Here is a 144,179-nt window from a genome sequence, read left to right on the forward strand (position 1 = left end):
TGAATTAACAATAGGTCCTCCTGCATCAGTCACCCAAGTGCTGGGACTAAAGGTATGCGCCATCACTCCAATAAACCCTTTATACCAACTACACGAGAACAAGGTATGGTCCTTTAGGACCCTCCCTAGATGCCTCAGCTCTTATTTAAAATGCTATAGTATGTACACACAGACTGTGCATTAGAGCACCTTCAGGTTATGATAATACCCAATGGCACTTGAGTAAGATGCAAATAACTGTGTTGTGTTCGTTAATAATGGCAAGAAAAAAAATCTGTACAATTTTCCTAAAAGATAAAACATTAAAAAACTATTTTGCCCATGTGGTTGGTTTACTCTATGACTGGTAGTAGATAGAAAGATAGATAATGGCTATATTTTAGTTAGTTCCAGATAATGGCTGTATTTTAGTTAGTTCCTAAGGTGGAAGACAGACTTTTTTTTAAAAAAAAAATTCTTCTCTCATACAATACATTCTGACCACAGCCTCCCTCCCTCCAGTCCCCTCAGCACTTCCCACACATATCTCCCCTCTCCCCCAGATCCACTCTCCCACTGTTTCCCTTCAGAAAAGAGCAGGATGCCCAGGGATATGAACCGAACATTGTGTAACAACATGCAATGGGTCTGGGCACAAACCCTCATATCAAGGCTGGATGAGACAACCCAGTGGGAGGAAAAGGGTCCCAAGAGCAGGCCAAAGAGGCAAAGACACTCCCATTGTTGCGAGTCTAACAAGAACACGAAGCTACACAACCATAATGTATATGTAGAGGACTTAGTTCAGACCCAGACAGGGTCTGCCTTGGTCCCTTCAGTGTCTCTGAGTCCCTGTGAGCCCTGTGTGTTTGATTCAGTGGCTGTTTTCTCATGGTGTCCTCTACCACTCTGGCTCCTACAATGGAAGGTGGATTTTAAGGTGACTGTCTAAGAGAACCTTGTTTTTAAATTTGCAAGTGGTAATTTTTAAACAATCTCAATGTGCTCTACTAAGACCACTAACTTCCCCCAAAACAATGAGTAAGAAAAGGCACCTAATACTCAGCCAAATCTAGTTGTCCTTGCTGATTAGAAAGGCAACTGAGGGAAATTATGGTAGCTTTTTAAGAAACTCCTGCTACCACCCATGTTTAGGAGAGCTTGGTAGCTGAATTTAGCCAGAGCTAGCTAAGATATACCAATTTCTTTAATGGAGTTTAGAGTGTGAAAAATACTGAGTTCTCATAGTTTCTTGGCTCTGGAAGAGATAGGAATCCATAAATACTGGAAAATAAAAAAATACATTTCCAGATCCTCTTTATCTGGCAAGTGACTCTGGAGAAATTTCTTTAAAAAATTATTTATTTATTGTGAATTACTATTTTGACTCTATTATGTATGCCCACCAAGTGCATGCCTTGTGCCTGCTGAGATCAGAAGAGGGTGTCAGATCCCTTGGAACTGAAATTATAGATGGTTGTAAGCTACCACGTGAGTATTGGGACTTGAATCTGGGTCCTCTGAAAGAACAGCAAGTGCTCTTAACCACTGAGTCATCTCTCCAGCCCCATGGAGAACTTTTTTTTATAAACTTTCCCCAGCCTTACTTTCTACATAGGCAAACTGGGGCTAGTAGAAAATCTGCTGCAGAGGTGAGGCTAAAGGAGGGATGTTTGGGAAGTGCTTAGTACACATAAGCATTCACAGATTTTACAGTTATCAATAACAATACAAACTTCGCCTGGTGAGGCAGACCTGGAAACCCAGACTGAGGCAGGAGGATTTCAAGTTCAGTGCTTGCTTGGGCTGCAAAGTGAATTCCAGGTCAGCCTGAGCAACTTGGTGAGACTCCATCTCAACATAAAAAGCAAGAAGAGGGCTAGAAATATATAGTTCAGTGAACAATGCTTGCCTAACTTGGAACAACATTGGTCCTGTATTCAGCTCCCATTATTGCAACAACAACAACAAAAAAAAGAAAGAAAGAAAAAGAAATGATAGTATAATTCATGATTTACCTGTTTGCTGTCTACAGTGTTTGAACTTGTTTTCTATACTTTTATAGTAAACATCTAATGACTTTTTTCATCATGCTGCCATTGATCATTGTGGCTGTTTCTTTATAGAGAGGGTGGGAGAAAAATGTTGTGACGGCTTAGTACCATGCCAACAGATACTCAAAGTCCCTTCCAGGCTCCATGAAAGCACTGTGGGCAGGCAAACAGGGGAAGCTCCTGCCCTACTCTGCCTTCAGAGAACCCGCAATGCAGGAAATACTCAACTAGGAGACAGTGAGCAGAGTGCTCCAAGTGCCAAGCCTCTGTTCAGTTCCAGGAAGTCAGAGGGCATGGAGGAATGCCCAGAGCCAAAGAAACTTAAGAGGCAGCAGTGTGGGCAAAATGAGTGAATGATCTTAGCCCAGTGGCGGGGGAAGGAAGACAGTGTAGCACCTGATAGAGAAATTTGTGGGCATTGAGAACTATAAGGAAGAGCTTCCGCCTTCCAGCTTTTCAGTAGAGCGTGAAGAAAGGCTGTCAAAAATGGATCAATAGCATCACCGCTACTCCATTACTGGCAATCCATAGCCAATAAACACTAGCCGGTTATGTTTTTATTCATTTAAGCCTCCAAAGACAGTTGAAGGCAGTGGGGTAAGCCTCCTTCCTCATCTCCTTGGAAGACTGAGGCAGGAGGATTGCTAGGATCCTGTTTTGTATAACTTAGTTAGACTCTGTTTCAAAATAAAAAGAAAATGGGTACGGATGTAGCTCAACGGTAGTTTTGCTAGCATGCACAAATCCCCAGGTTCATCACTCATGACTAAAATAAAAGAGACAGAGAATCCAAAAGAGTCTAGTTTTTTGTTTGCTTTTCTGTTTATAGCATGAGTTAGTCCCCGTCCTTCTCTCTGGAAATATTGAGTATGTTTCTATCGTTGGATTATGGGTAGGTTTTTTTGTTTGTTCACTTGTTTTTATTTATAAAGATATATACGATTTATATTTTATAATATAATTATACTATATATCTATTTCTATATATACCGTGTCATCCAACCATTTTAAGTGAGAGTGGTCACACACTGAATCAACTTTGCTCCAGTCTCTGTTTAAAAGCTACTTCTAGCAGCTCTGTGTCACCGGTTTTAGGTGTGGGGGGTGCAGGAATGAGCAGACTCATTGTAGAAGTCTCTTACAACACTTACAAGGTGTTGGAGAGACGGCTCAGTGGTTAAGAGTGCTTTCTGTGGGGCTGGAGAGATGGCTCAGCAATTAAGAGCACTGGTTGCTTTTCCAGCGGACCTGGGTTCAGTTCCCAGCACCCACGTGGTGTCTCACAACCATCTATAAAGGGATGCGATGCTCTTTTGGCACAAAGGCACACATGCACATAGAGCACTCATACACATAAATAAAAAATAAATCTTAACAGAAAAGAGCGCTTGCTGTTCTTCTTGAAGGCCCACATGAAATGGCTTTCAACGGCCTGGAACTCCAGCTCCAGGGGATCTGGTACTTTATTTCTCGCCTCTGTAGGCATACACATAATACATACATATACCTACACACAGGGTACATACACATAAATTTTTTTGGAAGTCTCTTGGGGCTTTTCCACAGAGACTTAAGCTTTAGTAAGCACCACCCTGAGTGTTCTTCTGTCTGTCCATATACTGTAGCAAATGTCTAATAGTTTATGATGTGCTCTGTCATAAATGTAAATGAAATGAATGCACTGAGGATTTTGCTCACATGCCACTGTTACTGTCAGCATGAGCAAATGGAGATGGCTCTTTCTTTCTTTCTTTCTTTCTTTCTTTCTTTCTTTCTTTCTTTCTTTCTTTTTTCTTTTTTCCTTCCTTCCTTCTTCCTTTCTTCTTTTTTTGGGGGGAAGGGTTTAGAGATAGGGTTTCTCTGTGTAGCCCCGACTATCTTGGAACTCACTTTGTAGACAAGCGAGCTTGAACTGGCCTCGAACTCATAGAGATCTGCCTGCCTCTGCCTCTTGAGTGCTGGATTAAAGGCATGAGCCACACCACTGCCTGGCTAGATGGCAATTTCTAATCAGCTGACCTAATAACGGGATGTCTGGTGTCAGCTGTCAACTGTCAACATGGTGAGTCAAGGTGTCACTCAAGACAAGCGGTGCAAGACTAAGACCTTTGTAGGCTTCTTTTGGGTGTTTTGTCTACATGTAAATCTATCTGTACCACTTGTGTGCTGGGTGCCCACAGAGTTATGAGCTATTGTGAAGTACTATGTGGGTACTGGGGATTCAACCTGCATCCTCTGGAAGAGCAGCAATACTCTTAACTGTTATCTTTCTAGACTTCTGAGGAATTTCTGTCTTATCTCTAAGGCTCGGTATCTTCTTCTGGGACATAGATGGCCAATCTCTGTTAGTTTTTATTCTCTGAGGGGGCCAAGGTATTTGTTGTCATGAATCAAAGGCCTGCCCACAGAAAACCCTTTTTGGCCAGAAATGATTCCACCTTAGTGAGGTCCATGTGTGGAAATGTCTGGCCAAGAAAAGAAAAATGTCTGAGTTGATCTTGAGACATGAGACTTAGGAAGAGGTGGGTGTCTCCTGGTGTCACCCTCAAACTCTCCTCCCCCACTCGCTGCCTGGCTCTGTTTTTTTTTTAGCTCAATGAATGCTATTGATGAACATAGCCGGGGGATCATAATAGACAAGCTTTCTTTAAGGTTCAATGAAGAAAAGGACAAAGAATAGATGAGATGCCACAAGCGAGGAACAGCCCCTACTTTAATGAGCACCCTGAAAGCTTTATCTGTGGCACTTTATTGATTTCGGAACAACACATCCACAAAACCACCTATTATAAAACTCAAAAAACTGGCATTTTTAACACGCAAGTGATTCTGATCAAGGACCATATTTGAGAATCACCCAGGATTTCACTTAATTTTCAATCTTAATTGGTAAATACCGTATTCTTACTTTAAAAATGGGGGTCTGGAGCCAGGCGGTGGTGGCGCACGCCTTTAATCCCAGCACTCGGGAGGCAGAGGCAGGCGGATCTCTGTGAGTTCGAGGCCAGCCTGGTCTACAAGAGCTAGGTCCAGGACAGGCTCTAAAAAAGCTGCAGAGAAACCCTGCCTTGAAAAACCAAAAAAAAAAAAAAAAAAAAAAAAAAAAAAAAAAAATGGGGGTCTGGAAATGTCCAAGGTCTGGGTAGTAAGGGTTTAAATTCAGCTCAGACTCCATTTTAAATTTCTATCTCACCTCAGTAAAGGTGTAGAGAGATATTTAAAACATATGAACACAATTATTTTTCCTCTTCTTGTCTAGTCTAGTGACTGTCACTTGTAGACAGTATATGACTGTGAATGAAAAAGTCAATAGTTCGGCTTTTTCAGTCAGTATCCCTCCCTTTGTAAAATGCTTTATTTATTTTTTTCTGAAAGTTAAAATATTCATTTTATGTTAAAAAGTATTAAAAGCTTTACTAAGTAAAAATTATAAATTAAAACTGTTTATATGTAATTAAAATGCTTTCTCTAAGGACAAAAAAGAATCAAAACTTCACTGGCATTTATTACCATCTTTAGGTAATGGATTATACAATAAATTTCTGTTTTTCATATCTATCATCTATCTCATTTATCAATCATTCACTTATGTATATACTATAAATATGGATATATTTATGAATAACCGTATAGTTTTTTGACAGAATTATGTGAAAGCAAAATATTAATATAGATTTTCACAAAGAAGATACGACTCTCCACCCTACTTCTATTTAATGTTTAAATTGCCTATAAAGACAAGGATTTTGAATCTTCCTGAATTATGGAAAACGGAAATTCTTCTCACCATTTTTCCCTGCGAAGAGCACTGGCATATTAGGGTGATTCTTTTAGCTTTTAAATAGAACTCATCAACATTTTATGCAATTTTGGTTACCATACAAGTGTATAAATAAATAGCACCTAAGTTCATGCGGAGTGGCAACATTATAGATAGCATAACATTATTTAAGTAGGTACAATTAATCAAGATTTTAATTAGTGTGGAAATGCTTAAAAGGCCCAAGGCCCTAGGTTCAGCTTGCATCCCCAGACAGCCCTGGCCCTCCCTTCTTTCCCTGAAGTCCCGTCCCCTGTACTGGCCCCGCCCCTCGTTCCTCTTCCTTGCAGCCTCTTCCCAACGCACCTGCAAGACTTTCTCCTCCCTCCTTCAATCCCCGTCCTCCAAATGTCAGCTCCGCCTCCCTTGAAGCCACGCCTCCGACCCGCCCTTTAATTTCCTCAGCAGCAGCTCCTTCGTCCCGCTCTGGCTCCGCCCCTTCTCCTGCCGTTTACTTGCAGTCCCGCCCCTCACGGGCGGGTCCAACCCGCCGCGAAGGCCTCTGGGAAGAGGCGGGGAACAATATGGCGGATGGCGAGGAGCCGTAAGTATCGGGATTTTGCCGGAGCGCCGGGTTGGGCTGGGTTGTGAGAGCGCGGCAGTGGGCGGTCACCGCTGCCACCTGGGGACTCCCTAACCCCCGCCCCATCCCCTCGTCCCCCCCATACCCTTGCGGCGCCCTCTGTGGAGCTTGATGCTGACCCTTCTTTTATTCTCTCTTTCTTTTAGGGAGAAGAAAAGAAGGAGAATAGAGGAGCTGCTGGCTGAGAAGTTAGTGCTGCCGGGAGGCCGGGGTCCTCTCCGGAGACCCCCGCCTCCCTTCAACCCCAGGCCTAGGGGACCAGCCGCAGCGGGCCCGGGGTCTGGGAGGGGGGCACCCGGAGCAGGCCGCGCGGCCTCACTTCTGACCCTGTCCCCATCCCCGGCCACCGACCGGTCGCTCCCCGGTTGTGCTCTTGCAAAAGCCGCCCGGTGGCCCCCTCTTCCTCCAACCCAAATTGTCAGAGCTGGGACCTTGTGGCAAGTGAATCCAATTTAAATCTAAATGGACACGAGGCCTGTTTTGGATCCTTAGTAAACACTGGAACAACAGTACACCTTAGAAACTTTTTATGAACACTGTGCGTCAAGAATTGTGGTAAAACGTGTCAGTTTTGCAAGGCAATTGGGTCTTAAAGGGTATGTCGACCCCAGCACTTGCTCGCTCATTTATCACATAACCTGTATCAGTTACTTATTTTCTTGGTGCCAAAGATTTACAGTTCTTTTCATATGACCAATACTATATGGTTCCCCTCCCTCCGTGGCAGGGAAAAACATACTCCTGTAGTGGGTGTGGTGAATTCATAATTTCTGTATCACTTCTCAATAGTACTTTGCTCTTTCCCCATGTTCCCCTCATGGTTGAATTTCAAATGCAAAAGTTCACATTCCTTTCCCACCTTCTAATTCCCCCCCCCCCCCTTTTTTTTTTTGCATGAAATGGCGAAGTTTGGATGCTTGCTATATGCTAAGAGCGGTCCTAAGTCCTCTGTGTAATTGTATCTTTATCTCATGACCATCAGAAGTAGTTGCAATCTACTGGTGAGGTTTCTGACAGTTGAGTAATCTTCTCAAAGTTAGGATGTGCTTGGTTGTGGAATGAAACCCAACTATGCAATACGTGTTGATCTTTTTTTTGTAAAAATTTGATATCACTAATATATTTGAAGGTAGAAATTGCACAGTTACAGGAAAGTTATCACAACCAAACATGAATCTATAATTATAAAGTGCATGTGGTTCTTTTTGTTTTTTGTTTTGTTTTTTAAAGAGGAGTCCACTTTATTTTGTTGCATAGTCTCATAGATTTCTTGATGGTAATGCTATCTGTGGCCTAATTTTAACCTAAACATTTTGCGTATTTAGTGACAGTATTAACAGAGGACTTAAGAAAATCCTGGGACCTCTAAGGAGAAGAAGTGTTGAGAGTTGCTTTTATCCAAAATGTTTTGTAGATCGCACCTTTCCAATTTGGGAGGAGCCACAGATAGTATTAGATTTGAAGCACCATAGTTCCAAAGTCCCCCGCATCCTTTTCATCTGCTGTCTCCCTTCCCAAGTGTACTGAAGGAACAGATTGTGGACTTTCACAGTGACTGTAAATACCACACAGAGGGAAGTCCTTTTCTCACTTTGATCTTTGGAAGCTAGGAAAAGAGACTGGCTTATTTAGTCAAGTAGGTAAAAAGTGCTTTCTTGTAACAGAAGAGCCAACATTGGGAAAATATAACCACAACTCAGTTTTCCTTTTTATTTGAGCAGGTCTGATGTGATTACGTTTACATCTGGGGAGACCTAATAGTTGTAAGCTTGGCTTTTTCGTACTGATCTTTGCAGCAGAATTTACTGTGTTCTATGCAGAATGGCTGTTGATGGTGGGTGTGGGGACACTGGAGACTGGGAAGGTCGCTGGAACCATGTAAAGAAGTTCCTCGAGCGATCTGGACCCTTCACACACCCTGATTTCGAACCCAGCACTGAAGTGAGAAACATTTATTTTTAAATAACTGCTCGAATAGTTTTACATTTCAAAAATAATAAAATGCTTCCTTTTTAATTTGCTGGAATTCAAATCACTAAAGCTGTTTTGTGAAATTTAAGTTATTGTGAGTATTGAACTAAATCTTTACGATTGATTTTATGTAAATGACTAGTTATGCATTTTTACATTTTTCATGTAAGTTTAAAATTTTCAAGAATAGAATAACTTGATGATTTCATATTCTGGTATGCATAAAATTCTGGTTTAAAAGTATTTCTAAGATACATTTTCCCTTTTGTAGCACTACTATGGTAAATTAATTCTTATAATACTAAGGTATACTTAGGTATTTTAGTTGGAAATCTTTACTTAACATTGACTATAATTAATTGAATGTTAAAAATGTGCTTTCAGTATAATATATATTTTGAACTATGTCTGGCTTAAAGCAGATATTTAATTAGATAAAAAATTGTTTCTTACTACGAAGTAGGAAGAAAACTTATTCTCTATAGTGTGTTTTATGTCTTTTGTGTTCATGAAGAGATTTTGAAATAGAAAAATTACTCATTAAGTTGTTGTGTAAACTCTTGAATTTGGCTCAGTAGCTTGTGTAAACAGATCCCTTTCATCCTTTAATAGTGAGCAGAATGCTTAGTATTCTTTCTTTGGATAATACAGTTACATCGTATTTTCTTGTACTTTGAAAGTGTTTCTGTACACTAGCTTAAGATTGTCACTTCTCTTAAGCAATTTTGCTGATTTGGAATTTCCTGAATTTCTACCATTTTATAAGTTTCATTCATTGTTCAAAGGAAACTGTAACTACTCTTACCTCGTTTTTTCTTTTTAGATCTTCAAACACTGATGTCCCTTTATCTTCTGGTTTTGGCATTTATTTTTTTTTTTTTTGTTTTGTTTTGAGAAAAATCAGTTAAGTAATTGATGTCTTCCCTAAAATTAAAAAAACATAAAGAATGGGAGAAGGAAAATAGAGAATACTGTAGTAAAGTTGTTACATTACCTATGAAATGATAAACCAACCCTTGAAAAAAAGATAAAAATAACTAGGGGTAGTTTTTAAAATTATTCTTAGATTTATTTTTATTTTATGATCTGAGTAGTTTTGCCTTCACATACGTATGTGCACTGTGTGTGCCAAGTGCTCACAAAGGTCAGTAGAGGGGCCTCCATACCTCTGGAACTTGAGTTATGGATGGTTGTGAGCCACCACATACGTGCTGGAAACCAAACCTGGATCCTCTGCAGGAGCAACAAGTGCTCTTATCTGTTGAGTCGTGCAGCCCTAGAGGTACGTTTTCTGGTTAGAAGTAGGCTTTTAATTTCATATAGTCAACTTTAAGTGTTAAAATTGAAACTATGAAATCATTAGGCTTTCAAAATTTGTAATTACATCTCTTTTATAATTTGAAGTAATTGATAATACGCCAGGTGTGTTCATTATAGATAATTGCCCTTTTTTATGCCTATATTAACACCTATCGTGTGGCTTGTTGCCTTGTTCGTGGGTCCTGTAGTGCTCGCCTAGCGTCTAATATGCCTTTCCTTCTTTGCAGTCGCTCCAGTTCTTGTTAGATACATGCAAAGTTCTAGTCATTGGAGCTGGTGGCTTAGGATGCGAGCTCCTGAAAAACCTGGTAATATATCACATATAACATACTGTTCTCTTAGAGATGAATAAGTCCTTTTACTTTTTTGTCATATGAGGAATGCCTTCATATCATGATTGTTAATTTTTCCTTTTATATTTATTGGGTAAGTTTAGCAGGCCAAATTCTATACAGTAATAAAAGTACGTAACGTTACTTTGGAACTCTGAAAGGCTTTTAAAGTCATTTGTTTCTTCTCTGCTCTTTTTTGTTGTTGCTTCCTTTTGCCTAGTGCTAATTTTATTTCATTGAAGTGAATAACAGAGTAGTTCATCTTTTAATGTGTAATCTCAAATAATGTATTATTTCTTTTGCTTCTCTAAATAACCCATTTAGGTGATGTTTTGTATCATTTTATCCAAAAGGGCACATTGAGGTGCAGCAAAATTAAAAGATTCTCATTTTTTTCTCCTGGATTGTAGTGAGGTTCTTAAAATCTAATTTGGGTCACCAGTTCTTTCTTTTTCACTGAAGTATTGCATGTCCTAAGATGGTTGTGCTTGATGACCATATGATAGTGAATGCCAAGATTTGGGACAGCTGAGCCTTTACTAAACCTATTTCTGTGTACTGTTTAGAAATAAATAGTTGTGATGTAATTGCATTCTTAGAGTTCTTATCACCATGAAGTAGCTTTGTAGAAGTTTCTGTCTAACAGCTTGAGGAAGGAGAGAATTAATGTAGGGCAGCTGTATGCCTGGCTTCTCACTGTGTAGAAGGTGGAAAACTAGAAGATTAAGCAGCTTCTAGCCAGAGACAGGACACCAATAACGTGCCAAGAATTAAATTTACTTACTTACAAGGTTTATTATTTACATTTATAAGAGATTTGCGTACATGTATGTATACCACATGTGTACCTGCTGCCCAGGGATGTCAGAAGAGGGTGTCACACTGAATCTGGAGTTACAGAAACTTGTGATCCACCAAACCCAGGTCCTCTGCAGGAGCAGTAAGTGCTCTTAACTGCTAAGCCAGGTCTTCAGCCCTGACAGCTACACTGATTTGCTAGGAAACACTAATATTGCTCCTACCAAAGTTTTAAAATGAAATAGCTCACTCTGTTTAGTGCTGTATTAAATTGTAGGCCACTGTGATCTCTGTCTGCAGTGAATTCGAAATTTGGGGAGATAAGTCTTACTGAAATAAATAACAGTATGTATGGAATAGTGTAGTGTTCCAAAATGGTAGCACCCTCTCAGACTTACACTAGCAGTGTGAAAATGTAAAACTTATAGAAGGGAAGAGTTTGTGGAGCTGGCCGTGGTTTTTTGTCTAGGCATTAGGCATGAACAAGTCTGTTAAAGCTTAACTTTTTTCATTTTGAAGCCACGATGTACTGTTACAGTGTATACTGTCTTTTAAATTACTGTCATTAAAGATTAGATCTGAGGATTATTCGTCAAGCAACATCAGGGAGTAGTTGTTATTAATTTGCAATATTCTGATCTTTTACGCTCATACACAGAATGTAGGCCTTTATTTTATAATTTATTTTGCTTGTATTAAATATAAGCATAGAAGACATGGATAGTTTTTTTCCTCTTCCTTTTCATTGACTGTAAGCCCCCTAAGGGCTCATTCTAAAAAGAGAAAAGGGGAGACTATGACATTAATACCACTGATTAACCAAATGCTTATTGAGCCTCTTCTTGTAAATGGCAAGCACCATTTAGGTGATAAAGACACAATGACATAGACAAGTGATTATTTATGGGAGTCATATTTTTTGTTGGAGAAAATGAGAGAGAGAGGGGGGGTTCAAAGGGTAGTAAATGGATGGAGAAAGGAAGGGTGAGTAGGCAGCTGGTGGTGAAGGGCAGGGTTTTTAGAAGGTGCAGTTTGAGTGGAGACTGAGGAGTGTGCTAGAACACTGGGAAGGAAAGGTTCTAGGCAGATGGAAAGCTATCTTTGTGAGTTTTCTTTTGGTTATAGATGCTTTAAACCTGAATGCTTGTGCATTTTTGGCCTTTGACAATATTCATGCATTTTATGCATTGTACAGACTTTATTTTAAGCCAAAGAATGCAATTATGTAGAATTTATTACTGTAAATGTATGGATTTGGGACATATATTTTTGTATGTTTTAAAAGAAAGGAAACTCTTGCCTAATTAGATTGTTTTTCTTTCCACAGGCACTGTCTGGTTTCAGACAGATTCATGTTATAGACATGGATACTATAGATGTTTCCAATCTAAATAGGCAGTTTTTATTTAGGTAAGTTTTGATATTTTAAAAGTTCTGATAAACATTTGAAGTTTTCTACATTGCAAAACTTTCACATTTTAGGTAAATATTCGAAACTATATCCTGAGTATTTGGAGGATGATTGTTTTATAAGCACATGTATACATTTTGTGTGCCTTTTCCATTCTGACAAGTTTTTAGTATATTACTATAAAATAGACCAAGATGATTGGTTATTGATAATAAGCCATTCCTTTACTTTGTAACTACCCTAATTAGAGTAATAGTGATACTTACAGAGGTAACTAATTTGGGCATGGGGCCAGGAAGGGTGACTTGCCATTCTATTTATGACACTGTTTTAGTTGGCAGCATTTGATTAGTTTCTGATCCTGTAAATTTTGTAACAGTCTTCACTAAAACCACACTGGAGTTTTTTTGTGTGTGAGACTTGTAAAAGCACAAAAATACATTTAGAAGCATCTTGGCACTTCACTGTTTTCCTCTTCCATATGTGAAGAACTGTCTGCAGAGTGCTTGAGTGTGGTACTCAAATCAAGATTTCTGATTTTTAGTCCTTTTTTACACAAGTAAGGACAAGAATAAAATTCTTGGCAACTTCAAAAGGGAAAAGAATAATTCTTTATAGAAGAAGAGAAAAATTGACCCAGTTAAATGTCTCCTTTAAGATTCTAATTTTAAATAAAATAAAATTTTGATTTGTTATTTTACTTTTAAAAAATATTTGCACTGCTGGGTATGAAGGAAATTAGTAAGGGTTCAATGTCTAGGAGTACAAATGTGTTATAGGAAGTTCTAATTAAGCACTAAGTCTTACTTATGAAGGGTAACCAATTTCCATGAGAACTATGAGGAAATAGTAAAAAGAAAATATTCATGTTTGTACCTTTGTACTTAACATCTAGTTATTGTCAAAAAGTGATGCTTCCAGACTAGTTTCTTAAAAATGTTGATAATGTTTTTGAAATTTATTCTTTCTTTTAAAACGAGGTTAAAGGAGCTGGGCCTAGTGGTGCATACCTATAATCTTAACACTCAGGAAGCTGAGACAGGAGGATCTGGGCCAGCCTGGGCTACATAGTAATATCTGTCTCAAAACAAACAGGAAATAACAAACCCCACCATGCTTTAGGGACCTCTGATTCCTACTGAAGTGATACCTAGGGGTTCTTCCTTTCATAGAGTGAATCTCTTTGTGTATATTTTACTAAGACCAGCATAAAAAACAGTGAAGCAGGCACGGTGACTTCCAATTGTAATTCCAGCATTTGGGAGGCTGGAGCAAGAGGATTAGTTGGAGTTTGTAATAACCTTGGGGTTAGCCCAAGTTATAGAGTGAGATTTCTGTCCCAGAAAACCAAACCATCGTGATTCTGGGATTCAGGCAGTATACTTGGAAGGATCTGGGTCTAGGATATTTTTATATTAGGAATTGTCATGGTTGAAAGTGGCCACTAAACATGCTGTTTTACTTGACCTGGGGGGTCGGACCCTACTCTTCAATAGTTTATATTTTCAGTTAAATACAGTTAGACTTGTGATATTTGGACTATCAGCAAGGGTTTAATAACTATGTATTTAATTTATTGCTGGTATAAAAATCCTTAGGGATTGATGGAGAGTTGGCTTATCATTGACGAGCACAGTTGTCCCTGCAGAGGACGTAGGTTCAGTGCTCAGGACCAATGTCAGCTAGTTCACATCTGCCTGCAATTCCAGCTCCAGGGAGTCTATGACAACTGTAGCCTCCACAGATGTCTGCACTCACATGTACATACTCACGTGCAGATGGAAATACATATAATTAAGTAAAGATATGTAGTTAAAATATTTTTTCTAAGTATGTTATAAATTGTTTATTTTTATGTTTGGAAGCTAATTATGTAGACCATCTAAATTCATATTATGGATGACAAGCTAGATGATTTTTTTTTAAATTGAGACAGGGTTTCTCTGTATAGCCCTGACTGTCCTGGAACTCCCTCTGTAGACAAGGCTGACCTCGTAGTGCTTGGCTATGGATGACAATTTAATGTAATGTTTTCCGTAGGCCTAAAGATGTTGGAAGACCCAAGGCTGAAGTTGCTGCAGAATTCCTAAATGACCGAGTTCCTAACTGCAATGTGGTCCCGTATCCTTTCAACAGAGAGAGTTCTTCTCTAGACTTTTATACTTAGAAATGCATGCATTAAAAAAAAAATCAACTCATTTCTAACCCTCACTCATTCAGAACTCTATTCCATTTAAATGGTGGGCAAGCAGGGACCTAAGGCACACTGGAAACTAGGTTGAAAAAGAAACAAAGGAAGCAGTGGAGGAGTGGCAACTGGGAGACCAGGATGCAGCCCAAGATAGTCTGTCCTTAATGGATGTCTATCAAACAAATTTCCTAGGTCTCAACAGTGGGGCTACATAGAATGTAAATATCCTCCCTTGTAATTCGGTTTCCTTACAAAGAAGCCTTTATTTCCATTTTTAAACAGATTTACTTCAGAGTAACATATTTACATAAGCTGTAAAGGCCATACAGAGAAGCTGTACCTCTTTCGTTCTTCTGTTAAAAACATGGACATTGTTTAGAGCAGTATCGTTTGTATTAGAAATTCCTTTATTAGAAAAATTAAACATATTTTGTACAGTCTTGTCTTTTTTTTTTTTTATTTTTTTGAGACGGTCTTTTTATGTAGCCCTGGCTGTCCTGGAATTTCCTGTGTACACCAGGCTGGCCTGTCTCCCAAGTCCTGAGATTGAAGGTGTGCAGTTCTTATGTTTTTAAAATGTTAGGTACTATGACTGACTCATTCTCACAGCTAATAGAACAGGATTCATGAGTAGCCTGCAAATACAGGATGATGACCAGTAGTTGCTGATTGGGTGAAAAAAGACCTCCAGCTGAATTTTATGAGGGGCGGAAAATAGGCATACTTTACTTCAAGGCCCCCAGACCTCTTAAAACCCAACAAACCCGTCTGTACTAGCAACTAAAAAAGCTATTGGAATTCTCTGTATTGTTTTTATATAAGGCTCCAATAGTTTGACATTTTTTGATAGTCTGTTTTTTATTGAAAAGAATTTTTTTTGCACAATATATTTTCATCATGTTTTTTCCCCTCTCCCAAGTGCTTCTCACTCCCTATCCACTCAACTTTGTCTTTTTTTTCCTCTCTTAAACAAAAAAGACCCCACCTAACTCCCACTAAAATATAAATCAAATAAGTAAAAGACCAATAATGCAAAAAATGCCAAAGTAAAGCAAAATGAAACAAGTTCACAAAATGCCATAACATTATGTGTGTGTATGTGTGTGTGTGTGTGTGTGTGTGTGTGAGAGAGAGAGAGAGAGAGAGAGAGAGAGAGAGAGAGAGAGAGAGAGAGACAGACAGACAGACAGACAGGAAAGACAGACAAACAGGAGAGACAGACCTGCCTCAGTTTGTGCACTGTGGCATACAAATACATGCATAAGATAATAATTTAAAATATTTTTGTCAGAAAGTAGGGTTATGTTCATATCAGATTTCTTGAATTCCACATTGATTACCTATTGTTTTAAATAAACACTTTTTTATGGCATTGTTAACATCACTTCAGAAATTTGAAACTTGGCATCTTAAGTTCCTTTACATGGATTCAGGCATTTCAACAAGATTCAAGATTTTAATGACACTTTCTACCGACGTAAGTTGTCCACTTGAAACGAAATTCTCGTTAATTCTTACAGTTTGTTGTTTTTTTTCCCCCCATTCTGGTTGCTGGAGTGTCCTTTCATAGTTGGTTTCTCTCTGTGGTGTTTTGAGTAAGCTTGTTGGCTAACTGAAATACCACTGTCCTGATTCTTAGTAGAGATCACTAGCTGTTTACTTGAATAAGAATTATTGAAGGATTAGGAGGGTGGGCAGATTCTAATAAAATTAGTTTTGCTTTTTTCTTACATAGTGAATTACTTTGCATAACTGCTTTTCTTTAAATTGGTAAACTGTGTTCAAAGCAGTTTTTGAGGCACAGCAAAGTTGGATGGAAGGCAGAGAGTTCTGTTGTCCGGAGATGGATCAGATACAGTCCATGGGCTGGTGTCAAACCACTGTTACAGTAATGCATTTGTAAGCACTAGACTTAGTGGATGTGGTAGGGCCAGCAGTAGAGAGGCTGAGGTAGGAGGATGTGAGACCAGCCTAGGACTACATAGTGAGACTGGATCAAAAATTAAACATGGATTTTTTTTTTCATAGAATTTCATATTATTGTGTGTGGCCTGGACTCTATCATAGCCAGAAGATGGATCAATGGAATGCTGGTAAACACTTCAGTGCTGGCATTTTTAAAGATCTTTGCTGTTGCTTTTGACATAGCCCAAAGCAAAATTATCATATATTTGTAAAATAAGAATTTGTTTAATTTTAAATTAAGTAGATATATACCGCTTTTATTGCCTTTCATTGTTTTCAGTGAGAAATATTTATTGTTAGGAATAATTTCTTCATTCTGATATGTTGCTGAGTCCCAAACTGAATCCTAGAATTTGTTGGAAGTATGCTGCTGCTTTTACCCCCATTTCCTGTACCCTTCTTTAAACCCTTTAAAACATTTTCCTAGATATCTCTTCTAAATTACGAAGATGGTGTGTTGGATCCAAGCTCCATTGTCCCTTTGATAGATGGAGGGACCGAAGGCTTTAAAGGAAATGCCCGGGTGATTTTACCTGGAATGACTGCTTGTGTTGAGTGCACCCTGGAACTTTATCCACCGCAGGTCAGCAGAAAAACATCTGCATTTCTTTCTTAGTATCTGGGGCTGTAATTAGTGCTGGTTATTACATTTAGTCAGTGTCTGGTGTTTGTATTGGGGATAAACGTATATTTAAAGATATGCTAAGGCCTAGGGGTATAGGTTAGTATTTGCCATAATGAGGGCATGGGCTTAAACTTGTGCACGTCAGCATCAAAACAAAAGCCAAATTTAAACAAAATTTACTAAGAATAAAGTATGACAGTCTACGTGAGAGAAGACACTATATATCAAGATGGTCTTATTTTTATGGTTTCATACTTGGCAGGGTTTTTTATTTTGTTTTGATTATGTGTGTGTATATGTGTGAGTATATAGGTATGTGAATACAGTGTCCCTGAAGGTCAAAGGTGACAGATTCCTCTGTAGTTGGTAGGTTGGTATGAGCTGCTTAATGTGGGCACTGGGAAGTAAACCCAGGTCTTCAGAAAGAGGACTATATACTCTTAACTGTCTTTCTAGTCCCTTAATGTTTTATTTAAGAGAAATTACAAAGTTATTCAGGATAAATTATATTCTGTCTTTTTTCCCCCGTATACCTCTGCACTTAATCTGTAGTTTTATTATCCATGGTTATAGCTGCCTGTAAGCTGCGAATATTAAAACAAAATTCCAGAAATAAATGATTTATTAGATTAAAATTGCCCTCCCCCAACTTTTTAAGTTGCATCCATTTCTGGGTAATGTGAAATTTTGAATCATCTTGTACTGTTACAATATACTTGAGTTGTTCTTCCTTTTAGATTTTATTTTAATTGTTTATTCTGTGAATGCATGTGTACACGTGGGTGCAGGTACTCTAAGAAGCTGGAAGCATAAGATCCCCTGGAGCTGGAGGTTCAGGAGGTTGTGAGTCACCTGATGTGGGTACTAGGAACCGAACTTGGCTCCTCTGCAAGAGGGATTAACATTCTTTCTCTAGTCCCTGAATTCTTTTTTATTAATGTTATTTTAATCTCTTACTGTGCCTAATTTATATGCTAAACTTTATCTTAAGATATAGTGTGTGTCCATAGGGTTCAGACATTTGTTGTGGTCTTAGGACATACCTTTCTTGAATAAGGAAGGTCTACTGTAATTATTTTAGAGAACGAAAGTACTAGGAAAAAGGACTGGTGAGATGGCCCAGCAGATAAAGATACCGAGTTCAGTCCTAGGACCCCCATGGTGGAAGGGGAGAGTTTTAAGTTTCCTTCTGACCTTCACATGTATATTGTAGCATGTGCTCCTATAAACATACATGCAAAATAAATGCAATAAAAATTGAAAAATAGGATTAAGAACGATCTTTTCAAAGATGGTTTCTTTAATCTACATACTCACTTTAAAGAATAGTTACAATTTTGATTTATAAATGGTAGTAGCCCTATGAGTATTAAATTATAATTGATTTAATTCTGATTGTGTTTTTGTGTTGATATGTATTATACCTTTGCATTAAACACAGGTAAAACAAAATCATTCACATTTCAGAATTTATTTAATATTTTTCTTCTCATTGCCAACAGAACTTGGGTGAATATGCTCCAAAAATGTAGAACGAATGTGTCATTCTTTATAGGCAGCTCAACCTAAAGGTGCTGATTCCCTCTTATTAGTATAGCAGTTTGAACGTTTTATAGTGTTTTGTTATATAGAGTTGAAATAAATGTTATAAACTAAAGCAGACCTGGACATTGCATTTTAAAATAAATCATTATTTAAATTTTACTAAGAAAGACAAATTGTGTTTTAGGTCAATTTCCCCATGTGCACCATTGCATCTATGCCCAGGCTCCCAGAACACTGTATTGAGTATGTAAGGATGTTGCAGTGGCCTAAAGAGCAGCCTTTTGGAGGTACTTTAACAATCTAGACTTTAGAAAGTAATATATTATTCATTTTGACATTCATATAAAAATTGCCTTATGGTTATATATGTCTGTCTCCCCCAAAACAGATGGGGTTCCATTAGATGGAGATGACCCTGAACATATTCAGTGGATTTTCCAAAAGTCTGTAGAGAGAGCATCACAGTATAATATTAGAGGTGTTACCTATAGACTCACTCAAGGTGAGTTAGTGAACTGTCGTGATTGTGGGATTGATGCGGGGGGGGATGCTCTGTGGGGAGGATGCTTGACTAGAGAGTATTTAGAGATTGCCATTCATTTGAAGTTCATTAAGGAACTATGAGAGTGATAGTTTCCCAGTTACCCGAGGTAGGAGGGAACTGAGTTCAGCAGAATGGGTACTACGCAGCTAGTGGGGACCGAATGGTATCACCTACTGGTACTTACACAGTTGAAAGAGACCTGTCTTCAAAGTCTGTTTACTTCATCTTTCACTAAAGGGGAAATCATTCCCTCCTGGGAGCAGTCAAAAGACTCTATATTTTAAGCAGGAATCTGTATCTTGTTTGGTTTGAGTTTTATCCAGTATCTTACACAATCTAGTTGCTTTTTTATTTTATTTTTAAATTTTTATGTTACGAGTGTTTTGCCTACTTGTATGTACATGCATTTTATGCTTGCTTGGTGCCTGCAGAGGACAGAAAAGACATCGGATCCTCTGGATGAAGTTACAGAAAGATGTGGGCTGCATGTGGGTACTGAGAACTGAACTGGGGTCTTCTGGAAGTGCTCTTAACTATGAGCCATCTCTCCAGTCCCTAATTCTCTTTCTACTTGTAGTTTCTATCTGTTGAGCACAGCAATTGCATTTTCTCCACATTTGTAATTTTTACCACTTGCAAGTCTTCCTGTTTCCTCAGTGTCACAGGATTCAAGTTTTGGTGTTCTTCCCTGACCAGCATCCAGTTATTCATCCTTGGATCTTCTAGGCCTGTGTGCAGCATTTTAGGGTTAGCCTTATCTCTGAAGATGGGTACAGTCCTAAAGGAGAGCCGATGTTTTGCTGTCATTTGTTGTTTGTATTAATGTTCTGTTTCCATTCTTTGATGTTGCTATTCATTAAAATGTGCATATCTTTTCACCAATACAGTTGCTAGGCCTTCTCTTCCCCTTTTCTCCCTCCTCATCCCTCCTCTCTCTCAGAATTCTAGAATTCTAGGATTGTTTATTGACTTTTTATGTTGGTTCTGGAGATTGCCTAGGGCCTTAGCAGCCTTTTAGATTTGTCTCGATCAGTTATCAAGTCTTCTTGGGTCTCTCAGACTTCTTCCCTGTCTTTACAAGGAAACCATGAAAGATTTTTCCAGAAGCTTTACAGAAGCCTGGGTGGTCTGTCCTCCCATTTTCTGAGTGCTGAATCAGTTACAGTCCCTTAATGTGTCTCCTCTAACATGGACTCGCAATGAGCAGTCTTCCTGCTCAGCCTTGGTGGCTAGTGTTCCAGTCCCATTTTAGTTCATCCCTTCTGGAGTTTCACTAAATTCTCTAGAAAGTGCTCCATTTATGGTGCTTTGTGTTCTTTTTGCAAGTTTGTCATTTCTCTTCTGTGATTATTTCCTTTTATTTACTCATATTCTAGTATCGGAAGTTCAGTTCATGCCTACTGCCTGTTTTCTCACCTTTCCCTCCACCAGCCTGCCTTGTGCTCCTCCTGCTAAAGTGCTAGGGACACATCTTGCAGTGCTTCTTCACCCTCCAGGATCATGTGGTTTCTTCTAGAGCAAGCAATTCAAGTGCAGTTAGAAGACAGTCTTTCTTTGTACTATAGGAGACGGTTTGTTCATTACTTAGATGACTATGGCAGTGCAGATCATAGTCAAAATGAGAACTGTGTGTCGGATTTTGTGTGGTTGGGACTGTGGTGTAAAAGAAAGATACTTTTTAAAAGTTGTTTTTTAAATTGTGCTATTTTGTGAATAGAATGACTTGAACTAGCTAACTATATCAAAAATAATTAGGCAGCTTTTCTTTATACTTATTCAGGCTTTTCAGACTCTAGTACAGTGTATCAGTTTATAAGACTAATGTGGGATGGGTATGTGTGGGCCCAACTCGTTCCTACATGTATACCAGGGATAGTGTGCATGTGACATTTAATTTCTCAGCCTTGCTTTCCATTTGTTTAGAACAAGGATGGTGTGACTAGCTTCACCATGTCAGCAACATTAAATAATATTTACTGTTCACACTTTCACGCTGTCCCTGGAGTATAAGGAAACACTGTTGTGTTACTGCTTTATCATCATGTAAAACTACAAAGACTATTTCAATACTATTACTTAATATTTCCAACACACTATAGAATATTGGGAATGTGAAAGAAGATAGTTCATGTTTAAGCTTTTTAGGATTTTAGGGTTTTTTTTTTTTTTTTTTTTGGAAGGGGGTTCATTTGTTAGTTTTGAGATAGCATTTTTCTGTGTAGCACAGACTGGCCTCAAACTCATGGTTCTTCTGCTCCAGCTTCTCAAGTGCTGGGAATAGGCACATGTCACTGAGCCTGGCTGTGCCCAATTTCATTTGATTTGAAAGCCTGAAAAATCAAGTTTCAGAAAATGGGATTTAACAATCAGGCTTTAAATGATTTAAGTCTATTACTTTAACTTAAGGTGACTGTTTATTTAAACAGAGCTGGAGAGATGACTTGCTGTCAAGAATTCTTATTATACACAACTGCTTCTAACTCTAACTTGAGGGGATCAAATAGACTCTTTTGGACTCTAAGGACCCCTACACCCACATGTTAACATACCTGCATATGCATGTGTGTGTGTACATAACATGCAGATACATGTACTCATGCCCCCTCACATAATTGAAAATAAATCTTGAAAGAAACAAAAAGAAAAGAAATGACCGTATTTTATTTCGTCAATTTTTTCAGGGGTAGTAAAACGAATTATTCCTGCAGTAGCTTCTACAAATGCAGTCATCGCAGGTAAAGCAAAAGATTTTCTCAGTTTTACTTTTTGCTTTGATATTTGACTTAATATCTAAATTGAAATTTTAGTAGTTACTTGTGTTCTAGGAATTTGATATCTTCTTGGGTGTGTTACCCAAACCAAATATGTTACTGTATCCTCTGTATATCTTGTATCATTATGTCTCTCTCTTTTTTTTTTTTACATATGTTACTTCCTGAACAGTTTCCCTTACCTCCACTCCTTCCAGCACTACCACCTCCCCATAGTATGTCTTACAAGACATTTTATCTCTCTTAGACAAAATGCTCACATGTCTTTTTACTCATAGGCCTAGATTTTCATTCATCTAATGAAGATGAAGGAAAAGGTGTATTGCTGGATTATGTAAAATAAATATAAAACTTATTCTTTCCTGTTTTTAAAATTATGTATTTTAACATCTATTTTTCTATAGAAATTTATCTGATTTATCACTCACTTTCAAAGTATTCAATTTTTGCCAAATTAAAATGCCTTTATTTTCTTTCTAGCTGTGTGTGCCACTGAGGTTTTTAAGATAGCCACAAGGTAATGAGTTTTACTTTTAACTTGAATATAGCTCCACGTTATAACCTTGCTCAATTAGATAAACATCAACATTTTTTTTCATTACAGTGCATATATTCCCCTTAATAATTACTTGGTATTCAATGATGTAGATGGACTGTACACATACACATTTGAAGCAGAGAGAAAGGTTAGTAGTGTTAAACTAAAGGAAATGTTTTCACTGTTCAGCCCTTGCTTTTATATATTATTAACTAGGAATATGAACGTAAATATTCATGTTCTGAGCTACTAAAGCTAATCATAAGTATTTTTTTGTTGGTTAGCTTAAATAAATAATGTAAAGCAAAATAATTTAGAGGGAATTCTCTATTTCAAAAATATTCCAATATGCATGATTGTTAAACAATTTGATTTCTATATCTTTTCTTAGAAAAAGGCTGACATTAGTTTGTGTGCCTCAATTCCTTTATGTCTGCAGGAAAATTGTCCAGCATGTAGCCAGCTTCCGCAGAACATTCAGTTTTCCCCGTCAGCTAAACTACAAGAGGTTTTAGACTATCTGACCAATAGTGCTTCTCTGTAAGTTTTCAGAGTTTTTGTTATTGTAAAAATCATTTAAACTTTAAAATGAGCAAGAATTATTTCTTTCAATAAAATGATGTTTGCTGCTTTATTTAGGCAAATGAAGTCTCCAGCTATCACAGCCACATTAGAGGGGAAGAACAGGACACTTTACTTACAGGTCAGTAGTCTTCAGTTTTACATTTTTCAAGGAAATTGTATTTTTTTCTTAATGTGCTATACATTAAAATATTGTTTTCCAGTCAGTAACATCTATTGAAGAACGAACAAGGCCCAATCTTTCCAAGACGTTAAAAGGTATTTTAAGCAAATGTATATATTAGTAGTTTCCTAAAGTATTTTTTAGTAGTAGTAAATGTCTGTTCTCTCTCTCTCTCTCTCTCTCTCTCTCTCTCTCTCTCTCCTTCCCTCTCTCTCTCTCTCTCTCCTTCCCTCTCTCTCTCCCTCTCTCTCCCTCTCTCCCTCTCTCTCCCTCTGTCTCCCTCTCCCTTTCCCTCTCTCCCTCTTTTCCTTTCTCCCTCTCTCCCTCTCTCCCATGCCTGTCTGTTTCTCCCCAGTACCAGGGTTCACAATTAGTAACACTTGACTTTCTAGGAAGGTGCCTCATTATTGCTGTCTCCTAAGCCTTTGGTGTTTGGAGATAGGATGCCTTGCTTTTGCTTTAGCTGGTGTTGAACTTGTTTGTAGCCCAAAATTGGCTTTGAAATTAGATTTGCACTTAATTAAATATGATCAAGTCATTATCACTTATACTATAAAAATAATAGAATTTTTGGTTCTTTATTTTAATAGAAAAAATATAAAACTCCAAGAAATAAAATTTTATCTTTTTAAAAAAGAATTGGATTTTGAGACATATCTGAACTATACAACTATTGTAATTTGTGTGTATGAATATATTCTTTTTGTTGAGGTATTTATTTATTTTTATTTGTGCTAATGACACTCTTTCCTTTTTAGAATTGGGACTCGTTGATGGACAAGAACTGGCTGTTGCTGATGTTACCACACCACAAACTGTACTATTCAAACTTCATTTTACTTAAGGAAAATAAATCTATAAACAATAGAAAATTCATAGAAATAATACACTTTATGAATGCTAAGAAATGTAATTAAAGAGTGGGGAAGATGAGGCAGAGAGGACATCCAAGAAAGAAAATTCAATTGATGTCATTTTTAGCATTAGTGTTGCTAGAATTTGACATATATATATATATATAATGTGTGACTCTTTTTTAACTTTATAATTTTCTCTGGAAGACTGAACTTTGGGGTTGGGCTAGTAAGCATTCTCATTAGTCATATGGAAAACGATGCTTGGCGAGAAAGATTATGAACAAATGTATTGCTTCCTTAAAGCAGGACAAACACTGTCTTTTGTGTGAGTTTGTTATTATGGTCAAAGAACGTATTCCTCAGCTCTCATTTGGGAGTCCACATGCATAGAAATGTATCCTTGAATGGAAATGAGGAATTATGTTATAGGAACATTAAATATTACAACCTGACATCTAAGTATATCAGACATAGGCGGTTTCTTCATTACTACTCATATAATTGTGGCTATCCAAATGTGTATTATTGTAGAGTTTAACTTATCCATAATAATTTGTAAACAGTATTACAGACTAATAATACCTGTGCATGAAAATATGAAGTATTTTCATGTGTTTATTTGCAATGCCATAGAGACCACTATGCACAAACTTAAACCAAGACAATGGCTGTTCAAAGAAAATTAATGTTTAAACAGTTATCACTGATGCTTTTGCACTATTTATTAATAAAACCATACATTGTCTACTTTTTTATTGGAATTTTAAAGTATATTAATAATAAATAGTTCCATAGTGGTGTTAAATAATTTTTAAATACTTAAGTTATTACCAAATTTTTGTTGCACCTGAGTTAAAATTTTACTGATAAATGGGATGACTAAATTTTTAAAATAAATGCCTGTTTTCTTCAAAAATACTAAAATCAAAGTAGAGAACAAATACTAAAAAAAAAAAAAAAAAAAAAAAAACCCAAAAACCTGCTGTTGTAATATTTTAATGTGGGAACAAATAGTAGCTGTTTTTCATTCTTTATTCTTTTTTATTTAGTTTACAGTATTTGTTTAATTGTTCCATTGCACTTTTTTATTTGTAAGATTTGTGGAATGTTAGTGGATAAAGTCAGTCTGTCTTTCTGGTGTGGGTATGATGCAGGGATAAAACCTAGGACCTCCTGTTAGCATTCAGGCATCTGTTCTGGCCTGCCCCTGGGATTCTGATAGGCTATATGACCTCAGCTGTAGCCACTAGAGCACCTCCTGTTGCAGGTTCACTGTGTGCAACTGTGTTCCCTTTTTAAAGGGTCCTTACCCCCTTTCCCCCTTCTCTCTCTTCCTCTCCCTCTTCTGCTTCTCCTCCTCCTCCCTCCTCCCCTCCCTTCCTCTTCTCTCTCTGTGCCTGTCTTCTCTTTTGCTGATCCTGTCCCCAGAGGCTGGTTTCTCCCTTCTTCCCTCGTTTTACGTTCCCTTTTCCTTAATAAAAATCCCTCCACGTGAACTCTGTTGCATGGCGTCTTTCTCTCTTGCAGTGCTTTTTTTCTAAATTATAACACCTCCCACATGTTTGTCAAGTGCTCCATCACTGAGCTATACCCCATTTATTGTTATTTCTAGCTCCATGTTGACAAATCTAGTTTCATTATAAAACCATATGGAGAACAAGAGAGATGGCTCTTAGTAGTTAGGAGCACTGGCTGCTCTTCCAGAGGACCCAGGTTCAATTCCCACTACCCATATGGCAGCTTACAACATCTGTAACTCCAGTTCTAGGGGATCTAACACCCTCACACAGACAAATGTGCACATAAAATGTTTTTTAAAAAGCATTATATGCATAAAAATAAAAGTAGGATCATTGGACAATAGTGGCTCAGGCCTTATTACCAGCACTCGGGAGGCAGAGGCAGACCTGGTCCACAAAGATAGTTCCAGGACAGTCAGAGCTATTACACAGAGAAACCCTTTCCCAAAAAACCAAATAAACAAACCACATGGTACATTTATATGTTTTATCCAGAGCGTTACAGAGTCAACAGAGTTTTTCTTTGTGATTGTTTCTGGGATCAGAATTGGGGCCGTGTACAAAGCTAGGCCAATGTCCATGACTAAACTGCATCCCCCAGCAAATCTGTTTTGTTTTGTTTTGTTTTTTGTTTTGGGAAGATAAGGTTTCATTGTGTAAACAGGCTTTGAGCTTGTGTTCCTCCTCCCACTGCCCCCTTGTGTACTGGAACCAGGTCTCACTGGGTAGCTCTAGCTGACATTGAATTCACTATATATATCAGGCTGGCTTTGAACTCACAGATATCTACTTGCCTCTGCCTCCCAACAGCTAAGCCTTTTTAAAGATGAAGATTCCAAACCCTGAGTACATCTTTCATAAAGATGCTGTAATAATTTTTATTTAAAGGCAACAGTATTTTTATCATAGAACTTATAAAATAACTTTAGGTGGTTTATGTCACTTGCCCAGTGCTGTGCATTTAGAAATATTGGGACAGGAATTCTGACAGGCCACAATTTTCCATACATTCTTGTTTTTGGAAAGAATTGTGTTGTTCAGTAAACCTTGCGTAATTAACTAAAATATTAGTACATGCTAAGACACTTTTTTTCTTTGGATCTACATACATTTTTATGTTTTATAATTACATGCTCATGTGTCAAAATCCTGTGCTCCACGAGTACTGTTTGGATCAGAGGCTTCTGGTAAGGCTAGTGGTACTAACAACAAAAGGTTAAAACACAGGGCCTGCAAAAATCTACCAAAGCAAGCAAGGCCTGCTGTACTCTTCATCTGAAAAGTCAGAATCAAGGACAAAATCATGAAAAGAACAGGATATAAGTACCTTTGGGTGCCTCTTTCAACCTCTTCAGCTACCATATTTGCCTCTTCGACACATCCTATACACTTCTTTTCATCCAGTGAAAACCACCTCCTTCCCCCCAGATATTCCTCAGCTATGACATTGCCATAAGTTACTTTCAGCTTGCTTGGGATTGTGATGTGCCATCATCTTGTGATTTCCCTCCTCTCTGACTCCTTATCTTTTGTTTGTACTTCATCTTCTAGCTATTCCTCAAGGGCCAGTTTCCCTCTGACATTGACTTTTCTCCTTTATCCTCAGACTTAGCATTGTCTTCTGTCTTTCCCTGGTTTTCCATTATCTTCACTGTAGAGTTTTTCTGTGTCAACACCTTCCCCCCACCTTTCCTTCAGGGACTGGGTAAGTTGCTTTTCAGGTGCACAGGTCTACCACGAGCTAGGACCTGAATTTCAATAAGGGCTCTCTAGCCACTAGCCTGCCACCCAGGGCTTCTGACACAGTCAAAAATGGAATAGAATAGGATAAAAATATTAAAATTGCTGCCAAAGATAATTTTTTTGTTTTGTTTTCTTAAAGAAAAAGTGGCTTTATAGCATAGTTCCTTGCAGTGTAAGGCAAATATTCGGGTATGGAGGCAGGCCGGTAATTGTTAAACAGAGCTCTCAGAATGAGTTTTTGGATATATGGAAAATTGTAGTGTTTAAAAATAATTATCAAAAGGAGTGACCATTCTAGCTCTTTACCATGTTTATTCATTCTTTGTCATGAGGTGACATCCTTGGACAAAGAGTTAGTGCCCTAGTAAGAAGTCTCAGAGTGCCTTTGTCCTCTAAAGCATGACGTACTAATAAGACTATACCAGCCTGAACCAGAATACGGCCTTTGGTCCCTTAAAAATCTTTTTTTTTTTTTTAAAGAATAGGGTCATTGCAGATTAATGAAATAGGGTGTGGTCATTCTCAGATATAGGGGCATTAATCTGATATGGTAGGCAACCTTATTAGAAGAGATGAGAGAGACGGAGGGAGATCAAAAAATAAGAGTGAAGTATCTACAACCAAGGAAAAGGGTTGCCTGAAGAGATGTGACGCTAGGAGATTCACTCATCAAAACGGGATGCATTCTACCTGAAGCTTTCAGAGGGAGTGAAGTCAGCCCTGTTGAACGATTTCAGACTTGAGGCTCCAAACCAGAGAAATGTTTGTGTAATGTTAAGCTGCTCCGTTGGTGGTTGCTACGACAGTCTAGGTACTGTTTTGGAGAATTATAATTACATCATTTCTCCCTTCCGTTTCCTACCCCAAACCGTCTCATATACCCTTCCTTACTCTTTTAAATTACTGTCCCCCCTTTTTCCATTATTTGTTGCATATATATATGTGTGTATACATATGTATTTTTAGATACATAAATTCAGCCTGATCACATTGTATAATGTTGCTTGTATGTTTTCTGGGCTGACCATCTGGTATTAGATAACCAACTGGCGTGCTCTTCCTGGGGAAGGCTTGTTTCTCCCATTCCTACCATTAGCGTTCCTCACTTGCCTCTAGTTCTTTGTGTAGGATTTTCACAAGGGGCTGAAACTCTGGATGTCTGTATGACATTTAGCTTGTAAATGCTGGTAGAATTTTTTCCTTTAGCACTATTAGACCAAACAACTTCTAACTGGACAAGGAAGGCCATCGACTTTAAGTTTCCTTTCATGACCAAGTGTGGGAAAAGTGCATTCAGGCTATATCCTTTTTTAGCAATGTGCACAATATATACTGATGGGTTATAATTTGTTGCTTCCCAAGTGTCTTAGCCCCACCAAACCGCTATTACAAATCGCCATAAAGTGACTGTTTCACAGACAACAGAAACTTGGTGTTTACAGTTCCAAAGAGTGGGAGGTCCAAGATCAACACAGCTCTTGTCCTGATGAGGGCACCTACTTATGGTTAATGACTGGCATGGCCTTGGTACGTCGTGCTTAGAGAGCAACGACACTCTGAGACCTTTTAATTAGGCATTTATATTTTTTGGCGTCACCTCGTGACTCGGGAAGTTCGTAAAAGGCACAGCCTTTGACAGAGGAGTGGGCTGATGAACGTCAGTCATTGAGATTACAGAACTCAATTTCGAGGAAGGTTGTCTCCTTCGTAAATGTACAGGATTTGGAGACAGTGCCCATAAAGTCGGGCATAAAGTATTTTTCGAGTGCCAAGAGAAATGTGAGGCCTAACCGCTGTCTTTACTGAGAGGCACTTGCGGCTTGGCTCGCTCCGGGAATTCCAGGCGTCGGCGTAGACCGCGCCGGTGCACAGAGAGCGAGCACAAACCTGGAAAGTCAGCCCTCAGAAACCGTCACTAAGGTGTTCCTCTCCACGCCCACTCCCGGATGTGGCGTCACGCCACCGCCTCTGTCCTGGGCGGAACTCGGCTCCCGGATCTGGGGGTTGTGTACGTGGAAGGGCGGCGCATGCGCGCCGGCGCCGGGCTCAGCTGTGCGGGAGGCTGCGAGCGGCCGCGGGAGGCGGTGGGCCCTGGCCACCGCTGAGGCCGCCGGAGCCGGCTGAGCCGGCGCTGAGGAGGGGCCATGAGCTGGTTCAACGCCTCGCAGTTGTCCAGCTTCGCCAAGCAGGCCCTGTCTCAGGCCCAGAAGTCCATCGACAGGGTCCTGGACATCCAGGAGGAGGAGCCGAGCGCCTGGGCCGAGCCCATCCCGTACAGCGAGCCGGGTAAGCGGGTACCGGGGAGTCGAGCCTGCTCGCCGTCAGACCCCAGCCCGCCTGCCTCGGCCCCGGTGCGGGTCCTGCTGATCTCAGGTGTCAGCTCACAGCCTGTCCCTGTCCCAGGCTCTTCCTGCAGGGTTCTGAGCACAGCCTCCTATCCCCTAATTGCTCCGCGTCTTCCGCAGTTTGCGTCCTAGGTCCAAACTGTAAATTCCCGGAGTCAGGGAGCCCCGCGGGTGGCACTTAGTGAACACTTGACGCTTTGAGGCACAGACTTTACAAAAAACTTCCTCGTCTTCAAAACAACCCGAGTCAGGGCCGGTAGTATCCGTGTTCTACAGAAGAGCTAAACGAAACTCAGAATGCATAAATAGCTTGCTTCAGGTGAGGAACAGAATGTACTGGGGATAGTACCGGGGGACTGTGTGCTTGCTCCAAGAGTGCCCAAGTGTAACACCTTTTCTGCAGAACAGGTCTTTCAGATTGGCGGAAATGGCTGAAATTGCTCTTTCGAGGGCCCAGTTGCTTGTGTCCAAGTCGGAGGGGTTCTTGATCAGTTTCACGTGTGTAGCAACAGACACCTGAGTACCAATTATTGGCTGAAAAGAGTACTTGATCACCTTCTGGTTTCTGGTTCTTTGTTAAAGGCTCGGAGTTCAAGTTTGAACCATTGATATATTAGTTTATGTGTGTGAAGGTATGTCATGATCTCCTTTTCTGTGTGTGACATGACCTTGCTGTAGCGTACCTTGCCTTTTGTGGTTGTACCACATAGTCTGAGTTACTAAACTGAAGATCAAATAAGTTTCAAATATACTCTTTCCCCCCAACCCCCGAAATCTGAGACATGAATAGAGCTGTATAATTTATTTCTAAGGGCAGGTTATCTGGAATGGAGTCAAGTTTACATAGATGCTATTTTCATTGATCACCAGTTGTGTTTTGGATTACAGAATGACTTTGGTCTGAAGAATGGGAGAGTTTAGGTGAATGTGAGTTTCCTGTCACAGTTTGCAAGAGACTAATTGAAATCCTAGAATCCACGAGGATGATAATTAGCTAAGTAGTAGCCCTAATCGAACTGGCCGACCTCAGCTAAATAGCATATCTAATCTTGCTTTAAGCTTTGTTTTCTTTTTCACACGTTGAACAAATGACTGTAAAAATTTGCCCCCAGCTCAGAGTTTCCTCAACACTTCATTTGAGGTAGTTTTGGAGCCTTATTTAAAGGACAGACTTTGTTAAGGGGCTTCTTGATTGTTTTTAGGAAATCCCCAGCTAATGTGTGCCCTTGCCAGCAACTTCTAATTGCACATAATTTTGGTGATTTTGCTGCTCTGCTTTTTAATTTACGACAAAATATATAAAGAAATACTTCAGGTTTGAAAAGAGAGGAACTTCCAGACTAGTCATTAAATACATAAATGCTGCGGGACAATGATCTTTTATCCTGTTACTTGTATTTTTTGTAATAAAATGCTGATTGGCCAGTAGCCAGGCAGGAAGTAGAGGCAGGGCAATAAGAATTCTGGGAAGAGGGAAGTTTGAGTCCGTAGTCCTAACCCAGCCGCAGAGGAAGCAAGATGTGACTGCCTCGCCGGAAAAAGGTACCAAGCCACGTGGCTAATACAGACAAGAATTATGGGCTAATGTAATTTATAAGAATTAGTTAGTGAGAAGCCTGAGCTAATGGACCAATCAGTTTATAACTAATGTAGACCTCTGTGTGATTTATTTGGGACACAGCTATGGGACCTGTTGGGACAGAAACCTCTGTAACTGGGACTTAACGGCTGCAGGACCAGGTGGGACAGAAAACCTCAGACAATACATTAAAGTGGATTTATTCACTAGAACTTACTGATCACATCAGTTTATATGATTTTCAAAAAAGACCATCTTCACTATCTCAGGTTCAGTTTTGAGTGTTGTCTGTTTAGCTTATAATTAAGTTTTATTATTCAATGTTACAAGAATAAAATGATTGTGTGGCTAAATAGTGCTGTGACTACGTGTGGCCTGTTAGTGAGGTTTTGAACTGTTTGTGAGATGAATCACATATCTGGGACAGGTTATAAAACGCATGTCATTACTTTAAGCATGCTGGGAGGGGAATAACATACTTGCTTTGGGTGGGCAAAGGCAGGCGTGATCTTGTACTTGTTCATAGACCCTCTCAGGTCAGCCTACACTGGTTTTACTCTGTTAGGCCAACGTTAACCTGGAAACTAATCAGTGATGCTGTAAGCAAAGAGTTCGGCCGCTTCAAGTTACAGAGTGTATTTTATAGGGTTTTTTTTTTTTTTTTTGTCTCTCACATGCGACCTGATAATGATTGAAATATTAATGCTAGATAAGTTTTATTTATTGAATTAATTTATTTTTGTCAAAGGAATAAGTCTCCCAGTGAGTGGAGGATGGGATACATCAACCTGGGGATTGAACTCAAGCACTGAACCTCAGAATCCACCAACAGCCTCTCCTAAAGCAATTACAAAGCCGGTTCGAAGGACTGTCGTCGATGAGTCTGAAAATTTCTTCAGTGCCTTTCTCTCACCATCAGATGTCCAGACCATTCAGAAAAGTCCGGTGGTATCAAAACCTCCAGCTAAGTCACAGCGGCCAGAAGAAGAAGTGAAAGGCAGTTTACAAGAATCCTCATCGCCTGGCCTGTCCAGAACTCCTGAAACAGCTAAGTCAGAAGTGCGAGAGACTGTATGTGTCTCAGGAGAAACCCCGGCTGTGGCTACTCCATCACCTGTACCTGAAGGAAAACATGGAGAAACTGCTAGTCAAGAGTCTGAAGTGAAGGTGCCCACTGTGCGGTTGAAAGCGTCTGAAGGTATAGTTAATGTAAACACATCAACAGAAGATGTGTCCACCACCTCCACCCAGTCTCTCACAGCAGAAACTAAGGATGTGACTTTGGAACCTAAGGAACAAAAACACGAAGACAGACAGAGCAATACACCTTCTCCTCCTGTTAGCTCCTTCTCCTCGGGCACTTCTACCACCAGTGATATTGAAGTCTTAGATCATGAAAGTGTAATAAGCGAGAGCTCAGCTAGTTCAAGGCAAGAGACTTCAGATGCAAAATCCAGTCTTCACCTCATGCAGACGTCATTTCAGCTGCTCTCTGCATCCGCTTGTCCCGACTACAGTCGCTTAGATGAGTTCCAAAAGCTCAATGAGAGCTGCTGCTCGTCGGATGCTTTTGAAAGGATAGACTCATTTAGTGTGCAGTCTCTAGATAGCCGGAGCGTAAGCGAGATCAATTCAGATGATGAGCTGCCAGGCAAGGGCTATGCTTTAGTGCCTATAGTAGTGAATCCTTCAACCCCAAAGACTAAAGTAGTAGAACCCACGGAAGAAAAAGCTGAAGAAGAGGAAGGAAACGAAACGTTAATTGCACCTTCTGAAGAAGCAGAATTAGAGGAAAGTGGCCGAAGTGCTACTCCTGTTAACTGTGAGCAGCCAGATATGCTGGCTTCCCCTGTGCCAGGAAATGAAGGAGATCTTGTCTCTGGACAGGCCACTGATCAGTGTGAAGCTGCTGGGAGTCAGCAGGAGGCACTGCCTGAGAAAGATGTTTGCAAGGTAACTTTAGTGTTTGGGTTGGGCTGTGTCGGTGATGAAAACAGTTTCATGCATGTGTGGTGCTTTGAAAAAGTCAATCTCTGGTCATCTAATTGTAGCAGTTAGGACCTCAAAATGAATAATATTTATATTAAATTATTTGAAATGTCTGCAAGGCAGCTATGGTAGAATAAATAGATCTGAAAACGCTTCACGTTTCCATTTTGCATCTTTATTGTTGAATCTTTATCCCTTTAAAATTCTTCTATGCAGTATATATCCTCATGTCAGTTTGCAAAGGACTGTTTATGTCACAGGTGTCATGTTAAATCAAGCTGAATGTTACTATTTTTTTCTTATATCAGAATGTTTTATATGTATATACTATTTATGGGAAATTTTAGATTTTGTCTAAATGGATACTTTATATGAATATACCATTAATGCTTTTCTGTGATTAGTATTCTAATGTTGATGTTTTCATTGACATAACTAGTCTACTTACAGTGTTTTGGCTTGGTTTCTCCTTATGTTAGTTTTGATATCTGCTGTTAATAGCTATCCTACATGAATGAGGAAAGGAAATACCCAGGGACCAAAATTAAAACTTAAGAATGACAAATGACTGCTCCCTAATACATACAAGAGAAAATGCTATCCATTCTTTAATGTTAAATCAGAGCTTTGGTTTTTCCTGATCCTTAAAAATTAAACAGGAGCTGGCATCTTTAATAGGCTTCTAAAAAAAAAAAAATATATATATATATATATATATATACACATACATATATATATATGTATATATATTTATAACGTGGAGAAATGTACTGCGAGTGCTCATTTTGCTTTACCACCATTTCTGAAAGCAGCAGATTCTGTTTCCTGGGTTTAATATTATTCAGGAACACAGCATCATGTTATACTTTTGAATGAATGGTAGCAACCATGGAGTATATGCTGATACCTTGAATCCCTGAAAGCCAGCACTAATTACTGTTGATGTTTTCAGTATCTTTATGAAGGTAAGTAATTTTTAGCCTGTCCTGACTCAGACAAGGCTTTTTTGAAGCTAGAGAGGCACTTTTTCTCTCTTTACAGCTAACTTTATCACTGCTTTAACAAGACCTAAGGAATGAGATCAGAGAATTGCTTCTGTCATCTTTGTATTGATACATCCTAGAAAATTCAAATTATATGCCTATGGGTTTTTTAAAGTATTTTTATTTTTAAGTATAGTGGATAATAATAAAAAAAGTTACATGTTCGGGTTAAAGAATAATAAGAATACCGAGGGCTATCTCGCTACCACTAAACGAAGATCTGAAGCATTATCAGACGTTTGACTTTGTTTGTTCAATTTTACCTACCTTCCTTCCTTAGTGGCAATACAAATAAATTATCCTAGATTTTTCTGTTAGAAAGAAACTGCCTTAAATCTTCTTATGTATGTTTTACCTAGTGTGTTCACCACATGCTTCCTCTAAGGCATACCTAGTAGACTCTTCTGCATCCTCAGATAGGTAGCTGGTCAGCTGGTACTGCCTGATTGTTTTGTGTGCGCTCCCCCCAGTTCTGTGCTCTCTGCTTTGTGCTCTCCTAACAGTTAGTTAGAGTTGTTCTGTGTTTACTGTGACCTCAGCTTTGGTTTTTGATTTGTGAATGACTTATTGTTCTTTAGCTGCATAACTAATGGACTTTTCAAAGTCAAATGATTGGCTTGTGTTTGTTCTCTTTATCCAGACTCTTGAATTTCTGAATGAGAAACTAGAGAAGAGGGAAGCTCAGTTATTATCTCTTAGTAAAGAAAAAGCACTTCTAGAGGAAGCTTATGATAACCTGAAGGAGTAAGTATCCAAAGTCTGTGAGTGATTTCACACTGCATATGCAGGCCAATGTACTTTGATGTTTTGAAATTAAAGTGTTTTACACTTTGGGGCTGGAAAGATGGCTTAGTAGTTAAGAACACTTGCTGCTTTGCAGAGGACCAGTGTTTGGTTTCCAGCATCCTCATAACTACAAGGGTAGCAGGCTCGTATGTGGTATATGTACATAAATGCATGCAAACACTCATTAAATAAATCTTTACAAAATGTTTTGCAGTTGAACTTGTTTATAGTCACTGAAAATTGCATAGTGTTCCTAATGTTACCATATTTAAAGTTTTTTTCTCAAATTATCTTTACTATATTACCTTTGACATTAAAAAATGTTCCATATATGTATTTTTTTCTCCTAATTCTTCTTTTAGTATTAGAGATTTAAAATATACATTTGCTTTCATCTTAGTTTTACACATCTAATATTGGTGACATTTTCACCAGTGGATTTTGTTTGTGGTTTCTTAAGATTTATTTATAGGGCTGAGGATACAGCTCTGTGGTAGTTCATTTTACTAGCATGCACAGCACTGGGTTCAATCCTGAGCAACACCAATAAATATATGGAGTAAATTTAGCAAGTAGTTTTTCTTCGAAAAAATAATTGGCTGGCTAGGCATGATGGCACACATCTGTAATCCCACCAGAGAAGCAGAGGCAGGGGGATGAGTTAGAGAGGCCACTTGTACTATATTGTAGGACCTTGTCTTAAAAACAAAACAGAAGAAAAGTTACTAGACCTCACACAGCTCTATTTTAATATAGTCTATATTGGAGAAAATGCCATCTGCATTTTGGGAATGAACCTCATTACTTTTGGACTATATAAATGATGTAGGAGGGTCATCTGTCTATCTGTTGTTCCATTGGTTAATTAATAAAGAAAACTGCTTGGCCTGATAGGTCAGAACATAGGTAGGCGGAGTAGACAGAACAGCTGGGAAGAAGGGAAGTGAGGCAGACGCCATAGCTCTCCTCTCCAAGATGGATGCAGGTTAAGAATCTTCCCGGTAAGCCAGGACCTTGTGGTGGCATACAGATTATTAGATATGGGTTAGTCAAGATGTGAGAGTTAGCCAATAAGAGGCTGAAGTTAATGGGCTAGGCAGTGTTTAAATGAATACAATTTGTGTGTTGTTATTTCAGGTATAAAACTAGCCGGGTGGCGGGATGCAGCCCGCCGCTCCTTCTACATATAAACAGTATCTTCTTTCTCTTGTATTTTGAATCTAGTGAAATGTTCAGAGTAAAAGAAGAAAGTAGTAGCATTTCTTCCCTCAAAGATGAATTTACCCAAAGAATTGCAGAAGCAGAAAAGAAGCTCAACTAGCCTGCAAGAGAGAGATGCTGCTAAGAGGTAATCTAATTAAACTCTGTAAAACTCCATGAATGGGGGCTGGAGAGATGGCTCAGTGGTTAAGAGCATTGGCTGCTCTTCCAGAGGTCTTGAGTTCAATTCCCAGCAATCAAATGGTGGCTCCCAGCCATCTGTAATGAGATCTGGCACCTTCCTGTGGTGTGCGGGCATTCATGGATTTAATAAATCTTAAAAAAAAAAAAAAACTCCATGAATGAACTCATATTTTGTTATTAGAAAAAAAAAACAAATATTAAAAGCATATATGTACTATGTTAACAAGTTAATTATAGATTTTTGTTCTATTAAAATTGGCAGATTTGATGCTTTAAAGAAGTCTAGGGACTGGAGTGTTGGCTCAGTAGACTTTGAAATACCCATTGAGCAAACATGAGGACCTGAGTTTGGATCTCCAGAACCCATGTAAAAGCCAGGAATAATGGCCTCTGTCTGCAGCCCCAGTGCTGGGACCAAGGGCTGAGAGAGAGGTGAATCCTTAAAAAGCTCATTAGCCAGCCAGCCTTGACAAACTGGTGAACTTTAGATTCAGACATGTCTCAAAATAAAATGTGATCAGTAGTCAGTCACCTGGCATCTACTGTCTTCCATAGTTGAGCACACAAATGTGCACATTCATTAAAATTTTCTTTAAGTGGGTATTTAATGTAATATATGAAGTGTAGTGATGAGATGAGCAGGCCTGCCTTTCGTCCTGCCCGGCTCCTGCATGACTAGCTTAGCCCCGGAAATAATAACATATAAATTGTATTCTTTTAAACACTGCCTGGCCCATTAGTTTCAGCCTCTTATTGGCTAATTCTTACTTCTTGCTTTAACCCTTATTTAGTAATCTGTGTAGCACCACAAGGTGGTCGCTTACCAGGAGAGATCTTAACCTGCATCCGTCTCGGAGAGGAGAGGCATGGCAACTGCTTGAAGCTTCTGCCTGACTCTGCTTTCTTTCTCCCAGAATTCTGTTCTGTCTACTCCACCTACCTAATTTTCTGTCCTATTAAAGGGCCAAAGCAGTTTCTTTATTTACCAGTGAAAGTAACACATAGACAAATGACACTCCTCCATCAATGAAGATAGATATATAACAAAGATCATTAAGAAAACTAAAAGTGCTAATTCCATCAGAATAAGTAACAATGAAACCTGAATGATGCTGTGTACATTTTAAAAAGTAATCATTAGCTGGGCAGTGATGGTGAACGCCTTTGCTTTTAATCCCAGCACTTGGGAGGCAGAGGCAGGCAAATCTCCATGAGTTCAAGGCCAGCCTGGTATACAAGAGCTAGTTCCAGGACAGCTAGGACTGTTACAGAGAGAAACCCTGTCTGGAAAACCAAAAACCAAAACAAAACAAAAAGTAATCATTAGTCCCATGGATCATTTTCTACTATTTCAAACATTCATGCTTCTCTAAATACAAATTAAAAGTGTAGTTTATAGTGATTCTATTTTGGCGTATGTAATATTGGCTTGTTCTGACAATCCTTATCTTTGATGCTGTTGGCATTTAGGAGGCTAATTCTGTTATGGCTAATCTATTGTGTTGTGTATGCTTAGCAGTGTCCCCTGGCTTCTCTATGTTGCTGCAGTAGTGTCTCCCCCCCCCCCCCCTTAGTTGCTGGGGATCGCCAGATCCCTTGGGCGCCAAGCCATGCCTCTTCAGGAGCTGCTGTTGTGGGTGTTCCAATCCGGAAGCCACTTACAGACTTCCTTTGTTAACTATGGCTGTTAGTTACTGTGCAAGTCCTAGCTGTTACTAATAACTTAGTGGATGCATTTGACTTGCTTTCCCACTTTATTACTATTTTTCAGTGTCCTACATTTTAATTTCTGTGTGTGGGTACATGTGTGGGGGTGTGTGCAGGTGCACTCACCATGCCCACTACAGCCTACATACAAAGATCTGTGGATCCTGTACATTGAGTATAGGTCATCAGGCTTGGTGGCAAGTGTTTTTAACCACCAAGCATCTCCTAGGACCCCCGTCCTACTTCCGACTAATGTTAATGGTAATGTATTGTTTTACTGTGTGCACTCTTAAACGAAGTCTCATACCTCTACCTGCCTGGTTGCTTTAATTAGTTAGCTCACTTCAGACACTGGCAGTAACTTGAGACACTTAACCAACCTCTTCCTGTCCTATACTGCTGTGTTCCAAATGCAGAGCGTGGCCTAGAGAGATAGTGAGGGACAGTATAGGAAGTTATTTTACTCATATTTCCATGTTTATATAACTGATGAGTGTGTGCTTTTGTGTGGTATTCAAAGCTGTTTCTGTGCCTCAGTTAACTAGGTAAGTAGGTGATTCAACTGACAGATTATGGGATGCGATTATGGGTGGCTTCTTCAAATGGGAAAGCTGGGGAAACATCCTAGAATGAAAATAATTCTTTATGATAACCACAGTTTTTTTTAATTAGGAAGTGAAAACCATAAAAGAAGAACTTGCCACTAGATTAAATAGTAGTCAGACTGCAGACCTCTTGAAGGAGAAAGATGAGCAGATTCAAGGGTTAATGGAAGAAGGTGGGTGTTCTGTTGATTATTAAAAATAGTCTAAGAAAACTTGAAAACATACTATGTATAGTGTAGTATGTGTTTTCTAATACAATAGTGAGGCTGGGTATGGTGGTACAGACCTGTAGTCCTACCACACAGGGAGCCTGGAGGGACCTGTTGAGCCCAGCCGGTGAAGATAAACTTGAGTAACCAGCAGCCGTCCTCAGAAAAAGAAAAGAAGGGGGGTGGCAAGAGAAGGGGGAACAGGAGGAACGAGAAAAAGGAGAGATTATGAGAATGAAAACACGGAAGGCGTGGACTTAACCACACAAGTGGCTTGTAACGGTTTTTGGAGAGAATGGGTAAGAAATATTAAAAGAAATACATGCTGTGTAGCTTTTAAAATATGCTGTAAGCTGCTATGGTGGTACACACCAGTTCATCCCAGCATCTGGGAGGTCGAGTTGCTGAGTTTGAAGCTAAGATCACATGAAGACTGTTATTGTCCGTGTTTCTTAGAATCCTTTCACATAATTATTTTAGTATTCATGATAATTCAGGCTCAAGTGAATTTTAGCACTTAAGTTTAAAATTGTTATGGCATTAGAAAAGAACTCATGGATGCTACTGGTTAGATAAAGCTTCTATGCAGAGTCTTAAAGAATCACTGTTTTTTGGCATTTATGCTCTTTTTTTTTTTTTTTTTATAATCACCAGGAGAAAAACTTTCAAAGCAGCAACTGCATAATTCTAACCATCATTAAGAGTTAAGAACTAAAGACAAAGACAATGAAAATGTTATTGCAAAGCTGAACAGAAAAGCAAGGAGCTGGAAGAGGAGTTACAGCATTTAAAGGACAGGTGACCGACAGTCAGTGTTCTCTGTTTATAAGTTGTGTACTTCCTGCAATTTACCGTGGCTTGTGGGGCATTCAGAATGACTGCAGGGTTTATAGACTCATAGGTAAATGAATAGCTAACGTCACTGTGGACCAGACACTAGGACATGACACGAGCAGCTTGAAGGAGATTCCATCGTAGTGGGAAGGTGTTGGCAGGCAGCATGTGTGTCGTATGACACAAGTGTGTGCAGCAGCTGTTGTGACTGTGCCACCAGTAGGAAGTAGATGAGGCGGGGGGACTGGAAGTGGGGCTGAGCTGACCCTGAAGGCCTGTTCTCCAGTGGTCTATTTCCTCCAGCCAGAGGTTCCACTGCTTTTCAAAGCACCACCACCAGCAGAGCATATGTTCAGACGCAGCTCTGGTGGGCAACTTTCCTGTTCAAGCTATACCCAGTTTAGAAGATTCTTGGCATTAGTAACCATGTCATCAATTATTGAGAAGTGTTCTTGTCTGTTTTGTAACATAATCCTTGATGGCAAAGAAGAAGTTGAGAAACAACATAGAGAAAAAATTAGAAAACTAAATTCTGTGGTAGAACGCCAGCGGACGAAGGATCTTGGCCGACTTCAGGGGTAGCACTAGTCAGTTATTTGGATGAACGTGAGAGAAAGAGCCCGAAGTACTCAGGCTGCCCTAAGATAGGTGCATACAGGTATGAAATATGCAGTGTGTTTAGAATCTGTTATCTCAATGGGAGATTGAAGAAGTCCGTTTTCTTTATTTTTTAAAATTACTTTATATGCATTGTATTTTGCCTGCATGCATATCTATGTACCACATGCCCAAGGAGGCTTGAAGAAATTGTTGATCCTTAGAACTGGAGTTCAGCCGTTGTCAGTTGCCATATGGGTGCTGGCAATTAAGGTCCTCCAAAAAAAAAAAAAAACAAAAAAAACCAAAAAACGGTCAGTGCTCTTAAATACTGAGCAATCTCTTTAGCTATTCTCTTTTCTATTATCTGATTGCTAGCAACGTTTATAGATTTGCCCTTGAGTGAGTTAGACAAAGCAAGTTTAGCATAGTCCTCATAATTATAAGGTGTGCTTACTGTTATTGTGAGATTTCTGTGGTACATAGAAGTTACATTAGTGTGGGTTTGTGTCTTCTTTTGCAAGAGAACTTACTGATCTTCACAAAGCCAATGCTGCTAAGGACAGTGAGGTGCAGGAAGCTGCTTTGAGGCGTGAGATGAAGGCTAAGGAAGAACTCTCTGCGGCACTGGAGAAGGCCCAGGAAGAAGCCCGTCAGCAGCAAGAAGCATTAGCGCTTCAGGTAGGCAGTGCGTGGTTAAAGTCACCTTTTATGTATCTGTGCGTGTTTCTGCAAAGTAAAACAGTTCACTAGCAACTGTGAGTCTGTTCTTATATGAGGTATATCTGGTAGGCTTCTGAGATTATGTTACTGGCATTTTAGAGTACTGGATTGCACAAACTTTACTTACATGTTTTTTTAAAATGCCCTTAGTGCAGTAGTTCTCAACCTGTGGGCCACGAGCTCCTTGGGGGTTGAACAACCCTTTCAGAGGGATCACCTAAGACCATCAGAAAACACAGATATTTATATTATAATTCATAACAGTAGCAGTATTACAGTTATGAAGTAACAATGAAATAATGTTATGGTTGGGGTCACCACAGCATGAGGAACTGTGTTAAAGGGTCTCAGCATTAGAAAGGCATAGAAACAACTGCCGTTAGTGGGGTGCACATACCATAGCCGTTATTGGCTTGGTTTTCCTGTGAGTTTGTGTATATTTGTGGAGTACATAATGTGGGGGACATAGCTCACTGGTAGAGCCTTTCCTTATATGTTGCAGAATGCCCAGCACTGCCAGAGGAAGGAGAATTTTATGAAACTAGGTATCCCCGCTGTCAGAGAAGTGTATATGCATAGAATTAAAACATACAGTTTCAGGAGACTACATTGTACAGTTTGATTCTTAGATGTATTTGTACATTTCTGGCAATTCATGAGCCTGATGAAAGAAAAAAACGTTTGGAGCACATGTTTTTCAAAATCAAAATTTCAAAAATGTGAGTGATCATGGTGTATGCCTTTGAATTCCAGCAGTCAGGAGGCATGGCAGGCAGATATCTGCAAGTTCGTGGCCAGCTTAGTCTATAGAGCAACTTCCAGGACAGGCAGGGCTATGCTAGAGAACCCTATCTTGAAGAAAAAAAAAGAAAAAAAAGTCATCAGATATTGACATCTGAATACAACCATTGGCTATCAATTAATGATGCTGGCTGTAAGTATTCATCATTACATTGTGTCTGAGTTTTCAGCGTAGGGGTCTGACCAGGGCCTTTTGTGTGCTGGCAAGTGCTGCCCTACTTGGCTGCAGCTGCATTCCACAACAGGTCTTATGTATATGGATATCTAGCTTACCCAGAAACTGCTAAAACCAAAAGCAAAACACACAGGACTCTCCTCAGCAACCTCATTACCTTTTGGTTTTGTGTTTTATATTTTTGGTGGATAAATTAGAGTTGAAAGTTATATAACAAATACGTCAGACAGCATTTGCTTCTGATTTTATCCCTCTTTATTGCTGCTCTTTGGCCTATGGTCCCAGTGTTTCTGTTGTAGATGCAGGAACTGCATTATGTCTGCTTTTCAGTCCAGTCGCCCAGAGCACGTTTGTCTCCTCAATTAGAGTCGAACGCTCCTGCCGTTTCACAGCTTTCTTTATGTTCCTAGTGGGATGTTGTTATCTTCTGTTTAGGAACCTTGTCTTCACCGTCTGTCCAGGCTATGCTGATGGTTGTGTATCAGTAAGCTCAGAGTTGTAGTTTTATGCCACTTCACTATGAAATTTTCAGTATATTTTGATGGTTTTGGTTGTTTCAATGTTTTTGTTGTTGTCAGTCATGCCATAGTCCTATATGTCAATGTATTTCTGCCCTCCCCCGTCAAGAAAATGCACAGAATATTACTATTTAAATCTATTTTAAATCAGTGGACTAAAGCCATGGCTCAGCAGCTGAGAACTTAACTGCACATCACAGCTTATAACTGCCTATAACTCCAGTTCCAGGTGTCCAGTGATTCTTTCTGACCTCCACAGGCTCTTGTACACAGTAGCACACATGCATACATTTCACACACACACACACCCACACACACACCAATTTTTAAGAATTCTTTAAAAATTCTCTCAATATAATAATAAGAAAATTTGAGGGAGTAAGGAATAGAGTATGGGTTGGTCATTCTTTAAACCACCATGCTATATATGGATTGCTAATTTGTATGGCCTCTGTTACACACTCATCTCCATCTAGTTTTTTTATATAATTGATAACCATAGATATTAGATTCATTTAGGATGGAATAATATCTTATGCATCAATTATAATTTTTACCAATCTTTTTTGGCTTTTTTTTTTTTCCTGAGACAGGGTTCATCTGTAAGTTTTTTGGAGGCTGTTCTAAAACTAGTTCTTGTAGACCAGGCTGGCCTCGAACTCACTGAGATCCATCTGCCTCTGCCTTCCCAGTGCTGGGACTTGAAAGGTTTGTGCCAACAGCCTGGTGATTATAATCTTTAATTGCTTATGTTCACGTATCAACATTTGAACAAATTGTAATACTGAGTCTATTTAGAGCTCTCGTTTTTATTTTGTTGTTGCCGGGCTTGCTGCAGGGCAGCTTCTGTATGCTCCATAGAGGAAGTCTTCAGGAACTATAATATACCAGATAGAAACCTGACAGCATTGTTTAATTACTTAAATATGATGCCACAGTAGAGAGTTACAAAGTATACAAGTGTATATGGCGGCACCTTTCTTGTTTTTGTTCTGAAACAGTGCTTAGACTGTTCGGCAAGTGACCTCAGCCGCTCTGTCTTAGCCTCTCCCCAGTAGCTGTGACTGCAGGCCCACACCATCGCACTCTGGCTGTGACTACAGGCCCACACCGTCACACTCTGGCTGTGACTGCAGGCCCACACCGTCACACTCTGGCTGTGACTGCAGGCCCGCACCGTCGCACTCTGCTGACACTTTGCTCTTTTAGTTTTAGTTTTTTTGAAAGTGTTTAGATAGGGCCTACTATATAGCATAGATCTTTCTGGAACTCTCTTCTACATAGTCTAAGCTGGCCTGGGACTCGAAATGTTCATACTAAAATCACAGGTTCATACTAAAATCCACCACATTTAGTGTAGTGCCTAGGTTTTGTTTATTTACCTATCTGTTTATATCTCATCTAGTTCTTATCACATCCTGTGTTTTGGCAAATGTTTATATATACATGATCTCCCCTCTACTTTATTTTCTGTCAGTGTTGTATATTTGTGCATGTTTTTCTTTGGCTAACAGTGCTTTCTTAAGAAGAGAGAATATATTTATAGCTCTGGCATTGCTTAAGGAGCCGGATATGTGCTCATTGTTTGGTGTGAAGTGTCATACATACAAAGTCAACATAAATGTCATCAGCATGAAGTTACAGCCAGTGCTCTGACAATAAGAGCGTTGTTTGTCTTGCAGGTGGGGGACCTTAGGCTGGCACTACAACGGGCAGAGCAAGCAGCTGCCAGGAAAGAGGACTATTTACGCCACGAGATCAGTGAACTTCAGCAGGTATTGTCACAGCTTTCCCAAGCACAAGGTCAAACGTGTGTCTTCCTGAACTAACATGATCCCTGGGCTAGTATTCCTGTATTGAAAGCATTATTACCTTGCCTGCCATTGGATGTATTTTTGTACCTTATGTGAAGCAAAGCGATCCCCTTGGGGAAAAAAAAAGAAAATTTCTTAATTTTGTTTTAAAGGAAGTAATTTTATTATGATAGATTTGCTATATATTCAGTTTATATGTTTTTAGTAAGAAAACTAATACTTTTTTCTGGAAAAATTTTCTTTTTTTCAGAAGTCTAACCAAAGTTTAGGTTTGCTGGCGTTTTTAGTGATTTTGTTTCTGTCAGTGGTAATAACATGAAATTTTTTTGATTCAGAGACTCCAAGAAGCAGAGAATCGAAATCAAGAGCTGAGTCAAAGTGTCTCATCAACAACAAGACCGCTGCTTCGGCAGATAGAAAACCTGCAGGCAACTCTAGGGTCTCAGACTTCATCATGGGAGACGCTAGAGAAGAATCTTTCTGATAGGCTTGGTAATCTCTTTAGTATTTTATGTTTGATTCAGGAGGCTTTCTGTCCTGTGTGTAGAAGTAGGATATTGGTATGTCATTGAAATTCATCTGATCTCATGGTGACATTTGGGGTCTAACATGTATAGATTTGTCTCCCCCATTTTCCTGCTTATATTAATACCTCAATCATGACTCTTCTAAAGCAGTTGGTTTTACTTATACAGTGTGTCAGATACTTTACTGCTTGCCATTTCATTTGTGGGGGGTGGGTGTGTATGTGTGTGTGCATGCGCAAGTACATGTGAAAATGTATATGCAAATACTATGTGCATCTGTGTAGAGGCCAAAGCTTTATGTCTGGTATCTTCCTCAATTGCTTCTCCTTATCTTTCCCCTGAACCTGGAGCTGACAGATTTGTCTAGCCTGGCTGGCTAGCAAACTACATGCATTCTCCTGTGTCTGCCTGCCTAGCTGTGGGACTGTATATATGCCTACACTTGCCTTTTACATGTTGCTGGGATTCTCAACTTGAGTCCTTGTACTGACATTGCAAGCACTTTACTAAGCTATCTCCCCAGTCCCGATTCTTTTACTTACTTTTATAGATGGCTAGACAAATCTTTTCCTTGTCCCTCATCCACTGCTGCATCTGTCCCCTTTCTAGCTTGTCTACAAGAATGTGGGCAGTAGTGATGAGATACAATTCCAGGTAGTAGTAGAATTCTAGGAGCAGAGGCAAGTCTGAAGAGGCTCAAGATGAAATCCTCGAGGAGAGGTATGATAGAGTTTTAGACTGCATATCTGCTTCCTTATAGATACTTCTTGAGCTCTTTCTCGCTGTCTTAATAAGGAAGCAGTGTCAAGGTTCTCTTTAGTCACATGCAGGTAGTATGTGTCTATCCTGGATATCCAGAAGCTAACAGGCTCAGGAGAAATTCATGCATACCTTCTGGTTTTCAAAACTCCCATGTTTGATGGGAGATGTCATGTTCTACTGACAAAGCATATGAGTGAGGGCCCGGAGAGAAGGGTTTGCTGTAGTATTGTGTGTATCTTCCATTGGCAGCAAGACACTTTCCTCCAGACTCTGTCTTTGAGTGACTCCTTGTTAGTCATGGGGTGGCAAACTAGATTCTTGGCTTTCAAGTGGTATTTAGTGGACCATTGGAAGCCTTTGGAACTGCTGTCTTGTTGACAGAGAAGTTCAATTAATAGGTGCATAGCTCCTTCAGGCTGCCCTCATGCAAACAGGGCCTCCTGAAATGCACATAAAGGTTATCATTCCAAAGTGTTGAGTTCAGTTCAGGGCGGCTTCCCTGTTCTGTTAATTAAACTTTGGGACATTGAAGTTGGCTGAGGGGAATGACTGAATAGAGAATATTGCTCTATTCATATACTTCTGGTCTACACAATTAAGTAAAATATGTTTTTAAAGCATTATTAATGTTTTGAAACTTTATTCTTTTGGTTGTTGAGTGTTAGTCTCTGGAATGTCTGTTCTGTAGTTGGATTAACCATATGCTTGGGGAAGGCTATCTTGGCTGGTTTCAGGTTTTGACAATTACAGATAAAGGTACTGCAAGTGTAGGTGTAAATTTTCATGTCTCTGGATGACAGACTAAATATGCAGTTGCTGGGCCATATGGACATTTGTGTTTAGTTCTCAGAGGAAATGCTGAACTGTGTCTATACCTGTGGGAGTAATCCAGTTGGCTCACAACTGTGACAGCATTTTGGGTTGCCCCTGGTTTGTAAATTTATTTGTTTAATCATTTATTTACTTACTTTTCAGAAAGTCTTCAGAAAATCTCATAATTTTAGTTTTCATTTCCTCAGTGACAATTGATGTTGGACATCGTTTTGTGTGCTTATTTTCTACTTGTCTACCTTTAAAATGAACTGTTTATAGCCTTTGTTCATTTTTTGACTCAACTGTCTATATTTTCACTTTTGAGAGTTTTATTTATATTCTAAGCACTAAACCTACATGTATGACTTGCATTTTTTTTCTCCCAGTTTGTAGCTTGTTTTGTCCTTTTATTTAGAAAAGAGAAAAGACAGGGTCTCAAGCTCAGGCTGACCTCAGTCTTTCTGGGTAGCCAAGGACGGCCTTGAACTCCTGGTTTCCTGCCTTTATCACTAAGTCTTGGGTTATAGATTTGTGTACCACCACTTTTGGTTTATGCAGAGCTGGAAATGGCCTCATGCCAACATAGTTGGTGTGAGCAACCAACTAAGTTATATCCCTAGCCCATTGATCTCGTCTCCTACAGCAAAAGTTTAAAATTTTGAAGGACTCCATTTTATTGATTTGTCTTTTTGTAACTCATGTTTGGTGTCAAGTCAAAGTAATCTTTGCCTGACCCAAGAGCTTGAAGATTTTCTTTGGTGTCTGTCAACCATTTTGAATTAATTTTCATTTATGATGTTTTGTGCATTTTCAGTTGCTCCAGAGCCATTTGTTGATTCACTACCCTGTTACTGAATAACTATTTTCAAACAAATATTCTTGTAGACAGAAGTTTCTGTCCCACCCGGTCCCACAGTCGTTCAGTCCCAAAGAAACACACAGAGCCTTATATTAATTATAAACTATTGGGCCTATTACTCAGGCTTATTTCTAGCCATGGTGTTACCTCCTTTTCTACATGTCTTGTTTCCTTGGTGACTGGCTAGCTGGGTCTCCTTGATGCTGCCTACTCTCTATATATCTCTGTTCAGATTTCCCACTTGGCTGTACTCTGCTAAGCCTTTGGCTGAAACAGCTTTATTCATTATCCAATAAAAGCAGCACACACAGAAGGACCTCCCACATCATATTCTGAAGAGAGCCTGTTAACTTGTGGATTAACTAAAGCTGCCTTCACTGTCACAGTTGTCTTGTTTTTGTCCGGGAATTTGAATCTTTAGAAGAGTGAAGCCAGAACCAGCCTGGTGTCTGATCTTTCCCTGACTTTGTGTGTATGACTTTTCTTCCTCCATAATCAGGGGGAATCGCAGGCTTTGTTGCCTCTGCAGTCCGTTGAAAGAGAACGCGCAGCTACAGAAGAACTCCTTGTCCAACAAAACCCGGTGCTCTTCGGTGGAAGTCACAGAATTCTCTCTTACGACAGGAAAACAGTAGACTTCAGGCCCAGCTAGAGTCAGAGAAAAATAGACTAAGAAAACTGGAAGATTAAACAGTCGGTGAGTATATTTGTATGGTATTCTCCGTGGTTCCATGACATTTTTAAATAAATCACTGCTGGAAAGTATTTTTGTTGGGTTTTAGCTTCATTGCATTGAGAATTAAAGAGGAATACCATCAGTGGTCCCTAGTGAATATGCACTAAGCTAGTGCTAGGATCCATTGCACTTTTTTGGAAGTTACATTGCTATTTCTGTGTTTTTCCAGGGAAAGTATTTGTTCCATTAAGAGTTTATGCTACCAACAGAAAAGAAGGGAGGCGGGAGGAGAGGGAGGTGACTGTGCGCGGGACTTGTTCTTATAGCAGTCTTCAGGCTTCTCTAAATAAGTATTTTGCCATTCTTCTCAAACCACAGGGTATAAAATCATTCATCTGAAATTATAAGGTTATAATGAGTGTGTTTCACCCTTGACGTCCAAAGAAAATTTACTGTTAAGAAAAGTAGTTCGGTAAAAATGAAGTGTCTACATTTCTATAAACATTCCATAGAACCCCTGCTTTTTTGCCACATTTGAGCTTGGAATGATGGTTCTTAAAATTACTGTTTAAATGTCTTATTTTAAATCTCAGAGGACTGGTAAAAAAAAAATGGGAAAAAGTAGAATTTTCACTCATGTTTTAGCTGATGGGTGGAGGGAGTGTCAGCGACCTGAAGTAGTTAGTGGAAAGTCTTTGATGCTGAGCTGGCGATAAAATGACTTATAAATATGTAACTGAAATTTTACAACTAGACGGTTTTTAATAGTCTGAACTGTCACCTTTTTTGTTTTAATTCCCTCTGGTTTACTAGGTACCAGGTTGAATTAGAAAACCTAAAAGATGAATATGTACGAACACTTGAAGAGACAAGGAAAGAAAAGGTATCTCTCTTAGTGTTCACTCCTCCGGGGCTTGCAGTAGAGCTGGGTGGGGATGGCATACACTGCCGATGACTAAGTTGGGTGATAAGGAAGCTTGTCTTTGGTGATGAAATGGCGGCTTGTATTTTACACTCTGAGCTCTGCAGTTGACTCATGGTGCCGTGGGTTAGTATCTCAAACTACCTAACTGTGTCTCTCTCCATTAGACACTGTTGTGCAGTCAGCTAGAAATGGAAAAACTGAAAGTTGAACAAGAAAGGAAGAAAGCCATTTTCACTCAAGAAGCAGTGAAAGAAAAGGTACTGAATTGTGTTGGTTTGAGTTGATTTGTATAGCTAAGCTGTTGTGGGCAACCATTGGTCTGTGGTCGAGTTGTACTAACGTCTGAAGACACCCCCCTCCTGTCTAACATGACTGTACTGATAAATTATGGGAGCATGGTCAGTGCTTTATGTAGAACAGATCTGAAGTCGTTTGAGTGCATCCCCACCTGTCTGTGATTGGCTTTGAATTAGATACTTTCACACTTTCAAATGAATTTTGTGGTTTCTCACTGAAACTAATGTACCAAATCGCCATAGGTAACTTCAGAATAGAACTGGTTTGTTCTGTCTTTGTGATTAGTAAATGTACTGAGGGTTTTGCTTTTTTAAAATTTACTTTTTGCATGTGTATGTATTTGGTGCTCATGAATATGTGTATGCATATTTGCATATGTGCAGGTGTGTTTGTGTCCACATGCATGTGGAGGCTCAAAGTTGACATTGGGTGTCTTCCTTTATTATTCTCTACTTTGTTTTATTGAGGCAAGTCTGTTGCTGAATCTGGAGCTAGCTGATTCTGGCTAGTCTAACTAGCTAGCTTGCTCCAGGAATCCTGTCTCTGCCTCCTGAGTGCTGGGATTACAGGCAGCCACTACATTTGCCTGACTTTCTGTGGGTTCTGGGGATCTGAACTCTGGTCTCCATCCTTTATGCACTAAGCCACCTCCTTAGTTCCTAAAGGTAATTTTTACAAAATGTGTTTACTATACTTGAAGTATTGTAACATACTGAGAGTTAGCATAATATGTTAAAATAGTAAACAAAAATGGAAATTACCTTTTCAGTGTATTTAGAGTTTTTGATTTAGTTTATTTTATTTGTATGGATGTTTGTCTGCATGTATGTCTGTTTTCAACATGCATGCAGTGTCCTTGGAAGCCATCAGAGGGCAATCAGAGTCCCTAAACAAGATTGTGAGTCACTATGTTCCAGCTAGGAATTGAGCCAGTGCTCTTAACTGCTGAGCCATCTCTTCAGCCCCCCAAGTATTTTGTTGTTTTTGTTTCTAATACACTAAAGTAAAATGATGAAGTCAGAAATTTCAGTAAGCTTAAGGGTACTTGATAATGTTATATAATATGAAGTAGGTACCTTCTGCAGGCATTTCAACCAAAGCTTTCTTATTCCGTTAAAAAAAAAATAAACCTGACTAATTGTGTTATATATAAATGGGGCAATGCAGGCTTTAATTTTAATTAAAAGTGTATTTATTTTGAGTTTATGAATAATCTTTTGTGCATGTATATGTGTGTGTGTGCCTGCATCCCATGATGTATGTGTGGAGATCAGAAGATAACAGGCTAGAGCTGTTTCCCTCATTTTAACCATGTGAGTCTTAGGATTGAACTCAGGTCAGGCTTGGCAGTAAGCGTCTTTACCTGATGAACCATCTTACTAGCTCAGCTCTTAATTTTTAAGTGCTTTTTATACTTCCAAGACGTCTTGTTTTGAGGGATTGTATTTATAACATTTTATGGAGAAATTTAATGCCTTTGTTTTTTGTTAATTCTAGAAATTTTTCTTTCCTTGTTTTTTGCTTCTCAATCTTACAGATTTTTTTTTCTCTCTAAGGACCACAAACTGTTTTCCGTGTCTAGTACTCCCACCATATCACGCTCGAGCTCTGTAAGTGGAGTGGACATGGCAGGGCTGCAGACATCTTTCCTGTCCCAGGTAAGGGCTTGTTCTTATGTGCTTAGTTCTACCTTGAGTGATGGTGCGGGAACATGCAGTGTCAGACTGTCACCATGACATTGTTGGGGAGGGGCTCATCAGAATATGGTGCTAATTGAAGTAAAGAAATACAGAAGATTTTCTGCTTTTGAGAAACTCATAGACATTTCAGATCCAGAATGAACAGGATCTTCGTTTGAACTTGCTAACAGAACGTATTATGTTTGTCTGTGTTCTTTGACTGCATAGGATGAGTCTCATGACCATTCATTTGGGCCAATGTCTACGTCAGCCAGTGGAAGCAATCTCTATGAAGCTGTAAGGATGGGAGCAGGATCGAGCATCATTGAAAATCTGCAGTCTCAACTAAAGCTGAGGGAAGGAGAAATTAGTCATTTACAGGTATTGAGAAAAACTAAGTCTGCTGCAGAAGCCTGTGAGATGCTGGGTCCCAGTGAGCAGTAGCCTTCGTTTCCACTTGAATTCTGAGCACATTGAGAAATAAAATGACTTGGTGACATAGAAAGCCAAAGTGTATCACATATGGTAAAGATATAAGCTAGAACCAAGTGAGCCTGTGACTGACTGCCCGGATTAGGCAGATTTATCTGCTCTATTGTAGGAAATGCTGGGTGCCCTGTGCCATTGGCCTGCCCAGAGAGGACCTAGGGACATCTAAGAGTAGGGATAGCCAACTCCCTCCCAGCATCTTTTCTCAACAAGAAAAAAGGAAGTGCTGAACCACCACGCTTGCGTTATTTTTCCCATAAATTCCACAGGAAAAGTCTTTCTTAACTTCTTCACTGCAAGGAGTTAGTGAAATGAAAGAGACCTGTACATAGAAGAAGCAGCACAAATAGGAAGGAGCTGTAAGAATTACTGCTTATGGAGTAAGAATTAGCATTTCTTAGTTTTCAGTGCTAAACTTACACACTCAAAATGAGTGCCTTTTCCTTTTCCATTTGAATATTGTAAAGTGGGTTGATGTGCATTGATGTAGCCAGTGTTGCTGTGCTTGAGAACCTTGTGTAGCTTTAGTAACACAACCTCTATAGCTGTGAGGGCAACACTGAGGTGTGTTCTCATTCCTCTGGCTTTTCCCAGTAACTTAGAATAATGGAAATGTGTGTTGTTTTCTCAGATTAGAGAAAAACATGGTTGCATTTTTTTTTAGACAGATCATTGTATTTAATTTCTTTCTTTCTTGCATAGTAATTCTATAAATGAATAACTTCTGAAGAAAGTCGGGCCCCTTTTCCTCATTGTTCAGCACTCTATGTTGATAGATCTTTTTCTTAAAAAATGACACAGTAAATATTTTTACGTTAGTGAGCGCATTAAACAAGATATGTTTTTATTGAAATAATTTTATGGTTATATTTCCCAGCTAGAAATTAGCAATCTAGAAAAAACTCGATCCATAATGTCTGAAGAGCTAGTTAAACTAACAAATCAGAACGATGAACTGGAGGAGAAAGTGAAAGAGATACCCAAGCTTCGAGTTCAGCTGCGAGTAAGTATTCTTCACTTAAAAATACATCTAAGATATTTTAATCCAGTTATTGAATATCATGTTGTTAGTTTACATAAAATGCATATGTTCTGCTTAGTAATTTTTTTGAAAATTAAGGAGGAAGTAGTTGAGTAAAGAATGTTAAAGATGAATCTCTATTATATTGTTACATGTCTAAAGTGTTTTCACGAAATGTTTAGTACTAATCAAAGAAAACAAGACTTTATGTGGTCAGTACTTACTAAAGCAAGCACGTGCCTCGCATACGTTATACTACTTGACTCACTGTTGCCTTATCACATTACTGTGACATAATGGAATGTTCTGCAGACTTGTCTTGTGGGATAAATGCCAAGCAGTACTTGACCAATTAGTCATGAAGACAAAAATCTCATCAAGGGTACGTGATGGGAAGGAGACTGATGAAGTCATATTTGGAGAGAATTATAGATTGTGTGGTGTATGTACATGTGTGCACATGTGCTGGGATGTGTGCTAGGAGGCCGTAAGAGGAAGTAGGTGCCCCCTTATCACTCTCCACCCTGTCATCCCTTCAGACAGAACTCTGATTGAGCCTGGAGCTCGCTGTTTTGTGGGGAGGCTGGCTGACTGGCCGCCATCCAGTGAGCCTCCTAGTTCTGGGGTTACAGGCCACATGACTTTTTTTTATGTGAATATTGAGGGTTAGAAGTGAGGTCCTCATGCTTGCTCAGCATGTGCTCGTACCCACTGAGCCATCTCCTCAGTCCTCCATTGAGGTTTCCAAAGAAGTTCCTCTTTTTGGCCCTGTATTCCTAGGTAGACTTGGTATAAGTTTAATTTTTTAAAAGGTAAGTTTAATCTTCTTAAAAATAATGTTTCGTTCAACTTGTGATTTTTTTCTATTGACTTGTAACAACTGTAGATGTTTGTATGATCATTAAAATATTATAAACATATTTTTTAGGATTTGGATCAAAGATATAACACTATTCTGCAGATGTATGGTGAAAAGGCAGAAGAAGCAGAGGAACTTCGCCTGGATCTTGAAGATGTAAAAAATATGTATAAAACTCAAATAGATGAGCTTCTAAGACAAAGGCTCAGTTAACTTGTGGAATTCGTACCCATCAAACTGAATGTAAACACTTAATATATAAACGCAGACTTCCAATAAATTCTTTTATAGAGTTAGAAAATGGAATTTGCTGTAGAGTGTAAAAAAACTTTTTAAAAAATTATTTTATAGTATGTAGTTATATTTACAGTTAAATTATTTTGTGCAATATTTGAATTTTATTTTTGAAACTATTCTTTAAATTTTTTAAGGCTTTTTTTGTGCCTTGAACAGCACAGAGAGTTACTACTTCATCCACATAGCAGTACAGCTAGGAAAGGAGGTTGCTGTCTTCATATTATTGTGGATATATAATTAATTGTATCTATAACTTATATGTGTTTGTACATATTGAGAGACTTACAGAGTAATGTTAACATTGAAACTTTGAAGTCTTTCACACTGAAATCTTCAACATATTTCTTGAAAGTGTGTGGAGTGTTCAGGTGGAAGGTTATCACCCTGTGACTAAATTATAAACAGAGATCCTACTTTCAAAGCAGAAGTCACACTGACATGACTAAAATTTAAAGAGTGATTTAAGCTTAAAAATATTTCCGTTTTGAAAAGTTATTCCATATGGCTTCCACAATGAGTAGGAACAGATGTAGATTCTTTTTTGGTACTTATCCAAAGAAAGTTATAAATATTTAATATTAAATAGGCATAATTGGATAGTGGGAAATTTTGCTTGCAGTAAATTCTGATAGATAGCATTAGTAGCAGGTAATTTTGAAGTATTTTACTACACTGTGAAATGAATCTAACACAAAAATCATTGACAAATTTTACTCTCAAAATTTAGTCAATTTACTTTTTAAAAACTACTTGCTTAATTTTATACAGTTGTATTTTATAGGGACATTAAAAATGAATGTTTTAAAACAGAATCTCCATAGTAAAACAGAATCTCCATAGCAAAACAGAAACATTATAGGAGTACATTTAAATTGGAGATTTTATAATTTTGTGTAGTTCAACATGTTTTTCTTGAAGCTTCAACAAGCAAAAAATAACAAAAAGTAGTATAGAATAGCTTTAGAACATAGTTCTGCCCTTCCAAATGTAACTCTGTTTAAAAGTTAATCAGGTTGTATTTTAGACCTGTAAAATATTTTAATTTTATTACTGAAAATTATTTAACTGCTTTTATCATAGCCCTTCTTTATCTGTTCTTCTGCTTTTTGTGGTTCTACGGTCAACAATAATTCAAAAATAAATGGAAATTGCAGTATATAAGTACAGAGTGTATGCTGTTCAGAGTGGCCTGCTGGCATTTGTCCAGCACAGCCACACCTCCTTGTTAGTCACTGAGCTATTGACACCTCATTCTACTGTCATGGTTTAGAAGTGCTTGTGTTCAGGTAAGCCTCTGTAGTGGCCCCAACGTGAAGGTATCAAAGGTGAGCCAGGAGTTCTTCCGTTTAATGAACGGCTGAACGTCACTGTTGGCTCTCTTACTGGAGGTCGGTAGCTTCTGCTATTTCAGATGTTCAGTGAGGGTCTTAGAATTGTCTTCCCTGCAATGAGAAGGTAGGATTTCAAATAAAAACTGTAAGTTTTAGTTACATTTTAAACAGTACTTCAGAACACGACTGTGAGTAGCCATCTTGCAGAATGGAGAGTTTGGGGTTGATTCAAATTGGCCTTATTTATGTTCCTTTTGTTCCACACAGTGTTTCTGTCATTGGATAGCTATGGTTTGTAGCATGAATAAATGTCCTTTTGGTGAAAGTCATGGTCATAAAACTAAGTTTCTGTATTGTGGTAGGAAGCCACCTCTTAATTTTTTTTCCAGCTTTAAAATGTTTAAACTGGGTGGTGGTGGCCTTTAATCCCAACTCTTGGAAGGCAGAGGCAGATGGATCTCTGTGAGTTCTAGGACAGCTTGGGCTACACAGTGAGGCCATGTCTCAAAGAAACCAAACAACAACAACAACCACAAAAACAACAAGAAGAAAATCAACTTTTAATATTTAAGGGCAGGATGACAAGTCTTGACAGCAATAAAAAAATGTACAGTTAGATAAAACTCAATTTCAAAATTCTTGGCAAGCATTTGAAACTGGTAGTTTGGGAAATATGAAATAGTTTTTAAACAAATAGTTTAAAAATGTGGCAGAGAAAAGATTTTGAAATTAAAATTTCATATATTAAACTCTAAATGTTACAATATCAACATTAAATTTTTTTGGTCCTTACTAATAAAATCAGCTACACTTAAAATCTTAAAGTGTTTTCAACTTATTTATAAAATGACACACAACCATCTATATCTACCATATTGTCTGCTTCACCTACAAATTAATCGCTGGTATTCATACTGCTTTTATTTTGACTAGTATATATTTAGACCTTTCAATACATTTCAAGTTGATTAGGGGTACTGAATAGATTTCCTGATAATTCAGTAGGTAGCCAAATATTTATTAAATATTGGTTGCTCTCTCATTAAACTTATTTGCTTGTATATTATTGAAAATTCTCTAGTTACATGTTAGTAGAGTATTTTAGTGCATAAAATAGTTTGCAGTTATGCTTCCATTCTTGAGAAACAAGAAAGGTTGCAGGAATTAGAGTGAAAGAGGCACGGACAGCGTGGTGCTGTCAGCTGCTCGCTCGTCGGGAGGCTGGGTGGAGAGACTGCTGCTGTGTGGCCTGTCTTGAGAGCACCCGACAGCATTGAGCATGTATCAAATTCATGGTATTACGATTCAAAATATTCTAAGTATGGATAATTTTTTACTTACTGAAAGTTGAGTTTTTATAGTTAAGTAAATGTATTTACCCCATTCCTCAAGTATTTAACTAGTTGAAAGTTTTATTTGAGTGCTTATTAAAAAGCACATGATTTGTAGTATTTAAAAGAAAGCGCCCAGATTAAAGAGGAATGAGTGAGAGTGTCTTATTTTGCTACTGTTTGTTTAATGTTATACACATATATGTTCTTTAATGTTATACACATATATGTTCTTTAATGTTATACACATATATGTTCTTTAATGTTATACACATATATGTTCTTTAATGTTATACACATATATGTTCTTTAATGTTATACACATATATGTTCTTTAATGTTATACACATACATGTTCTTTAATGTTATACACATATATGTTCTTTAATATTATACACATACATGTTCTTTAATGTTATACACATATATGTTCTTTAATGTTATACACATATATGTTCTTTAATGTTATACACATATATGTTCTTTAATGTTATACACATATGTTATTTGTTTAATGTTATACACATATATGTTCTTTAATGTTATACACATATATGTTCTTTAATGTTATACACATATATGTTCTTTAATGTTATACACATATATGTTCTTTAATGTTATACACATACATGTTCTTTAATGTCATACACATATATGTTCTTTAATATTATACACATATATGTTCTTTAATGTTATACACATATATGTTCTTTAATATTATACACATATATGTTCTTTAATGTTATACACATATATGTTATTTGTTTAATGTTATACACATATATGTTCTTTAATGTTATACACATATATGTTCTTTAATGTTATACACATATATGTTCTTTAATGTTATACACATATATGTTCTTTAATGTTATACACATATATGTTCTTTAATGTTATACACATATATGCTCTTTAATGTTATACACATACATGTTCTTTAATGTTATACACATATATGTTCTTTAATGTTATACACATATATGTTCTTTAATGTTATACACATACATGTTCTTTAATGTTATACACATATATGTTCTTTAATGTTATACACATATATGTTCTTTAATGTTATACACATATATGTTCTTGGGAACCATTTCTCATTTTCATTTACAAAAAGCTGTTCCAATTTTCTTTAGCTTTCGTCAGTTTGAAACTTAAAGTTAGCTACATATTTTGTAAAGGGCTAAAATATGATTTAAAATATAGACTGATATTATTTTAATTCCACATGAAAGGTAATATAAATAAATAAGTATATTTTTAAAATTTTGTTTTATAACATAACTGTCTGCATAGTTCCAAAATCACTTGTCCTTGTATACCAATATTCCTTCCTTTGAGTAAACATTTAAAATATTCTCTCACCTGTGAAGTAGTACATTCGTGTTTGTGCTGTACCTCTCAGGTAAGTGATAGGTTCCTTTTTCACGCAGTGATGTGTAGTAAACAGAGACACCATGAATTCCTTGTTGCACTTGCTTAGTGCTCTATTTGATTCTCTCCTTCATCTTGCAGCAAGTGCCCTGAGCCATCTTTGTGGTCCTGGAAGTAACACTTGAACTAAGCTAAAGAAACCAAATCTTCTAATTTTATTATTTGGGGGTTTGCTGTGGTAACTGAAAGCTAACACAGCACAGCTAGCTAGCTTAGTCACTCACTTTTCCAGTTTTCTTGTGGTGGCATTTGGGTTTATGTTAATATCAGTTTGAAGAGAGTCAAAAATTAAAATTTTATGATTTATTTTGAGGAAATTGGGAATGGCTGTTAACAGTACATACAGAACTGTTTCATTTTTAAAATCCCATAACTTGTTTCCTACAAATCTCAATGACTGCTCAGTATGCTGGTTTCTAAAGAGCACCAAGTAGATGACTTCCCAGTTTGATCAGTTTATCTTAGACTAATCTGTTTAGAAACCTTTCACTACTGCAATGTGTTTTTAATTGTGTATTATTGCACTTAAAAAGAAGCTCATTTAAAGTTGGTTTAAATTGACTACACTCATTTGTTTTGCATTTACTAACAGAAAAGTTGCATTTCCTGACACAATAATAGGCTGAAAGGAAAATTTCCCAAAGTCACTGCTGCAATAAAATGCACAAGGCTCCCGGTTCAGTTGCTTTTACTAAAAGGAGGTGAAGTCATCATGCTTGCTAGTGTGAATTGGTAGCTTTGAATTCAAGTCCTAGTGAATCAGATTTAATGCTTCTACCACGTTCCAGAAGACATGCTGGAACTGCAAAGGTGCCAGTAACAGAAAAGAATGGGAGATTCACATGCAAATAATGATGACCACATAAACAAGCAACCAGAATAGAAATAATCATAAAATAGCAAGATCATAAAAATTAGAGTAGCCTTTGAACTTAGGCAGTTCATGGACAAGTAAAACTCCGTGGAATCTCCAGGATCTTCACTACCCACCAGACAGTGTGCCGCTACATTCAGTTTCATTTGAAAATCAAGGCAACGACTCAGGAGGAAAAACCAGTAAAATTCCAGCCCTAGGTGACATTTAACAAGCCTGCTCTCGGGTGCTAGTGACCTGCCTGGAGGAACTGCCACGGATTTGTAGCCAAGGGTCCCGCATTTGGGGGGGATGTAGGCGGGTGTCCTATGTTTGAAGAGATGGAGATTGGTGTCCCGAGTCTGGGGGAATGTAGGCGTGTGTCCCGCGTCTGGGGTGGATAAGCTGCTGGTCCTACGTAGTCTCGGTAACCTTAGCAGATGGGTGGCCAACAGAGCCTTCCAGACAATCAGGCCACAGGGTGTGGCCTGGATCACTCGGGTCCGCCCTGGATCCCCAGGCCAAGGTGTCGTGGCTGCTCCCGGGCGCCCCCTGGCCCGGCTTGGGCGCCCGAGGTTTCCGGTGCACGGCCGCCAGCGGTGACGCCTTGCTGCTTGGGAGCAGCCGCCGCTTCTCCACAACCCAGCTGCAGGTGGGCCTCACTCCGTTTTTGCCTGCTCCCCGCCGGCGCCTGCACCTCCGTGAGCCCGCAGTCGGATACCAGGGCCACAATTCCGATCAGCGGCCTTCACCTCGCCCCCCCCCCCCCACTGGAGCCTGCTGGTGGCCGCGGGCAAGGGCGACGTCTGGACAGGCCTGCCCTGTTGCCCAGATCCTCAGCCTGGGGCGGAGTCACTCTCCAGATCTTCCCCTCTGCACACCTGGAATTCGAGCGCGCGCCTGCCGGGACTGCTCGGTTCCCCAAGCAGCCTGGGCTAGAGCTGGCTGTTGCGGGACCCAGGAGGCTGACCCCTTCACCCAGGGAGGGGTTGACTTTCCGGAGATTGCCAGGGGATAACCACCGCGGCGCCTCAGGAAGTCCATCCCTGTCTGAGCACCGTCTGCTCGCTCGCTCACCTACCTTGGGACTAGAGTCTTTGAGAGCCAGATGCACTTTTGATCTGACCACTCATGTGGTTGTCTCTGGTGGTAACCCCAGGTCTCCTCTTTCACGTTGTTCAGATTTTTTTTTTTTTTCCTCTCCTTTTAGGTCTGTGGAAATCCAATCCAGCCATACACGAGTTCTCGTACAGTAACGTGCTCGGCAGTTTTGTGCCAAAGGACGCAGTAGCCTCACCTACTAAAGCTTCCATTTGCTGGAACTGGGCATCCACCCATCCCTGCCAAGTCTTGCGAGAGGACTCAACTCCAGGAAGACTTTCTGCCAGACCCCGAGGTTGTACTTTCATGCTCCACAGCCACCATCACCCAGCATATGCAAGTGGGTACGTGCCCTCCCTTGCAAAAGTCAGCTGTCTGGTCTGCTTCTTTAGAGTTTCCCCAGGGCCAAGGATTCCATTTCTCCGCGAATGGCTGAGTTTGGCTAACCTGTAGAACTCATTGCTGGGCAGTGGATTTGGATAGCCGAAATTCAGCACTTAGTCATATCCGTGACTTGATGAGCGAAAGGGGTAGCTCACTGTGATCCTGAGGTTGGCACTGGCCCAGGTAGCCCTGGGAATCAGAGAGCAGGATTACTGCCCTGAGAACCAGGAACAGACTTTGGCGCTAGGAATGTTTTCTCTGCTAATTACCCAGTTGTTCTGTACTGAGTGATGTCGGTGTGGAGGGGGCAACCTTCTTCACGCTCATCACTAGCCTCTGCTCTGTGAGTTACTGTGTCCAGGGCCTCAGTGCCCTTCCGTGACTTCGCTGTGAGAGATTTGGTATTCATTCAATAAGGAAGATCAAGCATCCTGAGCCAGGGTCTCTGGCTGAGTGCTTTCTGGTTAATTTTCTCTCTTAGTCGTTCCATTCTGTTAAAACAGCGCTGAATAAGGTCTCTTGGGGCGTGCTTCATTTCTTTCGGGTTTTAAGTTATCCAAAACATCAGCAGCTTCTGGGTGATTCCAAGGATTAAAGAGTTGCGTATTTTCATTGTTAAGGACTTATTAATTCTACCAATATGCATTTATGAATTTTATGAAATCGCTAGTAATTTGCTGTTAGATCGAAGTTCCAACTAAAAAATTTTCATTTGGATTTACAAGGGGTGGCTCCCAAAGTAAGAACTCTTTGGTTACTGCTCAACCCTCAAAGGCCTTGCTCCCAGGATCAACAGAGCGGCCTGTGTGTCATAGTCAGCGAAAGCTGATTTTAAAATGTTGCGTTGTCCTTATTCCAGGTAAAGGACATAAGTCCACTTTCCTGTGGCCTGGCCCAGGGTGTGATCAGTTATCTTGGAAGAGACACGTAGGGAAAAAGAAGCCTTGCTGCCCGTAAAAGGGGGTGGAATGCTGTGAGTTTGTCAGGGACGCACAGGAGAAACTGACTTGAGAGGTCTGTCCTGTTCTGGGTAGGCGAGTAGGAATCCAGCAAATTCTTGCCCATTGTCCTTTTTCACAGTGTTAATGCTCCATTGAGACCTGTAGAGGGAGATTTGAAATGAATTCTTTTCTTCTGAAATCCGATGATGGCTAGTTTGTGAGAGAAACCGACAGTAGACAGTTGACGGGGGTTGGCGGGAACCCACAAACTTTAGCATGTGCCTAATAAATGCCAGGCTCGGAGAGGCACAGGGTGGCTGAGCCTTGTCGACAGCTTTAACGATGGAATATCTAGGCGCCCGGGTTTCTGTGGCAGGGGAGGTGGTTCGGGCCAGGGAGGGTTGGCGCTGCAAGGTCACAGCCATCTGTGGTCCTTTTTCCTGGGCACCCAAGGGGATGTGAGGTAGAGAGGCCTATGTCTGTATCCACTGTTTACTAATGTACACAGAAGAGTTCTGGAGTCTCTCTGAATAATCAACCCTGAAACGTGCCAAGTTGGGGTGGGATATATTTCCCATACTTGTGTACTTGGCTCCTAGCACAGTGCTTGGCATATAGCAAGTGCTCAATAAATATTTGGTGCACAAAGAAACTTGATTTGTTGACATAGTAAAGTGTATAGTAATCGTGCTTAGCTGTTTAGTGTTTATAGGGGATTTATTTATTTACTGCATGGAACTGGGGGGTTGAACCCAGGGCCTTGTACATGCTAGGCAATCACTCTGCGACTGAGCTATATGCCCAACCCTAAAGAGGGATTTGAAATTTCTAAACAAGATACTATTTTAAATTTATTTTTTTGTGAATTTCACACACGCATACAATGTATTTCAAATATATTTGCTCCCAACAGCCTCCCAACTTCATATCCTAAAAGGTGAAGTGAACCTGGCTGGCTTTGAACTCGCAGACATCCTTCTACCTCTGCGCACGTGTTGGGATTAACTGTGTGTCCCACCCCACCTGTCTAAAGAGGCTTTCTTAGTCACAGCCGTCTGTGGCTGCCATCACCATTAGTGATGGTCTTTTCAATTGTGTCTCTAGGTCTGCAGGTTGCTATGTTAATGCTGCTTGTCTTTGGAGTATTGCTTCATGAAGTCCCACTGAGTGGCCAAGATGAGGCTCATTCTGAGGCCGACAGTGTGCCAGGCGAAGCCCTTTATGACTACTCCAGCCTCCGCCTCCCAGAGAAGCACATTCCCTTCTTCTTGCACAATAACAGGCATATTGCCTCTGTCTGCAAGGAGGATTCCCGTTGTCCATATAAGGTAGGTCTTACTTCTCCTCATTCATTTTCTCATGCTCAGCATGCTATTTTTAGCTTTTTTTTTTTCATTTACTCTTTTATATTTTTAGGTTAATTTTTGAGCTTAGCATACAAAGCAACGTGTTTCATGATGGCATTTTTATACCTATGTTTTCTTGCATTCCTACCTTGCTCTCATTCGTACAGAGATGCAATTTTGGCTGGCTCGTTATTCTGTTTCATAACTCACAGTGAAAGCTGGGCTTCTAGCTTTTGCCGTGAGTCAATCACTGTTTTCATTTCATGTAATATTCCTAAGGGATGCAAATTATGTTAAAACTATATCCCCACTCACAAGAAAGAAATTCAGCATCAATACCATAGTGAAAATTAACAGGCAGATAAAGCCATCTTCATATTCAGAAAAACGAAGCGCTTGAGATTTCAGGAAGAAAAGAACATTTTGCCAAAGAAAAGAATGTCACACCTCCCCACTCTGCACTTAGGCAGCTTCTTAGCCCTTCATTTCAGAAGTCACACCTCAACCTTGGCTCCAAATAAGTGAGATCCTGTGAGCTTGGAAAGGGCTCAGAACCCATTAAGATGTCTCCGGAGGCTTTAGAGATCAAAGTGGGGCATTGTAAGACACTTCCTTTCCCATGGTGCTGGCACAGGAAGCACATGGAATCCGACCAGCATGGCTCTTGGGCCTTGCAGAAGAGCACTGGCCTCCAGGGCTGGAGAGCTCTGACCTTGTGCTGTTCCTGCTGCTCTTGATGGATGAGTGAAGTCGCCGAGCCATCCTTTTCACGGACTCCTTTAGCAACAGAAATGCCAAAGGATATGGGTTTTTTGTTTTTGTTTTTGCTCCCCCCTCCCTAGTGACTGAATATAGAATCAGTTTGTTTCAGAGAAAGAAAGAAGACAGTCCCCTTAAGATCACTCAGGAAATTCTACAGGTTGTCTTTGGTAGTCTAACTAGAGCCTGGGCTTTGGTTATGTACAGAGCAGATATGGAGGAGAGAGTAAGGACAGTTGCGGAGATTCTGCTCATCTCAGAATGTTGCATGATATATATCATACATATATAATATATATATTAGAATGTAAGTGGGAAACATTCTGTCAAGAAAGGCCGAAAGTCACTTCTCACCATCAGAGGTTGGGAGATAATTCTAAAGGTACACATTTTATGTTCTAGAAACATTTAGGAAATCTAAACTACTGCTGGGGTTATGAAAAATCCTGCAAACCAGAGTTTAGATTTGGTTACCCTGTTTGCAGCTACGTCGACATGGGATGGTAAGTCTCCTTATGGAATCCCCTCCTCCCCTCTGAGTCTGTGTTCTTTCAAGTGCATGTTAGACTCTCTGGCACATAGTAATTCCTGAAGATGTTAATTTACTTACCCAGGTCATGAATTCAATCCATCTCACAGTGAGAGAAATAACTGTTATTTCTTCTGTCAGAAGGAGAAACTACATTGACAATAGAACCTCCCCCCCCCCACCGTATATGCTAAAAAGATGAATGGGAAAAGTCTTACAGATTCTGAAAGAATAGCTATCTATGCCCGAGGGGAAGTCAAATATAGCAATCCTAAGCACATGGGTATTGAGTTGGGCAAAGACAACATGGTAAATAACACTTTATTTTCTTTAGTTCCAGATGACCCAACTTCATAGATTTCTGTTGTGCCTTTTTATTATGAAGGAATAGTCTGTGAATAATTTGTTTGGTATCTTTGTGTACATGGTGATAATTTGGGGGAGAACAAGGGGAAATGTGATGGCTTACTTTAAAAAATAAAGTACAAATAGACTTCTAACAATTCAATCGACAGAAAGAAAATTCAAGACCAGAAAAAAGGCAGTAGACCGGATGGGGGTGGAAAGATGTAGCAGTTAAGAGCACTTGCTGCTCTTTGTAGAGGCCCTGGGCTCAGTCTAGATCCCACATGGTGCTCACAACCATCTATAGCTCCAGTTTCAGGGGATCTGATGTGCTGTTCTTATCTCTGTAGGCATCAGGCATGCACATGGGAGCACATACATGCATACAGGAAAAATACTAATACACATAAAATAAAGCTTAAACAAAGCAAGATCTCTTTCTTCGCTTATAGGACAGATACTCTGGAGTCAGCAGCGGACATGTTCTGGAAGCAAGCTGACTTTGGCTATGCCCAAGAGCGACTGGAGGAGATACGCATGCTCTGTCAGCCAGAGAGAACAGTGAGTGTCCAGCTGCTTGAGTAAGCTTGCTTAGTTTAACTGTTTATTATTTGTTTTATTGTTTCGCTTGTAATGTAAGAACAAGATGGCCCACTAATATAGCTTCTTTGTGTAGCCTAGGTTGGCCCCAGACCCACGGCCTTTCTGGTCCATCCTTGGTACCGGAGGTGGAGTAGTGACAGTCAGAGCCTGGGCCCTGAGCAGCCCGAACAAGCTAGACCCATTCCGTGCAGTCACACTGGGAAAGGAAGGGCAATAAAGTGGTTTAGTGACTTTCTCCATAATGCCCTTCTTTGCTTTTATTCTTTTCCTCTTTTGGCTTTTGTGGTAGAGGGTGGCGACACCCAGCTCTGTAGTGAGGGGCTGTGGGCCGGATTCCTGCTGCCCGGCTCCTGGCCACTGGCTAGCTTATACCCCAAAATAATTACACTAAAACTGTATTCTTTTAAATACTGCCTGGGCCATTATTTTCAACCTCTTACTCACATCTTGACTAACCCATATCGAATAATCTGTGTAACACCACGAATGGTGTCTTACCGGGAAAGATTCAGCACGTCTGACCTTGTGGCTGGCTTCATCGCATCTCGCTCAGAGAGCAGAGGCATGGCAGTCTGTCTAACTTAGGAGAGGTGTAGCATCTGACTGAGCCATCTACCTCACTTCCTTCTTCCTGTTCTGTCTACTCCACCCACCTAAGGGCTGGCCAATCAAATGGGCCAGGCAGTTTCTTTATTAGTCAATGAGAGTCCTCCATCACAGCTCCCAAATCAATTACACACACGGAGACTTATTCTTAATTATAAATGCCCGGCCTTAGCTTGGCTCATTTCTAGCCAGCTTTTCTCATCTTGAATTATCTTGACCACCCCTTCTCCTCTGGGTTTTTCCCTTCTTATTTCTCTATATCTTACTTTTGCTCTTACCCCATGGCTGGCTGGGTAGCTGACCCCTGACTCTTCCTCTTTTTTTTTTTCTTCTCCGTATTTCTCCTTATATTTATACTCTCTTCCTTCTATTTATTCTCTTCTGCCTCACTTATTTGTATTGGTTGTTCAGCTCTTTCTTAGACCATCAGGTGTTTTAGATAGGCAAAGAATCACAGCTTCACAGAGTCAGACAAACGCAGCATAAACAAAAGAACACACCTTAAAACAATATCTACAACAACCCGCCACACACAGCCCATCCTCAGGGTACGGCATGAGCTTGAAGCTTTAGTAGAGGGCAGCAGGCATGTGTCACGGAGCAGGCGCAGTAACAGTGTGGTCCTGCTGGTCACTGCCCCACTGTTGTGTTGGCCTCAATCCTTCCTGCAGGGTGAAAACTAGGGCAATCTCTCTCTAGGAGAAAGTTACTGCCCCTGCCCCACCCACCCATTCCCCTTTCTTCACCCCTTCCTCCTTTTCTCCCAACCCCTTCCCCCTCTCCCAGACTGGCACCAGGTTACAACCTTTCCCTTCTCCGGACATGAAATTCCTGAGGAAATTCCACTTCCTTGGGGACTATTGTTTCAATAATCTCTGCTGCACAAGAAGAGAATGAATGTCTTCATTGCTGGCAGGATGGTGGCAGCACCGCCACGCCCAGCTCAGAGTCGTGCTCACTGTTCCCAAATAGGTCCCTTTGTTTTCCTCTAAAAGGTCCACCCTCCACACATCTGTATCAGAGAGTGATATTTTGAGGCAGTTAAAATAGTTTTAGATTTAGACCTCCCCCCAACATGAGCCAAAGAAGAAAAACTGACAGATCTTATCTTTACAGATTGTTTGTCAGTTGTTGGGGACAGGTACCATGGCTGGACCATTACTGATCTGTACGTGTTTAGTCTTGTGTGTATTTCAGTTTGACTGGCATAGTTATTACAACAGGGCAGATAGACTGACGTCACTTTTCTAGAATGACAAACAGGGCCCTCAGAGGAAGTAAGCAGCTTCTCCAAGGCTTCACAGCTGTCTTGTAGAATTATGTAACTATATACTTAGAATTGAAAGGCACATCTGCACCTGTATGTGTGTGTGTGTGTGTGTGTGTGTACATGCACATGCACGCGCATGCTTATGTGTGTGTGTTTCTCATCATGGCAACTCCAGCACAGCCAGGAAGTGGTTTTAAGCAGTAGATATGAAAGTAGGTCTTCGACTACAGAGTTCAGATCCTGACTCTTGGGCAAGGTCCCCAACCTGAAATAGAAGTCTGTTTCTCAGCCTTAAAGCCATGCTAACCTTGCAACATGCAGTAGGGATAAAGCAAACTTTTGTATTGTATATAAGAAGTCTCAGCACAGGTTCTGGCTGAGTACCTGAGTTGACATCCCCAGCATCTACCCAAAGTAACTTGGATATGGCCGTGCAGATGTCTGTAACCCTAGCATTGTGGGGTGCAGAGACAGGAGGATTGCTGGGAGCTTTTTGGATGCCAGCCTCACTCCAGGTTTAGTGAAAGACCTGTCTCAAAGGTATAGAGCAGAGAGCAATAGTGCAGGACATGCTGTGTTGGCCTCTGGCCCCTCAGCAAGTATGTACAAGGGGACATGACCTACACACATGCACGTGCCACAAACACACACACACACACACACACACTAAAACTGAATATATGCACTGTAGTGTTACTGGAGGGTGTCATCTTCAGAGCTTTTGTCAGCTGTACCAAAGGGAATGAAGGCAGGAGTTGGGAGTCATAGCCACAGGCACCTACATTTGGCTTTGGTCCAGCTGCTCACGTGGGAAGCCAGGGGAGGGGGTCTGAGTTCACCTTGCATAGTTGTCTCATGGTGTCTTGTGCAGAGCTTTCCTGGACATGCGTTTGCCTTGGTGTGCACTATGCAATCAGCAGGTGACTGCTTGCATTCGTTCTTTGGGATGACAAGGTACCAAAGACTGGAAGAGTGGAGACAGGAGGCCCACAACCAAGGTGCCAGCCTTCCTCCAGACTGCAGACAGCTGTCTGTCTTTGGGTCACTCTGGGGTGGAAAGAGGAAGGGCACTCACTCTCTGTGGTCTCCTTTTGAAGGATCTTGTAGTGACTCTTCCTGTTGCTGTAACCAAAATAATCAACAAGAAGCAAGCCAGCTGATTCTGGCTCGCTGTGTGAGGGGATTCGGTTCATCACAGGTGAAAAGGTCTGGGTGCAGGAACAAGAGGCATCTCATCGCATTGCATCAGGAAGCAGGGAGGGGCAGTGGACAGGACTATCAAGTCTCCAGGTGTGTCCCAGTGACCCATTCATCCAGCAAATCTTCATCTCCTATAGGTGCCACAATTTTCCCAGACAGCAATGAGAGGTTTAAGCACTGAGTCTGTGGGGGTCATTTCAGATTCAGACCAGAGCAGGCATGAATATCTGTGATGACTCCCGCTCATAACCTCAGAAATCTCCACCTACTACCATCACATTGATAACTGGAGTGGACTGATGATTGATTTATCGTCACAGTTATTTATTTAGTGTGTGTGTTTATGACATGTGGAGGTCGGGTGGCATCGTGCAGGAGCTGGGTCTCTACTTCCGCCATGGTGATTTTCTCTTCCTTTCTCTAGGGAACAGCTCAGGTCGTCAGGCTTTGGCTGTAAGCACCTTTACCCCTTGAGCCACCTCTCCATGCAAGAGTTAGGGTCTCACCATAAATTTTTCAGGGATGCAAGCATTCAGTTCATTGTGATCTTTTACAGACTGGATTCACAAACACTAAACAGGGTGAGCTTCAGACCCCCCCCCCTTCACTGGAAGTTTTAGGGAAAACAGTTAAATGGTATTCAATCTGTAAACGAAGCCCAGAGCAGAAATTCTCGAAGCTCCCTCTCTTTCAGCATACGCTAGTTTGGTTGAAGTTGAGACAGACTGTGGCTGTTGACTTTTCGTTCAACTAGAAGAGCTCACCCTTTCCTTGCTGTTGACACAGAGTCCCCAACATTTATGGGACTGTTTGCAGAAGTACCTCACGTTCAGATTGGCAATGTGCCTTCTCAGACTTGCATTTGAATGTCTCTTCCATGTACAGCTTCCTTGTTTCCTTTGGCTCCTCCTTAGAAAAGGCTTTTTTCAGTACTTATGGATAGACATCGTTTTGAGAAATTGTTCTTTAGTGGGTGGGGACTGGAGTGAACCACATATATAGTTCTTGGCTTTAAAATGTGAGGACTGATGAGGTGGCTCAGCGAGTAAAGGTGCTTGCTTCCAAGCCTGACGTCCTGAGTTCAGTTCCCAGCATCCAAGTGGTAGAAGACGCCTGCAAGTTGTTTTCTCACCTGCCCCTGTATAGAGAGGCACGTGAACACATGCATAAAATAAACAAATGTAATTTAAAATAATTTTGTTTCAATGAAGCAGGGTGTGATGATATTTGTCTATGCTCCCAGGGCTTGGGGGCTATAATCAGAGACAGCATGTTCGTTTCCTGGCTGTCCAGACCCAAATAATCACATAGAAACTATATTAATTACAACACTGCTTGGCCTATTTGAGTTTCTTATTAACTAACTCTTAAATCATAAATTAACCCATTTCTATTAATTTGTATATCAGCATGAGTTTATGACTTACTGGTAAGGGTCCTGCATCTGTCTCCTTCGGCAGCTACATGATGTCTCTCTGACTCCGCTTACTCTCTCTGTATATCTCTTCCAGCTTGGTTATATTCTGCCCTGCTATAGGCCAAAGCAGCTTCATTATTAACCAATGGTAAAACATATTTATAGCATACAGAGGGGAGTTCCACATCTTCTCTCCCTTTCTGTCTAAATAAAAAGGAAGGTTTTAACTTTAACATAGTAAAAGTACATATAACAAAACAGGTTCAAGCAAGAATTGCAGGTACAATATTTAGTCTATTTGTTTCTGGCATTATTATTATTATTATTATTATTATTATTATTATTATTTTGGTTTTTTGAGACAGTGTTTCTCTGTCTTGCTTTGGAGTCTGTCCTGGAACTAGTTCTTGTAGACCAGGCTGGCCTTGAACTCACAAAGATCTGCCTGCCTCTGCCTACCAAGTGCTGGGATTAAAGGTGTGTGCCACTACCACCCGGCTAATATCTGGCAAAATTAAAGAAAATATACTATCATCTATTTTATCTTTGTGAGTCTAAAGTTTCATATTTACTTTATCTTTTATCTTTTAATTAAGGAAGACTATAACAATCTGTCTTCAGCTTTTCACAGATCCCAGAAGGATATAATATTACATAAGCAGATAGGAAGTGCATTGTAAACAACTTCTAAAACTTTAGAATTGACAGAGACACCTTGCTGCCTGAATGGTCATCCAAAGTTCCTCTGTAACATTGGGGCATCCATTTTCATCCCACAGGCCCATAGTATCTATTTGGCAGACTTTTCAATGAAGCAGGAAATTTAAAAGGCTGTTTTGCCTATCTTGGAAGTTTGTTAGTCACTTTCTTCTGTATCCTACAGAATGTCTGGCAGTTTCTTCTGTGAAGCAGGAACGCTGAAGGACCATCCTGTCTATTGGAATGTTTGGCAGTCACTTTTCTGTGGCTCTTGCATGTCCAGTTCAAACAGCATACCATTAAGCAGTTCAGACAAGAGCAGTTTCTAGAAGGCTAGCAAACTCTATAAGAAGCCTCTTTGATGCCTATTATCCACTTGGTGCTACCAGAAGCAGACATGTCTCACTGTTTAGAAAAGTCTAAAACATTATAAATGTCATATTCTGTAGGTATTTGAAAGATTTGAAGAATACCTATCCATCTGAATTCTATCTTTCTACATCTAGAAAACCTAACTAACATATAACCACATTAGCCTGGAAGTAATCCACAGGTTCTTGTCTTCTGTGAAAACAAAAGCAGAATCTTTTTTCCAAAGTAATTCAAATTTTGAAGTCAAGATACCTTTATAAGTTTGATTATTATAAATGACTATCTATTAATCTGTATTTCTTAATTATACATTACATTAAATGAGCTGCAGAAATATATCTTAAACAAGAGCAGAAATGCATATACATAGTGTAACAAAATCAACCTTAAATCTGTATCAATTGATGTAGGAGTGTTTCTATCTATCTGCTGTTTCATTGGTTAATTAATAAAGAAACTGCTTGGCCTGATAGGTTAGAACATAGGTGGGTGGAGTAGACAGAACAGGATGCTGGGAGTGAGGCAGATGCCTCGGGCAATTGCCATGCCTCTCCTCTCTGAGACAGATGTGATGGAGCCAGCTGCCTGTCAGACATGCTGAATCTTTCCCGGTAAGACACCACTCATGCTGTTACACAGATTATTAGATATGGGTTAGTTAAGATGTGAGTAAGAGGCTGAAACTAATGGGCCAGGCAGTGTTTAAATAAATACAGTTTGTGTGTTGTTATTTCGGGGCATAAGCTAGCCGGTGGCTGGGAGCCAGGCGGATGAAAAGCAGACCTGCCTGCAGCTCATTACTACAATCAGTAGACCAAGATCCATACCAATGTAAAAGTATTCATTTCTAATCATATCTCCTCTAAATGAAAACAAACATTTATAAACAATCATTTGAGGAATTTGTTTGGTTGCTGTTTCTCAAACTGCTTCCTGCCGTTTGTTGGATGAAGTATGTTTAGGGTTTATGGAGACCTTTTGGGAGGTCTTGTTCCATCAAACCATATTAGCCTGGAAGGAATTGCCAGGTTCTCATTTTCTGTGGAAACAGAAGCAGAATCTCTTTTCCAATGTAACACATCTTTAGGCTCAAATTTTGAAGTCAAGATACCTTTAAAATATATATGTTGGTTTGGCTTAGCAGCCCTTAGAATCAAATGTCTCTCTGTAGTCAAAAAAATTCAAAGAACACAATAATATACATCGTTCAGACTCTGTGTGTATTTTCCATCTTTATGTGGCTTAATTTTTTGCCATATTACTTTTTAATATTTAATTATCTTTGCTCCTTTAATCTATGACTTTCTGTAGACTTTCTTCTCTCTTATTAAGCCCATGTACATTTATCCAAAACTGTGTCCCATTTTTTTGTCCGAATCTCTCTTTATTGCACTTTTGTAATCATTTTCTGACCAGGAGCACCTTTTTTCTTTTTCTAAATGCTAAGTGGGTGTGGCCAGGACTAATTTCACAGCTCTGCCTGTTCTCTGCCCCATCCAACATGGCAGAGATATGTTCATTGCCGGCTCTGTGAGCCATGCTTACCGCCCCAGCTCCAGAGATGCAGCAGGTCTATGTTGCCATTAAGTAAGTTGTAGTATTCTGTTCACAAACTTTATTTAAATGCTTCATAGCTGGACCTCCCAAAAGAACCAGAGCTGTTCATGCCAGTATGAACTAGGAAGCTGTTATTTAAAGAAGCTGTGCCTCTGCTTGTGGCCAGCAGAGTCTTTCTCAAATAATACAGCTACCAAGAAGCTGCATTTGGCTCCTGTTTTTGTGGCTCTAGACACACTCTTTTTTAACCTTTCTTAAGTTTTATGTGGATGTACATTGCCGAATGTTCGAGAGACATTTTGTAGGTGTACAAAAAAGTTCCATGATAGCCTGAAATGGAGTATAACAAAGGTTTATTTATCTGGGGATAAACTCACAGAAAGGGTAGCAATCTGCAATCCTGTGTGTGTATTGGGAACGGGAACTGAATCCAGCAGCTAAGAGGCCCATGCACACTTTTCATCTGCATTTATAGTACATGAGACCATACCCAAAGTGGGCTGGTGTCTTGAAGGGTATTGGCTGAAGGAGTTCCCACAACAGGGAACTGAACAGGAGGAAGATCCTGAGTCTAAGGCTAGCTTGAGCTATATAGTGAAACCCTGTTTTTAATATATACACTACATAAGTATACATACATTATATGTACACACATTTGAATGTGTGTACATATGCTAGAGCATTTGGGAAATTGTCATAGAAAGATAAATGTATGGAGAGATACAGAAGTATGTAGACAGAAGCTTCTGTCCCACCAGGTCCTGCAATCATTTAGTCCCAAATAAGCACACAGAAGCTTATATTAATTATACACTGTTTGGCCTATTGCTTAGGCTTATTATTAGCTAACTCTTACAACTTAAATTTTTATCTATGTTTAGCTATGTTACTTGGTACCTTTTCTCAGTAAGGCATTCTCATCTTGCTTCCTCTGTGTCTGTCTGGTGACTCACCTCTGCCTTTCCTCTTCCCAGAATTCTCCTAGTCTGGTCACCTTTACTTCGTGCCTGGCTACTGGCCAATCAGTATTTTATTAAAACAATATAAATAACAAAATCTTTACAGTAAAAAGAACATTATCCCAAAGCAGAAGTACCTTTGACCAGACTGGTGGAAAAAAGAAAACAGAATAGAAACAGTAGAGAGTTCCCTCTGCAGTGGGGTCACACACAACACATCAGCATGCGCAGCCCAGTGAAGTCTCACAGTGCTAATCCTGTTCCCCGGCTGACTGTTCTCATCTCAATTGTATTTCAGGGTGACTCAAGTCTGGTTTGTTCCCGATACCTTCAGTATTGCAGAGCTACTGGTCTGTACCTGGACTTAAGAAACATCAAGAGGACCCATGACAGGTAAGTAGGTAGTGTGGCTGCAGTCAAAGCTGAGGGCATTCTGAAATGCTCCCAGCTGCACGCCTATGTCTTAGGGTTTGTTTTGTAGTAAAATGGGTTGAGGGAATAGTTGAGGATGGGTGACCCAGGCCCTTTTCCTGATGATCACACTGCCCACTTGGGTCAGGGTATAGCTGGTTCCTTATAGTGGATAAATAAGGTCATTTATACAGCACATGTTTGTAAGTTACATTCCAAAGTGGCTCTGGTATCTATGCCAGACATGGTAACACATGCTTGCCATTCTATTATTCAGAGGTGGAGGCAGGAAGATCAAGAAGTTCATGGTCCTCTTTGGCTACATGATGAAGTCACCCTGGCTTACTATGAGACGCTGTTTCAAAATAAAATAAAATAAATCCAGGGACTGGAGAGATGGCTCAACTGTTAAGAGCATTGTTCTTGCAGAGGATCTGGGTTTGTTTGGCACCCATGTGGTGGCTCACATCTAACTCTAATTCTAGTCCTGGGGCATATGATGCCCTCATCTTCTGGCCTCCCGTGGCACCAAATGTACATGCAGGCAAAACATCCATATATAAATAAAAAATAAATAAATCATTTCTTTATATCTAGTTTGAAAAGGTTGTTAGGAAATTAGTTCCAACCCAGCAACTTGAGTAATGATGAAATTTTTCCAGCTCAATTTTTTTTAACACTCACTAGATTCAAGGAAGATTTTCTCCAGGGTGGTGAAGTTGGAGGACACTGTAACTGGACAGGCATGCGTTGCTGTCTGAAGGTCCGCGCAAAAGCCCTCTTCAGTCTGGTAACATGATTTGTTTCTCTAAAAATATGTCTCTAAAGTATTATGTTTGTTTGGCATTTTTAGATTGGAAGGCACTCTGAATGGAAAAGGTTACTAATTTGTGCAGTCATGAGCTTCTAAGAAATGACAGGGGCAGAGTAATAAATCCCTTGGTGTGTGTGTGTGTGTGTGTGTGTGTGGGTGTAGGGTTCATGAAATTTTAAAAAGCAGCTGTAGAGCTTTTCTGTGTTGTAAATGAAAGAAAAATTATTGACATAAAATATTATTAACTCACAGTCTCTGTATGTGTTTTGGGAAGCACATTTTAATGAAACGTGCTACCCCTCTCCCATGTGCAGAGTTTGGTTATTGAAAAGTGAACCCACCATGTAACTTTCATTCAGTTTTAAAAAGCAGAGCATTTAGGCACTGGGCACTCCCACCTTCCTCTCTGTGAAGCCAGATGCTGCCCCCACCTTTTACCATCAGTGATAAGAGTTTTGAGCTTTAAAACGTTTTATTTATTAACTATTTTGGGCTCATGGGAGTGTAAACATCATGCAGGAGTTCCCATTGTACTTTTGCTCCAGCTTCCTGGAGTGATAATGTCTCATGTAAGCTCAGCACAGTTACCAAGGCAGGAAATTGTCATTGATACAGCCTTACTAACCACACGTACGTGGGCTTCTCCTGTGCTGACATGTGCACTTATTTTTAACAAATGTGTACTTTAGGAAATTTATATCCCATGTCTAGGGACATGTGACCACCACCCTCGTTAGGATGCAGAATTCTCTGTCATCCACAAAAGCACTTCCCATATGATCATATGGGCTACTCTTATGTAAAGTTAGTTTCTCAGGTGAGCAAAATATTAGGAATAATAATCTAATCTATCTTTATACGGTAGCTGTCAGTTTGTTGTATAATTTTTCTAGGGAATGAGCAGATTGTTACAAATAGATGCTTCTTCCACTCTGCAAGGCATTTTCATTCCTAGTTTATTTTGATATCTGATTCTATATTATAGTTCATCGGGGTATAATTGTATTATTTATTGCTGAGTAACACATTAATCTAAAATATACTCTAGAGCATGGTTATTTATTATTATTGCTGTTATAAATTGCCCGAAATAAAGCAGTGACGTTTAGTATCTCACCCCATTCTTTTGTCAGAGTGTGGAGCCACTCAGCAGGGCCTCATGAGCAGCAGACAAGCTCTTGGGTGGGCCTATTGCCGTCTAGGCCCTGCTAGGCCTGAAAACTTGACTTCCAAGCTCACCCAGGCTGTTCTCAGAGCCTGGGTTTCTGTCTAGCTGTGGACTGGGATTCAGTTTTCACTCTGTGGGTCTTTTACCAGTGCTCCTCACTCACAGCATGGCAGCCAGCTTCCTCCAGAGCATGAGTGTATATGCCTAAAGATGGAAGCTGCAGTGCTGTGTAAACTCACTTCAGCAGGGACACACTACTGTGTTCTGTGGGTTAGAAGTGAGCCATCAAGCTATAACCATATTCGGGGACTAGGGGGGGCATTAATTTAAATTTCTTTTCTTTTTTTTTAGAATAATTTATTTAACTTATTTATCTTATGTATATTGGTGTGAAGATGTCAGATCCCCTGGATGTGGAGTTATAGACAGTTGTGAACTGCCATGTGGGTGCTGGAAATTGAACCCAGGTCCTCTGGAAGAGCAGCCAGTACTCTTTACTGCTGAGCCATCTCTCTAGCCCTTCTTTCTTCTTCTTCTTAAAAAAAAAGTTTTTGTGTTTGTTTGTTTTTTAAATAACTCAGTATGACCAGGAACTTGTGATCTTCCAGCCTCAACTTCCTGAGTCCTGAGATACTGAGATTATAGGTACCTATACCCTATTTATTTCACTTCCACCTTCTGAAGGGAGCAGTACTAAGGAACTCATGTGGCTAGAGAGACAGCTTAACTGGTTAAGTGCTTGCTGCGGAAGCATGAGAACCTGAGTTCTAATTCTCATCCACATAAGACAATCCAGGCACAGTGGCGGCCATCTGTGACCTTGATGGCTCACTGTCTAGTCAGTCTGCTGAGCTTGCAAGGTCCAGGTTCGGAGAGAGACTCTGGTAGAGAAGTGACTGAGGAAGACATCCTGGCGTCAACCTCTGGCCTCTACATGATGCAGGGAGAGAGCTCATTTGTATACAAGGAAGGAAGGGTGAGAGAGAAAGACTCGTGAGCAGTTTTTAAACCACCATGTTTTCACGTTGTGTTTTCGATGACTCTGTCTGATATATTTCAAATGAGCTGCTGGTGACCTTCAGTTAGCCCAAGACAGTCCCCTTCACATGCTGGTGTTTGCCATTTGCTGGGATGAAAGTCCTACCCATGGATTCCATAGATATTTCCCAGTCTTCAGAGAAGCTTGTTGCAGGAGGAGGGCCTGCTTGTTTGTTCTGGTCGCCCGGCTAACTTAGCCCCGAAATAACCACACAAAAATTGTATTCATTAAATCACTGCTTGGCCCATTAGCTCTAACTTCTTATTGGCTAACTCATTTTTATTAATTTGTGTATCTCCACATGGCGGTGGTTTACCAGGTAAAATTCTCGGTGTCTGTCTGGCGGATCCATAGCGGCTCTCTGACTCTGCTTTCTTCCTTCCAGAATTCAGTTCTGTCTTCTCTGCCTACCTAAGCTTTGCCCTATGAGGCCAGGGCAACAGGCAACACATAGAGAGGACTCCCACATCAGAAGCTTTCCTGTCTTCTGTCTTTCTGAGGCTCTAGATCATTTTGGAATATGATCTTTCTCAGAACCCAAGAAGTCTGCTGTGCAAGTTTCTATGGCCCACACATCTTTTCATTTAAGCCCCCAAGTGACAGAACACCTTTCTGGATCTCTGATGATACATCAGTCCTTTTCGTTTTGTGGTGACTTTCCAATTGGACTGTCTTGGGAGTTAGCCTGAATTTTGAAAGCATTTTTGTTTCTGCCTCAACATTAAAGTTGGTATCTGAGTCTATAATGCAAATTAGGGAAGGTGGTCCACAGGACTGCTTTATACTGGAAATAAAATCTGCCTCATGGGCAGGTCCGGGTTATGGTTCTGCATCAGGATGTTCGGAAGAATCACTTTCAAATTATGTCACAATTCACAATTCCAGGTTTGCAGAGCTACAGGGCTATACTCAGCTCAATTTCAGGCCTATAGAAGATGCTAAATGTGACATCGTTGTTGAAAAACCAACATATTTCATGAAATTAGATGCAGGTGAGAAGTTACTTTGTATGTTACTTGTGTATTGATTGGTGCATGTATTTTTTAAGAAAAAGATTTGTTTGTTTTTGTTTTGTACGTATGGGTATTTTACCTAAATGAATGTCTGTGTTCCATATTCATGCAGTGCCATGGAGGCCAGAAGAGGGTGTTGGATCCTCAGGAGCCAGAGTTTCAGATAGTTGTGAATTACCACGTCAGTGCTAAGAACTAGCCCAGGTCCTCAGCAGAGCAGCCAGTGCTCTCAGTCACCGAACTGTCTCTTCAGGCCCACGTCTGTTTGTTGGCATGACGGTAGTCACTGTCTTCAATTTGTTGAAAGCAGTGTGATAATAAACACTAGCTCTTCCTCTTCTAACACAGATGAACTGGTTTCAACTTCCTGTTATCTTACGCCTTTGGTATTCTAGAAGAAACCATCACATTATGTGAAATAATTCCATAAAAATCAAGATGAAAGAAAGTGGCCGGCATATACCTTTTGCAACTAAAATTTCCCTGTCTGAAATGTCACTTTCATTACATTTATGTTTCAGTGTGTGCATGCGTGCGTGTGTGTGTGCGTGTGCATGCGTGCACACACACATCTAAATTAGCAGCCACAGGTAAACTTTGGGTGAGAAAGAAATGCCATCCCTTCTCTTGCCTACTTTCTGTAACCAAATGAACTTAAATGTCTTTTGAAAGTTACCACTACAGTATATTTTTGAAAAAAATAAACCAGAGTTATTTTTCCATCATGCCTTCAGTGCTCCGTCTTGGCCTGCAAGCATAACTTTATCTCTGGCACTTAGTGACTAGAGAGGAGAGACACAGCACATGTTATATTATTGTCCCTCTCTTATGAGAGATGGGGATTACAGTGCTATGTTCTATCAAAATTCATGAGTAGCCCGGCCTACAGTGAAATACAGAGAGCCTTCTGTCCCAGATGCTTGAGAATTACCATAATTTATTGGTCATAGTTTTAGTGTGCTCTGCTGTCTGAAGTCATAATTCTTATATTACAAAATATTAGATTCAGAAACCGGACAAGTTTAGCTTTTTGAAATAAAAGCAAATTTAAAATGCTTTGTTCAAGGTTCTGACTTGTTTTTTTTTTTAATGTGCAAATGAAAAAGTGGCAAAGGAGACATTGTGATCTTCCCGTAAGAGAATTGTGTGAAGCATGAAATTTATGCAGATCATATGCAATAAAATGCATGCGCAATAAAGCATGCAAAATGGGAATGAATGGGTCAAGATACATGTGTGCCATTTCCCTCCTGTGTTTGTTACTCAGCCTTTCCTTCCAACTTACACTATGATCCAGTTTTCCTTTGCTTCTTAAGTCTTACTTTGGGACAAGAAACATAACAGAGCGTGTGTGCCTCACTTCTCCAGCTTGAAGCCTGTGTTTACTTCCTCATTTTAAATCCTCTTGACCCCAGACACTGTCACGCGCATACTGCATTCTAGTTAGGGACTCCCTAAATGTTGTGGGACAGCTTCGGTAGGCTGTAGTGTCCACCGAGGAAGCAAGCTTTCCTTGTTAATTTGAAAATAGGCTCTTTGCTAAGATTTTTCTGTGTCAGAAAATTATTCCTTCCAGGGATGGCAAGATGGCTGAGTGGGTAAAGGCGCTTGCCATCAAGTATGACAACCTCAGTTTGGTTCCTGGGACACGTACAGGGAAAGGAGAGAAACGACTCCTGCAGTTGTCCTCTGACTCCATACACACTCGGTGTGTGTGCACGCACACATGAATAAATACATGTAATTAAAAAAGAAGGTATCCCTTGCAATTGTTTATTGTTCACAGACTGGAGTGTCTACTCCTCTTTCTTCCCGGCACTCTGTACTATAATTCCCTGTGGGAATGAAGTCAGGCTTTGAGAGTCACTGATTTTCATTCGAAGGCTGGTTTCACTTCACATTTTCGTTTGAAAAATGTGTGAATGTGTGTTTTATTTGTTATTTTGTAGGAAGACATCCCATTTATATTTGTACAATTTTCAGGCTGACTCCTGGGTCCCGTATGCCTAAATCAAAAGTGTGCTTGCTTTTTCTTCCTACTTCCCTCCCTCCTTTCTTTTCCTTCCTTCCCCTCCCCTCTCTCTCTTCCTCTTCCTCTTCCTCCTCTTCTTCTTTGTGGTTTGTTTGTTTGTTGAGGCAGGGTTTCTCTGTGTAGCCCTGGCTGTCCTGGATCTTGCTCCATAGACCAGACTAGCCTCAAACTCAGAGATCTGCCTCCTGAGTGTTGGGATTACAGACGTGTGCCACCACTGCCTGGTCATTCTTTTGTCCTTACATTTATTTATTTAGTGTGAGTGTACTCATGTGCACAAGCATGCCATTGAACTTGTTAGGTTCAGAGGACAACTTGTAGTAGCTGATTCTCTTCTTCTAACGTGTGGGGTCCAGGGATTGAACTCAGGTCATCAGGCAATTGCTGGCCCCTGTTTTGTGTCTTTCTAATGGCTGGCATGGGAACTAAAAATAGTGATGGCTTTAGCTGCTGCTGTACTCTGACCTACTAAGCTCCTGCCTGTCTTTATGAAGTCTCACTGTGCGCCAGGCACTTGGAGATGCCGTCCTGTCTGATTTCATCCTAAGAAAGCTTCATTGCACATTCCCCACCACTGGTAACAAATTCAGACTTGGAGACTTTGTCTGGAGATGCTGCCCATGAGCCTCTCAGTCAGATTTCAGCACAGTTCTTTAAATTCCACCATTCACACTCTGGCAATAGAACATGAGACACTCACCTCTTTTAAGTGACAATTGGTCAGTATTTCCCCAAGAGCAGTGTAAACAGGGGCTAGAGAGTTAGCTCAGCCATAAAGAACATTGGCTGCTCTTCCAGAGGATCTGGGCTCGATTCCGGGCATCCACATTCCAGTTCCAGGAGATCCAGTGCCCTCCTCTGGCCTCCAAAGGTAAGGTACAAGGCATGCACGTGATGCACAGACAGACAGACATGCTGGCAAAACACCCATATTAAAAAGAAAAAAAAACTTTTAAGAAGGATAGTATAAGAAGGGATTAAATAGGGAAAACCAGACAAGAATTAAAAACCACCACACTCTTAGTATTTGTAATTATTGCCCGTGCTTCTGTGTACAGGTGTCGTTTGACTGATTTAAAACAAACAAAATGAATAATCGGAAGGAATGTGTTAGTCTTTGTGGCTGCATTTGAATAGACCCATTTGGTGTGTCATCCCCCGCATCCCGGAACTTAATGCTCTCTTATGACTTGATGTGTAGGAGAAAATGCATTCCTGATTTGAAAATAATCAATTTTAAAAGTAAGATTTTGAACTTGATGCTTTGTCAAGTTGACAAGTACCTGTGTCTAGCCCTATTTGGAAAAAGCATGTTTCCTCATTGATTTTTAACTAAAAAAAAAATGTGAGCTTAGACAATGGGAAAAAAATTGTTGTGTTTCACGTTCTTTTTTTGACATGGCTCCCTTCTTCTGAACACTAGGTGTTAATATGTACCACCACTTCTGTGATTTTCTCAATCTCTTCATCACTCAGCACGTTAACAATTCCTTCAGTACAGATGTGTACATCGTGATGTGGGACACCGTAAGTAAAGCACCTGATCTCTCCCTTTGTACCGGCTCTGCCTGGCTCTTCTACCATGTGCCTCTGACCTTGTGAGACAGAATTTTCTAAGATGCATAATTAAATATATGCCTAACCATGTATAGACTCACACATGTATAGATGTGTTCAAATATGTTTCTGTGGATCCCCTGACATACATACACACACACACACACACACACACACACACACACACACACACACATATATATATATATATATATATATATACACATACCCTGGTAGGTACATATGAATGAGTCCTTTGTTGTTCTTATTGTTTTGCTGGATTTTGATTTCACTTAGGGCAGGGTCTCACATAGCCCAGGCTGACCTTGAGTTGACTATGTAGCTGAGGATGACCCTTTGCTCCGCTTATGTCCACTTCCAGATTGCTCAGATTACAAGTATTGTGCTAGGGATTGAACTCGGGGCTTCATGCACGCTAAGCAGACACTCTACCAACTGAACCTCCTTCCGATCCCATAGATATGTGTGATCCTTAGTGCTTTGAATTTCAGAATGAAGTAGTGGAGAATTTTCTTGCCTTTGGCATAGATGGAGTTCCCAAATGCAGCGTTCCAATGTCTGCCTCAGTGCTCCTCTGAGACTTGAAGCTTCTGTGAGTCAAGGTGGTAGAGCTTCTGTTTACTTTGCTCTTTAGACTGCCCCTCCCACCCCCTGCTCTGGAGCCAGAACCCAGAGCCTCCTGCGTGCTCAGCAAAAGAAAGCACTGCACCACGGAGCTACACCCCGGTCACTATCTTTTTGCTTAGTAGCAGCTTTCCAGCCACAGCCAGCTTCATGCTAAGTGGTCTGTTTTTTTTTGTTGTTGTTGTTGTTTGTTTGTTTTTCTTTTCTTTTTCTTTTTTTCTCACTATCCAGGGTGAATCTTGCACACGTATCTAAATCGGAAGCAACGTTGTCTGGAAACAGCTGGCACGTACCATCTGCATTTTCAGAGAGCAAAGCACACCAGCTAATTCGTAAACAGTTTTGCAGACAGGGAGAAAGCATTTTGTTGACCCTACTTCATAGGCAGTAGGCCTCCAGTATAGCTGTTGCCTTGGCTGTCTCAAAGTCCTTGAAAAACTGGTTCTGCATTCTTGGCAGGCCCTGGCCTTCTTTATCTCCTGCTCTACAGGCACTTCCATTTCCGTCTTGAGTCCAGTTTTACTGTCCCTTCAGTTTCATTTATTGGCAGTGTTTCTGTAAGCAAAGGGGACAGTGTCCTTCTCTTCCATTCTTTTTGCTTAAGTGGGACACATTTTTCTGTAAAACATCTCTCAGCAGTTCTGCAAGACGTTTTTAAAAAGCCCTTAAAAAAAATTACATCCGGGGCTGGAGAGATGGCTCAGAGGTTAAGAGCACTGACTGCTCTTCCTGAGGTCCTGAGTTCAATTCCCAGAGAGTTCAATTCCCATGGTGGCTCGCAACCATCTATAGTGAGATCTGGTACCCTCTTCAAGTCTGCAAACATACATACAGACAGAACACTGTATACATCATAAATAAATAAATAAATAAATAAATAAATCTTTTAAAAATAAAAAAATTACATCTGGACAGTGGGGAATTTGGATTGGGACTTTTATTAGTGTCTTTTACAGATAGGTGAGTGTTCTAAGGCAACCTAGTGATGGGTGGAGCCAAGGATTCTAGCTGGGCTCAGACACTTTCTATATAGCCCTCTGAAGAACTTGTGAGGTAAAGAGAAACAAAGCTTTTTTCATACCATCTTGCATGCCTGTGTGCATCTTCCCCAAGTGGACTGAGTTAAAGCAAGTTAGCATCTAAATGTCCTGCCTGTTGTGTCTGCTGGGGAAGAACAGGGTATAGGGTCACAATGAAGATCCCTGCCAACAAGACCCATTATTTTCAGGCAATATAACTACCATTCTGTATGGATAAGTGACATGTATGTAGATGAGCAGTGTGGTTGGCTTCCCTGTTTACCCTGTCCTTTAGGTCCTCTAGCTTCTCCCCTATAAACCTCCCCTGTAGGCAGACTTTTTTTTTTTTGGTCCACCAGCCAGTTCCCAAATAACTATATACTTATTATTAATTGTAAGTACTCAGCCAATAGCTCAGGTTTGTTGCTAGCTAACTCTTATGTTTTAAATCAATACATATTTCTTATCTACGCTATACCATGTGGCTCAGTACCTTTTCTCGGTACATCAAGTTCATCTCCTGCTTCCTCCACATCTCCCTGAGTCTCCTGAGACTTTTTCCCTTCTTTGCACTCTTTTTGTCTGCAAGCCCCACCTAAATCTGTCCAGCAATTGGCCAGTCAGCTTCTTTATCAAACCAATCACAGTGACACATTCACACAATGTAAAGAAATATTCTACACTCTCCTCTTGGTCAAAGAAGTCCTTGCTAACTTCCCAGCCAAGTTCTTCATATGAGTAGCTCTGCCCAGTTGCTCCAGAATCCACTGTAGGTTGTCTGAGGACAGTATTATATGATTATATTGTTCACAGTTGAGTTTTGGTTGGCAAAGCCTTAGGTCAGTGGTTCCCAACCTGTGATTCGTGACCCCTTTGAAGGTCAAATGACCCTTTCACAGGGGTCACCTATGACCACCGGAAAAGAAAAACAAGACGTTTACATTATGATTAATAACAACAAGATTACAGTTTTGCAGTAGCAATCAAATAATTTTATGTTTTGGGGTCACTACAACATGAGGAACTGTATTGAAGGGTCGCAGCATTAGGAAGATTAGGAAGATTTCCTCGTGGATAAAATAAGACTGAGGACCCTAGAGTTTGGTCATTAGAGTTGTAGGGTTGTTTGCTGAATTAATAATCTATAGTGCTTAGAATAGTGCCTGGGGCATGGGAAGCATCCCAGATACTGTTAGTACTGTATGCTGTATAATGTGATGCTGCTAGTGACATTATTAATGTGAATGGGGTATTGTCACATTGCTCATTATTTAATATGGAGAATACCCATTTAGTCTTTATGCTTTCAAGCCATTTTCCTGCTCTGAAATTTCTTTCCAAGCACAATCTACTTACTGTGATGGACTTTGTTCAGTGAGTATACTATCATGTATACAAATGATGTCATATGTATGTGTCCTCTTAAGCATTCTCTGGTGACACTAACTTGTTGTTTCCATCTTCAGAGCACTTATGGATATGGTGACCTGTTCTCGGATACCTGGAAAGCATTTACCGATTATGACGTCATACATTTGAAAACCTATGATTCAAAAAAGGTACTGGAAACCTATTGAAATGTCTTTAAGTGTCAGGTGCAAATGACTCATATAATAAATATTTAATTTGAATTTCTCTTGGCTGTTACCATTGATTTTTCACTTCTTTTAAACTAGAGCTAGAATTCTTGGAAATAAACCTTCAAACCTTTTTTTCTATAAACCTTCCAAAAATATGTTTTATTTTCTTCAACATAGTTTGCTAGTAAGACTATATTGGTACAAGATGGAAAGTTAAAATTTACTTTCTAAAATGAGGACTGCTGTTTTGACATGAAGGGTGCACACTTACTGTGCTGTCCTGGGAAGGGTGCACACTTACTGTGCTGTCCTGGGAAGGGTGCACACTTACTGTGCTGTCCTATGAAGGATGCACACTTACTGTACACACTCACTGTGCTGTCCTATGAAGGGTGCACAAAGTTATGTGTGCATTACTGTGTTGTCTTCTAAACTGTCTTCATTCCTAGGTGTGTTTTAAAGACGCTGTGTTTTCGTTGCTGCCCCGCATGCGGTACGGGCTGTTCTATAATACGCCTCTGGTAAGCATCTGAGATGACATTCCTGTTTTTAGAGATTATCTGAGATCCCAGGGCAGGAGTATTCACTGTAACATAACCTGGTGCTTTTGTTTTAGATCTCTGGCTGTCAGAACACTGGGCTGTTCAGGGCCTTCTCCCAGCATGTGCTGCATAGGCTGAACATCACTCAAGAGGGACCCAAGGTAATGGATATGTTGTGGGTTCTGAGTAGGCTTGATTGTCCAGCTCTAATCAATGCCACCTTGGAGAGAAGCACATAACCAGGAGGCAGTGTTTGCTAAGATGCTGCCTGATCTGGGGTCCTCTGAATTCAGGAGTCTGTAGCCACTGAATATAAGCTAAAGGGTACTGTAAGAATATGCTTTATAGCCGGGCGGTGGTGGCGCACTCGGGAGGCAGAGGCAGGCAGATCTCTGAGTTCGAGGCCAGCCTGGTCTACAAGAGCTAGTTCCAGGACAGGCTCTAGAAACTACAGGGAAACCCTGTCTCGAAAAACCAAAAAAAAAAAAAAAAATATGCTTTATTCTCCTTGTCTTCGTCTATTTCTTTGCCCATGGCTCCCTACCTTCTCCCATTTAACTCCTATAATCCCTGGTTAAAAAAAAAATCTACTCTACCAACCGACAACCAAGTAATAATATAATGAACAGGTTTTGTCTTCCATGGCTAAAGTGGATACACTTATGTGTATTTGTAATCGACATTTAACTGTGTACATTTCTGGGATGCAGTGTTATATTTTGACAGAGTGTAATTATCACAACATTTGTGTTACCTCAAGCATTGATCATGTCTTTGTTGTGAGGGCATTCCAAATCTTCTCCCCTAGCTTTTTGGAAATAGACAATACATTATTGCTAAGCCCAATAACTACAATGACATTGACAACAAACCTTGATCCTCCAATATCTGTAATGTGTTTCCAGTAACCAGCCTGTGTGTTTCCTTCCCCATCCTTCCCAGTGTCCACTGCCCCCTAGTACGTTCTCTACTTCTCTGGTATTCCCCACTATTCTATTGTATGCATCTCTGAGATCAGCTCTTTTAGCTTCTGCATCTGAGGGAGAGCATGCAGTATTTCTCTTTCTGTACCTGACTTATGTGAACATAATGCCTTCCATTGCTCTCTGTGCTGAAAGAAATGACAGGTTTCGTCGCTTTGCAGAGTTGAGTAATATTCCTGAGATAGCCGCTGAGGACTCGGGCTAATAGTCCCCATTCTCTAAGTATGTCCTCAGTGAGTTTTACCTCTCTGGGAAATTGCATATGAGATTTGGGGGGGGGTCATTTTTGTTTTATCTGAGCAAATCCAATATTATTCCAATTTTTTATTTTGCTCACAGGATGGGAAAGTTCGAGTTACCATTCTTGCACGCAGCACAGAGTACCGGAAAATACTGAACCAAAATGAGGTTAGTGTTTTGGTGTGAACTTTTAATGTTACCGTAATGACTCTGCCTTCCAAGGCTAATTACAGTACTTTTCATATTGCATTGAAAGTGTTTAATTTGTAACTCTTGGTTTCTAGAGATACCTAATGGCCTATGCTTACTACAGCTACTGTCTTTAGCTGCTTCTCCAAACTCCTTCCCCATCCAGACCAGCTTTACTATAAATGTGCACCTGCAGCAGCTCGATGTAGAATACAGGCAAAACCAAGGCCAAACAAAAGCTGCAACAGGAGGCTGAACATTCTCCAGGCAGACTAGTAACAACATGCAAGCATACCTTTCAGGAGATGATTCATGTATCACTTGGTATTTCTGTAGCATCTGGCCACACATACAATTGGAATAGATTCCATTCATTTAAATGGCTGGATGTTTTGGAAACTGCTCCTGGGCATCCAATTCATTTCAGCAGTGCAGGTTCATAGATTATGTCCTGTCTCAGACTGGGCAGATAATCAAGGGAACCTGGACCCGTGACTGTTCTTCACTGTTGTTCCACTGTCACAGCAGAGACATGCAAGAGGAGGCTGAATGTGCCATCAGGAAAGGGCAGGTCAGGGAATAGCATCGAGCCAGTGGCGCTGACACTTTCAGACTCTCTAGGCAGACTGCACAAATGTTTTGAGGTAAGATTAGTAATTCCGCTCCAAAATGCAAACCCAAGAGCACGCAGGCTGCTGCTCTTCCTCCAAGACAGGTTATGGGTCCCAAAGGGTATGCATGACAAGGGCAACAATACTTTGACTACACAGATTAGTGAACAGGAAATAAGACTCAGGCTTGTGTAGCCCAGGCTGACCTTGAACCCAGTATGTAGGCTTGACTGGTCTTGAACTCACAATCCTACTGACTCAGCCTCATAAGTGCTAGGACTACAGCCTGGCTCCCAGGTGGTCTGGTTAAATGATGGTTACTGCAAACTTGGCCCAGTGCAAGGTCTGTTGAGATAATCGTGTGTGGTTGGAAATTAGAGAAACGACTCTCAGACACATGGAATTCCTTTGATATGAGTCCACCTTGCTAAACGACTAAATCTCATGCTTCCTAATTAATTCTCTCCTGGGGGTAAAGTGGCTATTTGTAACTTTGTCTTGTGGCTGCATGTGTGTTGTGCAGTTGTGCATATATATGTCTAAAATGAAGCCACTAATTAGATTGCATTCGACAACTCATAGGCATTGCTGAAGAACAGAGATTGTGTGGTGAGAAGAGCAGGATTTGCTTCCCTCCCTCTCTTCCTCTCTCCCGCTCTCTCTCTCCTTCCTTGCCAGGGATTGAACCAAGGGCCCTTCTTCATCTTGGTCAGACTCCCTACCACTGCCCGGATTAATGCATTCTGTGACCGTTGATGTTGCTGTTGTTGTGCAGGACCACCTGGTAGAGATGCAAACCCTTACAGGGTCAGTTACAGTGCTGTGATCACTGGAGCAGCAGAATCATGATGCTGCTTCCACACGATGTTACTTTGTCCTGTTGCTCTCTGTCCGCCAGAACAACAGCCAAAAGTGATTTGAGAAATTACATAGAAAGAGTATTTTTTTTCTGTCAATACTCAGTATTTCCAGAAGATGGGATTCAAACTCCTTGTGGTTTGTTTGGAAAGAGGCATTGGCTGAAAAGAGCCATCTCAGCATGGTGTCTGGAGCATTGTCCCCTCGTCCTCAGAGCACCCAGTGGCTCTGAAATTATAGGGAAACAGGGTCATGAATTCAAGAGATAGGGTCAATGTTTGGATTCAGATAAGGTCTAAAATGATAGGGACAAATGATGCTTAATGCAAACAAATTTTTATCTGCAAAAAATTAAACTTTAGGAGTTGGGAAGGTGGCTCAGTGGGTCAAGTGCTTACCATGCGAGCATGAGAGCCTGAGTTTGACCCTAGAACCCGTATACATTATCCAGGCTTTTTTATTTGAACCCAAGTTTAAATGCCCAGCACTGATGTAAAAGCCAGGCTGCACGTAACTATAACCCCAATATTGGGGAACAGCAGCATGCAGATGCCGGGAGCTCACTGACCAGCAAGCTGAGCCAAAACAGTGAGCTTCAGGTTCAACAAGAGACCCTGTCTCAGAATATTAAAGAGGAGAAGGGTCTAGAAAAAGTGGCTCAGTCTATAAAGTATCTGCTCTGCAGGCATGAGAACTTGAGTCTAGATCCCTAGAACCCACATACAAACGCCAAGCATGGTGGCATTCTCCACCATGGGACCAGGAGGTGGGGCTGGCAGTAGAGACAGGTGTATACCCAAAGCTCACAGACTGAGCAGTCTAAATCAGTGGGCTTCTGGTGCAAGGAGAGAATCTCAGAAAATATAGTTGAAGAATCATGAAGGAACAACACCTGGTGTTTCCCTTGGGTCTCTAAGTACATGCACACCTGTAGACACATGTTCACACATCCACACAGACATGTGTAGCATGCACACACCACAAAATAAAAAAAATAGTGACGTGGGAGGGGATGGAATAAGACATTGATATCCTCTGGCTTCTGCATGTGTAATACAGGTGAATGCACTCTCACATGCGTGTGTGTGCGCGCACGTGCACACACACACACACACACACACACACGGCAGGTGTGGCTGGCTTCAGGGCAAATGAAATGCATAGTATTTCTGAGGAGCAACACGTGAGGTGGTTCTCTATACACACGGCACTCTATGAACACAGAACACACACACAAAACCAATCTTAATTAAAAGCAAACTTTAGGATTCACAAAGGAAAGCAGAAAGGAATAATTCTGTGTGTTCTTCTGTTTTTCCAGCTGGTGAATGCGCTGAAAACAGTATCCACATTTGAGGTCCGGATTGTTGATTACAAGTACAGGTGAGCCTTGGGCCGTGCAGACGCTCTTACCTCTAGATTGAGATACTCTCTGGTGGGTACATAGCACTTCTGCAGTGGGCATTCTTGGCCCTTGTAGTTCAAGGAGTGACACTCAGACACTATCATTAAGCCAAATGGGGGTGACAGAGGACTCAAGTTCAGGGGGGCAGCTGAGCTTTCTGAGGTCTCCTGTTCAGGTACAATCTTATTTTTCTGGAGAAATAATGAATCCAGATTTTCACTTGAAATTTCTGAAGTTTTAAAAGTTAGTAGCTAGTATTAAATTTTAACATGTACACACATATATACTCATATTCACATTTATAGACATTTGCACATGCACACCTATACACACACACACACACATATATATATATATATAGTCTAATTTATGCTGTTAGCTAATAGATTTCAACATCGAAGACCATTAATTAAAACACTTATAAAATATTTATATTTCTTTTTAAATTCTGGTGGGATCAAAAGGCTTAGAATGAGAGCATGCTTCTAACTGCTGTCTAGGAATTTCTGCTGATTTGAGGACAGTCATACTGTAAGGCAGCACATCCTCCAGGTAGCAGAAGTCTAGCAGAGTAAGAGAGATGGAACGGGGCTGGAGAGATGGTCAGTGGTAGAGAGCATTTGCCGCTCTTGCAGAAAACCCAGGCTTGGTTCCCAGCACTCACATGGTGCTGAACCAGCTGCTTACTCAAGTTCCAAAGATGCTAATGCCCTTTTCTGACCTCTGGGGGGCACCAAACACACACATGGTACACAGACATACATGCAGACATACAATAAAATGAATAAATCTAATTTTAAAAATTCAAAAAGAAAGCCCCAAAGAAAAGGCACAAAGAAGAAGCAAAATTTTCTCTATTCCTTATTTTCCCATGATCACAACCCAAATTTATGACAGTTGCTAGTTTTCTCTATGTGAAAGACACACACACCCTCCAGACGATACCTGCCATAGATGCACTTCCTTCCACTATATAAGCTTGGAAGTGCTACACCACACTCATCAGCTCCTACTTCCTAAAGGCATGATGAGTCCTTAAGGATGTGTGTGGCCGTGAGCTGGCCCCTGGGCTTCAAAACTGGGGTGCAGGTATGGCGGACAGTGTGCCTCTTGTGTTGAGGACCTCAGCCACAGAGGGGAGACCTGTGAGGCTGTCAGGCAGTCCCTGCATGTGAAGGCTTCCTGTTATGTCCCACTGGCTTTCTCTCAGCTTCCACCCGCAGCTGTGCTCTGAGGCTGCTGCTCCGTTTCACACAGTATGCTGTGCTCTGAGGCTGCTGCTCCGTTTCGCACAGTATGCTGTGCTCTGAGGAAGTAACGCTCCTCTGTGTCACTGAGTACACTCTGCTGTGGTGGCTTCTTCCATTGGTACATGCAGACGTGTGTAGCCAAGATGGAGGCCTGGCATCAACCTGAAGGAGCCAGAGAGGCGCCTCTGTTGCTGGGCCATTGCCTGCTTTCAAGGCTGTCTGAACATCTTCCTGGTAAAGCAAGGAAAACAAATCCATACCTTGTCAGTCTGTGGTGATCATTAATAACTGATTAGCATTGACATCTGTGACTGCCAGTCCAAGATGGTTCTCCAGCTGGCAAGTCCAAGGGCTTTACCTGTGTTTACCTGAGCACACACATCTGTCTTGGTTTCCTTTTCTACTGCTGGGATAAAAATACCTTGACACAAACAACCGGAGAGAGTAAGGTTTATTTGCCTCCTAATTCCAGGCTACAGTCCATCATGTGGGGAGTCCAGGTGTAGGAACTTGAAGTAGCTAGCCACATTACATTCACAGCCTCGGAGCAGAGAGCAGTGAATTCACACCTACATGCCAAAGGACAGCTTGCTCTCCCCTTTTCATTCAGTCCTGGACCTGGCCATGAAATGGCCCTGCCCATATTCAGGGTGGGTCTTCCCACCACAATTAACCCACTTAATAAAACCCCTCACAGTATTACTACGGGCCAACCTAATCTAGACAGTTCTTCATGGAGACGCCCTTCCTGTGTGAGTCTACAATGGGTCAAACCAATCAGAATTAACCATCACTCTGTCCTTACTGTGGTACCGGTTCACATGCCTAGGCTAAGAGACACCTTTCCCTGGTGTGAGACATACAAAGAGTGTCTTCCTCTCCTGTTTCCTTGTCTTGTTTTTAAAACCTGATTTTAACAAGAATTTACCTTTCCTTCTGAGATCTTTACCATTCTAGACTTCGGATACTTATTCTATGACTATCCAGTACCCCCTGCACACCATGTTCCAGTTCTCATTCCCAGCCTCACTCCAGTACATTTCTGTGGACTGATTTCCAGTGGGCATGTCTGCATCTGCTGGTGTTACAGGCACAGACCAGAGTCTGCCTGGCTCTGAGTCGGCAAGAAGGGAAGCGAGGGATGGGGTATGCAGTGACCGTTTATGGGTCGTTGGCATATACACCTGCCTCTCCAGTTTTGTAATGTGCCTTCAAGAGCATGCTCTCCTGGCAGACAAAGCACACATAGGCTGGTGGGCTCCTTTGCTGTTGTCTTTTCTATGTTCATCCCCGGTCTCTGCCCCTCCACGCACACGGTTTTCTATCTTTACACTCCACTGATACCTTGACTTTAAAGGACAACTGTGAAATCTTAGTCTCCTGCAAAGACAGACAATGGCTTGTTGCATCTGAGATCATCTTAGGTATGTGGCATTGAGGAACACACATCACATAATTTATTCTCTTTTTCACGTTATTATTTTCTTTTATGTGTATGGGCATTTTGCCTGCCTGTATGTATGCCTGTGTGCTACATGTCTGCTGTGACGGAGGCAGCCAGGAGAGTGTTTCCAATGCCCTGGAACTGAAGTTACAGATGGGTGTGAACTGCTGTGAGGTTGCTGGGAACTGAACTCAGACCCTCTGGAAGAGCAGCTAGTGCTCTGAACTGCTGAGCCATCTCTCCAGCACCCCCATTCTCATTTTTAAATTTTTATTTATTTATTTTTTTGCTTAATGAGAGTAGTTTTCAGCTTGGGATATTCTGGTATCTCATTAGCACTTGCTCTTTTCCCTTTTCCAGGAAGAGGGAAGAGTGGGGCTTCCTGCTAGGAGCTCTGCCCTTCAGTATTATCTTTCTGCATACATCTGAATGGCACCTTTTATTTGAATTATATCTATTTTTGTTATGATGTTGATATCATGTGTAATTTTTTTTATTAATGTTCCCTTGAAAAACAAAGTTTGTGTTTAAAGAATGTGTTATCAAAAGAATGAGTTAAATTATTAAGTACTGGAGTGCATTTGGAGTTATCATAAAGGCACAGATGTGGAATATGACACAAATGTACGAACACTGTCACTGTGGGTCATGAACTCACTCACCCTTTGTCTCACTTATCTTGTGTTGTCCCACGTTGCAGAGAGCTCGGGTTTTTAGATCAGCTGAGGATCACGCACAACACGGACATATTTATCGGAATGCATGGAGCCGGCCTTACCCACTTACTTTTCCTTCCAGACTGGGCTGCTGTATTCGAGCTGTGAGTACAGGTGGCAGCTGTCCATGGGGAGCTTACGAGCCAGGTTCTGAGCTAAGGGTTCCCACCTGGGCATTAGCTGGCCTAGCGGACTCCCGTCAAGCTACATCCTGGTGGTATCTGGAAAAGGAAAGCAACCTCAAGCTAAAAGGTCTGAGGTCTGCCAGCACTCTTAGGACTCCCTCCTTCCCTGTAGCCTCAGCACCGTTCCCAGGATGTAGTCTTGTGGTTTCCCAACACAGAGTTCACCACCATCTGCCTCTTACTGTGAGCCCTTCCCTCTCTGTGACCAGTATAATTACTCTGCTGAGAGAGAACAGGGCAGTGATGGCAGGGATAGCAGAGGCACCATATCCAAAAGTGGATTGCTTACCCAGCATGTATGAGGCAGAGACGGGGAGGGGATGGATCCATTAGGAGACAGAGTACTGAACAGAAGCTTGTTACCAACTTCCAATATTCTGCATGCCATTTTCGAGCAGTTAGTGAGGTAGAAAGTGACTGGGAATTCTGTCTTCATTCATTTGTCCTAGAGGAAGAGAGGGGAGGATGGAAGAAAGGAGGAAGGGAAGGGAAGACCTGGAATGGGATTTTGCTTCCTTCATTAAACAGCTGTCTAACCTTGAATGCGTTACCTCCATAACTCCATTTTTCATGTATGTAAAGATAATTTCTTACAAGATAATCTCCAGTCCATAGGCAGTAGAACCTATTGAATAAGGTGCCCACTCCTCGACCTTAATCTATTCTCTTAAAATTAAGGTAAGGTTCTGAGAATACTAATTTAAATTGTTTTGCAGTGCTGGGGATCACACCCAGTGCCTATTCATGCCACCACAGACCACAGACCTATGTCTCCTCACTCTGAGTATGTTTGTAAAAATATCTCTCTTACTAGAGGTTTTTAAATAACCTCTAGTAAGACCATACTTGGGGGATGAATTTTTTCCCCCTAGATTGTTACACATTGGGCAACCCCCTAGACAAAAGCATCATTTTGTGACACCCTTGTGTCCTTAGGTACAACTGTGAAGACGAGCGCTGTTACTTAGACCTGGCCAGGCTCAGAGGTGTCCACTACATCACCTGGCGGAAGCCCAGCAAAGTGTTTCCTCAAGATAAGGTAACATCTAGTCAAATGGTTTGGAGTCTAGTAATTAACATGAGAGCCACCACTGAGTCTCAAAGATACAGTGTTCTTCTCTTGAAAACTGAGGTGTATTTTATATTTGCAAATTGGAGAAAACCTCCATATTAAAACAGCTTACATCAGATTATATATAGCAGCCGCCAGCACATATATATTCAGCACTGTAGCTCTGTGGTACAAATCTGGCCTACACATTGCTTTTGTAAATAAAGTTTTATTAGGAGCAGCCACATTTGTGTGCGTATTGTCTGGGTTTGCTTGTGCATTTTTTTGGCAGAGCATCTGTGTCTGAGAACAGATGTTGACAGTGCTGAATATATTATTGGGACCTCTGTGGAAAAAGCTTGCCAGCCTCTGTTGAATAGCATAAGTTAAAATAGTTGCTTTAGCCAAGTTAAAAGGATTTCATTTCTGTAGAAAAGACACACCCTCAGTGACTTTGGTTTTGTCTTGGCTTGTCTCTGCAGGGGCACCATCCAACACTGGGAGAACACCCGAAGTTTACCAATTACTCTTTTGATGTAGAAGAGTTCATGTACCTTGTCCTTCAAGCTGCAGAGCACGTTCTGGGACATCCACAGTGGCCATTTAAGAAGAAACATGATGAACTGTAGAAATGTTGTTTACAAGAAGAGAGTGTTTAAACACCCTCACATCTAGACTCACAATCAAAGGAGCAAACAACCTGTCATAGCCTACTGCAAGAGGAAACATGACATTTTACTTTTGAATATAGCTCAGGCTGGCCTTGAACTAACAAGCGTCTGAACCTCCTGTGTGCTGGGATTACAGGTGTATACCACCATGCCTGTCTACCAAATTGACTTTTTCTGTATGAAAACGTACTTTCAGGATATTTTGTCTTTAAGTGTTTCATGTGTTTATTGTGTCATTGCTACTTACCGATAGCAATAGTATTTTTGCACTGAAAAAAGTTACTTATATAGTTCAAAGTTGGGCAGGTGCCCCTGGTGTTGCAGATCTTTCCTGTTGGGACCAAAGTTGTCAACCTAAGCAGCTTTAGAATCTATAAGTGTGTTTGTTAACTCTAACGTGATTGTATAGTTCCAGAATCTTCCACCTTGTCGTTTATCTACTCGGTTTGGTAATTTCATTGTCTGTTCATAATTATGGTTGTAGACCAGTGTTTAGTCGGCTTCAGGTTATGTGCATCAAGAACATGAGTCAATCATGCCATTGTATTGACTTGTGCTCACATTTATCCTTTCAATCATGGTCTCCCCTAATGTAATGGCCGAGTTAATAAGAACCCATCAGAACATTCTGCAGTACCATCTCTGTAGACCCGTCAGCCGTGAGAGCATCATGTCGACGTGGCATGAAGTCGTCGTTTCTGTCAGGCAAGCATTTGTAAGCACAGACAGCTGTGTGCATCTACCTCCGGCAGGGTGAAAATGTCCTAATATTTGTAAAAAATGCAAATATTGCAAAATGGCCACATGAAGAGACTCTCCCTATTTCTTTTTAAATAGGACCATAAAACAACAAAACAAAACAAAACAAAACAAACAGCAGAGCTGTGAATGACCCAATCGAAATGAAAAGCCTCAGAAAGTGGCACTGTTTAAATGGGATGCCCGAGCAGCAGGCTTGTCCTTGAACAGGCTTGTCTTACTGTTGATGAGCGTCCAGCTTGGCAGTCAGAAACCACCGGTTGGTTCTCCTGTACAGTGTGATGTTTGCATCTTATTAACATTTGAGTCATCTCGCAGAGAAGCTGCTTTTCGTTTTTACAGTGGACTAAACAAATCACAGCCAAGGATTTTATTTTTAAATTTTAGAGAAGTGATCCCCTCTCCCCGAAAAACCCCACAATATTGGTAACTGTGCCTCCTCAGAAGTTTACTGCCTTTTGCTTTCAGGGCTTGGTAAGCAAGCTGTAAACTTTATTTATTAAAGTATCGTTAAAGAAAATAGTGACCCACTATAGGTGAGACATCTGTTTGGGTTTTAAGATTGTTTGGAAAGAACTGTAACTTTGGGAACTGTTAAATGACAGGGTTGCTGCTGCTGTTTATGCGGCGTACTAAGTGGTCAGTAGGAGGGGGCGTGGAGGGGGCATGTTCTACGGGAAAGGGTCTCTAAGGAGGAGCATGTTGTCTGAGTCATGGAGAGTAAACATCCGAAGACTGCCTCTGGAAAGTCATTTGAATTTTCATCCTTTTACCTCATTTCAAGCAATACTGGGACCCATGCTTCCACAGACTACCAGGAACTTCAGGAACTGAGAACAATTTCTTAGTAAAACTATATTTGGCGTGGTTGCCATGTTACACGCCTTTAATACCAGCCCTCGGGAGGCAGAGGCAGGTGGATCTCTGTGATCTCAAGGCCAGGCTGGCCCACAAAGCAGAGTTCCAGAACAGCCAGGGCTACACAGAGAAACCCTGTCTCAAAAAACCAAAAAACAAAACAAAAAACTATATTTTAAGATTTTGCAAAGATAGAATATATGTTATATAAATAAGAAGGTTGTTTAAAATTTTAATTATGGGACTAACTTTTATCACATTTTTTGTGGGAGCAGAAGATCTTCGAATTGTAAAATGTATAACTTTTTTTATTATGTCTGTAAGGACATGCATGGCTGTGGAATAAAGCTTTCTATATTTTATTTAAATATCTGAACATCTTCAGGGTTTTCTGTGTCTGAATGTCATATCATTTGCTTTAAAAAAAAAACAACCCTGATAGCTTGTACATGATTTTAAAAAGTAATTAGCTCACTGATGAAGGATTCAGCGTAATCAGAAATTATCTTACACTTATTTGGCAGTTATTTTTATCTGATGCTTCCACAAATGTAAACCCGAACAAACCTTACCAAAATGATGGGAGGATGATGGCTCTTGATTTCAAGAGCAGGTCAGATGCTACTCAGTGATGTCCCTGAAGGTCCCAGGTCTTGTCATTCTGCAGCCAGATCTCCATTGCTTCACTTGCTTACTCATGCGGTCAACACTGATCCAGCCGCTGCTGTGTACCAGTTACTCTTATAGCCTCAAGGAAGACAGCTTAGGACCAAGGAACTTAGGTTGTGCTAGAGAAGATGGGCATTAAGCTACATTGATATAGAAGAACACAGTGTTCCAGACCCTGGTACTATTGTGGAGAAAGGCAAAGTAAGAAAGAGGTGTGGACTCTGGAGTTCAGTGGGGTCTTGTGTGGTTAAGTATGGGGTTCTAACTGAGGGGGTGGCACTTGAGTCTCAAAGATGAGAAGGAGGTGAGGGATGGAGATTGATGATCTGGCGAAGAGCGTGCCAAGAATACCGAACAGTAAGTGCTGAAGTCCTGAGGTGAAAGCATATGTATTGAGTTTGAGGAACAGCCAGTGTAGCTGGTGTGGTAGAGGAGTCAGAGTTTCTTAAAGGATGATGCCACATGTAGATGGCAAGGCTCTTGGCTTTCCATTCTGATGAGGCATAGATCATTGATGGATCTACATAAAGGAGTAAAGACCTGGCTTTCCCTTGGCTGTTGTGCTGAGAGCAGGTAGCAGACAGATGTTTTAGGTCATGTTCTCTGGGTACCAGACTCTGGGATGAAGGATTACAAGTTGGTGGTTTATTGTGGGTGGATTCTCATGGTCAACACAGGTGAGGAAGCATGGGGTCCAGAAAAAGCCAGGACTGAGCAGGGGGAGACATCACCTGGAGTTAAGCAGAAGGTCTTCAGGGGCATTATAGAACCCAGAATCTTTTGATGGGCAGTGGTGGTGCTTGCCTTTAATCTCAGCACTCGGGAGGCAGAAGCATGGGGATCTTTGTGAGTTTGAAGCCAGCCTGGTCTACAGAGCGAGTTCCAGGACAGGCTCCAAAGCTACACAGAGAAACCCTGTCTCGAAAAACTAAAACATAGGAAACAAAAAGAACACAGGATCTTTCAGAGAAGTCCCAATGGAGGCAGGAGGTGTCATCATCCAGGCTGGGGTCATCATAGAGGTGGAGAATAGGGAAACCTTGACCAGGGTAATTCCCTCCAGCTGGAACAGTTATTAGGAGAACATGCTAATCAAGCCTCCCCACAACCTGGAGGCTGAGAGCCTGTCTGCAGGGAGAAGGAAGAGCACACCATGCAGCTTCCCCTGCCAGCGAGGGCAGTGTGTGGGCTGGTTCCATTCTCCTATCAACTTTCTGTTAACTGGAAGTTTGATTTTAGAGTCTTCATTACATGCAGATTTTAGTTTTATTTGTTTAAAAGCAGAACATGTGTGGAAAACACCATGAACTTCAAACTGTAGATTGTCAAGGGTAAGGACAGTTCTTATTTTAGGGTGTAATTATCATTTCTACTGTGGGGGCCATACTCGAGCTCTGTTGATTAGTTAGTTAATTTCCCATTCCTACAATCTTTCTAAAGCCCCAAAGATCATTCTTCTATATGTTTAAACAGAGCAGGGAAGAACTTTGCCCAAAGTCACCAGGCTAGCAGCAGACAGTTGAATGTTGAGGTTTCCTTGTGAAGGGATTTAACTGGGGATGCTTACATTGAAGCTAGGTTAGGAGGGAAGGGCAGGCGGAAGTTAATGGGGAACAAAGAATGGAAAATGTCCTAACATTTCTTACCATTGCCAAGTGGTTTTCTTTGAAGTATAGACAATGCAGAGAAAATAGAAAAATGTTTTTCAACTGGAAGCATGCCAGTCAGCTCAGGTGTGATCGCTGCATTAGCCGCTTTTCCCATGACTGTGTCAAAATACCCTACAGAGGCAACTTAAGGAAGGGATAAAGAAAAGGCTTATTTTGGCCCAGAGTTTAGCCTTCATCGTGGCTGGAAAGTCACAGCCTCAGGAGTCTGAGGCAGCTGGTTGTGTTGTCTCACTACTCATGAAACACACACCCATGAGGGCTGGTGCTCAGTGCTCAGTATTGTTTATACTCAGTCCAGGACCCTAGGTCCATAGAATGGTGGTGCCCACTTTCATGATGGGCCTTCACAGCTCAGTTGAAACTGCCTAGAAACACCAGCATATACGCAACCACAGGCGGATTTTCACGGTTATTCTACATCCAGACATGGTAATAATGGGGAGCTATCACAATTGCCCTGGATTGGAACCAGTGATTTAAAACAACCTTCTGGGGAAAGGGAAGTAACTCAGTTGGTAGAGGGTTTGTCTCAGGTGCGGTGATGCACATCTATACTTTCAGAGTTGTAGGCAAGAGGCTCAGGTGGTTAGGGTCAACTTCAGCTGCTAAATTTGAGACCAGTCTCAGCTACATGAGACTCTGTCCTAAAAAAAGACCACTAACAACCAAACATGCCAACCTCTCTCAAGCATGGGATGTTGCCAGAACACTCGAAGACCACTCTTCTCCAGACACATCAAAAGAAGCAGTCATCACTCTTAGGGAGACAGAGAGAGAGAGAGAGAGAGAGAGAGAGAGAGAGAGAGAGAGAGAGAGAGAGAGAGAGAGAGAGAGAGAGAGGAGAGAGGAGAGGGAGGGAGATTGATCGGATTTGAGCAATTTGCTCAGTCTGCTTTTATTGTCTGTGGGCTGGTATATCTAGTGGCCACGAGGTGGCAGTCAAACCCTGCCAAATGGCCATGGCCTCTGGGGCCTGTGCTGGTTGTGAGGTTCTCATTCTTCACTATAGGCTTCTGAGCCTGGAGGAAGGCCTGATTCCCACTATGGAGTGGTGGCGCTGGTGATGGTGGTGGATTTCATTCCTTAAGTGAGCAAACCTGCAGTCACTGGGACAGCTTACAGGATGGCAGGGGAGGTATTGGCAATGCCTTTGCTGCAACCAACATTAGCATATTTGTAATATCTCCTCATTTTGTGAAGGGACAAGTGCTTGGTGCCCTGGAAGATGATTCTAGTGACAGAAGCTGTCGGGCAGGATGCAGGCTGGAAAGCCTGGGAGTTTAACTGGGATCTGAGCTCTGCTGAGAGCCCATATGTAGCATGTTAATATTTCACTTCCACTTAGAACTGAATTCTTTCTTGTGCGGTCTTCTCGTGGGCCTCACTGCTATTTGTTTGAACAGAATTCTGATCAGATGAGTTCACTGATGGCCGGAAACCCAAGAATTATAGAACATAAATTGCTCTTTAGTGAGGTGGGGTGCTAATATTGAGCCCACATGGGTATGACCTAGTGCAGTTCTCTTCAAGTATGTGTTAGTTATTCGTGTCATTGCTGTGACAAGCTATCGGACAACAGCAAATTAGAGGGAAGGAAGGAAGAAAGGAAGGAAGGGAGGGAGGGAGGGAGGGAGGAAGAAAGGAAGGAAGGAAGGAAGGAAGGAAGGAAGGAAGGAAGGAAGAAAGGAAGAAAGGAAGGAAGGAAGGGCCTGTTTTGTGTGATAGTTTGAGAATATGCTTTCTCACAGCAGAGAAGGCAGAACACGAGGTGGCTCCTGGCCACCTTGCGTCCCTGTTGGGAAGGAGCAACACTCAACTGCTTTCTCCCGTTTATTAAGTTTGGGACTCTAACCGCATGCAGGCCAGTTCCCTCCTCAGGCAAACCTTGTAGACATATCCACACGTGAGTTTCTGCAGTGGCCCTAAATCCCATCGAGTTGACAAGAACTGGAAGCCCCTACAATGTGTTCGCTCCATTGAATCCTCACAATGTCGTGCTGCAGACTGGGGGACTGAGGGACGCAGCGGTGGCCATTCACAGTGCTTCCTCTTGCATGATTTTGTTTTGAGCCATGTTTGTGTCATGGTTTTGTTTCGTATCTGATCCCAAGATGCACTTCAGGAGCATATTTACTCATCATTCATGTGGATGCACAAGTCAGAGGGCTTCAGGCTTCAGAAGACGAGGTACTCTGTGACTTTGGTTGTCTAACACTATGGAGCTTTTGATTTAAAAAAAATTCTAATTATGTGTTTTCTAGTTTGCTTTCTGTTGCTGTGGGGAAACAACACACACACACACACATACACAAAATCCTACAATCAAAAGCAACTTGGGGAAGATAGGGTCTACTTATACTTCCAGATCACAATCCATCATTGAAATTAATCAGGGCAGAAACTTCTGACAGAAACTCAGTCACAAGAACCATGGAGGAACGCTGCTTGCTGGCAAACTCGCTGTTTCAGGCTCAGCCAGCTTACGTATACAGCCCGGTTGATGCTACCCACAGCACACCCACAGCGTGCCCTCTCCCATCTGCTATTAATCCAGACATGGCCACAGGCCAATCTAATCTGGGAAAACCCCTCATTTGAGACTTCCTCTGATGACCCTAGACAGTTCAAGTTGGCAGCTGATAGTAACCATGAGGGGAGGGAGGTTGTGCTTGTGAGTGCGATGCCTGTGAAGGCCAGAAGAGGGCATCGTACCTCCTGGAGCTGGGGTTACAAGTCACTGAATTGTAGGACATGGGTCTGAACCTAGGATTCTCCCCAAGAGTGGTAGTACATGTTCTTAACCACTGGAGCTTCGATTTTCTTGTAAACCAGTGATGATGTATATTAGACAAGATGGATTTAAGGAGGTAAAAAGGAAATAAATCTGTGTTTGTTTGTTGCTGCTGCACAGCCTGGTTCAGCGAATGCTGTTATCATGTCGTGGCGCGTGGATTTATGGCTATTTAGAGGAAAGACACCTGCAGACCATTTTAGTTCCGCTCTTAGGGCCTCTTCCAGGCCCGGCCAAGCAAATTTTCTAGGGCACAGACTAGTAGTTTGTTAAATGTCCCCAGGTGTTTCTGATTTAGAGCGAGCTGGGGCTGCTGGCTTAGGAGATATTGGCAAGCTCCTGGGAATAGATCAGCCCATGCCGAGGTACCTTCCACTGGGTGTCAACCAGGTGATGCCTGGGAAATGTTACCTCAAGTCAAGTTAAAAAGACTGCCTCTCGGCACCTTTGACATACTAGTTGTATGTAGAATTGTGAGCAGGAAGATGAGCTATAGACTCCACACATTATTGAACATGGAATTCTTGTCTTAAGGTACATGGAGGGTGATGTGAAGATTGCTCAGGCAACACACCTTCCTTCTGGGGAAGAGGACATCAGGTAGTGGCATCAGCATGAAGTTGTTCCAGTCGGTTGTATGTTAGTATATGCATGTATATACTAATATGTTTATATGTGTATGTGCATATATGTGCATATGTGTGGGTGCATGTGCACATGTGTGCATGTGTGTGGAAACCAGAGCACTTTAGATGTTCCTCAACAATGCCTCCCCTATTTTGAGATAGGGTGTCTCTCTGAACTTGGAAGGTGTCAGCTAGGCAAGGCTGGCTAGCCGGTGAGCCCCAGGCATCTACTTGTCTGTCTTTTCAGGGCAGGGATTACAAGTGTGCTGCCCTGCATGTCCAGCTTTTATGTGGATTCCTAGCATTGAATTCTGGTCTTTGTGCTTGCAAGGCTTTGCTGACTGAGCTGTCCCCAGACCCTCTGCTGCCTGTTGCTGGTTGAATTAACTCAGTTGTGTTATCTGATCCTTGTTGATAGGGTAAGGATAAACAAGACCCGGCTAATACGGAGGCTGTAGGATGAAAGAGTAATGTGTGGCTTCTGCTGGGTGTGGTTTTCGTTTGATGAAGAGATTGATAAAGTCCTTCGGCAAAGTCCAGGATCCATGCACCCCTTTTGTATGGGGTCAATTAGAAGCCACTTGTCAAGGACCCACGAGGCTATTGGTATGTTCAGGCTATGAACTGGGCAATCCAAACCAACCAACCAAACAACCAACAAAAAACCCACCCACTGATAACAGCATCATCGGCCCTGGAAGTGTTACTATCAAACCACACCATGAAATAGACACCGACTGAAATTGAGGGTGCAGGATCTGAGTTGTCACACTCCACATTTAATGTCATCGAGACTGATGTAGCTGCAGTGACTTCAGGTGATTCAATCAGTAAGACTAACGTGGGTGAATAGGACATGGTAGCATCCTGAGAAATCCACAAACTAAATTGCAAATGAATTTGAATCGTGCACAGTTTGGGGGCAGAGATCTAAGCTGGCTGCAGTGTTAGCCAGTGACACTAGGCTGATTTGATGAGTGTCCACTGGAAGACAATCAGTTTATGGGAGACGGAGTTAAAGGTGACTCCTGCAAGTCCCAGAAGCACACTCCAAGCTAAAGTGGTACAGACATGTAAATAAGGCAGAAGACAGGCTAGAACGAGAGCAGACAAGGGCTGCGTGGAACAGACCCCAAAGGGCTGCGTGGAACAGACCCAAGGCAAGGCAGCCAAAGGCCAGTATTAGCATTTGAAAGCGGAGGAGGAAGGGGAGGGGAGGAGAGCGGCGCAGAGAAGGCCTTGCTCCGCCCCTTGAAACCTGCGCACTGGAAAGGCAGGTGGGAGATGGCTGAAAAAGGAAAGCCAGTCCTAATTCACAGTAGGAGCACTTCCTCGATGATAGAAAAATGTAAATGCCCCAGAAAAATATCTTCGCCTATGAGTCATTTTTCAAAATTCCTGGTAATAGTCTACAACATTCAAGGAGGGAATTGACACGAGGCGCTTTGAGAAGTGTTTATGGACGGGCTCCTGAAAACCGGACTGAGGGTTTCCTCCTTCAGTTTATGAGGGTGTCACGACTTCTGCTTTCCTGAGAGACTAGAAGATGCAGTGCTGGAGCGCCTCCGGTCTTCGCTTTGTCCTGTCAGGCATCTCTATGCAAATCAATTCCCCGCAGAAGCCGCTTTGTAACCCTATCGTATTTACCTTTTCCTTGATGCTATACTCTGGTTTGCCTTGCTTTTGCAATTCAAATAACAGAGTAAGCATCGGAAAGAAAAGTTTTATAGCGGATGCTTCTTCGTGCAGATAATAAATCGGGACGGCCAAGGAATAAAATAACACCCAGAAAGAGATGCCCACTTTTCCACAGCTGTGAAAGAGACCATAGTCTGTGAAAAGTTTTTGCACCGCTATAAACCTCCCCACCGACGCAATAATCTGGATCAGACCAAGCAAACTGAATTAGAGAAAGCCCAGGTTTAATGGATGCCATGAATCCTGGGTTGACCTAAGTTCAGGTCTCTAAAAGGTTTAGGGAAAACCTCAGGCCGCCAGGGGTGACAGTGTGGAGCCCTGTCTCACTACTAACAGTGGGAGATTTTAGACTTCCGGTTTTAGTTTGGAGAACTCAAATCAGCCTGTGGATAATGCCTCTTGTACCCACAGAAGCTTCTCGACACTGACCCAGGGTATCCTTCAGACTGATGATGCTTGGTGACACTTAGTAAAAATCTGAAGATCTTGGCAGAGCTCAGGGAGTCACAGGATAGTGGGGGTGGTGCGAGAGTCAGCTCAGTACTGCTGCTTATAGCTGGGTCCCTTCATGGAACATGCAGGCTCATGGAACCCCCTGCTCTCACCTGTACTTGGGCACTGTGAAGAGGGTCACCTCACAGGGTTGCTGGCAGGATTGGCTGGGTCATTCTCTGAATGAGTCACTTTTCTGGGAAGACAATGGTGAGTAAATAGGGAACATACACAAGTCAGATAGTTCTAGAAGTGAGGGTTTGGAAAGATAAACGGCTGAGTACTGTGCAGGGAGAGAAGACATCACAGCCATGAGAAGTGCTCTAGAGTCTGGGGTAGAGAACACTCAGAAGGTGACTCCAGCACTTGGGAGCTAAAGTAATGAATGTCAAGACTTCAAGGCTAGCTTGGGCTACCTGAATATCTCAAACGAATGTTGGAGAAGGGACCACTTGTTTGTCCCAGCCACCCAGAACCAAAATAATCACACGAAACTGTATTAATTAAATCACTGCTTGGCCCATTAGCTCTAACTTCTTATTGGCTAACCCTTACATCTTAATTTAACCCATTTCTATTAATCTGTATATCGCCACGTGGCAGTGGCTTACCGGCAAAGATTCGGCATGTCTGACTCTGGCAGCTCCATGGCATCTCTCTGACTCTGCCTTCTTCCTCCCAGCATTCAGCTTAGTCTTCCCCTCCTACCTCAGTTCTACCCTATCAGGCCAAGGCAGTTACTTTATTCATTAACCAATAAAAGCAACATATAGACAGAAGGACCTCCCACACCAAACGAACAATATACCAACCAACCAATCAAACAAACAAATGGAAAACAATAAGTAGAAACTGGTATTTAGGTTATATTTAGGCTTATTGAGCTTATGGATTAAGTGACAAATTGTAAATATATGTAGATATCACATGCATGTAAATTCACAACCCAGATATATAAAATAGCCACCAGGTAACACTGACGGGTAGGTTTTTCTTCTGGGAAGTATCCCAAAATCTTTAAAGAAACAAGTATCTATCTATCTATCTATCTATCTATCTATCTATCTATCTATCATCTATTCTTTTAAAAATGATTTATTTTCATGTGTATGTTTGTGTGTATTTGACTGAGTTCTTGTGCACCAAGAGGCAGCCCTTGGAGACCAGAAGAGGACTTCGGGCATTGGATTCCTGGAACTCAAGTTACAGATGGTTATGAAATGCTATGTGAGAGTCAAGAATCACACTGAGGTCCTCTGCAAGAGCAGCAAGTGGTCTTCATCATGGAGCCGTTTCTCCAGCCCACATAGTTATAGATGTAGGCATAGACATAGATGTAGAGATGGAGATATAGACATAGACAGACATAGATTCTTAATCTTGGGGTAATGAAGGGGTCATCGATCAACTGAAGTATTTATAAGTGAGCTGAGAGATGAAAGGATCCTGACAGAACCCCATCAAGAGAGGGAGAAAAGGGAAAAACAAAGCTTTTCTCTCCCCATTCTGGTCATTCTGTTTTTTTTTTTTTTTCTTGGCCAACAAGTAAATAGCTAGAAGGTGAGGGTGATCCCTCCTGAAAGAGCTGTTCTTACCATGGTATTGATGGCTCAGAATCATGGGCAGAGACAGCCGTTAAGTGGAACTTGATGAGCCATGCTGTAATAGTCTGAGACTGCCTTGGAAATGCAAGCAGAGTGTTCTTTCCTCAAAGGGTGAGTGCCATATGCATTAATCCCTGTCTCTGTGCTCTGTGACTTTGTTTTTGCACCAAATGTTTGCACCATGTTACTGATGGCCCCTGATATTTGCTCTGTGGGACTTCAAGTCCTCACAGGCCACTCCCTAACCTGGCATGGTAGAGATGTGTCCCACCCAGGATGCACGGATGGTAATGATGTATTGGGAGCAAAATTAAACCTGGTACATGAAATTTCTACGGGAGTTGTGAGGACAATACTCCCGAGGCTTTGGTTTGGGTGACTTCTTTTTTCTCTGAGCCAGAACACTTGGGTGCCTAAGTTATACAGGTATAGGAAGTATCTCCCAAGTCAGAGAACAAAGCAAACATAACAGCTACCACCCCATAAGAAACAAACAGAAAGCCCAAATGCATCACATTTCCAAGCAAGAAAGTGGAATACTTGGGCAGAATTGTTTCGGACAGTCATGTCTAAATATGTATCTCAATATTTTAAATTATGACATGTTATAAAATGCAGCGCAGTCGGGTCTGACCTTGGCTGGGCTTGCAGTCACTTCCTATTCTTCTCTCAGACCCCACTGTCTTCCTCAGCAACTCCCGGAGCCTGACTTTATCCTTCGCTCACGGGGGAAAGAGCGGCAGTGTTATTCATCATGCCTGAAAAATGCTGCCCTGAGCCCAAGGGTTGTGTGCGACAGTGATGTCAATGGGAACAATTCATTATTCCATCAAGCACTTGGCATGTCCGTCAATGAAAAAATATGTGCTTTAGAACTGACAGCTCAAAATAGTCTTTTCAGCAATTGGCATGCCAAGATCTTGATAGTATAATGAATTATTCTTTGAACCTATCATTTCATCACATCAATTTGGTCAGATAGACTATTCTATGGGGGAGCTGGGGGGAGGGAGAATTAAATTACAGAAGTTTTCTCAAATAGCAAGCAAAACAACTTTGCGACCTGGGAAGGAAAGATGAGAGCTCGGAGAAGCCGGAGGAGCTGGCTGGTTTTATGTCAACTTGACACAAGCTAAAGTCATCTGAGAGGAGGGAACGTCAGTTAAGAATATGCCCTACAAGGGCATTTTCTTAATTAGTGTTTGGTGGGGGAGAGCCCAGGCCATTGCGATGGTGATCCTGGGTTCTATAGAAACAAGCCAGTAAGCAGCACCTTTCATGGTCTCTGCAGCAGTTCCTGCTTCCAGGTTCCTACCCAGTTTGGCTGAGTTCCAGCCTTGGTTTTCCTTGGTGGACGGTGATTCTGAATATGTAAACCAAATAAAACTTTCCTTCCTAGAGTTGCTTTTGGCCACGGTGTTTCATCACAGCAATAATAACCCTCAGACACTGGGTCAAAAAATTATTCCTCTGAGCAGGCATTGAGATGAATAGAAGATTCACAACTTGTAGGAAAGTATCCTTATTTCCTATGACTCTTGGGTCTGAAATAAAAATTATTCCCATTGGCCACGTACATCCTCATCTTGGCCTGGGAAATTCTGGGACAATTTATTACTCCGTTATGCAAGCTTAGTGGACAATAGAGTCCCTGCTAATCTAGGGCACCCACACGTAGGGCAGCCTCTTGGATCAGACTTTAGGCTGGTTGGAAGACCAGCTTTCCCTGAGTTAACCTCCAAACGGAGACTGTTGCCCAAATGCTGGATATATGACTTTACTTACCTTTCTGAAACCTATTAACTCCCTCCATTCTGACTCTGACTTCTCAAAAACCCTGCACCCTTTCGTCTGCCATATTTTGAAGGCAGCATGAGAAAGCACAGCGCTCACTGGCTTTATGAGGGGCATTTAGCACACTGGCATGCGTTTTTGGGTGACTTCTTTACATGGCGCAAAGCATGCTCAGGTTACAGCTGGTCCTATTGCTTCTTTCGTCCTAAAATGTCAGCTTTATCTCTAGGAATAGCAGCTGCCACATCCCATCCCCAGAATGTGTCTGCACCAAATTGCTTGATGTAAATGGTTATTTTCACTCCTGTTAAATAATGCCTCTCGGTTACAGCAATGGTCATTTGGAGTACCATCAAAATAGCAGCAACGCTAATTTGTTCTTAAGATTGGCCCTTAATTGTTCACCCGTTGTTTGAAAATAGTGAACTGCCTCATTAATCCACACCAGAATATTAAACAATTCATTAAAATATTGCCAAGAAAGGAGCATTACTTCAAATCCCCTTTATGTGTCCTTCACAGGCAGCTGTATTAGCTAGTCTACATTTTTAACTCTCAACCTGGAGAAAAATCTGGGCATGCATGACCTTTTTAATTTGGGCTTCAAAGAAAACATTTCTTAATGTTATGTAATAAATCAATCATTACTTGCTTAATAATCTTAATGCATGTCTTTGAAGTCAGAAAGCCACAAGAGAGGCTGGGATTTTTAAAAATTGACAACTCTCTGGTCATTTGATGTAAACTGTGTTTTATTGATTAGCTGTGAAACCATATTTGATATTAGCTGCGTGTAATGGTATGAGATCATAGGGAACAATAGAAAATGAAGAATAGATATTTACACACATACACATTCATATAGAGCTTCTATGGTACATAGGGGCATAGAAAATATGACTCTCTAGCATTTCAGTATTTGAAATTTATCGAGTAATATGAACTTTTTTAAACTCTGACTTCTTAAATAAAATTTGCATCTGTATTTACTGTGATTACATTATATAAGTGTATTATTTAAAATGCATGTTTATCCAAGTTCTTGCAGTAATTTTTGTCTCTTTGCCTTGGCTTCTTTGCTCTGAAGAAATTTTCAGTATAGACATATTTTTGCCCTAAAACAATATTTTAGTTTCTTATTATCAATGCTCTGTTTATTATACAGATAAAGGAGGCTCTGGGCTTTTATTTCATTTGGAAGATGAGCTTCAGATAACTCAGTTGCAGATTCAGGGCTTACTTTAATGACTGACTGCTGAATTACAGGTTTCCTGATTTGAAGTGTATTTAGAAAAAGCAACAAAATGCAATTAATCTGATAGTAATAGGAACGGAAGTTAATATTGGTCTGAAGCTAAATTGCTCATTCTAAGCATCTAGCCTGAATCATTCTCTATCACAAAAGCTTGCTTATGCTTCCTAAAAAGGTCTCCCAGTGTTGCTTGTGCAGCTCAGCTTTATCTCCCTCTTCTTCCAAGAACTTGACCCAGACTCTGCTAAGGTCTAGCCTTGGTTAATAGCACAGAAGCATCACTGGCCGCCTTTGAGTTTTGTATGTCCCTCTATGTGACTCTGTAGTGGAGAGTCTCCATACCCCAAGTTAACAGGCATCTCAGAGGCCAGTCGTGTGACTCTGACATGACATTGAACTCCCCAGGGTCACTGCTTAGTAAGACCTAGCTTGAAGGGTCCATAATAGCTGGCACACTGCAGTTCAGGGAAGTGGCCCATTGACAAAAAGGAGACAGCAGATGTGCTTTCGTCGTCCCCTGGTTTTGAGGACCATTTCACTCATGGCCCGACTCCAGGTGGACTATTACAAACACTGGCAGAATAACTTTCTGCTCCTGCCGCCACTGCTCTTGCTGATGCCTTTACATGCTTTCTGCTCAATAATTGATACTGAAAGGCTTTTTTTTGTTGGAAAGAGATCCCCAAAGGTTTGGCACGTAGTTTTCTGAGTTTTTTCACTTTCCTTTTATCTGGACCCCGGAAACACATTTAGACAGAGTAAGCTTTGCATGTTACTTTTCTCCCCAAGAATATTTATGTGGTGACTACAAACAGTGAGATTTCATTGCAGATATTTATGAAAATACGGATTGGGGAGAATGACTTCAGAGAAGTAAGAGTTTATCAACTCAGATTTAGGATGTGCAGTCCTCCCCACTAGCTCCTCAAACATATATGCATAATTTTCACAGGCATGGATGCACTTCTCATGCTAGGCTATTCATATGTGTACATACATGAAATCTATATCAAATGGTCACGATATACATAGTTCCTGGTAACTTGATGTTTATGAATTGGACTTAATAGTAACACCTCACTTTTCATCACCACAGCCATATTTACATCAATAGTTTTAATGTCTGATGATGATATTTTGCCAATATCATATGAAGGCTGTAACTCATAAATAGTATTTTAAAGTCCCACTGCCTTGAATATCCTTGCATACTATATTGTATACTTCTGTGCATCTTTCCAGTCATGCCCTTATAGTGATGATCTCCAGAACATGCACGTGTATAGAGTTTTGATTGCATACTAATAAATTAGAATGTGGCACTCTTTGATTTCAACCGTAAGCAGTGATATTAGGAATCAGCTACTCTCCATATTGCAGCCCCGAATATTGTGAGCTGTGGGAGGTTTTGCAGTGCAGTTGCAGGATGACATTCACCCAGAAACATTGCAAGAAGAGCATGTGTAGGTGGAGTCTGTGTTTTACACAGGGAAACAATCCTAAGTGCTTTGGTCAGGGACAGTTGCAGCATCTAGGGTCGTGACAAGTATCACAACTGATCCAAAGTATACCAGGCTCTAGAGAGCTGTGCCCCACAGCATGAAACTATTGTTCTTGACTGAATAAGCCCAATAAAAGAGCAGTGGCATACATTATTTAGAAGGCTCAAGTGGCTGTCACTTCTCCAACGAGGTTAAGTGAGAGAGGCTGTACGGGTTAATTAAAAGATAACATTATCCAGCGGTTTACAGTGCCTGGGTAATTGTTTCTCCCGCTAAGATGAGTGTGCAATGTTAGAAAAAATACACTTGGGTGACAAAAGTGAGACCTTTTTGTTAAAGCTGGAGGGCCTGTCCTTCCCGGTCACATGTGCATAAACCTGGATGTAAAGTGAAGCAGCTCCAGAGTTATCTGCAAACACTGGTTAGCAGTGCTCTGTAGGCTTAGGTGTTTGTAACTGTACTGTAAGATGACACCAATAAGCTCTTTATATTGTGAGTTATGGACCTATTGCAAAGATGCAGCAAGTAAAATAGTTGATATCCAGGTTCCCACTTCCACCTTATAAGCAGACACCAGTCATTGGCCACTCTTGTTGCACCTACAGTCTGGTCGTTTCTTCACTGGGTTGTTTGGAAATGCGTCCTCAGCATCATAATTGCTTTACTCATCAGTATTTTATTAGTGGGTAAGGTGATTAGGACTGATTGATCAACTTGGTTTTCTGATTGTGCATTAAATCTTCAAAAATAGTGGTTAAGTATGAAGTTTTCACAAATGATTTGACCTGAAGCATCAGTTTTCTATTCTGTAAAAAAAAGATACTTAGATCCACAGTAATATCTTGAAGATTATAGTTTCCAGATGGTATGATATCAAAATGATGAAAAGTTTAAGTAATTATCATCACTAGATTTAGTTTTTGTACGTATATGACCGACAGAAGCATTAGAAAGCCGAGGGTTAAGATACGGGGACATAAAGTGCTGGGGAGGAAAATGGAAAATGTTGCAGGTGTATTAGTAAAAGATGTGATGGCAAAGCTGGGTCGCAGTAGCCGGGCACAAGCAGAGATATAGGTTTTCTGACGGTCCTACCCACATGTCAGTGTTCTCCTACTAGCAACAGGATAGAAACCTGGGGAAATGAGTGGAATATGGGAAAGGAATAGACAGAGAACTTGAGTTTAAACTGTTAAGTTCTATTAAATGTCAAATCCTAGAGTGATAAATAATATCACGTTGGAGAAGCTGAGCTATAAATGGAGACAATTTTCAAGTCTGGTCTGATGAGCCCTTCATCTCCAGAGATGATGGGTATTACAGATTCATATGTGATCGATTCATTGATGTCATCCCTCAGAATTTATTTTTTGGGGGATATTTGGTTGGTCTCCCACCTATCTGATCTTATCAAATAAAGATGATTAAATGATTCTGACAGTTTGGTTCTTACTGTGTTCTGTTTACTGGATACCTCATACCTTAGTTATGCTTCTATTGCCGTGACAAAACACTATGACTAAGACAACTTACTAAAGAATATATCTTATTGGGCTTATGGTTTCAGATGGTTAGAGTCCACGACGGTAGCAGGAACAGCAGAAAGTTCACATCTTGAACAATAACCTGGAGGCACTGGGAGTGACAGGAGCCTTTTGAAATATCAAAGCTGGCCCAGTGACACACCTCCTCCAACAAGACCACATCCCCTAACCCTTCCCAAATAGTTCTACCTATTGGGGACCAAGTGTTCAAACATATGAACCTATGGGGACCATTCCATTCAAACCACCACTATCAATTCATTTACATCATCTTCCAGAATTTATTTTTTTTGGGGGGGATATTTGATTAGTTTTCTAGTTATTGGATCTTATCAAGTGAAGATAAGTAGATGATTTTAACATTTGGTTTTAACTGTTTTATTCACTGGGCACTTCCTTTCTTTGCTTTTTTTGACCGATATCACTTGTTACGGACTATTTCTTTACACTGTAAAGATGTGTCTCTGGTAGGTGCCTTCTGATTTGTTTAATAAGGAGCTAAATGGCCAATAGCTAAGCAAGAGAGAATAGAACTTCTGGGCATAGAGAGAGAAACTGAGAGGAGGAATCTAGGCGTGCAATTTTGACAGCAGACTCAGAACAAGTCAGATGTGCTCTATTAAGAAGAGGTAACTGAGCTATGTGGCAGAACATAGAATTAAAAAGTATGGGATAATTAAGCTATAAGAGCTAGTTGGGAAAAAGCCTAAGCTAAGGCCAAGCTTTCATAATTAATAATAAGTCTCCAGGTTGTTATTTGTGGGCTGGCCATCCAAAGATAGTCCAACAAAAAAAGCTTACTACAATCATTAGTTACCTGATTCCAGCAACGAAAAAAAAAAAAAAAAAAAAAAAAAAAAAAAAAGGAACAAAAAAATTTCAAAATCTGGTATTGGCATATTTTGGCATATTTCACATTCATCTGTAAATTACTTTGGCTGCCATGCATTCAAAATGGCTATCCACACTGACTTATACAATCTTTCTCAAAACTTATCTCCTATGACTCATCCCCCCCCCCAAAAAAAATCAAATAGCCACAAAGATGCTTTGATGAATGTTCTTAAGTAAAGAAGTTAATGGCTGATAAGACTTCTCTTAGGTACCATTTGCAATTAACAAGAGCTTCAGCAGTCTTAACTGGAAGAAACGAATACAATGGACATTACATTGGCAGAGCTGGTGAGAGAAATGGGGGGGGTAGTGAGAGGGCATTTGGTGTCTTCAAATCAAATCACACAAGAACAAAATTTATAAATCATTTTAAAGAGTTCAGATTTTGTCCTCAACAGCATGTCTTCCAACTAAAATGGTAAGTGACATAATTTTATTTGGGTTTTTTAAAAGGTCACTCTGGATTATAGGCGAGTGAGACAAGAGGTAGGGAATGGTAAGGAGGGGCTCGAAGTCTAAGGTGGAGAAGGGCAGTGAAGGTGGACTAAAGTGGGTGGGGGTTAGCGATGACAATCTGTCAAGCGTGGTTGTCAGTTTAGTGCAGGAGGTGAAGGTGTAGAAGGCAAGGATGGTGATCAGATGGCTGCTGATTTGGAAAACGGAGCAGTTGACTATGTCACTTGGTAGTAAGGATGTCACAAGGATGGGGAGAGAGGACAGCTTGGAAGGAATGATGGCAGGATCCACCTTGGATTTGTTGACTCTGAGGTACCATGGGATGGGCTCTCTAGTGGAGATACAGATGGATCTCTGACCAGGAGGTTAGGTGTTGCAGGGAGCCAAGGGATGAGCAGGATTGGAGATAGTTGTAAAACAAGAGAAAATATGTGGGCACATAGGTCCTGAGGTCTGCTTGCACTCTTTCCAGTTTGTAATTTCCCCTAAACAATGATAGTATCCCCTCATCTTTAGTTTTTCTGTCCGTGGTTACCCTCACCTACAGCTAATTAAATGGGGAATTCAAGAAATGAAAAGTTTACATGCTGGGATCTCAGGCAGACAGGGTGGAGGCAGAGCTGGTCCAGATCTCCCTGGAGCTGAGCAGGATGGTGAATGTGGATGACCCAGACCTCCTCCTAATCACCAGAGAGAACCACACCAAGTCGGGAGTCTTGTCAAAGTGGGATCTCATTTATTGCATCAGACAGGAACTTACATAGGGCTGAGATAGGGGGTGGGAGTCTTGGGATGGGTTGAGGTGGAGTAAGGAATAAGGGTCAATAATATTCTGTCACGTTAGTGATGACTGGGCAGAGGCGGATTTAAGTCACTCATGTATGGAGGTCACGGCCAAAGACAGGTCACCATACTCGAGTTAGGCTCAGGACGTTACACTGGGCCTCACACCCAGCTCAACATTTACATATTTTCTATCACAGGCCCATATTTTTTATTACAATGTATTGTTATACTGTTGTATTTCACTATTTTTTTAATCTCCTACTGTGACCACCTTTGTAGTGGGTGTGTTGTATTAGTTATTCCCATGTTGATATTGGCCAAGTATCTAATAGAAGTAATTTAAGGAAGGAAGAGTTTATTTTGACCTGCAGTTCAGAAAATATAATCTATTATGTGGGTAAGGCACTGTGGCTGAAGCAACTTGGTCTGTAGTCTCTGGGTGTGCAATGGTTGAATTTTACACGGTACAAGCAAGGAAGCAGAGAGAGCTCTGGGTGAAAGAGAGGCTAGGCCCTTAAGGCCTGCTCCCTAAGGACCCAATTCCTACAGTTAGGCTCTAAAGGTTCCATAACCTCTTAGAACAGTGTCACCAACTAGGGACTGAATGTTCAAACTATATGAGCCTATTGGGGACATTTTATATTGAAATCATAAGACTTTGCCCATGGTCCCTAGAGATTCAAAACACAAAATTAATCCAATTCAACCTAAAAGTTCTCACAATCTTCACAGCACCAACACTGCTTGCTCAAAAGTCCAAGCTGATCTCTTAACTCTGAGTCTCTTTAAAACAAAAATCCAAGTTATATACCTCCTATCTTTAAGACACAGAGAAAACATATCAGATCAAAAAGGGAACAGCAGGATTGGAAGGAAAGATTGGACTAGTGTCATACTGAAACCCAGGAGGGCAAACATCCAACTCTGCAGTTCCATTGGTGACATTTGGGGCTCATAGTATCATTTGGGGTCTGATAGGCTTGACTAGCCCTGCCCTTATAGTCTTGTGGTCTGTAGCTTTCCATATTCCTGGTAATCTCCAAAATTCTGGGGGCTCCATTGTAATATAGGTTTTACTTTCATAGTTTTACTATTTATTTATTTATTTATTTATTTATTTATTTATTTATTTATTTATTATGTATAAAATATTCTGTTTGCATGTATGTCTGCAAGCCAGAAGAGGGCACCAGACCTCATTACAGATGGTTGTGAGCCATCATGTAGTTGCTGGGAATTGAACTCAGGACCTTTGGAAGAGCAGGCAGTGCTCTTAACCACTGAGCCATTTCTCTAGCCCTGCTTTCATAGTTTCATATACTGACTTCTCAGGTAATGTCTGAGCTCCATCCCTCCGTTTTCTTTAAGACATTTGTGCAAGCTTATGAATGATATTCTTCACGCCTATAAAACCGCCATTATGTACATGATGCCACCAAGTTCTACCAGCTCAAGATGTAGCCTTGGCTCAATGGGCTGTGGTTACAACAACCTTCTTTTGAGAGTCTGGGTACTGGAACCTGGAAAAACATTTCACTGGGCAGTCCCAATCCTGAGCTCCTCTGCTGCAGACTCCTTCCTAGGCACTCTTATCTCATGCTTTTTGTTTAAATGACAATTCTTCAGATAGGTTACATTTTTAGGTCCTGGATCTTTGGGTGGGAGGACCTTTCCTTCCACATGCTGTTCCTAATGTCCCAGAACATACTTGGTCTGCATCAGTCTTATCCATACCTTTCCTTGTCAAACTGCACATTTTTTTATATCTTTCTTCTCAGCTTCTCACTATAAATCTGTTAAAAATTCAGTGAGCAATAGCATGTCATGGGCTGAATGCTATGTTGTCTAGAAATTTCCACTGCGAAATAAATTAGCCCATTACTTTTTAATTGAACCTTAATCAGTTTTTCAGAATCCAAGTAGATCAGAGCCAGGTTCTTTCCCAAAATGCGACATGAATTTTCTTCATCGCAGTTCTTTCCAAAACTTCATAGTTCAGGCCTTCACAGTCTACATTTCTTTTGCATTTTAGTCTTCCTCACTCCCACTAGCGTAGCCCACTAACCTCTGCTTATAACAACTTGGGAATTTTTTCCTTAAAGCTCCAAACTCTTTCACATTCCTTCGCAAACCAATTCCAAAGACCTTAGAACCACATGGTCTGATGGATCATAACAACAACCCCACTCCTGGTACCATTTCTTCTATGTTAGTTATTTTTATATGGTTGTGACCAAATGCCTAACAACAATTTAAGCGAGAGGATGGATTTATTTTGGCTCATGGTTCAGAGGACGTACAGTCCATCATGTTTGGAAAGGCATGGTAGCTGAAGGATCCAGGTCTGTGGTGACAGGCTGTGGCAGCTGATTTTTATAAGGAGCTGAACAGTAAGCAGACAGAGCTCCAGCAGGAAGCAGGGATGGCATCTACCCCTTAGAGTTCACCCCCATCACCCATTCCCTCTGGCTCAGCCCCACACCCTACAAATTCCATAATCTCTCTAAGCAGCCAGCAGCTGAGGACCAAGTATTCAAACACATGTACCTATGGGAGGCCATTTCACACCTAAACCACAACATATATGATATATAGGAAAAAAAAGATGATATCTATGTAGTTCAGTTCTACACAAAATCATAGGCATTTACTGAGGGTCTTGAAATGTATCCAACCCTAGCAGATGAGGGAACTTGCTATAGTTATTTATTTATTTATTTATTTATTTATTTATTTTTGAGAGAATTGCTTCCATGCCAAAGAAGGACTCAGAGTCACTGGACAATCACGCTAAGTATTTAAGATGGAAGAGATTCTCAAGATGACATGGCAGATTAAAGATGACCATGAATTTTTTTGACATCCGTCTTGTTTGTAGCTCTGCCTCTTAAGCCTGAGTGAGCTCTATGATGCTGCCACCCCTGCAATATGGTCCAAGTGGCCCCGTGCCAGTGTTCAGGCTGGGACACAAAAGACTGTCATTTTCTCTCGTTCATGTCTGCTGAGTATTTACTTTTAGTGCTTGTGCTGCCATTAAGCACATCTGAGGCTGTGAAATGGCTCTGTAGGTAAAGGCACTTGCCACCTGGTCTGTCAGCTGGAGCTTGATCCCCAGAATCCAGGTGCCTCTTGACGACTCGTTCTCGGACTTCCACGTGAGTTCAGTGGCACACGGAAACACCTCCCCAGATGTAAATGCAGTAAGTAAGAGGAAGAAATCTGATTACCTTGCTGGAAAAGCCCCATGCTAGGGTGGAGAGAAGGTGTCTACTGATCCTGGCCTTCCAACTGTCCCCAGATGCCATCACCAGATGCACGGGAGCGAAGCGATCTTGCCACTTCCACCACCCACCTGCCCGCGGAAGGCCACGGAGTACCTCCTGGGGTCCCAGGCTACAAGAGCAGAGCTGTTGCTCCAGCAAACCTCACCTTTACTCCAGTCTCACCAAATGATCAGAATCCATGAAACATCCATTCTTTTAAGCCTCCAAATACTTGGATGTTCGTTGAGTGATAGAAAAACGAGACAGTGTTTGGTGTCCCGTTCCCTTTTGATCCAGTTTTCTAAGACATCTGATTATCTTCTGTGAGACTCCAAACCCCTGTCTGTTGTGTTAAGTAAATGTGTAATTGGTGGGTAACAATACTGGTGGGCTCTTCTCAGAATTGTTTTAGGGCTCAAGTGAGATGATAGATTCGGATGCACTTGGTTCTACACATATAGATGGACTTAAATGGAATTGAACAGCACTGTATAATATGATTTAATTTAAATAGACTTTTATTGTTAAATTGAAGTCTACAAGTGACATAAATATTTTAAATAGTGTTAAATATACAGTGTTAACGAGTATGCTTATGATTCTAAGTTACCTTAAGATGAATCAGAATTTCTTTGACTTTCTATGTTTCAATCCAAATGCTTTTCTCTGCATATTTAGTTTTTTTGTGTGCTAAAGGGATGGATGTTCACTCTCCTTCTTCCACCTTATGTTGGTCTACAGAGCCTTATTTACATAAGGAGACCGAGCAGCTTCACTGCGGTGGAGAACCAGAAGGAATTTTCTCCAAACTGAAACACAGCAGGCACAGCCTTCCTTGAATGGTTTGTTTTAGCCACAGCTGACTAGCTCTTAAACATGTGTCAAGTTACCTCGTTAGTAAATTGAATTACAAAATTAGCATCTGTTGCTTGGCAGTCTAGTGATCTGGTACCAGTTTCCTTCAGGGTAATTGAATTAATTCGTGCAATTTAAATGAACACCAACCTTGCATTTTTTTTCCACCGTGATGATTTTGAGGAAGTAGGTGGACGCAGAGTCCAGGCACCGTCGCAGTCCTTAGCAGAAATGTAAGCATTGGAATGCTTCCTTGTGTTTGTCTTGAGTTCCGCTCGAGCCTGAAAGAGTCACTTTCAAGTAGAAGCAAAATGAAAGCCTGTTGTGCGGCAGGCCCTGGGAGGGGTTTTTCCAGCTACTGTCACTGACCATTGGGAGCCATGTGGCCCTTGGTTCTGGGGACTATTCAGCATCATAGTTGCTGTCTTAGTTTATTTTCTCATTGTTGTGATAAAATACTCGGATGCAGGCAACTTAAGGGAGAAAGGGATTGTTTTAGCTTATAGTTTTGGGCACAATCCACAGGTCCGTCGGGTCCTTTGACAAAGGGGGAAGTTGAGGCAGCAGAAGTTGAAACAGCTGGCCACATTATACCCATCATCAGAAGAGAGCAATGGATGCACACACACTGGCCAGTTCCCCGTCTCCACTTAAACCATTTGGGGCCCTCACAAAATTAAGATGAATTTTCCCACATCAATTAGCCTGATTAACACATTTTCCATAGGCATGCTGAGTCCTAGGTCATCCTGGATTTTGTCACTTTGACAACTGTTATTGACTATCGTAGGATGATGGCAGTCGTCATGAACTATCACAGGAAGTTTGGCAAAACCTCTGGCTTCTGCCATTAGAGGCCAAACAGACCTTATTTCTGCCTAGCTATGACAACTAGAAATGCCCCTAAACATTGCTAACTGTCTCCTGTGGGCTAGAGTTTTCCTCTGTCAAAACCCATTGCTGCGGGCAATAGAGGGTATTTCTCATAATAAGGAACAAATGGATCTCCCCTCATTTCCCACCCCTACTTCCAGACACACTGCTCTGCTTTTCTGATTACATATGTTCCTGCTTAATCAGCTTATCTTTGGTGCTGTCTTCCAGGGCAAAGGTCTCTTGTTTATCCCCTTGATATTTGCTCTTCCTTAGCCCCAGTTGGAAACTCACATCCCTACTTGAAGGTGATTTTTAAAAGAAGCCATCCTTTAAAAGGTCATAAAGCACTTGGCATTAGGTTCTTAGAGTGTGTGTGATGAATATTTTAATAGTTAAAAATGTAGCCGGGCAGCACAAAGAAATGATTTAATGTTGTAAATAAATCTCTTTGTGGGATTTAATGTGCAAAAGTGGACAGCGATGGCTTTAAAAAAATTATTGGCCAAATGATCATATCTATACGATCGGGCACTCTGTGTGTTGGATCCATATCTGGGGAGAGTGTTCACTATATCTTTCCTAGGTAATAAAAGGAGGCACGGAGACCACTGCGTCTCTTAGGACCTCCAACTGATATTCTCAAAACTGGATGCCCATAAGGCCGACTTGCTGGGAAGAACAGTCAGCAGACCCCCACAAGAGAGAGAGGCCTTCATCACTTTCCACTAAATAGTAATAACGACCAGTAGCTCAGGGGTAAAGCCTATGGTATGCAGGCAGGACAAGGGTCTAAGACCTTCATCCATGTTACCACTCAATGCTTTGAACTAAGTCAGTTTACAAGTCAGGGCTTTAAGGCCACTTTTTACTACAGTCTGTTTTGTAAACAGCCTGAAAACAAACACAGTTGTTTACATTTTTTAAGAGGTGGGAGGAAAAAGATCAAAAGAGCAACCTTTTTGATCTGTGAAAGTGTTACAAGATTCAAATGTATTCAAATTCAGATCTATAACTGAGTTTGTTTCGTTGTATTCAGTTGCTGTGAAGAGAAGAGACCCCATGACCAGGGCAACTCTTATAAAAGGAAGCATTTAACTGGGGCTTGCTTATAGTTTCAGAGGGTCAGAACCTTAGCATGGAGGGGAGCTTGGTGGCATGCTGGCAGATACGGTGCTGAAGAAGTAGCTGAGAGTTCTGCATTTGACCCACAAGCAGCAGGAAGGGAGTGACTCTAAGACTGGGTTGGGCTTTTCAAATCCCAAAGCCCACCCTGAAGAATCACACTTCCTCCAACAAGGCCACACCTCCCAATCCTTCTCAAGTAATGCCACTGCCTGATGACCAAGCATTCAAATTTATGAGCTTATGAGGGCCATTCTTATTCAAACCACACAGCTTGTTTTTGCTGTTTTATTTTTGAAATAATAATAATAATAATAAAGAATAAAATACAGAGGCCATGAGAGGACAATTGTCTTCCTTTATTGCTCTCTACCTTATTGTCCTGAGACAGAGTCTATCATTAAATCAGAAACTCAGAATTTTGGCTGATGGTTGATCAGGGAACTTCTGGGGTCTTCCTGTCTCTGTTCCACAGTGTTGGGGGTACACAGCACTCCACAGCTGAAATGAACCACTGTGCCTGGCTTCTTACATGGGTGGTGGGGATTTGAACTGAGGTCCATGGGCTTGAACAGCAGGTACTCTTATCTGCTGAGCCATCTCTCCAGCTCCTTTTTTTTTTGCTTTTGGAGCCAAGATCTCATTACATACCTCAGACTGGCCTCAACTCTCCATCCTCCTGCCTCAGTCTCCCAAGATCCAAGATTGCAGATGTAGTGTTTTGTCATCAGGATTTATTGGGACACAGCAACACCTTTTTATTCTGTTGCCTAGGTCTGTGTTTCTGCTGCAGCAATGGAACCAGGAGCTTGGGGCAGAGGTCCACTGGCCCACTAAATGAAAAGTGCTTAGTATCTGGGTGCTGAGCTAAGTACTCTCATTGTCCCCATTTTGCAGAAAAGCAGTCGATCTAATGAGTCTCTTACTAGATCAGTGGCAGAGTTAGGATTTGAACCCCAGCAGCCAGGCTGCCTTGGTCCACAGTTCCACTGTGATATTCTATTATGGTGATAAATTCCCTGCTTTAAAAACAACCTAGCAGAAAGAACTCCTTGGGACCTAGCTCCTTTGCTCTATTCCCTCCCTGTGTTCGTCCACCATTTAGTTTTGTACTTAGCATCTCAAACAGCGAATGCTGAAGGAAGTGGAGAACACTTTGTCCTCCTTGGGCTGTTTATATATACCCTTGAACACTTCTAAAGACGAGTGTTTATAATTCTGCCTTTATCCAGGGGGATCCCCACACAGGAGGAAGCACCCCCTGGGTGCAGTGAACCAAGGGTGGGGAGTCGTGGGCGGAGAGCAGCCTCACATACAAAGAAGCTGGTGGGGAGGAAGAAAATGTCAAGGGCATAAGGACAGTTTCTGGGTCTGCCGTAACTGATGTTTTAATGTCTATGTAGAACAGTTAGGAACAAAAAAATCTCCCACAAAACCTCAGCCAGCAGCCTGGCCCAGAATTGGCCTTGCTTCATTCAATTTATCCATTTCAGAAGCTCAAAGGCTGTTTTGGTCTGCCGGGATTTGGAGTCAGGTCCTAGGGAATTGCTATGTGTCTAACCTAATGTATGGGTCATGATGCCCATCCCCAGGGCTGCTGGTCAAGAGCCACCCCCATCCCCCACCCTCACTCCCATTTCTTTTCTTGCATTGTTAAAAAGACATGGGCTGATACGGGCTGGTCTCGAATAGCATTTAACTCCTTTAGGAACCAAGTTGCCCGTGTGACTACACGCCTTCTGGAATTTAGAGGGGTGTTGACTTTTAGTAGCAGAGGGTATAATGATGGTTAGTTTTGAAAATGGCAAAAAGAAAACTAAGAGTGGGGATGGCTGGTTCTATGGTCTATGCATTTGTCAAAGCCTATCCAACTGTGCACTTAAGATATCAGCACTTTGCCTCAATTAGAAGGGCATTAAAGGGGGAAAAAAACGCCGGGAAAGCATATATTAAAGAAAAAAAAAGAAGAGCGAGAGCAGTTAATTACAGCACTTGTGTGAAGCTGGGTGAGCCCAGAATTACTCTCTTGTAATCACTTCTAATTCTTTAGCTTTCTGGAATCAAGATCAAGGTATTCCCTCGAGGGAAGCTTAAACTCACTCCCCCTGTTTGGTGTTCTGCATTCCTTTGAAAGCAGCCATTCTAAGGCCACATAAGGATAACTGGTATTTATCCCTGTAAATAGTCTGTGTCAGAAAGGTAATCTTTCCCTGCAAGTCTCTTTATTATGCCACTCTAGATTGACAATTAAGGAAAGGTACCTGCGTGAGCTGTTCAGACCGGCCTATTTCATCACACACTGGGGGAAGCGAAACTGTGAAGATAAGAAACGCAATGTTAAGGTCTTCAGCCGCAGCCGGTCAACCTGCCGAAGATACAGATTTTCAGTCTTCCTTCGATATAAATATTTCAGGATCGAGAGCCTTTCATCTTTCTGTGCTTTGCAAGAGAAGAAGATTGGAAACAATCTTCCTTAAAATAAGCAGCTTTTATCACTGTTTCTAAATCAACTGAACTGGGAGGAGGGGTGGCGGCAGGTGGGGGGGGGAGATGTAAGAATCCTGTAATCTCAGGTTTAGTTTTAATGAAATTGTCCAGTCTGAGAAGGGAACAGATGGGTTTTGATTAATTTCTACTAAGACTAGCAAGTATCAGACTCAATATTCTTTATCAGCTCGTCAGGGTGAATGTTAACAGTCATAAGAGGATGAGGGAGAAATGCTATAAAACAAACATGAATTTAGAACCGGGTTATGAACACTTAAGGGGAATGTATTTTAAAAAATGTGACCCTCAGTGACTTGACAGAAGGACACATTCTTTGAATTAGGGCAAACAGAAACATTTTTTTAGTGGCCACTTAGTAGTTGAACATATTTATAACTGTGGTGTGATAATTTGACAGGTTTGTATCAGGCAGTGATCAAGGTTGGGTGATTAGTAGTTGAACATATTTATAACTGTGGAGTGATAATTTGACAGGTTTGTATCAAGGTTGGGTGATTAGCAGTTTCAGCCCCTTAAACATCTGTCATTTCTTTATGTTGAGAAACTCTGAACTCCTCTCTTCTAGCTCTTTGCAAACATGTGATTAATTGTTGTAAATTATTATCACCCAGTATGCTATACCACCCAGACCCTTCTCTCTTCCCCTCTTCTTTTTTCTGACTTCCCATACTCTATTGACTGCCCTTTGACCCTCCTCTTGTATGAAACTGAGTCTTCAAGTTTCTACATATTATATACAACCAGAGTTCTAGGGCAAAAATCTTAGTTCAAGAGTCCCAAATGTCTAGGTTGGCTGCGGACCCAATAAACCTGTGCCAAAGATGATCGATGGTAGAAAGTAAAGAAATGAGAGTTAATCTGTGCCCACTGGGATGAGAAACAGAACAAGGGGTCCAGGGACCCCAAGTTTGTATTTGGAGTACTGACATAAACTTTTAGGCTCAATTAGAGGACGATTTGGGCAGAGGGGCTAAGATGTATTACATAATTAGGCAGTCAGGGTCTAAGTGTGGCCTGCGTGGTCACGAGTTCTGGTTCTCCAAAGTGGTCTGATGACGTCCTTGTTGTTTGAGGAACAGAGCTGGCTAGTAGGAGACGATTACTTCTGTCCCAGATACAGTCTCACTACCATGGATGACTGGCCTCATTTCGGGGTGGGGTGTAGGGTGAAGAATGGTCTACCTTGTAAAACTCTGAAGTTCCTCGAATTCAGCATAATGATAGGCCTAGGGTAATGCCTGGAGACCTTTAGAAGTCTTTGGGTGGTACGGAATACCCTCTTCTAAAAAGCGGCGTTTATCTTCGAATCTTCAGCCTCGAAGAGAAGAGGATACGGGTCCAGTACAGCCAAGTTTCAGACAGACCCTCCTTAAACTTGTCTGTGTGCAGACGTGAGCATTTTCTGACCCCCAAAGTAAAGGGACAGATGTAAAACGGAGGCAGAGGCAGCAAGCTCGCATCCTGCTTTAGTTACTCAGGGGTAAAGTAAGGCGCCAATGCCTTTGACCACAAGCAGATTCTAAGGCTTATTTAACATGAGCAACAATGTGTGGTTCTTATCTCTTTGTGGATTCAGATTAAGTTTTCCAGAGATTTCTGAATTAAGTCCTTTAACAAGTTTGGCTTGTTGTTTGACTTTTTTTTTTTTTTTAAATACATCTTCCCATTGTCCCAGGTATCCACTACAGAGTGCCATCGCTTGTCAACTGCATGTGCTTTGATGCGGAGAGCTGGGGAGCCATCCCCAGATTCTACATTTATGGTCCTAGTATGATAATTGAAAGCAGAGATGAACTTTACCAAGACATTGATTTGCAGTGACTTAGATAGTTCAGTTGCCACAGTTCAGCAGTTTTACGGGCGATATTGATATTTTGGGTGCTGAAGGGGTAAATTCTCAGACTCCACCACCCTTTGAAGGCTTCTCACTCCTCCAGTATGGTAGAGAATTGACTGGAAAGGGGCACAGACTGACCCAGATGAGCAAGGATTTAAATTTGACACCAACTTGCAGTTAGACTTGAAGGTGACCAGAGAGGAAAGACAGTCTGAAGTGGCGTGGGTCCCACATTTGCGCAGGGTTATGAGGTGTTTACCTGCAACAGAAAATCAATAACTGCTTGTTTTAGATTTAAAAATACTTCTGCTGCTTCTCCTTCCCATCATAATCTCACGTTTTCCATTTCTCTTGGTCTGGTCTGTGAGATGGGCCACAAATTGAGAGTAAATAGAATCCTAAATATAACCTTCAATATCATTAATACCTAACAAATTGCCAATTGTAGGCAATATTCAGCATCCAAAATTTCTCAGTTCTTCTTTAAAAAGCAGACAAAGCCTGGCTCAGGGGGAAAGCTCTTGTGTGCACTGGCTGGTTTTATGTCAACTTGACACAAGCGAGAGTCCTCAGAGAGGAGGGGACCTCAACTGAGAAAACGTCTCCCTAAAATCAAACTGTAGCTGTGGGCAAGCCTGGAGGGCATTCTCTTAATTAGTGATTGATGACGGAGGGCCCAGCCCATTGTGGGTGGTGTTATTCCTGGGCTGGTGGTCCTGGGTTCAATAAGAAAGCAGGCTGAACAAGTCACGGGGAACAAGTCAGTAAGCAGCAGCCCTCTGAAGCCTCTGCGTTAGAGCCTGCCTCTAGGACCCCGCCCTGTTCGAGTTCCTGTCCTGACTTCCTTCGACAACGTACTGTGACATGGAAGTGTAAGCCAAGTAAATCCTTTCCTCCCCAAGTTTCTTTCGGCCATGGCGTTTCATTACAGCAACAACAATCCTAACTAAGACGTTGTGCAAATGCAAGGATCTGAGTTCAAATCCCTAGAACCCACATTGAGCCAGATATGGTGCTCATCTGTAATCCCTGAGCCCGGGAGACTCCTCATAAGCTAGGAAACTAGCAAGCTAGCTAACCTGACATACACTTCAGGGAGCAGGGGACCCTCTCACACACAAGGAGGGAGGCAAGGATGGCCAGGAGTCCTCTGACTTCCACATGTGTTCTCTCTCTCTCTCTCTCTCTCTCTCTCTCTCTCTCTCTCTCTCTCTCTCTCTCTCTCTCTCACACACACACACACACACACACACATACACACACACACAAAATAAAGGAGACAAAACAACTTAGTTTTCAATGCTGGAAGCAAAACTACAATCTTTCTGAGAAGAGATGCATAGAAAACAATCTTGTCAGATGGGGAGGGATGTACTTCCATGCAGGCAATGGGAGCTACTAGTGAACTCTGCCTGTCTTTAGTCACTGGAGTGAGGTGATTGGTCAACAGATCAGGTGTCCACTCAGTGGCAGTGGCACTTTTTTTCTGTTTTTATCTTGTTATGGTTTCTGTGACTTAGAAACGACAGTGGGATGGGCTCACTGTAATGGAAACATGCTACGTGGGAATTTGATCCAGACACTGTGATTTTCACTTGACAGAAACCCATCTTCCCAGGCCTGTCTGCTCATTGCCTGCCTGTTAGGTACAAGGGACAGACAGACACCATCCGTCAGCGTGAAAAGAGCAATGCCAACCTCCCCAGCCCCTAGGGGTCTCAGTGACTAGGACCCCGTCTGCTTTCAGGAAACTATGAAAATGCTTTAATTTCTTCTTAAACCAGGAAAAAAAAAAGAATGTAATTCATAGAATATAGTTTTAAATATATATGCACGTATATATGCTCGTGGAGGCGTGAGCCGAGAGATGCACTCACGAAAGTCCCAGTGTGGATATGGAAACTCATGGCAAGCTCACAGGTTTTAACTTCAGTGAATGAAGTGAAGGAGAAGAGGACCAGGAAGGGATGGAGACGCCTCCGGGGGCAACTGCAGGGAGCAGGGAGCCCTTACAGCTTGTTTGCCTGCAGCCTGTAATAAAAGATGGTGTCCCAATGACCAAAGCAAGACAGAAGCTGGGGTGGGGCATCTAGCGGTTCAGGCCACTTAGCTGAGCCTCTCAGGGCATGCAATGTGGGCAGGTAAGGATAAGACATAGACTGGGGCTGGGATACGGGTTGGGTTATCAACATGTGACCGGTACAGAGACTGAGACTCCACTTGTCCCCACCCCTGCAATGTCTCATCAGACACAGCTCCTGTTTTTGATAGCATTCATAGAATCTATGTGTAAGTTACAGTAAAAGCGATTCAGTTTGCCTCAGAACAGAAAACAAACTTGAGAGATGGTTCCCCTCCATGTGGCAAATGGCCCGACCTTTTCTTGTCATTCGCTTCCTTTCCAAAACCATGTGTCCTTTAGGGTTCATATTTTTTTTTGTCCCTTTGCCACCAAAGCCCAACTTTTCTTTCTGGCCATTGAGGGGACAGTTTAGAGAGGTGGCCAAGAAAGAACCTGTGAAGGAACTGCTTACACGACTCTGCTATCAGATAGCTACACGATTGCCCTGCACCTTGGATTCTTTGCCTGCGAAGACAGTTAGGATACATAGGACGGTGGGCAGGAGTCAATGAGAGAGCAGTGGCACACATGTGCATGATATTTACCATGCCCTGAGTACTCTGAATGCTCTGTGTGTATGCTGATTCATTTACCCACATAGAGGAGAGCAAAGATCAAAATAAAAAGAGAGGTGCTTGGGATACCGTTTGTTGTGTAAGAGGATATAATCTCGTTTTCAGGTGCTATTGGATTAACTTTTATACATATGAATTCATAAATAGGCCCTCAGTTCTGGGGAGAGCCACCCCTATTTCTATCTCTCTGTGAACATGTATGTGGAGACCAGAGGCCAAGACTGGGTGTCTTTCTTAGTCACTCAAGATTCACTTCTGGCTGATACCATTGATGAGTTTTCTCCCCCAGCAGCCTGCACAGTACCCTCCGGTACTTTGAAAGTGAGCCCCCCAGCAAGGATGTTTTCTGGGTAGTCATTTCCAGCTTGAATTCTCTCCGTGTGTATTGCATCTTCAGCAATAGCATCTTACCATGTAGTTAACAGTAGGGGACCAAAAGCAATGGCAATAGCCTGGGTTGTTTTGTTGGGAAAAATTTTCAAAGCCACTTCAATAGTATTTTCATGGGCTGTAATCAAGGAAGTGCCATTGAAGCAATGCTAGAAATGGTTTAGGCATGTGTGCAGAGTGAGCCCTATATAATCAAGCCAGGAGAAAATGATAGTATTTACTGGCTGTGTCTTTCTCAGCTTTTGAGCATGCTGCCATAGAGTCTTTTGTTCTTACTTTTAAATTTTTATTTATTACTTAATTGTATGTGTAGGAATGTTTCGCCTGCATATATGTCTGTGCAACATGCGAGTAACTGGTGACTGCAGAGTGGTGGTGGCACATGCAGATGCAGAAGAGGGTGCCACATGCCCTGTACCTGGAGTTGCTGATAGCTGTAAGCTGCTGCATGGGTACCTGGAATTGAACCCTGGTCCTCCTGGAACAGGAGCTTAACTGTGACATCATCTCTCCAGCCAGAGGTTCCTTTGTTCTTATAATGAATAAACGTGACTTCAGATTTGTTACAAAGCTAAGGTGCCAGATGGTTGTGCACATCTATTTTATTTCAAATAGTGACCACAGCCGTTGTGATAAAAGGAATAGCATGTCTCCTACTGGATACAGGTGGTTAGGACTCCCCTGAGAGCTAGGGTGATGCTCCCCAAGCCTGTGTGTCACTCCAGCCAGCAGTCAAGCCTCATGTCACATGCGGCATGCAGGGGTCATAAACCATGGGTTTAAGGCAATGTGGTTTCTGCCATTTCTTTCATTCCATCAGAGAGCAGCAAAGGATGCTGGTGTCAGAGCTATGGTGATGAACAGAGCTCACAAAAATAAATGAGCTCTCTGCATCTTCCTTGGAAAGGTTACCATCCCTCCTACAGAATAACTGATGCAATAGAGTTTCATTCTCGCTCCCACCCCCGTTGTAGAGGAGATCAACACTGAACACTTGACATCTTCCTCAGTCATATAGATATACAATTATATAGATGTATAGATATCTTTCCCAGTAATATTATCTACCATCTATCTATCTATCTATCTATCTATCTATCTATCTATCTACCTACCTACCTACCTATCTAATTACTTTAATCAGAATCTCTTGTTGAACATAGAGCTGCCACTGATTCAGCTATGCTTATTGGCCAGCAAGCTCCAGGCATTCCCTTGTCTCTGCCTCCCATTCCAGTTTACAGGTACATGCTGCTGTGCCCCTCTTTTTATGTGTGGGTACTGGGAATTTGAACTCAGGTAGGTTCTCATTCTTATATATAAAGCACTTTGCCCCTTGAGCCCATCCCCCAGTTCTGAAAGCTTTCCTTTTTCTCTTTTTTAAAAAACCTATGCTTATTTATTTTTAATTATATATATGCAATTGTGTCTGAATTGGGGATACGTGTTTATGAGTGCAGTTGCCCATGGCAACCAAAAGAGGGCATTACATCCCAATGGTACTGTAGCTAAAACCAGGCACCAGGGTTGGGAACCAAACTCCAGTTCTCTGAAAGAGTTGTATTTCTCCCTCCCTCCCTCCCTCCCTCCCTCCCCCCCCTCTCTCTCTTCACACACACACACACTTCTCTCTCTATTTGCACACACACATCTGTTGTTCACATTGGAACTGAGAACAAATGTCTGCTTCTGAGCTGTGGAACAATTGTCTATTTAATATGCTTTGGCAGCAATAGACATTTTTGCCTACTGGCTCAAATCCAGAAGTTAATTCCTTGATAAAGACTCTTTGTTAAGAGACCTGCATCCGGAAGCAGGTCCAAAAGACGGGTAGAAGTTGCAGAGAAGGCAGATGGCATTTCTCTGTGTTTGAGCACACACTTTCTTGGGCCTCTCAGGCAGATGTAGGCCTGAAGGAGGGAAGGACATCTTCTAGCCATTTTCCCATGATTCCTCTCTCTTATCCCCAACAACAAATGGCACTGGTCAGATTTCCTTTGACATCCCTGTCTCAGGCCTACTACAACCATGCTACTACATAGCAAGGTTGAGGCCAGCCGGTGTTACGTGTCTCCTGCCCCCAAAGGAAAACATCACTCTCCAGTTCAAAACTTGAACCACTGTGTTGTTTTGGCTAGGATACGGTGGCACGTGGGTAATGCATGCTGGGTCCAGCTGGCTGATCACAATGAAAGTCCAGTGTTAATTATATCTTCCTTTAAGACATTTCCAATCAGTCATATCAATGGTACCTTTAACCAGTCACCTTGGACCAACAAGGGGCAGTTTCTCTCAGTATCTAATTTGCTATCCAAGTCACTCTTTTGTTTTTTTTTTCCCCTTCAGATTCTTTATTTTCATTTCTAATCATTTCTTTCTTTGAACAGCTTTGAGGAGGTGCATACAGCTCATATACCACTAAATTCACCCCTTTAGGAGGAAGCTTTGTAGCTTTTAAAACAAAGTTGTGAAGCCATTATTGTAACGGTTTAAATAAAACATTGCAGTTCCCCCTGGAGGGTGCAGTGGCAGAAATGCTGCAGGTCTGCGAGTGGCAGCAGGCAGCAGGCACTGGGTCCTGAGACCACAGCAGGCCACAAAGGCAGCCAGGTCCCAGGCAGGAAGCCACATGGCAGGTGAGAGACAGAGATGGATAGGCACATCATGCAGAGTGCAGTTGGTTATTTATTTAGTGGAATATGGAGAGGAAGGGGAGAGGGGTGAAAAACAGAGAGAGAGGCAGAGAGAGAGAGAGAGAGAGAGAGAGAGAGAGAGAGAGAGAGAGAGAGAGAGAGAAACAGGAGTGGAAGGGGGAGAAGAGAGAGACAGAAGCTGCCTCTTTGAGAGAGCCACTGAAAGGAAGGAGCTCAGGCTGGAAGCTGAAGATCAGCCTGCCTCAGCGGATGGGGTAGGGAGTGAGCATGGCTTGTCTCTTAAAGGGCTTAAAGGGACAGGCAGACCATTACATTCCATCTTTTTTATAATAAAATGGGAGAGGTTAGGCACAACAGGTTAAAGGCATTGGGGTAGTGGATTCTCAAGACTGCTTTCTGCCTATTTGTGGGTGTAATCTTGGGGGGAAACCTGAGAAAGCTGGGTGCTAGTCATATCCTGGGGTAGCTGGTCTCTTTGCTCCTGTCCGGTGTTTGTGGTATGGAAATGTCTGGTGTCTCTTATTCCTGTTTAAGGTATTGGCAGAACAGAGGACAAAGTTAAGTTTAGGGAAAAAAATCAGGATCAGAGAGTTGAGAGGGGTGTATCTGACCTATTTAAGGTAGATCTTTCAATTCGGCTCCCTGGAACTCACAAGAATTCTTTGGGTTTGTGAAAACAGAAGTTTAGACAGCAGCAGAACGATTGTGACAGATGTTTTTGCACAATGAAAAGTATTTTTAAGACTGTGGAAGGCAGCGTGAGAGAGAAATTTTATAGTGTGTATTTGTCCTCACACCTTTATAACTTGCAGGTATACACCTTAATAACTTATATTTGTATTTTGCTGAAATTTGTTTGGTGAGGCTATCCTTTTAAACTGACAAAACCTCTCAGCCGTCAAACTGCATCAGAAATCTTTGAGAAGGACAAAATTTTACTTGAGTCATTGATTAAACAACTACAGAGAACTTACTTGGTTGTCACCTAGAACTACTCCTCGAGGTCCTCCATGGTTGCTGAGGGGCATATTTGCCTTTTGCTGTTTAGCACAGGGCCTGCCAGGCTCCAGAAGATCCTATGGGCTAAGAAATCTGTAGGAAGACAAGCCTACCTTGACCTAAGCAGCTAGGCTGTCGATTCCAGTGATTCTGTCCAATGTCTGGTGATCTTCAGTTTAGATGAAAGGCAGTTTTGCCCAATGGTCAGCACTTGGCAGTTGAAGCGAATTGCAGGACATTGTTCTGTGTCCAGTTGTCTTCTGTCGTCTTTGGAGGAAATAGAGTGCTGCTGCTAGGAGCCAACCTGTCTCTTTTTGTTATGAAAAGTCTTTTAATAATTAAATATTTAAATGCCATATTCCCCAGATTTCTGAGCAGTTGAGGACTGTTTATCAGGTATAACTATAGTATAGAATATGCCTGGAGAGCTGGGTCCAAGTTTGGCTGTACTGGCTCTCAACTTAACAGATAAAGCAGGGTTGGATTAAATATACCACATTTTTGTAAGAGACTTAAAAGTACATACCAGTTTAAAACATGAGAGTTATTGATTTGTAGTCTGGAATGAGATACAATGAACAGACAATTATAACATTTAACAGTAAACATAGGTGCATTTAAGTTATATGTATGCACATTCACACACAATGAACAGGAATTGGGCGAGGTGGATATTCTTGGTGGGACCTACCAAAGACATGCTACTGCATAAAACATATATGTAACAGAGTCAGCAAGAGAAATTTAAAGACAAAAACGTAAGTAAACTGGGACCAGGCAGAGAATACCTCAGTAAAGATGGCGGGACTTGGTTACCTGACCTGGCTCTCAGTTAAGATGGCGGCAAAGTCACCTGACCTCAGACAAAATGGAGGTAAGGTCACCTGTGTAACAGAGTTAACACCAGGGAACCAAGCAGGGAATACCTCAGTAAAGATAAAGGAACTTGGTCACCTGAACTGGCTCTTAGTTAAGATGGCAGCCAAGTCACCTGACCTCAGTTAAGATGGTGATAAGGTCATCTGACCTCAGTCAAAATGGCAACAGTCACATGTTTTATGGAAGAGAGACCTAGAGGCGTGATCCACCCTATTCTTGAGCCACCTTACCACAATCTGTGGCAGGGAGCAAAAGGCTGGAATTGTAAACAGCTGCCTCGTGGGGACAGGAGAGACCATTACAATTGTTGCTATCTTACTGCATAATGTTTTCTCAGCTCCCTAAAGAAATCCTAGAGTCATAGATTATCAGTAACTTTTCAGTTCTCCTTCTCCCAATTCCTCCCACTAGTTTTGTTTCTCTCTGAGGATTTGCCTTCTTGGGACAATTCACATAAATGACATTATACAATGTGTCGGTTCTTGGGATTGGTTGATTTCACCTAACAAGAGGTTCTCAGGGCTCATCCATGTTGTGGCATGCATTAGATCATTATTCCTTCTTTTTTTAATTTTTGCAATGCCGTTTTAATTTTTTATGATTTATTTAACTTTATTTTATGTGCATTGGTGTGAAGGTGTCCCCTGGAACTGGATTTTCAGACAGTTGTAAGCTGCCATGGGGGTGCTGGGAATTGAACCTGGGTTCTTGGGAAGAGCAGTCAGTGCTCTTAACCACTGAGCCATCTCTCCAGCCCCTCATTATTCCTTCTTATTGGTGCTCTGACTGCTTCATTTTCTTTGATGGTTCCGGTGTCTGTGTTCTGATGGCCCTGTGGTTTGATGTTTAGTTTCTTTACCAAGACATGTCACCTCTAATGCATCTCATTGCTCAGTGTCCCAAGGACCAGCTAACAACAAACTTGGCCGTTGCTGGACTCTAACACCTGCCTATTCAGTTCATCTCCGTGTAGTACAGATGTCTGTGTAGGTGTGCCTAGATGTCCACTGGGAAGGGAGTCTTCTGGGAGCAGCATCCTTCTGAGAGAGGTGCACAGATGACTCTACTAGATGTCCACTGGGAAGAGAGTCTTCCGGAAGCAGCATCCTTCCGAGAGAGATGCACAGATGACTCTGATGTCCAGACATGCAAACAGGAGGAGAAGGGTAACAGTTAGAGACTTCATTAAATTGTTTGATTAAGAAAAGTATAATCTTGGGGCATGGGCTTATACTGCTAAGACTCAAATTAGGCTGAGCTAGAAGGATTGTGAGTTCAAGGCTCCCCTGGGATACAAGGACGTTTTCAAGAACAAGCTGAACTGCACAGTGAGTCCAAGGATAGCCTGGGCTATAGCATAAGTTTGCATAAAGAGCTTTTGTCTAAGAAGAAGAAGAAAAAAAAAGAAATAAGAAAAAAAGCATAAGCCTATAAAAGAAATTTATTTAACTGGAGGGAAGGACTGACCTCAGCTGGAGTCTAGGAAATAGAAAGAACATCACATGATGTTCTGCTGGGTCACTTTCTAGGCTTTATTAGAATAGAAAGAAATCGGTTCAAAGTTTATACAGAGCCTTAAAATCTAAACTCCTTTACATAGCAGGACAGTCCTGTCAACCCAGCACTTGGAAGGTGGAGCTAGGAAGATCAGGAGTTCAAGACTGCTCTTGGCATAAACAAGTTCAAGGCTAGCCACAGGAGGCTCTTTCTTTAACTCTGTGAGTTCACTATGTAGACCAGGCTGGCCTCAAACTCACAGAGATCTACTTGCCTCTCTCCTATAAGTCCTGAGATTAAAGGTGTGCACCACCTTGGCCAGCGTGTGTAGCAGTATTTACCTATGTGACCCCAGGTTTTAATTTGATGGAAATAAAATGCACACATACTTAGGAAAATGGAGTAGATAGATAAGATAAGATAAAGAGCACAACACAAGTCAACCTTCAACCCCACCCACCAGGCTGCCAAGAATATTACTTATTAGCTTGTTGCCCAATGAGTCTCTAGGATGTTAGGGCAAATCTTTGTCATGGCTTCTTTCTCTGAGTACAACTGAATTGTTTTCTCAACTGTATTTCAGAGATCTATCATGTTTCTGTATCTAATCAACTCATTGTATTTTTTCCTCTGCATGTTATTAAGGCATTCATTAGTCTTCAATAGCACTGTAGAAGTTTGCTTTGGCTTAAAATTGTGCTCAGGGAAGAAGGAATATTTGTACAAATCACCTAAAACATTTTTAAACTTTATTCTTTCTCCCATTCTCAGAATTTATTTAATCTCATTAAATCTAAATAGTGTCTAAGCAGTGGGTAGCATTCCCCCCGCCTTATTTTGTGAATCAAAACATGGAAAGGAATGCAGCATTATGGGGTAATGAACACTGGAGGCACTCTGTACTCTGCTGCTCAGACTTGAAGTCATACCAAATACTTAGATGACATTATCTAAGACTTATAATGGGCTTGTTTTTCCTCAATAAGCAATTAATTGGTAATAAATCTGTGTTAGAGTGGAAGTGGAAGTAAAAACAGACTGTGCCAACTTAATTTGGCTTCAGGCACAAGAAAGATGCAGATGTTGGAGTTAGTGTCTTTAAATATTTACCCTCCAAGGTGGCATCAGACGACTGTTGGCTGTGCAGTCTGGAGGAGGAAGAGGGAGATATACCATTTAAGGTTCATAATTGAACTGTGCTTTGGAAAACTGCAGCACACACAAAGATGTACTTAGAGACAGGATTCACGGGCAAGAATGCTCCGAGCACCCAATCCTCATAAATTTGCATTCCATATGTGAATATGGAATATACTACATTTCTATGGTTTAGTTCCAGTTTGGGTAATGTGCATATTGCCAACACGAGCGCTGATAACAAGGAGCCTGGACTCAAGGGAGAGGGAACGACAGCTACTTTGCTCATTGCCATGATACCATGACTGACAAAAGCAGCCTTTGGAAGGAAGGGAAGCTTTAGTTTGGCTCACAGTTTGAGAGTACAGTCCTTCTCGGTGGGGACAGCACAGCAACAGGAGTGTGAGGTGGCTGGTCACCTTACATCTGTATTCAGGAAGCAGAAAAAGATGGAACATTGGTTCTGTTTGCTTTCTCCTTTTTATTCAGGAGACCCCATCTCATGGAATGGTGCTGCTCACAGCTAAAATGGTTTGCCCTACTTTAATTAACCCAACCTAGAATCTTCCTCAGAGGAATGCATATGAGGTTAGTCTCTTAGGTATCTATAGATCCTGTAAAGTTGATAATCGGTATCAATGGCATCAGATGGCTTCTAGTCTTGCTAAACAACCATGTTGCCATCAGAAAGTCACTTAAATCCTATTAATTGGCAGTGTTTGCCTCAGTAAAACGAGTATGTTGGAAGCTGCCCTGCAGGCTCAGTCAGGTTAGGAGTGCTGAAACTTAGAAGCACTAGAGAAACAGCCAGCTAAGTGTGCCTTAAAGCCCCGAAAGAATAAATAAATAAATTCAAACCTCAACATTTATGCTTTCTCTGTTAAGGAAGTTGCTTGGGAATTTATCCTAGGAAAACCCACAAAGCAATGTGGGAAGATGGTCATAAAACCACCAAAAACAATGGGGGAAATATTGTAAATAACCTAAATCTAGAGCTAGGCATGGTGGCACACGCCTTTAATCCCAGCACTTGAAAGGCAGAGGCAGGTGGATCTCTGTGAGTTCGAGGCCAGCCTGATCTACAAAGCGAGTTCTAGGATAACCAGGGCCACACAGAGAAACCCTGTCTTTAAAAACAAACAAACAAAAACCCAGACAAACAAATAAACAAAAAACTCCTAGGTCCAAAAATAGGAGTTTAGTTCATTAGATGTTGTAGCCATAATGAGGGGTATTTTATCTCTGTGAAAATCATGACAAGCTGCTAAGCAAAAAAGATTACAGAACTTATTTTATCATTCCCAAATTTTTGCTAAAACCCATTTGTATAAAAACTTTTTAATAAACTTTAAAAGTATAGATTGTGTAGGAGTATACACACACACACACACACACACACACACACACACACACACACAAACGTATGTATTGTTTTCCAGAGACAGGGTCTCTAAAAAGCCCTGGCTTTCTGGGAGTTCACTATGTAGACCAGGCTAGCCTCAAACTCACAGAGATCTACCTGCCTCTCTCCTCTAAGTCCTGGAATTAAAGGTGTGCACCATCTTGGCCAGCATGTGTAGCAGTATTTACCTATGTGACCTCAGGTTTTGATTTGATGGAAATAAAATGCACACATACATAGAAAAACAGGGAGTAGATAAATATTAATAATCATGTGTGAGGAAAGTATTGGTCATTTTCTGTTTGAGGAATGATGTCCTGTAGTTTTGAAGTGTTCTGTATAAACCATGTATAGTTTTTTATTAGTGTGAAAATGTGTCTGTTATCTATCTATCTATCCATCTATCTATCTATCTACCTATCATCTCTCTATATTTCTGTCTCATTAACTCTCCATTATGGGTGACTTTTGCACCTTCATTCCCGGTGAATATGTGATTGCCACACTTGGGAGTTATTCTTGGCATTTTAAGGATGTCTAAAAAGGATGTTGCTAAGCACCCTGCAGAACTCGGGGTAGCCTTACACCATAAAGAAAAATCCAGCTGAAATGTCAGCAGTGTCTGGCCTGAGCATTCCTCCCAGGCCAGACTTTTGCTGTCAGTTCTGTAGTCCTAACAGTGGCATCTCTGCCCTGCCCCCAACTCTGTAGCTTTCCTCTAAGTGTCTTGTTCACCCAGCCTATTCCATCCATATGCTGTTGAGAAGGAAAGGCATGTTTTTTTTTGGGGGGGGGGGTGTTTTTTTCCCAGCCTAGGATGGAGGGTATGCTGTGGCTTTTTGATATTCAGAAGCCCTGCTTCAGGGGCTCAGAAATCCTTTCAAAACTATTATCTCTGGCCTGAGTTTCAGCAGCCTATTTAGAAACTCATAAGCCGTGGCTTTGTGTCTTTGTTCTCCGGCTTTTGCTTTGGTCTCGTTTTCCCTAGGGCTGTAAAGCATACTGTTTAACTGCTGGAACTGGTTGAGGGTTGGACAGGAAGGAAGGGTCGCGGAGGGAAAGAGAATGGACGGGGATATTTAAAAAAGAGTCTTGGCACATTTACAGTATTTATTATTTAGAGTGTGTGTGAGTGCACACTGAGAGGTTTGCAAAACATGCTGACATGATGGATCACACTTCTGCTCTTCTTCAGTATTTTTCCATGTGCTGGGATACAGCCTTTATGCCAGCAGAGGCAGGAGGACCATGAGTCAGAGGCCAGCCTTGTCTACCTAATGAGTTCGAGTCTAGTCTGGGCTATACCCTGAGACCTGCCTTAACGAAACAAACAAAACAAAATCTCAAGTCTGTAAAATATTGGCATATTCTAAACTCATCAGGGCAAGTTCACCTAAATACTCTGCTGCCAGGACCGGGTGCCTTGGGGGTCATCACCTCTGTTCTGACACCTGCTCCTTTGTGTTCTCCAGGTCCTAGGTCATTCTCTTCAGCCTAGTCCTCTGGGTCTGAGCTAAGTTGCACGATGGTTTGGAAATGTAAGAACATAGGGGAAACCTTCTTGAAATTTTTGGCTGGTGATATGTAATTTGTACAAGTTAAAAGAAATGACCTGGAGGAAAGGACAAGCCCCCTAAAGTAATCAAACAAATAAACTACCAAAATCCCTTCTAGCTCAATACACTTGGGCACACAGTCACTGTATGTTCCAAACTCCACCTCGGTCTCCCTTTGCTGACGGAGTGCTACTTTAGAGTTCTCTCAGAAACAGAACCAACAGGGCACATGCTCATGTATGAACAGATTTTATGTTATTCTTTATAAAGTACTAGATCAGGAGAGTGCAGAAGGCATGCGAGTTTCCCAGACAGCTCTCTGTAAGCTGAAGACACAGTAAAGCCAGTGCTGACCAGAGAACTGAGCAGTGGACAGCTGATGGCTCAGGTTTCTCATGGAACACAGATGCTTGATGGTGTAGACTCTGCCTCTCAACAGCCTCCTTCCCTCTTGTGGCTTCTGTGAGTGACACTCAGGTGTTCAGAGGGTGCTCTTCACATGGGTGTCTCCTCTGAGGTCACTGTACTGTTTGTGAGATAGCTTGTCCTTTGGTTCTGCATATGTAAAGCAATATTCATATACTCATATTTACACCAATGAGTCTTCACACATGCACACACACACACATACACGTACAGAAAGAGAGAAAGAGAAAGAGAGAGAGAAGGCAAAATACTCATAACTTAGAGACTTCACAGTCTAACATAATTCACATTAAGGGTCATCAAATAGGTCCGGTGGGCTTTAGTCTATAATAAAGAAAATGGAAAAGGAAGTCCTTCAAGTGAATTGCTCCAAAGTGGACACATAACAACCTGGGTGAAAGCAACACATGGATTAGCTATACGTTGCCTTGTCTTGCTACGCACATCATAAATTTCCAGGCGCTGAGGATTTATTCGGACTGGGAAACCTACTTGGCCACTTCCCAAGTCTCCCTGACAGAGGTGACATACCTCAGGAGCAAGTTCCCCTTGCTCCAGCCCCTAATCTCTGGAGACTGGCTTCTTCATCACACATTACCCATGAAGTGTTTTCTATCTTATGGTGATAAGTTCTACTGGCTCAGTGACATGGCTCACATTTTTCAGCTTCCATTTTTAAAGTCTGATTCCCAATGGCTACTTTACCAGCTAGAGATATTATTTGGTTGGCCAGTACTTGCTTTAGGAGCCCAAACCTAGTCTACTAGGCTACTGTCATGAGGGTTAGGTAACACAATATCTGGCTGGTAGGGCAGTCAGGGCTGTGGCTCAGGCTAAGTCCTACAATGGCTATCACTTTCTGGTGTCAACATTACTTTTCCATGAGTTTATAAGCATGTAAGTTTATAATGATGGTTATAAGCCATCTGCACCATCTTCATGTCCTGGCCATGGGATAAGTTAAATTTTAAACAAAATTTAAAAGTTTGAAGCCAGAGGGTAATTCTTATTGCATGAAGCTCACATTGGTGCAGGGACACTTGGGTCAGCAAAGGACATCTTCCTTGCCATTGGGAAGAAGCCTTTTTGTAAGAGAGAATGAGTCTAATCTGAGCAACAACAGTAAGCAGTACCTAGAGATGGGGGAAGACACATCCACACACACATGCCTTCCCATGAGTACAGTATCTTTAAAATAGTAGAAGCAAAAACACAGTGTGTGTGTCTCTCTCTCTCTGTGTGTGTGTGTGTGTGTGTGTGTGTGTGTGTGTGTGTGTGCGTGCGTGTGTGGATACTGATGAGCCACAGTACCCAAGTGGATGCCAGAGGAACCTGTGCAAGTTGATTCTCTCCTCCCACGACATGTGTTCCAGGGTCAGATCAGCAGGCTCAGTAGCAATCTCCTTTCCCCACTGAGCCATCTTGCCAGTCTGAGTGCCAGCATAACTTGCACAGGTGAAGCCTCTCAGTTTCATGGGTGGACAGCTGTCCCTTCTCCCCTCTTTTAGTCTGTTATCTCTCTCTCTTGCAATCAAAGTTCATACGCTCGCTCCTAAGGGATGCTGGCATGTGCGCAAAATGCTAATCTTGCATCCAGCTTGAAATCATAGGATTTGAGGTTCACCGATGGGTTCAGGGTTCCTGGTGGGCAAGTCCCCAGCCAGGAGTCTTCCAAATGTCAGATGTCCGAGTGGAGTCTCTTAAATCCTACTTTAACATTTATGACCTTTTACTAAATGATGTTTTTTTCTATGGTAGAGGCAAAAAAACTCAAGTCCAAAAATAAAAATCAAATAGCATGTGGGTTTTGTTGCATGTATTAAAATAGCATAGATGGAAAAAACTGGAATAAAACTCAACATTTATTCTTCTGCTTTGTCCAACCCTTTGCACTAGACATGTCAGAGAGTAAATAGGACAGGTCGGGACTGGAAGTAGAATTTTCTCTTTTTATCTTTCCTCTGAGACAACATCAACTTGCAAGATAAAGACTCAGCATTCTGAGAACCCAGGTTCTAAAGATGTTTAACTTTTAGTCTATGTGCATAGCCATCTCTAATAGATGGAGGTTCTGTAAGAGAAAATTGAGTTGTTGAACTGATATAGAAGTGATTCTGTTTTAATCTATGTGGAGTCCTGGCTTGGGAAGCTGAAAAAGAAGAGATATAACAGGTGTGGCCAGACTGCCCATGGTGGGGTGTAAGGATTCTAGAAGCCTTGGATGTCCTCAGATTGTTCTTCCCATAAATCATTTCTGCCAATGGATTCATGGGTGCAGGGACAGTTGGGTCAGCAAGGAACATCTTCCTTGCCATTGGGAAGAAGCCTTTTTGTAAGAGAGAATGAGTCTAATCTGAGCAACAACAGTAAACAGTGCCAAGAGATGGGGGAAGACACATCCATACACACACACACATATTTACAAAAATCAGCCTCATTTCTAATTTTGCCATAATCTTAAATTATTACCTCTGGAATTCTCTTTAATCAGAAATTCCTCTGAATGCAACCTCGGTTGAAAGAACAGAATCTATGAAACCACAGGGTTGATGTTCTCATTTAGCTTCATTCTCGATGGACAGTAAAATGAATTACGACTATTAACTTTCCCCCTGTGTTTTGGATAAAATCATCTTACATCCCATCTGTGGGATAAAAAAATGCATTTTAGAAAATGCTGGGTTAGTATGTAATTTTGAGACAAGATATGTTACTGATATGCAACAAATGTGGGAGGCACCACAGACAGTTTTTTTGTATCTGGGTATCACAGGCAGACTAGATAAGGATATCTTGACAGAGCCTAGGATGTGAAAATCTGAAGAACCTATGGAGAGGGCTTAGACAATCTCTCACTTACTGTTTTCCCTTGCTGGACTTTGGTTTATCTCTATGTAAAAGGAGCCTGCACTTTAGTTTCCTAGCCCTCCCAGACCTGAATAATCACACAAAAACTATAATAATTACAACACTGTTTGGCCAATGGTTTAGGCATATTCCTAGCTAGCTCTTACGTCTTAAATTAACCCATTTTTATTAATCTATGCATCACCACGAGGCTGTTGCCCACCGGTAAGTTTCCTGCATCTTTCTCCTTTGGCAGCTACATGGCATCTGCCTGACTCTGCCTTCTTTCTTTCTGGATTCAGTTTAGTTTTCCTGCCTACCTATATTCTGCCCTGCCATAGGCCAAAGCAGCTTCTTTATTAAGCCATGGTAATAAAACACATTCACAGCATACAGAGAGGCATCCCACATCTGTCTATTGCTCACCAGCACAGGGGCGTGCAGCAGTGAGTCTGGCACATAGGAGCTAAAACGAATACGTGGAGGAGGAAAGCAAGATGTAACTAGAAATTTCATCTGGATCAGTATGGTTGCTCTTGTGTGTTCTTTGAGGTCAGGCATTATGAATACCTTTCATAGTTGTATCTCAAATGCTGGATGCGACGTCAAGTACATACAAACAGAATTAAGTGCCGTTTTATAATCAAATTGCATTTGCTTGGGTAATCTATGGTATACGTGAAATCACATCCTGAAACTTCAGCTCTAAAGAGCTTTAGAGTGGATGAGAATAACTGTGAAGCCACTCTTAGTTGTGGCGAAGCACACCTATCATGGAATTTACCATGAAATGCGTGTAAGTGAACAACTAGATGGTATCAAGTACACTTCTATTTTGGGACAGCCATCACCGTGACAGCCATTACCATAACAGCCACCACCATAGCACGTCTCCTGGAATCTTTCTTCTTGTATGCTGAAAGTCTGCATGAGATAGGCAGCAGTGCCCTGTTCTCCTGCTCACCCAGTCCTGGGCAACCACCATCTTTCTTTTTTATTTCTATAAATCTCTAGGTACATCATATATGGAAAAATCACACAGCATTTGTCGTTTTGGAACTGGCTTATTTCCCTTCACCCTTCTGTCTTTAAGTTTCATTCACCGTTATGTGTGTCAGGATTCCCCTCCTTATTAAGGCTGAATATACTCTATTGTACAAGCACACATACTGATTACCGTATGTTTGCTGAACAGATTGAACACTTTTCAGGCACCACAAATCATGCTTTTATAAACACAGGCATACATACACACGTCCCTTTGATAAGCAGGAATTCTAAATGAGCTAGTAAAAGGATCAATGAATGAACGACAACCCCAATCTTCAGGGAGTTCAGAAGTCGACAACCAGACTGGGAGATATTGGGGAAGAAGAGGTGGGAAAGAGAGGGCATCATTTCTTTGATGATGCTATGCAAGGCCGAGCCTGATCAGAATCTAGTTTGTGTTGTCTTTCTGTGCAACGGCTCTGGTGCTATCTCTCAAAAAGTGCTCTGCTGTGGGTTCATAAATCACTCTTACACTAATTTGCCCTGAAGTGCTGTTCCTCTCTGAGATATAAATTATTGAAACCCTTGTGGTCAGCAAAGGGAAGGGTAGAGAAACCCACCTGAGTCTTCCAAAGCAAATAGCCAGACTCCTTGTCTGAGTTCCAGGAGTCTGAAACAAACCTGGCCAAGACATCCAAAGCAGGAAGTCATTAGCAACTGCTGCAGACCCCATACTTCCGGAGAGAGGTGAGGGATTCCAGCCCCAGCCAGAGTGGCCTCACATCTTCTTCTCACTGCAAGTTCACTGTGCTTTCTCTCGGATTGGGACTGCGGGGAAGCCGTGAGGGCAGATACTGATTCATTTTCCAGAGTTCCTTCTCAGGCAGGAGGGAGGACTATTCATGTTTGCGCAAGGAGGGCCAGAACTACCGCTTTACACTGTACCCAGCTTCGGCTATGGCAAGGGGTGGGAAGCCTTCTCTGTTACTGGGGTAAGGGGTGGGTCTCCTTTGTCTTGAAGAGCTGTCAGTGTTTGAGCTCTAAGAAGCCTGACGCATTTCCTCAGAGGACGCTGAAGAGCAGATCGGCCTAACACAAACAAAAAAAAAAAATACACCAGTTGTTTCATTTATCAAAGTCCTCACAGCTCCCAGGTTGAAGCAAGGCAAAGCAATGCGAGCATCTAGAGAGAAAAGTGAACTTGAAAGTTAAAGGCTGGGGTAAATACAAAAAGTGAGAGAATGGCCCTTTGAACATTTCAAAGACCAGCGCCATGGAATAGACACATGCTCTTTGCATTCTTGAAGCTTCATGTGTTTCTGCTTAGCCGCCTTGCACAGGCTGCAGTGACAGACTGGCCCAGGCACATGGACTTCTTATTTAGCTCTTTTGGAGCTGGAACTTTTTCATCTGTGGAACCGAAGCTCTAATAAGAGAAATTTACCTTTTCAGATGATGAGCGTGATAGCCACATGAAGCATTTAGCATACTCAGACACACGGGGCTATGATTAATATTTATTGTTATCATTATTAGTCTCCCAAGGAAAAATCATAATCAAAGTACATGAGCATTGCAAAAAAATTTAAATTGAAGCTTTACTTAATAAAAGAGGATGTGTGTGTGTGTGTGTGTGTGTGTGTGTGTGTGTGTTTATCTCAGTGCCTATGTAGAGGTCAGAAGACAACCTTGGGTGTCAGTCTTCACCTTCCTCCTTGCCTGAGACAAGCTGTCACTGCAAATGTTGGCCTACATTTGAGAGAGTGAGTCTCCTGTATTTCCTTCCCATCTGGCTGTAGGAGCCCTGACATTATAGATCCAGGCACTATTGAGTCCAGCTTTTGTACAGGTCCCAGGGATCTGAGCTCAGGTCATCCGGCTTGAGCAACAAGTGCTTTACCCACCGAGTCATTCTCCCAGCCCAGATAATGGGGAGATTCTTATAAATAGGTCTAGGGGAGTCAGAATGTCCCTTCGCAAATTCAGCCACTAGCCTGTGTATTGTACACCATACACCAAGACATGCTCAGTAGTGCTTAAGCCCAGAAGTATACAAGAGGAAAGAGAAACATAAAGTTCAAATCACAGAAGTTCCTACAGGCACAAGGGGTGTTGTGAACTGCTGTGTATGAATGAAAACCAAATAAAAACAAAAACAAAAATCCCTGTTGGCATGACCTTCAGTGGGTCTTACATAAAAAATAGTCTGACTCATTTTAATAACACAGACACTGATTGATTTTGCATGACTTCATAAGGTGCAAAACAGGTGGCAGGATAGAAGGAGGCGTCTATGAAATGAATGGAGGACTGTTTCTTATAGAGGACACCTGAGCTACTACTGGGGACAGTTTTTGCTTAGATGCTTGCTTTGTTGGCCTTTTGTCACCATGTCCTAGTGACTTTCCCAGGGCAGACGATCTAAATTAAACCCGCCACTATGGTTCTCATGCTTATTCTATATTCTTTTAACACACAGATGCTCTCCAATTGCCTCTTTTATATATTGGTTGAGTTGTTTAGTGCCCAGCTTTCCTTGTAACTATAGACAGAAGTCACACCTGCTGTTTGTCACAGAATCCCTAAGCCCGGCATGTAGACATTTGATAAGCAGCTGGTGAAGAAATAATTGGGATTCATTTAGCTACCTCACCCGGTACCTTACCTTCCTACGGCAGTGTTTCGGCCGCATATCTCCGATCATAGGGTCATTCTGCCTCTAAGAGCTGCATGAGACA

At 41.3% G+C, this 144,179-nt stretch overlaps 3 protein-coding genes and 1 non-coding gene across 7 annotated transcripts; all 4 read left to right on the plus strand.

Annotated features, from left to right (window-relative positions):
* Nucleotides 1-6,301: 6,301 nt before the first annotated feature.
* Uba3 (ubiquitin like modifier activating enzyme 3) lies at nt 6,302-24,810 on the plus strand. 4 transcript variants are annotated; one of them, XM_038318562.2, is made up of 18 exons: nt 6,302-6,397; nt 6,583-6,624; nt 8,257-8,377; nt 9,955-10,035; nt 12,185-12,267; nt 14,309-14,389; nt 15,893-15,936; nt 16,488-16,552; nt 16,852-17,007; nt 18,779-18,881; nt 18,983-19,096; nt 21,820-21,873; nt 22,390-22,426; nt 22,514-22,595; nt 22,887-22,987; nt 23,087-23,150; nt 23,233-23,287; nt 23,951-24,810. In XM_038318562.2, the coding sequence occupies exons 1-18, from the start codon at nt 6,378-6,380 to the stop codon at nt 24,034-24,036; spliced, it is 1,389 nt and encodes a 462-aa protein (XP_038174490.1). In that variant the 5' UTR covers nt 6,302-6,377; the 3' UTR covers nt 24,037-24,810. The 4 variants fall into 4 exon arrangements, with proteins under 4 accessions (XP_038174490.1, XP_038174491.1, XP_038174493.1 ...); XM_038318563.2 differs by lacking the exon at nt 6,583-6,624 and having other exon boundaries at nt 6,362-6,397; XM_038318565.2 differs by lacking the exons at nt 6,302-6,397; nt 6,583-6,624 and adding an exon at nt 7,418-7,437.
* A 4,544-nt stretch (nt 24,811-29,354) lies between these two features.
* On the plus strand, nt 29,355-55,793 carry Tmf1 (TATA element modulatory factor 1). Its single transcript, XM_038319818.1, is given in 19 exon segments — nt 29,355-29,598; nt 31,985-33,189; nt 34,909-35,012; nt 36,279-36,402; nt 38,838-38,943; nt 39,634-39,735; nt 39,738-39,774; nt 40,284-40,471; nt 40,937-41,091; nt 44,310-44,402; nt 44,777-44,933; nt 47,903-47,973; nt 47,976-48,103; nt 48,892-48,961; nt 49,168-49,260; nt 50,857-50,958; nt 51,208-51,360; nt 52,346-52,471; nt 53,418-55,793. Coding segments are annotated over 19 exon segments (3,300 nt in total). The 5' UTR covers nt 29,355-29,456; the 3' UTR covers nt 53,562-55,793.
* LOC119808570 lies at nt 46,195-46,325 on the plus strand. Its single transcript, XR_005284494.1, has one exon. It is a non-coding gene; the product is annotated as a small nucleolar RNA SNORA36 family (small nucleolar RNA).
* Nucleotides 55,794-59,145: 3,352 nt separating the features above from the next.
* Nucleotides 59,146-96,096, plus strand: Eogt (EGF domain specific O-linked N-acetylglucosamine transferase). Its single transcript, XM_038320800.1, is given in 19 exon segments — nt 59,146-59,252; nt 59,811-60,045; nt 62,131-62,354; nt 63,534-63,634; nt 64,458-64,566; nt 72,987-73,081; nt 73,787-73,830; nt 73,833-73,884; nt 74,962-74,967; nt 77,006-77,112; nt 80,589-80,692; nt 83,853-83,945; nt 84,416-84,487; nt 84,583-84,669; nt 85,831-85,899; nt 88,711-88,772; nt 92,189-92,308; nt 93,326-93,428; nt 93,923-96,096. Coding segments are annotated over 18 exon segments (1,605 nt in total). The 5' UTR covers nt 59,146-59,252; nt 59,811-60,035; the 3' UTR covers nt 94,070-96,096.
* Nucleotides 96,097-144,179: the final 48,083 nt, after the last annotated feature.

Source organism: Arvicola amphibius, chromosome 2, assembly GCF_903992535.2.
Source record: "Arvicola amphibius chromosome 2, mArvAmp1.2, whole genome shotgun sequence".
Lineage (NCBI taxonomy): Eukaryota > Metazoa > Chordata > Mammalia > Rodentia > Cricetidae > Arvicola > Arvicola amphibius.

Bases quoted from the DNA above. Each gene is read 5' to 3' on its own strand.
- Uba3 (XM_038318562.2), top strand. From the start codon at position 6,378: ATGGCGGATGGCGAGGAGCC. The intron at 22,427-22,513 runs GTAATGAGTTTT...TTTTCATTACAG, and splicing joins GTTTTTAAGATAGCCACAAG to TGCATATATTCCCCTTAATA. The intron at 23,151-23,232 runs GTCAGTAGTCTT...ATTGTTTTCCAG, and splicing joins ACAGGACACTTTACTTACAG to TCAGTAACATCTATTGAAGA.